Below are 140,378 nucleotides of genomic sequence, written 5' to 3' on the forward strand. Positions count from 1 at the left end.
GAAATAGTGACAGATTTCCTCTTCTTGGGCTCTAAAATCACTGTGGATGGTGATTGCAGCCATGAAATCAGAAGACAGTTGTTTCTCAGCAGGAAAGCTATGACAAACCTAGACAGTGTGTTGAAAAGCAGAGACATTACTCTGCCAACAAAAGTCCATACAGTCAAGGCTATGGACTTCCCGGTGGTCATGTAAAGTTATGAGAGCTGGACCATAAAGAAGGCAGAGAGCCAAAGAACTGACGCCTTTGAACTGTGGTGCTGGAGAAGACTCAACAGTCCCTTGGACAGCAAGGAGATCAAACCAATCAATCTCAAGGGAAATCGGCCCTGAATACTCATCGGAAGGACTGATGCTGAAGCTGAAGCGCACAGTATTTTGGTCACCTGATGTGAACAGCTGACTCATCAGAAAAGTCCCTGATACTGGGAAAGGTTGAGGACAGAAGGAGAAGAGGGCATCAGAGGATGAGATGGCTGGATGGCATCACAGATGCAATGGATATGAACCTGGGTAAACTTCAGGAGATGGTAAGGGACTGGGAAGCCTGGCATGCTGTGGTCCATGGATCAAAAAGAGTCAGACCTGACTGGGCGACTGAACAACAACCAGACAGATGAGAAGGGGCAGACTGGGAACAACAGGAAGTCTCATCATCCTGTGCGTCACCAGCCTGGATTGTAGAAGCTCACGTCAGCCTTGTGAGGAGCAGAGGAAGGGACCCCCCTGACTAGACTGCAAGGATCTGAGAGACACAGGGCGCCCACCTAGGATGGGATTCTCTCTGTCCAGGTCAGCATGAACACTCAGATGTTCCCTTTCCACAAGACCCCACTGTGGCAGGGAGAAAAATGAGAACTCGGAAAGACCGAGGTTTATGACTGCCTGAAAAAAGAAGTTAGGAAAAGATGGTTTGATTATCCAGTCAAGACAGTTTAGATGGGGCTTAGTAAAGCCTCAGGGCATAGTCTGGAGTTTTTCTGCAGAAAAACTTCATCTCATCCTCACAGTACCCACTGAGATTGGTGACATGATCATTTTGGTTTTTAGGATTAGGAAGCTAATGCTAAGAGAGTTACGTGAGATGGATATCATGATACAGCTGGCTAGTAGCAAGGGAGGACTTGACTCTAAGTTCTGGTGTCTGCTGTCATTGTTCAACTGCAGACTTGTATCCAACGCTTTGAGACCCCAGGGACTACAGCACCCCAGGCTCCTCTGTCCTCCACTATCTCCTGGTGTTGCTCAGATTCATGTCCATTGAGCCAGTGATGCTATCTAACAGTCTCATCCTTTGCGGCCCCCTTCTCTTTTTCTTATGATCAGTAGGTTCAGACTCTCAGTCCTGTTGTTATGCTCCCTCCATGTGAGGCCAAACCATGGAACTAGAGCCATGTGGACACAACGCTTGAACTGAATGACTCTAAACTCGAATGAATGGAGTGAGAATTGCCTAAGCCTAAAATAATTCCCGTATTGGTAGTTTGATATTCAATAGCTCTCTATCCCGCTAGGCATTGTGTTTGCTGTTAATCATAAATTAATCAAATATGACATGTGATACCTATAAAGTTAAAAATCGACATCCTTTTCCTATTTCTTTTTCTTTGTTCCAACAACATTAATATTTTACCCAAAGGAATGTATCCAATCGTGTTCAGAGGTATTGACTTTAGATGTCCTCCTCTTATAAAATAACAAACTTAATCTCTGCACACAAACTTATCATGGCAACTAAATCTAAATAAAATGTCACTTCCTTTAGACTTTACCTTGTGCCATATCGCTACTTTCATGCGTAAGAATAATTTTCAGCTACTTCTCTCCATTAAAGGAATCAGTGTTTGGATTTTTTCTTTCTTTTTTTTTTGTTTGATCTACCACGATGGGACAAAGAAGCCTCTTTCATTAGAACTTGGGATGTGGCGTCAACCACCAAGACTGCTGTAACTTTAGGGCCACATTGCTGGGGAGAGGGGAGAAGCCAGGATGGGTAGACTTGGTGTTTGGACACTCAGTTTATTATGGGGTTGGTCAGAGAATATGTAGTCCCAGTGGCAACGTATAAGCGAGGCATGAGGATTCCTTAGTGGATAAAGTTGATATGATGGACCTGGCCAGGCAGCAGAAGACCCTGGCAGCTGGGAGTCCATGCTCTGAACAAAGCAGAAAGGAGTTCCTGATGGAGAACATAGGCTTATGTTAGGAGGTGCGGAGAACAGAGGGGCAAGAGGCAAAGAAAACAAAGTCAGGTTAGAAACTATCAACTACCCGAAGAAATGTCCGCACTTTGGTGTGGACAAACCACAAGAGTCCAGGGGTAAAGCAGAAGCCAGAAGCTCCAGCCTGAAGTGCATGTGCGTGCATGCTAAGTCACCTCAGCCAGGTCTGACTCGTTGAGACACTAGACTGTCGCCCACCAGCCTCCTTTGTCCGTGGGATTCTCCAGACAAGAATACTGGAGTGGGTTGCCATCCCCTCCTTCAGGGGATCTTTCTGACCCAGGGTTCGAACCAGCATCTCTTACATCTGCTTTGGCAGGCTTGTTCTTTACCACTAGCGCCATCTGGAAAGAGTCCCCCAGTCTGAGGACAGTTATCTAATTTTGGGATCCATGTGCTGGAGGCGTGGTCATCACTGCCGTCTTGTGTATACTTTGATCAATACTGGCTCAGGGACCGACTGGGACAGCATCTGCAGGGGAAAGGCCTTGACCAGTATAAATGGGTAAGAATGAGAAAGAGAGGAACTGACAACACCTAAATGATTCATTTTCATGTGTTTTGCTTTCCTGAGGTCTGATGGCAACTTCACTTTGAAAATCAACCCAGGCGAATGAGTAATGGAGCCAGTTCCCTTCGTCATGTTATTGACCAAGTTCTGAGATAGTCCTGCTCATCTGACCAGTTTGGAAAGGAAGTCCGTGTAAAATGATGTAATTGTTACTCAAAGTGTGGGCCAGGGATCAGCTGCAGCAGCATGACTTGGGAGTTTGCTAGAAATGTCAAAGTTCGGCCCACTCTTGGTCTACCAAATCAGAATCTGCATTTGCTGACTGACCAGGCGATTGAGAAGCACTGATCTCATCAATTCCACCTTTACCTTTATTCTGATCTCACATTCTTCAACTATACAGGATAGAGGAAGGAGCACAGGAGAAAGGACTTGCTTGATGGTCCAGTGGTTAAGACTCTGAACTTCCAGTGCAAAAGGGTGTGGGTTCAACCTCTGGTCAGGGAAATAATTTCCTACATGCCTCATGGTGCAGCCAAGAAAATAATAATAAAAAAATAGACCTTTCCTAAAAAAAAAAAAAAGTTATCTTTAGGGTCTCTCCCCACTTTCTCAATGCTCCAGAGAAAACATGATTAGCAAATTCAGCTTCACTTCCCAAATCTTTCTGAGATATCTGGAAGGAGCATGGGAGGAAGACTGCATGTGCAATAAAGTTGTAAGTTACTTGGTAAATAACCTAGGGCAATTTGTCTCTCTCATCTTGATATTCTTTTCTATAAAATAGCACAACAGACTCCACTTCCTGCAATTGTAAGGGTTATTAAAGGATATACAAAGTGACTTCATATGGAGTCAGATTTGTTCTTCCCTATGACAGCAAAGAGATCTTAAAGGAGATTAACCCTGAATATTTACTGGAAGGACTGATGCTGAAGCCGAAGCTCCAGTATTTTGGTCATCTGATGCGAACTGACAACTCACTGGAAAAGTCCCTGATACTGGGAAAGATAGAGGGCAGAAGGAGAAGAGGGTGTTAGAGGATGACATGGCTGGATGGACGGCATCGCCTATGCAATGAACATGAACTTGGACACATTCTGGGAGATGGTGAGGACAGGCATGCTGCACTCCATGGGGTCGCAAAGAGTTGGACATGATTGGGCGACTGAGCAACAATATTACAGGATAAAGCCTTGGAGGCAGAGATGGGGAATGAAAGGGGTAGAGAGGAGTAGATCCCAGTCCTTATTTCTTCTTTCCCCAAAGTTGTGCTAGAACTTGGGAACAGAGAGGGGTCTCAGAGAAGGTGAAGATGGCAGGGATGGCATTGAGATGAGGTGGCTGGAGAAGGCAAGGCTGAAATAGCTGAGGACAGAAGCAGCATCCCCCGGATTTCCAACTGGTACATCAACATGACCGTAACACTTCAAGGCAGAGCTGCTGGATGTGAAATGACCCGGTATTAGGGTCTGGAGGGGACCGAGGAGTCCAGACAGCAGCAGCTTCTAAAATCTCCTCCTGGGACCTGGTGATCCAGTGGTTAAAAGTCCATCTGCCAAGGTAGGAGGCAAAGATTTGATCCTTGACTCAGGAAGATCCAACATGCCATGGAGCAATGAAGCCCATGAATCTCAACTACTGAGCCCGAACACCTAGAGCCTGTGCTCTGCAACGAGAGAAGACACCGCAATGAGAAGCTCATGCTCGCGATAGTCGCCTCTGCTCTCTGCAACTAGAGAAAGCCTGCACACAGCAAAGAAGACCCAGCACTGCCAAAAGTAAAATAAATAAATATTTAAAAATAAGTACAATCTCTTCCCAGTTGTCAGCATTTCCTGGTTACTGATCTGCAGTGTGTTCACGGAAGACTTGTAGAGTCTGATCAGCCCTTCACTCAGTATTATCTCCGAAGTCAACCCCCCTGCGCTTAAACTGATGTGAGAGCATCTGGCTCCAGCCCCATGTGCTCACCTTTCCAAGCTGGTGACCTCATCTCTGCTGTTGCTGGGACCTGGGGCTGTCCCCAGCCTTTCTGCTCGTCCCAGTGGCATCCATCAAGTGTTACCTCCATAGTAAGACACTCAGTGCCACCTGATCAATAGCCTGTCTGCCTATTAAGTAAGCCTCAATCCTAGAACTGCAAGCATGTCCTTGAGGCTTGCAGTTCCTTTTCTTTGCCCCTTAGGCTTTGTTTGAGTCCCTCTGTGGGTCTCTGTCTATGAAGACAAGGGCCTTATCCATTGCTGGGGCCCCGTTGTCCAGGACTCTGTAAACATACACCGGATGAATAAACCCATTCAAGCTTGATGTGCTTGAAAATGTGTTTCTTCCGTTTCAGAAGAAGCTTCTGTCGAAGATGCCAAATCCACAAATATTTGGGTGAAGCAAGGCTGGGCAACAGGGTCAATAGAATGAGCGGCAGTCAGGAAGCAAAATCCTTGAGCTCTGACGTCTGAGTACGCAGGTGGAAATTTTGTCTCCATACTTACCTGAATGATAAGCTCCTTGAGCACAGAGCCTGTTATCAGTGCCTACAAGGACCAGCATGAATGTTTGAAGAATTCATAAGGGGGTGTATTTGCACCTTGTCCCTTTGCAGCCTTACTCCTTCTATTACAGTCTCTCCTCCATGGACAGTAAGAAGTCTGAGCAGATTCTATGTAATCCAGTTGCCTTTGTTCCTTGCATCTTATTTATTTTTAGGAAAACGAATACCTCTACTGTGATTCCACCTGTATTCTTGTGTGGCTTTAGTGGTAAAGAATCTGCCTGCCAATACAGGAGATGTAAGAGACTCTGGTTCAATCCCTGGGTCGGGAAGATCCCCTGGAGGAGGGCATGCCAACTCACTCCAGTATTCTTGCCTGGAGAATCCCATGGACAGAGGAGCCTGGCAGCCTACAGTCCATGGGGTCACAAAGAGTTAGACCCAACTGAGTGACTGAGTATGCACTGTGATTCCAGTATTATTGTTATTTAGTGCCCTTCTTTCTCATCCTGAGACCCTTGTGATTGCTTAGAACTTTGATATATTCCTAGCTGTTTCAGCCAAATGGGTGGTAGGATGTCGCTATCTGGATTTTCCTTTCTAGTAGGCAAAAGAGTCCAGGGCTGCAGCAGCTATAAAATCTTTCCCCAGTATTCTGAATTTGCAGACAATGGCCCCTACTCACAAATTGGCCCATCAATCTTCTGTTTTCTATTCCTTTTAGTGAGCAGATATCTTTAACCTAGTCTCACTTCTAATTGAAAGTTTTACTTTGGTTGGGGGCAGAAAGTTAAGCTTGGCACAATTAAAGTAACTATTCATGCCCATTTGCCTATGATAGAAAAGACACTAATTTTTCAACAAAGAAGCTGGTGGTTTCTATCAGTCCCTCTCTGAAGCCAGTTTTCCTCCTTCTCCTATTTTCTCTGCCTCGCTGCCCTTCTGGGGTCTAATCTTCGTTCCTCCATTTGCTTGTTGGGTGAGTTTGGTTAAGTTATTTAATCTACTTGTGTCCATCTCTTTCTATCTAAAACAGCAGTCCCTACTTAGAATTCTGTTTTTAACATTAACTGAGGAAATGTTTGTGAGATCCTTGACAACTTGGTATGTATTAAATGCTTGACAACTGAGAACTACTGTTTTTCCTAATCACTTTCTCTCCTCCCTTTCTCTGTCCTCCTCTTTCTTTCTCTTTGTTGTGCTTTCTGTCTTTCTATCACACATATTCTTCCTCCCTTTTGTCCTTCTGTTTTATCTCTCCTTTGTAGTCCAGCTCCATTGATTGTGTAGTAATCAGCTGGATCAAAAGTTGCATTATCATTCATCTGAAATGTTTGATCAAATTCCAGGGCCTTTTGAGCTAGTGAACATCAGTGGAGCAGGTCCATAATGGTACCAATATTTATGGCACCAGAACAATCTTGCCTGCCTCCTCTCCAGTAGCCAGGAGATTGCAGAGATAATCACAAAAGGGTTTATGTTTCTCTAGTCACGATGGAAAAGCATCAGAGAAACAACCTCTTAATCTAGGGTAAGATTTTTCTCTGGACAAAGCAAGTAAGAAATACGATTATTATGCTAGGATGTGAATCTTCTCTCTTCTAAATCGAGCAGGGGCTCATAAATTGTTTGCCCAGTGTTTTCAGGCCAGCTGTTAGCTGTGTTTTCTGACTCTGAATTACGGGCACCGTGTTAATCATGGAAACATTTCCATTGCCTATTTTGGAGAGAAATCCTGCTTTCTGAAGGAATATACCATTTGGCAAGTCAGAGTTTTGAATCAAGCAATGGTGAACCATTAACTCCCTAACCGCCCCTCCTCTGACGTCCTGCTAACCTCACAACTTTGGAGTGAAAACCAGGTAAGATAACAAGGCATGAAACAAATTTATTCTATGCACAAAGCAGGGAGAAACTTCAGGATGTAGTTATGATGAGTTGAGATGATGCTCAAGGGCAAAGGACTGACATTTATTGAGTAATTACTTAACAGAGCTCCAAATACTTTCTTCTGTGTTGTATCATTTGAAACCACCCCCTCCACTTCAGAAAGGCAAGCTGATTTATTACTTATCTATCATACGAGGAACATGGGGGTGCAGAGTTAAAGTAACTTGCTCATTGATAAACAGTAGATGAACTATAAAGATGAAGTCTCAACTCCTCTTTCCAACAACAGACCCTGGTTCTTTTCATCACACCGTCCTGACAAAACCAAATGAATGCTTCTCCCCTTCTTAAAAAAAGAGAAAAAAAGAAGGAAACAAGAATAATCTCAGATAAGCAAAGCCCTGAATCTAGAAACATCTCCTCGATCCCCAGGGTGGAGTTTCCACCATCTGAGTTTCCATAGCTTTTAGTAGCCATGTAACTTTATCATAGAATTTGCCAAAATGCAAGGCCCTCAAAAGAGGAGACCCTGTCTCCATTTCACATTTATTAAACATTGATTGAGCTCTTGGCATTTGCCCAAGCCCTGCAGTAAACATTAGTGATTGAGCCAAAACAGACACAATTCCTGTTCTCATGGTGTGTATATGCTTTAGCAGAGGGAAGAGGAGTTGAATTAGCTCACAGGGTAGGAGCGTCTAACAGTGACAAGCACTGAACTGAAAGAAGAGATGGCAATTTTACTGAGAGCTCATGATAGGGAGTTTAATCTGGCCAGAGAGTAAGCACAGGGAAGGTTCCTTTCTGAGTGCGATGCTGAGCTGAATCAGAACTCTCTAATTCATCTTCAGGCCATGGTTAATACTTAGAAGCGTGCTTGACACACAGCAGATGCTCTGCAAATGATGGCTGAAGGAAGCGATAGTCGGCTATTGATAAACGTCTTAGATGATAATTATATTCACATCATACTGCACGGTTGAAACCCTCAGCACATTTTATGTCATTTTATCTCACAATAATAAAAGATATTTTGCAATGACTATTCCGTTTTTTTTTTTTTTTATAGAGGGAGGTAAGTAAGTTTTCTAAAGCCAGGAAGAAGTGAAGCTGTGATCTGAACTCAGGGATTCTGAATCCTGAGTCTCAGCAATGTGCTTCTACATTGTTGGATAATGGCATGTGTACCAGCTTTGTGCCAGGCATTTCACTGGTATTATTCCATAACCTCCTGGAGGAGGTGGGTACCATGTTTTTTTTTCTCTCTTTGTGTATGTTGGAACTAAAAGGATAGAAGTATTTCCACCTAAAACAATAAGGTTATAAACAGCAGAGACAAGAATAGACGCAAGCTTAGCCCCCCTCAGTGGGTATCTGGATTCCTTCCACTGCCCAACTGCCCACAGATGTTGAGATGATGACAGTGGTGGGCAAGAGATGTTGGAAGCTGACAATGACGGAGAGGAGAAGGAGGAGGAGGAGGAGTGAGAGCCTCTGTTTAGATCTTCCACTCTCGTCTTGGGATTGGGAAGTGGGCTGTTAGAATAACGCAGACGTTAAAGGCAATCAGCTTTTCGTGAACACCCTGGAGCCATTCCATTTCTTTATTACTCTCTACCTTTCCCAAGTCACTTTGCATTTATAAAAAAGCATCGCAATCACTTGTAATACTGCCTGATTAGAAACTCAGCCTATTTTCCTATGCAAATATGAAGCTGCCCATAGTATGAAAATGTTATACAAAATTACTTGTACTCCATGGAAATTTTTAAAGAAAAATTACCGGTTGCCGCTGCAGATTTTAAATCCAGGTTTTTCTTCCAAATGGATTGAAATAATATTGAGCTATTGTTAAATGTTCCGAAGGTATGTGAGTAGAGAAACAACAGAAGAGGGGGAAGGGATGCTGAAATCTGTGCTGACTCAGCTCCTGAGCCGCAAGATGCAAGTTTCAAGACCTAAGCTGTCTCTGTAGATTCCATACCAATCATGTTAATTGGAAACCGGAAAGAGGAAATGGTCACAATCAAAACATTTATCACCCAAGGGTTGAGCAGTTCATAAATTTAATCTAGCCAAGGAATTGGAAAATAGAATTGATGCTTAGAAGGTGGAGGAGGAGGGACCCTCCAAACAACCTTTTGCAGCCAGATGGCAGGGAGTGCTTGAACATATTTTATTTGAAGCTATTAGAAATATGAAAGGCAGCTTCCTCCTGGCCCCTGGCTGTAGTATCATAGCTTCTTTTTTATGGTCTTTATTAAAAAAAAAAAAAAAGCAATAAAGAGACACAAACAGGGTAGTTAAGTTTAATGGCAGTAAAAACCAGACACCTGAATATATGTAATTTATTTTCCGAAAAAACTTGCCCCATTGAGACTGCTATTAATTAGTATGGAAATGTATTGCAGAGTCAAGATTGCGTGAGGTTTGTTATCTTGGCTACTTTATAAAGAGGAAAAACAAAGCAATCAGAAGAACCATTGTCACTTCACTGTGAAAGGAGATAGTGGAAAGTCATCCGTTAGCTTGGAGGCTTCACCTGGAAAAATAATCATATGAGATCCCATCTTTCCAAAATTGCGCATAGAGACTTCCTTCACCACAGGGGCAGCATGGCCGGGAACAGGAACCCACACCAGTTCCTCCTGTGGCCAAGGACAGGTCTGTGGGCTATACATACAGCAGCTGCTTGTGATCATTTTTCATTTGAGGAAACCGAGGCTCAGATGAGTTATGGCCAATAATCATCAGTCTGTTGGCTGCAGAGAACCCAGAACTGTATTTGGGGTCTTAGGAACTGCAGTTTGAAAGACACGAATCAGAATAAAACCATAAGGGTATTCCGGGAAGAGAGTCAGGGACTTAACAAAGGCAAAAACTCAAGGTCGTTAAATCATCTGGCAAGCATCATATTGTCACGAGTTATTTACTGTAAGGTCCCATAAGTGTCTCAAGTTTCTGGAACATCGTGTGCATGTTCTGGATGCCTGCATTAAGACAAGTAATCCAAGTCTAGATTCCTTCCTGACTGAGATGTGTGTAAGTCACACATCCTCCATGTCTTCTCGGCTCTGTTTTAGACAGTTCTCTTAGCAATGCTGATCCCATTTTGATTTTCCTTTCGCAGGTAAGAGCCTTTGGGCTAAAAAGGGGAAGGGAGACATTTCGGGCTGATGGGAGAGTGTATACTAAGGCATAAAGACCTGAAAGTGTGTTGGGAGGGCTTCCCAGGTGGCTTCCCTTAGTGGTCAAGAACCCTGCGGCCAATGCAGGAGTTGTTAGAGATGCAGGTTCAATCCCTGGGTTGGGAAGGTCCCCTGGAGAAGGACATGGCAACCCACTCTAGTATTCTTGCCTGAAGAATCCCATGGACAGAGGAGCCTGGTGGACTGCAGTCCATGGGGTCACAAAAGAGTCAGACATGACTGAAGAGACAGCACACACGCAGGGCATGGCTAAAGCCCAGGTAGCATGGTAGCAGGAGAGTCAGGAGGCAAAGTAACGTCAGCACACTTATCTCTTGAACACACAGGTTCATGTCTTGTATGCGTTTGCTGTTCAGTGAACATTTTTTCATGGAATGTTGAATGAAAGAGCCAGTGCTCATACTTAAAAATACAAAGTGTGTCTCGATAAAGAGACACAGAGATTGGTATATTTTTTTCAGACACATGTTCTGGCTTCAGTAAGAGAAAGAATAGAACAAATGTGGTTTACATTAGAGAGACGTTTAGTTTTATCTTCTACAACAGTCTGAGCGTGAACAGTATAGAGTTGATAAAGCAGCTCGGTGGCCCTGGGGACCTGGGTTCCTTTTAATTTCTTGTTCTGCCTTCTCAACACAGTTTCCATTTCTGGACCCATGATGGCCACTCTAGTTTTCACCACACTGCCCCCCTGTAACCAGCAGATGGGGAAAGAGAAAGAGGAGGTTGCTGCTTTATTTCAACTCCTCCTCCCAGTGGTCCAGGAGCTAACTGCAGGAGACTGGGGATGGCGGGTCAAATAAAATCTCCAGCTGTGTGATGGTTAATTTTATGTGGCAAGTTGACTGGATCATGCAGATGCCTATATATCTAATTAAACATTTTTTTTTAACTGGGTGCATCTGACTGTTTCTGGAAGAGGTTAGGAAAGGAAGTAAAAGCAAGTATTGGGGTGACATTTAGACATCTCTGATCCAATTGGCTTCTATTCTTGATTAGCCTGCTGAAATAGGAGTTACTGAGAAATCTATAAAGATGAAACTGGCTCCTGGGAAGACTTTGATTCAATGTCCATCCTTTCCCAACTGTGCAGCTAAAGTTAATTCAGTAAAAAGTAGATCTCCCTAGAGGAATGGGTCAGTGCAGCTTACATCCATTCATGGGGGGGAAAAAAAAACAACAAAACCTCTGATGTTCATACACCAGCTATGGGAGGTGTTAGGAGTCATCTACTGCTATTAAAGCAAAAAGATTTAGAAGGAACAGTTCCCTTCTGCATTTGGATTCCTGCACTTGTATGATGAGTGTAGGAATCACTACGCTTTATAGTGCGGGAGAGAAACGGGCAGGCTGATGATCAGCTCAGTGTGACTTAGGGGGCATGTTGACATAGGGGTGACTGTCTGTCTTCTCTACAACAGAGTCTGACAGCAGGTTTTGCCTGGGAATTCCCTCCAGAATTCATGTCACATTGCACTTGACAGAGATTGGGGACTACAGAAAAATCAGAGAAACGCAGAGTCTGGGAAGGAGGAAAAGTCACGGAACTCTTTTCTTCAGGGTAGGAGGAGAATGAGGCCAGTAGTATTCCTGGGAGGAAACTGAGACCCTCACACCAAGGGCTGTGACGGTGATAATTCTACACAGTTACATCTTTCATCAGATTATTTTTCAGCACATTTTACTCCCCCTCCCTCTCTTTGGAGTGGATTATACTTTTCTTCTCAACTGACTTCTGCTTGGACAATAGGAAGGAAGTAAACATATTGAATAAGAGCAGATAATGCAGGTACTATTTAAAGTGCTGGCACAGTTTGGCTGGGCTCGTGGCCTTCAGGGATTTACCTTGAGAAGTGCAAGCCCAGGAGAGCCCCTACTCCTTCAACCTGGGCCCCGTGATAAAGATGGGTGAAGCAGACCTAAACCCAAGGCAGCCTGCCGCAGCCCGAAGCTGGTTATTGAACTGGGGAGATGTCAAAGGCCAGAAAACTTGGGAAAATAAAAATCTGAGCAGTGATCAAAAAATGCCAAGTCTTTGGGTGAGGTCCAAGATGCAGAAGTGTGCAAATCAGAAGGAAAAACATGGACAGCTTGATGTCAAACTTAAGAGTTTTCAAAGGGAAAAGTCATTTGACCCAGATAAAGTAGAGAGATCCATGGTGCCCACATGGAGAGCTTTTCATAACTATGAACAATTCTCCTTTTCTGGGAAGTCTCTTTCTTCTTTTCCCACTTCCAATGCCAAGAGTGACTCCATGATAGACCCTCAGAACAAGATAAGACTTTGCGTTCATCCAGACCAGTGGGTCTCAAACTTCAGAACCACTGGGGAGTTTGTTAAAGCACAACCCAGTGGGACCCAACCAAGACCTGCCTGTTCAATAGGTCTGGGGGTGGGGAGTGGGCTCAAGTGTGTGGATATGCATGTAGTCCAGATGCTGTCCAGCCACAGAGGACAGCTGGAGTCCACTGGTGGCTCAGATGGTAAAGAATCTGCCTGCACTTCAGGAGACCCGGGTTTGATCCCTGGGTCAGAAAGATCCCCTGGAGCAGGGCATGGCAACCCACTGCAGTATTCTTGGCTAAAGAATTCCATGGACAGAGGAGCCTTGTGGACTACAATCCATGGGATCACAATGAGTCAGACACCACTCACACACACACATACACACACACACACACACACACAGTACACAAAGCCACTTCACTAGATTGGAAAGCTCAGACACAGGGAGGGAGAAAGAGTAGTCAGAGGGTAACCTGGCAAGATTTGAATCACGCTTTCCCACCCAACCCAGAAATGTTTTCACCAACCCTGCCACCTTTCCATCGCCCTTGGTGAGTTCCTGGCCATTCTAGTATGTCTACTCCATACCTGTGACACTTCTATCTCCTAACTTGCCTCACTGCCTGAGCTTGACTCAGAGTCAGATATGTTTGGTGAGTCTGAGAGCAAACAAGCAAATGACAGGTAGTAACCGCTCAATAATATTGGCTGAGCTGAATTATATTTCCATAGGTGCTCTATATTTTTTTGTACTTTCCAAAAATTGAATCTGTCAACAGTAGTTGAAGATTTACCATCACTAAGGAAATAGTCTTCAGAAGAAAATTATCATTTGCATAACAGTGCATGACAGATGACTTTGTGTCAGGCATACTACGATTTACTCATGGACCGAAAGGGAACTGAGGGAAAGCCTAGATTCCAACTCCATCCGGATGGTGTCTGGCCATCCTCTTGAAGTGTTGAACTAAAAACATTTTAAAGTTATTTTTTTGTTGTGATCTAAACAATGCATTTTCAAGTAAAGTACAAATGTCTGTTGAGGTGTGGGTATTGTGCAGATTTCAAGTTAAAAGTCTGGAATTGACACCGTTACTTAGTAATTTATAACATGCCTTCCTGGGCATCCCTGGTGGCTTGGTGGTAAAGAATCTGCCTGCCAATACAGGAGACTTGTGTTCAATTTCTGGGTCTGTAAGATCCCCTGGAGAATGAAATGGCAACCCACTCCAGTATTCTTGCCTGGGACATCACAAGGGCAGAGGAGCCTGGTGGGCAACAGTCCATGGGGTTGCAAAAGAGTCTGATATGACTTAGTGACTAAACAACAACAACAACAAACATACCTTTAGTATCTTATGAATTTGTGTTATGAGTTTTCCTAGAAACAACAGCATGCTCTGCCATATAGTGGCTCAGGAGGAATTCACAACATGGCCTGCCAGTTGGTAGTTGGGCAGGGAAGCCTGGCGTGCTGCAGTCCATGGGGTCTCAAAGAGTTGGACACGACTGAATGACTGAACCGAACTGAATCACATGGAATATTTGTTCAGCATCTCATCAGATCAGATCAGATCAGTCACTCAGTCATGTCCGACTCTTTGCGACCCCATGAATTGCAGCACACCAGGCCTCCCTGTTCATCACCAACTCCTGGAGTTCACTCAGACTCACGTCCATCGAGTCAGTGATGCCATCCAGCCATCTCATCCTCTGTCGTCCCCTTCTCTTCCTGCCCTCAATCCCTCCCAGCATCAGTCTTTTCCAGTGAGTCAACTCTTCGTATGAGGTGGCCAAAGTACTGGAGCTTCAGCCTCAGCATCATTACCTCCAAAGAAATCCCAGGGCTGATCTCCTTCAGGATGGACTGGTTGGATCTCTTTGCAGTCCAAGGGACTCTCAAGAGTCTTCTCCAACACCACAGTTCAAAAGCATCAATTCTTCGGCGCTCAGCCTTCTTCACATTCCAACTCTCACATCCATACATGACCACAGGAAAAACCATAGCCTTGACTAGATGAACGCTTGTTGGCGATTGATGGAAGTTATTGGGTGTCCAAGAAGACTTTGGAATCCATAAGATGAGAGACATTAAACTGGTTGAAAAGAATAGGAGGAGAAATGTGTTTTAGCCCCTTTAAATGTCACAGGGCAGGGTTCCATGTTCTATCAACTTATCCTCTAGTAGCATTCCTAGAAGTTATATATGCGTATCCTTGTGATGCAGAGAACAAGACAGAGACTCAGGAAGATCAGGTGACTTATCCAAGGTCACTTAACTAAAGGTGACAAAAATAGGATTTGAACCTGGGTCTCACTGATTCTATAGGCTATGACACTGAATGAGATAATAACAGTAAATTTTTAAATAAGTAACATATGATTTAGATGTTACATTTTGCAACCTCCACGTAGAATGCCTGCCCCACTCCGCTTTTTCCTGCTCACCTGTTGGACCCTGGCTGAGATGTCACCTTTCTGTCATAGATGTACGGCATACTGAAAGGCCAAAATGCAGTGTGAAGAGACAAATCGAGCATCGGAACTCGACTAAGATATGGCAGGGAGTTGGGAATGATCAAACCTAAAATTTTAAATAATTTAATTTAATATGACAAGGACTGCAATGTGAAAAAAGAAAAAGACCTGTCAACAACCAAGAATGGTATATCCAGCAAAACTGTCCTTCAAAGGTGAAAGAGAAATTAAACCATTCCCAGATAAGCAAAAGCTGAAGGTGTTTTAACATTATTCTACCTAAAAAGAAAGAAAATTCTGATTATGTGCGACAGAATAGGTAAACCTGGGGAATATGATGCTAATTGAAATCAGCCAGCCCCCAAAGGACAAATACTGTATGATTCCACTTCTGTGAGGCATGTAGAATAGTCCAATTCATAGAGATGAGAAGCAGAGTAATGACTGCCAGAGTCTGGAAGCAGCCAAGGGAGAAGGGGGAGTTGTCGCTTAATATACAAAGTTTCAGTTTGGGAAGATGAAAAAAATGCTGGAGAGGGACAGGACACAACAATGTGAATGGACTTAATGCCACTGAGCTGTATTACTCAAAATATTTAAAATAATAAGTGTTTTGTATATTTCATCACAGTGAAAAATAAATATAATACAGTTCTTCTCATAAATTTGTGTGATGACCACTTTTCTCTTTTTTCAGAAAAAGGAACTATTGTATCTTACCTTAATACAGAGATATCAGAAATTTTCAATCAGTTGATCCTCTTTCAAAGCTTAAATGAGTTCATTAAGATTCTCAAAAAGAGTTTTATCACCTTTGTCCATTGCTTAAGTCGAAGTATCCCTTTATGATCCTTTAAATATGCATTAATATGAAAACGAGGCATCTCTCTTCACACGTTTTCATTGTTAGATCTGGAGTGTGAAGGTGAAGTGGATGTAATCAAACCTGCTAGGGTTCCTGCAGCTACTTAAGGCCCGAGTTGATTGCAGACTTTGAATACAGGGCTGCTAGAGGAAATAAGGAGAGGGAATGACTTGAGTTGCAGGGAAGATGAACTCAACTGGAATTTGTGACTTGGGCTCCTTTTCATCATGATTAATGGTCACTGGCCCCTGTTCACATCCATTTAGGCTTATTCCCAACACACAAGAGAGCCAGTCTTGCTATTGCAGAGTTAAGCGTGGTCATGACTCCTGCTGCAAAGGCTGCCTGGCCTGGGGAGGTCCTACCATCTGCTGGCACACCCCCTCTGTCATGATGTCTCTGGCAAACAGGACAATAGGCAACACAATTGGCTGCTGGGGCCTAGCCAAGGCCGAGGGCGGAGGTGATTTACCTGCTGAGTGGTGGAGGGTCAGATAGAGATTTTGGAGCCTGGAAAAAATTCATGCCTTATTCTTAGAACTGAGACAAGTTACTTAACTTCTTTTCATTTCAGTCTCTTCTAAAAAATGGGAATAAGAGGTGCCTGGCAGGTCTTTGTTTTCAGGATTGTACGTGGTAATACATTTCACTTGCCCGACTCACTGTAGCTAAGTTTTCCCTGGGTCTCATCTCTGTTATTTTTTTAAGCTTTATTTATGCTGTTTCTTTTTTGGCCGTGATTGGTCTCCATTGCTGCCCATGGGCATTCTCTAGTTACGGAGAGTGGGGGCTGTTCGTCGTCGTCCTGCACGGGTTCTCATTGCAGTGGTTCTCTCGTGGTGGAGCACAGGCTCTGGGGTGTGCAGGCTTCAGCAGTTGTGGCACGCAGGCTTAGGTGCTCCTCAGCATGTGGGATCTTCCCGGACTGGGGATGGCAACCTTGTGTGGGCAGAAGATTCTTCATCACTGGCCCCTGGGGTGGTCCACAGGGAAGCCACTCATCTCCATCATTCACTATGGTGTCCCGAGCAAAACAACTCGATTCTTGCCTTAACACTTTTGAATGAGCCTCTCTGAAGGCCTGGAATATCCTCCCACCGCTTTACAAAGTACTGCTAATCTTCCAGCATGTAGCCAGATCCATTCACTTTTCCTTTTAGGAAGGTGAAAGTGGAAGGCACTCGCTCTTTACAGTCCATGGAATTCTCCAGGCCAGAATACTGGAGTGGGTAGCCTTTCCCTTCTCCAGCGAATCTTCCCACCCCAGGGATCAAACCCAGGTCTTCAGCACTGCAGGCAGATTCTTTACCAGCTGAGCCACAAGGGAAGCCCTGTAGGAAGGTAACTGTCCCCTTTTCTCCAGTAGAGACAAGTAATGCTAAGTAGCTCTCTATCTTCCGCTCCGCCTCTGTGTCTGGGCCATATTTCCAGTGTCAGGCTGTGCTCATAGAATCACTGTTGGCTCTTCTCTGTCTCCTGCCCTGGTCGTTGCTCTGTCCCAGGTATTCTCAGACCTCCTTCGTACAACGCCTGACGGTAAATGTTTTGGATTCTGAGGGGCCGCACAGTCTCCGTGGTAACTGCTCAGCTGTGCTGTTGTACTGAAAACACAGCCACGGATGCTAGGTAAACAAACGTGCGTGGCTGTATTTCCAAAAAACTTTATTTACAAAACAGGCTGCAATCCAGAATTGGCTCATGGCCACAGTCACATCCCATGCACGTAGCACAGAGCTTGGCATAACAAGCATTGGGAAAATGTATTTGTCTCAAATTCTAGACTCAAGCCTGGCCCTGAAATGTCCTTTTCTAGCTGTATGCTCTGTCTCTGTCTAGGATGGACTTGCTACATGCAAACAGAAGTCCAGGGAAGCCCACATGTGATTTTTGCTCCAGAGGCTAGATATTGTGTTTCTTGCTTGGGGCAAAAAATAAGGACATAGGATCTTATGGAAGAGGTACTTCCTGTTCATGGAATTGGGAGACCTGAGCAGAATCTCTAGTTTGGGCACTTAATGTGCAATCCTAGGCTGGTGATGTCATCCTTTTGAGTCTCAGATGGTTCAAAGGGTAAAGAATCTGCCTGTAACGCAGTAGACAAAAGAGACTCAGGTTCGATTCCTGGGTTGGGAAGATCCCCTGGAGAAGGAAATGACAACTCATTCCAGTATTCTTGCTTGGGAAATCCCATGGACAGAGGAGCCTGGTGGGCTACAGTCCATGGGGTGGCAAAGATTTGGACACGACTGAGCAACTAAGCATCAAGGAACATCATCAAAAGTTCATGTATGCAAGGGTCTGTGCGCCTCCACCGGCAAATGTAGTGAGGACCACACGTGGTATTGCACTGTGAGCTGCCTCGCTAGTCAATATCATTATTATGATTATTATTCTAGATTATTTCTGCTGTCTGGGCTGGTAGGGAAGAGTGTGTATTCATTCATTCATTCAACTCAATTACTCATTCAATCATAATGCAAACAACTCAGGAAGTCATAAACATAAAATGATGCCCAAGTCTTGTCCTCAATCTGTATTTCCAAAACTTCTGAATTTCCTCCCCTGACCTAGGCACTCTTCTACCAGTCTGATCTTTTCCTTTCAAGGATGCATAATCCTAGATTCTTAAGGCAAAGATCATAAAAAAGAGAGAACAGAGGAAAAAACTGGATTCTGATCAGTTTCTGTTTCTTAAACATTTTAAAAAATTGTCAATTTGGTTACTTTATATAAAAATCAAACTTCTCTGGAGAAATCGAGGTGACACCACTGGGTTTGCATTTTTCCATGACACTCATTGGCAAGCCCCAAAATCTCAAGTAGATTCCTTTCTCATACATTCTCAAAACATTCTGGTTTCATTAAAGCATTCAACATAGTTCATACTTTTACATTTATTTCTACAAATATATAATGTTTATGCATTACTATGCATTACTGACAAGAGAGTAACATCCAGGTCTGACTTACTTATGTTGCATTCCCAGTCACTAATAAAGAATCTGCTCTAACGTGGGCCATTCACAAAACTTGTTAAAGAAAGACACATTTCTGAATTAATGAGAAAGTAACATGACAGTAGTCTGTTCATCTCTCCATTTCATACCCTGCTACTGTGGCAGCTTAATAAACCGTGCCCTTCAGTAGGCAGCCAGTTCTCAGTCTTTTTGAAAAGTTGATCCGTAAAACCTAAAACTCTTGTCATCCAAGTCCAAGTGTTGGAAGTATAATGACTTCATAGTGATGTCTTTCAGCCACTTAATGACCCTAAACATTAAAGAAATTAGAATTGGCAGAGTCTGCTGGGCTATTGTTTTTTAACTTATTGGAGTTTCCACATGGTGGTTTTATGCTGCCAACTAGTATCGTACTGAGGATTTATAGGCAATAAAACATAGACAGATCCCCAACCATAATGACGGTCATGGGCTGCACGTGGGAAAACAGTCTCTGATTTATGCTGCCTGATGAGACCATGATTGGCTATAATCGTACTTTTATTTTACACATTGGCTTTCTTCAGAGGAGATGAGGTCCTTGGGCATATGGTTTATGACCTCACCAACAAAAATTATCAGAACGCCTATAGACAAGGCAGGTCCATCACCAACAAACCTTCTGCAGAGCTCTGAGCATATCAGTCCCTCACTCTCTTAGGTTGTTTCTATCTGAACGAATCCATTAGCCTTAGAAATTGAGCAACTACAAGATTCCAACTCTGAGAACATGGATAATCTCCCTGATGTGGTATGAAGCCCTGTGCAGGCTGACTCCACTCATGGACTCTCCAGCAAGGATTTCCTGATCCTTCCAAGCAGAGTCCCCATCTCCAGGCCATCCTTCCTAGTGCTCTTAGCACTTTGCCAACTCTTCTGCCGCATGTGAAACAGATTGCACTGGCTCATTGGCAAAGGACAGGTTTTCACAGGGTATGGCCCTATATCTACCTTTACTCGCTACATGAATTAGGTCCATCAACTAATTATTTTATCCTTAGTCTTCCCATCCTGTGAAATCAGAAGTAACTCCACTGATTTTGCATAGTTGGGAAGAATATTTAGGATATTATAGATAAAGTAGTTAACTGTACAGATGGCATTAAATAAATATTAAATGCCTTTTCTTAGGATTTCCCTGGTGGTCCAGTGGTTAAGACTCTGAACTTCCACCATATGGAGCTCGTGTTCAATCCCTGGATGGGAAACTAAGATTACACATGCCAAGTGATGGGGCCAAAAAAATATGCAAATACATAAACTCTTTTTCTTCTCAACTATAGGAAATGGGTTACACTTTTTTATCCATACTTCTTGGCAGAGTTCCTGCTGAACTGAAGGAGATCCATAAAAAATCTTAATAAAGGAAAGGAGGAAAATTCATAGTCATTAAGTGGCATGGGTCATTTAATGATAACAGAAGCAAGACAAACAAGAATTAGGAATTTCACAAAACTTATCCAAGGAAAAGTAGATTTAAGACATATGAATAGATGTTTCTTGACAAAAAAACCGCACGGTCAACATAACCCCCCTTGGCAAGCTTCCTTCCGAGGGTTTAATATAAGGCCTTTCCAAAAAAATCTATTTTACTGTTTGACATTTGATTTCCTTCTATTAATAGGAAGTCCTTAATTTTCTCCTCTATGGGTTCACTGACCTCAATGACAAATATAAGACCCTGGGGTTTAATCGGTCCAATGAGTCCATTTGAGTCACAAAGCCATGCAGGGTGGAGACTGAACAATCTCAGTCCTCTATGGACCATTCTCTACTGCACTGATGAGATCAGTGTCACACTGTTAAACAGCAAAGCTCTCTCAGCCTCTGGAGAGGGTATCCTTGACCTCCAGCCTGGTGATCTAAGCACTCCATCACCCTGGTCCTGCAACAACTTAACACAGGAAGTGAAGGAAAAGAGGATGAGGTCTCACTGTCCACACGGTCATGGTCACCCCACACTGACGTGATGTGAACTCCACATTCATCAGTGTCCCAACAGTGTCCCAAAGGATTTAAGAAATTATTAACTGAATTAATTAAAGCGACAATTTCAGAGCAGGAGTAGCCAAGTAAAAACAGAATCTGTGCCTTTCAGAAGCTGTATTTGTAACAGCATCTTTGAATACCCCAGCTATACCATGGTGAATCATGTTTCAGAAAGCACTTTGCCACATGCAACCTTGGTCATTCTTGGCCAGCATCTCCCCAGATTTGCAAATGGGTGATCACTGGCTTTTTTTTTACACAGTGGAATCCACAAGATCAAGTTTAATATTATGCTAACAAAAAGCCTAATTTGACCCATAGGATATCTTGCCCCCACTCTGAGTACAGCCTGTAGTTACTGCCTCAGTCAAGCCAGAAGGTAGAGGGAGGCTGATGCAGTCTGTGTAAGGACACAGGCTTCCCAGGTGGCTCTGGGTAAAGAATCTGCCTGCAGTGCAGGAGACAAGGCGATATGGGTTTGATCCGTGGGTTGGGAAGATCCCCTGGAGGAGGGCATGGCAACACACTCCATTATTCTTGTCTGGAGAATTGCATGGACAAAGGAGCTTGGCGGGCTACAATCCATGGGGTTGCAGAGTCGGACACTGCTGAAGGGACTGAGCATGCACGCACTCAGGTTTTTTCAAGGCATAATGATGAAAAATGGAAGTGCAATTGTATAAGTAGTGCCAGGTGCACAAACTGGAGTGTGTAGCCCCTCTTTAGGGGCCTTCTTTCAAACACACAACCTTCAGTTTTCATTTACAGCCTCAGAAATTCATTTGTTATCCCCAGCTGGACCTGGGTCCAGGGCTCCAAAATAAAATCTATAATCATTAGGATTTTAGGAAAGAACAGGAGGCTCTCTCTCCAATATAGTTTCCATTCTTTTGGTGCAGCCTCCTATTATTCAAACCTGTCAAGTCACACGAGGGTTGATAATAAGATATTGGAGATTTAGACCAGCCAGATAGGCAGAGCTCCATTATGAATCAGACTCAGGCTGTTTCAGGGTGTGGGTTAGGAATAGACGTTCAGAAATGAAAATGAAGACCAGAGCAAAGAGATTTATCAAAATTATGCCATTTTTGAATCTCAATTTTATAAATATTTTAATGAAAAGTGAAAAATGAAAGCTAATTTCCAGTATGAAAGCTAATGAAAATGAAAGCTAATTTCCAATATGTTATTTCATATGTAAAATGGATAATAATAGTATTTTCTTCCCCAAAGGGTTTTAAAACTAAATAGTGATGTGAAGTGAAGTGAAAGTCACTCAGTTGTGTCTGACTCTTTGCAACCCCATGGACTATACAGTCCATAATTCTCCAGGCCAGAATACTGGAGTAGGTTGCCTTTCCTTTCTCCAGGGGATCTTTCCAACCCAGGGATTGAACCCAGATCGAACCCAGGTCTCCCGCATTGCAGGCAGATTCTTTACCAGCTGAGCCACAAGGGAAGCCTGAGGATACTGGAGTGGGTAGCCTGTCCCTTCTCCAGCAGATCTTCCCAACCCAGGAATCAAACTGGGGTCTCCTGCTTTGCAGGCAGATTCTTTACTGACTGAGCTATAAGGGAAGCCCTAAGACTAAATAAAGTAAACATTAATTCACTTCAATCAGTTGTTAAATGAGGCAAGGGATAAAAGTATAGTAAAAGTAGATAGATAGGCAGGCGAGAAAATAGTAAATAAATACAGATACATAAATAGAGACTGACAACTACTCAGTGATGGTGAATGTTAAAGCCTTGAGTTCAACGTCCATCATTCACTTTTCTTCAGTCGAAAAGTCATGTCTGACTCTTTGCCATCCCATGGACTGCAGCATGCCAGGCTTTCCTGTCCTTCGCTATCTATCTCCTGGAATTTTCTCAAGCTCATGTCCATGGAGTTGGTGATGCCATTCAACCATCTCATTCTCTGTTGCCCCCTTCTCCTCCTGCCCTCAGTCTTTCCCAGCATCAGGATCTTTTCCAGTGAGTTGGCTCTTCCCATCAGGTGACCAAAGTATTGGAGCTTCAGCTTCGGCATGGATCCTTCTAATGAATATTCAGAACTGATTTCCTTTAGGATTTACTGGCTTGATCTCCTTCCCTGTCAAGGGACTCTCACAAGTCTTCTCTAGCACCACAATTCAAAAGCATCAATTTTTTAGCACTCAGTCTTCTTTATGGTCTAACACTCACATTTGTACATGACGACTGGAAAAATCATGGCTTTAACTATCTTGGACCTTTGTTGAAAAAGTGATGTCTCTGCTTTTTAATATGCTAAGTTTGTCATACTGTTCCTTCCAAAGAGCAAGTATCTTTTAATTTCATGGCTGCAGTCACCATCCTAGTTTACTGATGATTACTGCTATGTACATCTTCCAATCATAATAAGAACCACAAGGGCTGGCCCAGCCCAAACATTAATTATCGATAGGCTGAGACTGACATGAAACGTAGTACTATTGCTGTTTTAACCACTTTTCTATTTGGACATTTGCATTGGCCAGTTGTGTATATACATGCATATATAAAAATACACACATAAATATCTTTACATATGTACATTTCATTAATTTTATAGTATTGAAATATTTTCCCCAGTATTCTGATTCTGAGTTGCCTTTTTTATGCCATTAAAAATAAAGAAATTTTATTCAGATATCTCCAATTTGAGGCAAAGGGAAATCTAATTTAGTCAAAAGTCTGAATTATAGGATTATTTTAAAGGGAAGTTATTGTATTATTTAGAGGAAACACAGAAGAAGTAGCAAAATGGAATAAAATTTTTCTGAAAGAGATAAGTCAGACATAATATAATGTATAAAATTGATGATGTGAGTGAACACATCACTCACAAACCCAGTTTGGTTATAAACTGGGTTTCTTTAAATGGTCCAAAGTTTTTGTTCTTGGACTTAGGCAGGTTAAACTTTTTCCTTGCAAACTGTATTTAATAATACTCATTACATGTTTAAGACTTTTCCTCAGACTTTCAATTTCAACTAATGTTTCCTTGAGTATTTATTATGAATCCACCCCTTTCACACACTTGACTCAGTTAGGAGAACTCTGTAAGGTTGGTATTCTCATCCCCATTTAAAGGGAGAAGATCAAATTTCATAGAGGTTAAAGAATGCAGGCACATAAATCAAGAATAAACTAACTTCCCAATCAGATCAGATCAGATCAGTCGCTCAGTCGTGTCCGACTCTGTGACCCCATGAATCGCAGCACGCCAGGCCTCCCTGTCCAATAGGAGAAAGATTTAAACCTAAACTTTTTGCTTTTAAATCCAATACTCTTTTATAGTATCAAAAATTTATCCAATAGAACACACTTCAACAGAAATCGTGAATATTTACCAAAAATCAGGTTTAGCCTGCATGGAATGATGCTTCTGAAATGTTCAAATTGGAGCATAAATGTTAAAAGAAAAAATGAGTGCACTGGGACGACCCAGAGGGATGGTATGGGGAGGGAGGAGGGAGGAGGGTTCAGGATGGGGAGCACATGTATACCTGTGATGGATTCATTTTGATATTTGGCAAAACTAATACAATTATATAAAGTTTAAAAACAAAATAAAATTAAAAAAAAAATGATACTGAAATAAGGGCCACCCTGAAGTTAATTAACAAAAATGTTACAAGAGTAATGAGTTATAAGCACTGCATTTAAGTGAAACAAACGTTGTTTAAGTCCTTCATGAACAAAAACATGCTAATAAACAGGTGGTGGAGTGTGCCCACACTGACATCAGTTAAAACAGAGACACCCGAATGAATATAAAAACTGTTGACGGAAACTGCTTGAAGTTGGTCATCTTGAAGGCAGTGTCTGTATAACAAGAGAAGCTACTGATTTTTGGTGTGCTGGTAAGAGTTAGTGGACTAGAAAATGTATCTTCATTTTCCTCATCCTGGAAATAATCATCTGTACAATAATAGATTTGTTACCACAAGTGTAAAGTCAAAAACTCCTGGGTAAGCCTCATCTGAGACAGCATTGGTAAAACATATGGCATTTATGGAAATTCTTTCCCTTCAGTGCTCATAATTAGAGTTCAGCTGCTTCCATGTGATGGAAGCAACTTGCCAATAAGTAAAAGAAGAGACAAACCAACCTGCCATGGCATTATGAGCAGCCGTGTTAGAAACAATAGCCATTGAGAGAGGGATGTCTCCTGTGACAACACGTGGAGTAAAAAGGAGGTTTGCATTTAGTTCAAGACCTCCAAATAATGTGACTTTGTAGAGAAAGACAGTGTCCCTCAAATCTGGTGGCGTTCACTGGTGTATAATATGCTTCAGAATCCAATTCTAGAAGGATGGCTACTTTATCATATTTCTGCATCCACTTCTCAACTCCTCCTGCCAACCACCTCTATGAATTTGAAGTCAGTGGACATGTGAGACCTGGTGAAAGAAAGCAAAGCCTTGGGACATGCAGAAAACCAGACATAAAATGCTGCTAAGGATTTCTGCTCCCTAGATCAGATGAAAGCCTCAGAACCAATGCAGAGAATCCTAGAGTAGGAAGTAAAACATAGCAGCAGTAGGAAGAGTAGGACATGAAAAGATCTTGGGCTCCCAAAGGGTTCAGAGACTGAAAAAGATATTCCTAGGAAAACCTGTTGACCTTGATTTCAGAGCAGCTTTCCAGGAACTAAAGAGTCATTTGGTGAGCTGAATCTTGTAGTTTGTTAGGCAATGGCACCCCACTCCAGTACTCTTGCCTGGAAAATCCCATGGACAGAGGGGCCTGGTGGGCTGCAGTCTGTGGGGTCACTAAGAGTCGGACACAACTGAGTGACTTCACTTTGACTTTTCACTTTCATGCATTGGAGAAGGAAATGGCAACCCACTCCAGTGTTCTTGCCTGGAGAATCCCAGGGACGGGGAGCCTGGTGGGCTGCCGTCTATGGGGTCGCACAGAGTCGGACACGACAGAAGCGACTTAGTAGCAGCAACAGCAGCAGGACAGAGACTAACATGTCTATCTCATCTTTGAGAACTGATGCTAAGATAGCCTGGTAGCTGAACTTGAGCCCCATTGAATGGGCAATGGAAATTTGCAGTCTGTACAAAAGGAATCTAACAGACACAGAGGGAAAATGCTGGAGAATCTGGCAGCCTCAACAAACAAAATAATAACACTTAAGATTACATTACAATATGCAAAAAAAAAAAGGACTTCAGAGAACTAGATAATGTCAGTTTTCATTATTCATGGCTGTCATTTTATACATAATGCTGCAAACACTCAATTAGCAAATATTGAACTATTGCTCTTTGGGGAAATAAAGGGTCAGGTTCCTACAAGCTTCTAACCACAGCATTTTCATTAGCCTATCAATATATAGCTTTGTTTTACATGTGTTTGTGTTTAAGGATACTTTAGCTATTACATATGGTAATATGTACCATTAACATTATACTTAACAGGTGAACAGATAACAATAGATAAAAGGATATAAAAAAACAGTTAATACATTAAAAATGCATTGAGTTAAAGAAAGGCTGGAGTCTGAATCCTGGAAGTCTCATACGATCTAGGCAAGACTGATATTAGACAAGACACACCAAGCCAAAGTCAGACAAGGTACTTTGTTTTTGAATCTCAGGGATAAAGAGAAAACATTTAAAGCTACCATACAGAAAGAACAATAATTTACAAAGATAAAAAAGGATCAAACTGGCATGGAAATTCGTATCCACAGTCCCAAAGAAGAAGATAATGGAATAGCATTGTGAGGATGCTGAGAATGAATTTTCACCCAAGATTTCTACCTCCAACTAAGATGATATTTATCTGCTGTTGTAAAAGAAGTTTGTAGGTATTTAAGGATTCAGGGAATGTATTACCTACACCTCACAGAAGAAAATACTGAAGTACAGACTCTAATCAAACAAGAAAGGAATCAAACGAGGGATCTCAAGACAGGAGAAGATGGGATGGAAGGGGGAGAAGTAAATAAAAGTAAGAGTCCAGGTTGTCATTGTTCAGTTTCTAGGTTGTGTTTGACTCTTTCTAAGACGCCACAAACTATAGCCCCCTGTCTGTGGGATTTCCCGGGCAAGCATACTGGAGTGGGTTGCCATTTTCTTCTCCAAGGGATCTTCCTGTCCTAGGAATTGAAACTGAGTCTCCTGCATTGGCAGGCAGATTCTTTTCCACTGAGTCACCAGAAAAGCCCCAAGAGCAGAGATAGAGATTACATAATTATTGAAAGTCTTGGAAGGCATTGCATACATACCAAAGAAGAATTCCTAAAATAAAATCACATTCCATAAGACAAAATGTCTAAAAGTAGAAGAACCAAACTCCTTCTGTGAATTAAACCCTAAAGACGTGTGATAGACCAGAAAGTAGAAGTAAAAATATTTTTAAAATTCTTATTATGCTGAAGTAAGAAACTAGCAATGGGCAGGTGGGTTAAAAATCTTGCCTACAAGTAATAACTGGTACCTTATGTTAATACAATAGAAGAATTCTGAGAAAGGGGAGGTAATTGGTGGTGGTATCAAAAAGGAAAACATAAATTCTAAACTAATAAAGGGATAAACAGAGATGTATAGTAACTAGAAGAGACCAGCCACAAGAAATAAAAGGAAAAACCTGGAAATAACAATATACAATAAATAGTCAATAGAATATGAAAGAAACAAATCCTCTATCAGTTCAGTCCCTCAGTCGTGTCCAACTCTTTGCTGCCCCATGGACTGCAGCAGGCCCGGCTTCCCTGTCCATCACCAACTCCCGTAGCTTGCTCAAACTCACGTCCATCGAGTCAGTGATGCCATCCAGTTAATTTATCCTCTGTCATCCCGTTCTCCTCCTACCTTCAATCTTTCCCAGAATCAGGGTCTTTTCCAGTGAGTCAGTTCGTATCAGGTGGCCAAAGTATTTGAGTTTCAGTGTTAGCATCAGTCCTTCTAACGAATATTCAGGACTGATTTCCTTTAGAATTGTCTGCTTTTATCTCCTTGCAGTCTAAGAGACTGAAAATCCTTATAGTTGTTCTTTATAATTTATGTGAATGACAAAGACTGCCAAACTTACTTAAAAATAAAACCTGTCTCCATATGGTTGACACAAATGAATTTAAGACAAAGTAATAGAGAAAACTGAAAAGAAAAAGATGCATAAAAATATACCAAGCATACAATTAAAAGGTCAAAACAGCAACATTAGTATTACATACACTGGAATTAATTCACATATTGTGCATATTTAAATTGTATGTGTGTATATATATATATATATATATTGCCCTGTTCTTTGAATATATATTATACATTTTTAAATATGTCTAGCAAAAATTTTCAAAAATTGATCATATTTATGACTAGGAAAAAGCTTAAGAAATTCAAAAATAGAAATTTGATAGATTATATGCTGTGATCAAAATCATCATGATTGATCTTAAACAATTAATAAAATATCATCCCAAATTATTAACTACTTGGAATTTTAAAAAACCTATAATTGCAAGTGAAATTACAAACCATCTAAAGAACACGAAAAAGAGAGAACTTTATATCAAAACCTTGCTGCTGCTGCTGCTGCTGCTGCTGCTAAGTCGCTTCAGTCGTGTCCGACTCTGTGCGACCCCATAGACAGCAGCCCACCAGGCTCCCCCATCCCTGGGATTCTCTAGGCAAGAATACTGGAGTGGGTTGCCATTTCCTTCTCCAATGCATGAAAGTGAGAAGTCAAAGTGAAGTCACTCAGTCGTGTCCGACTCTTAGCGACCCCATGGACTGCAGCCCACCAGGCTGCTCCATCCATGGGATTTTCCAGGCAAGACTCAAAACCCTGGGGGCACAACAAATCAATATAGAGAGAAAAATACAGAGTAATGGCATTGTTTTATAAGAAGGAAGACAAAATATAAAGGAAATTAAGCTTCTTTTTAGGAAATAAGAACCAAGAATAACCCAAAAGGTCTCAATGAAGAAAGATTTATTCAAACAAAAGCTCAAATTAATGAAATATATAAAAAGGAATATATTTTAGGATAAATATATAAAAAATCTGATTCTTCAAAAAGATTAATGATATAAATAAATGCCTTCTGAAGCTGACTAATGAAAAAAGACAAATAGTAAAATATTCATGGTTCAAAATGAAATGGGAGGTGTAAACACATATAAAAGAGATTTTTAAGAATTACAAGTTAATAATATGTATACATTCATGGCAAATAAATAAACATGTAAACAAACCCAGAAAAATGGAAATCTTCCAATCAAAGTACAAACTTTTGGAAGAAAGAAACAGATTAATTATTAAAAAAAAAAGAAGATTGGAAAAGTGATTAGAGATTTGGTCTGAGGACCAGATGGCTTATTCCCAGTGTTATTTCAAAACTTTTGACAATACAATAAGACCGGAAAGCTCAACTTTTAAAATAACAGTGTAGCCAACATAACCTTGATACTAAGGTTAGTGTTAACATTAAGTACTGAAATTTTTTTTTAATTTAAATTTATTTATTTTAATTGGAGTCTAATTACTTTACAATATTGTATTGGTTCTGCCACACATCAACATGCATCCACCACAGGCATACACGTGTTCCCCGTCCTGAACCCTCCTCCCACCTCCCTCCCTGTACCATCCCTCCAGGTCATCCCAGTGCACCAGCCCCAAGGATCCTATATCAAACCCAGACGGACGATTCATTTCTTATATGATATTATTCATGTTTCCATGCCATTCCCCCAAATCATCCCAGCCTCTCCCTCTCCCACAGAGTCCAAAAGACTGTTCTATGCATCTGTGTCTCTTTTGCTGTCTTGCATACAGGTTATTGTTACCATCTTTCTAAATTCCATATATATCCGTTAGTATACTGTATTGGGGACTTCCCTGATGGCTCAGATGGTAAAGTGTCTGTTTACAATGTGAGAGACCTGGGTTGGGAAGATTCCCTGGAGAAGGAAATGGCAACCCACTCCAGTACTCTTGCCTTGAAAATCCCATGGAAGGAGGAGCTTGGTGCAGGCTACTATCCATGCGGTCGCAAAGAGTTGGGCACGATTGAGCGACTTCACTTGCTTTCTTTCTTATACTGTATTGGTGTTTTTCTTTCTGGCTTACTTCACTCTGTATAATAGGCTCCAGTTTCCTCCACCTCACTAGAACTGATTCAAATGTATTCTTTTTAATGGCTGAGTAATACTCCATTGTATATATGTACCACAGCTTTTTTATCCATTCACCTGCTGATGGACACCCAGGTTGCTTCCATGTCCTGGCTATTATAAACTGTGCTGCGATGAACATTGGGGTACACGTGTCTCTTTCAGTTCTGGTTTCCTTGGTGTGTATGCCCAGCAGTGGGATTGCTGGGTCATAAGACAGTTCTATTTCCAGTTTTTTAAGGAATCTCCACACTGTTCTCCATAGTGGCTGTACTAGTTTGCATTCCCACCAACAGTGTAAGAGGGTTCCCTTTTCTTCACACCCTCTCCAGCACTTATTGCTTGTAGACTTTTGGATCCCAGCCATTCTGACTGGTGTGAGATGGTACCTCATTGTGGTTTGGATTTGCATTTCTCTAATAATGAGTGATGTTGAGCATCTTTTCATGTGTTTGTTAGCCATCTGTATGTCTTCTTTGGAGAAAGGTCTGTTTAGCTCTTTGGCCCATTTTTTGATTGGGTCATTTATTTTTCTGGAATTGAGCTGCAGGAGTTGCTTGTATATTTTTGAGATTAGTTCTTTGCCAGTTGCTTCATTTGCTATTATTTTCTCCCATTCTGAAGGCTGTCTTTTCACCTTGCTTAGAGTTTCCTTTGTTGTTCAGAAGCTTTTAATTTTAATTAGGTCCCAATTGTTTATTTTTCTTTTTATTTCCAATATTCTGGGAGATGGGTCATAGAGGATCCTGCTGTGATTTATGTCAGAGAGTGTTTTGCCTATGTTCTCCTCAATGAAGAAAAGACAATCTCTTTAACAAGTGGTGCTGGGAAAACTGGTCAACCACTTGTAAAAGAATGAAACCTGAACACTTTCTAACACCATACACAAAAATAAACTCAAAATGGATTAAAGATCTAAACATAAGACCGAAAACTATAAAACTCTTAGATGAAAAATTCTTTAAAAAAGAAAACAATGGCAATAATTACAAAATAATTATAAAAATATAAAAAAATAGAAAAATAATTACAAAAACCTTCTTTATCATATGGGAGGCCACAATTTTAACATTAACTAATGTACTATGATCTGGGAGGGTTTTTTCAAAGATACTCTATCAGGAAACCTCTTAAAATGGGAATAACAAAATGTCGAAGGCCAGTGTGGTTTCAGCAGGAACTCTGCACCAGATAATCTGCTAAATGATTTACATGCATTAGCTCAATTCCTCTCTCACTGTAATCCTGTTTGGTTAACAATTAGCAGTGAATTTTGAAGATAAGAAACATAAGGCATTAAGAAGATAAGTTAAACTTCCATGATCACACAGAGCAAAGTGGTAGGGCTGGGAGCCTCACCTGGGAAGTACTGCTTCTCAGTCCTGCTCTTAACTCCTTTACTGCAGAGCTGCATGTTAGGAGCAGGAAGGAGGTAGGGGAAGAACACAGGATCAGATGCTGGAAAGAAATTCAATAAAATTCAGTAGCTATTACAATTATAGCTAAGAAAAATAATATTAGAAAAATGAATCGTTACCTAGTTTCATTGGGCTTTCCAGGAGGCACTAGTGGCAAAGAACCCGCCTCCAATGCAGGAGACACAAGAGACGTGGGTTCAATCCCTGGGTGGGGAAGATCGCCCAGAGTAGGAAATGGCAACCCACTCCATTATTCTTGCCTGTGAAATCCCGTGGACAGAGGAGTCTGGCAGGCTACAGACTATGAAGTCACAAGATTTGGGCATGATCGAGGGACTGATCATATAATAGTTCATTATTTATAAAAATCTCCTCTCAAACATCATTCTCAAAAAGTGAAACTCTGAAGCTGTTTCTCTTAAAATGAAGCACAAGAGGAGATGACCATTAGCTCCATCAATTTTCAATATTTTTGTAGGTTCTTGCAAATGGAATGCAACATAAAATTTAAAAAAATAATCTAAAACACTTTGTAAAAGAATCCTCAGGGTTTTTGCTCCAGCAATTCTAAACCTGGCCCTTAAAATCACAATGATCTTCTACCCCTCTGATCAGGACCATTGACTTACAAATAGAACATCCCTTTTTCTGACCTCACTTTCTCCTCCAACACCACAGCTCTTTATCTTTGCTCTTCTTTGCCTCAAAATACATTAACGTGGTGGTTGTTATGTATTTGTATTGAATAGTTCATCAGGCTCTCCCCACCCATTTACTCTTACCACACTCCAAGCCAGCTACCATTCCACCCAAAATGCTCATATGAAGATCACAGATGACCTCCATGCTTTGGAAGCCTTTAGTCAATTTAATCTCTCCCAAAGATGGGTGCTGTAGCATGCCACCCAGGTTCCCTTTTCAAGGTTAAACCATTCATTCCTGAAGCTGCCAGGAGTGTTGGCTGCTCACAGCTGAGTCTCTCCAGGAATTTCCCCTAAGGGATTGTATGCAGTATTTTGTGGGGGCTTCATCCAGTGACTAGTCTGTGCCAGGCCACCAAGGCTTTATTTGAATTTAAGATAATATCTGAATGGCCACCTTCTGCTCCAGAGTTCCTATCGAGTGTGGATGAAGCCTTCCTTGCAAACACATTGCTTTCTTCTCTTCTTCCTCTACCCAGTCCTGCCTCCCTCACTACCTCTCGGGTGTCCCAATCCACACGCCACCTTCTTGGACATCTCTGTCTCTATGTCTTTTCCCTAGGACACTGACCTGTGACAGAGAGCAGCAGCATTCGAGGTTTCCCATAATCCTCAAGTCCTGACATGCTCTCACTGCTTCCTGAGTTCTCTCTTATAACATGGCATCCCCTTTTCAGTCTTCTTTGCTGATTTCTCTTCCTGTCCTCAAATTTTAATATCATAGTGGTCTGGAACTATATTCTCGATCTGCTCTGTCTACATTCCCTTCTTGGCGATATATCTGCAGTTGCCCCCCTACCCCAGATTGCCCACCGCACAACCCTCTCCAACTCAGTTGAAGGAAACTCTATCCTTCCAGATTCTCAAACCCAAACCCTCAAGTCATCTCTGACTCCTTCCCTTTTTCTCAGATCCAGCATCTGATCCAACAAGAACTCCTGTGGGCTCCACCATCAGATTACATCCAGCTCTTCACTGCTTCTCACCTTCTCATACCCCATACTGTCACCTCTGCTCAGAGACACCACACCCTCTCCCCCAGATTCCTTAAACAGCATCCTCACAACTCTTCCTGTAGTCTCGACCTACAATTGTTTTTTCTTCAACAGAACAACCAGGGTGATTCTTTCAAAACATGAGTCAGATCATGTCACTTATCTGCTCAAAACGCTGTAATGGCCATCATAGGCATTCGACAGAAACAATTGCCCACTTACTGAATCATCTTTACAGTCAATAAGTTGGAATGCTTCTCTCTCTGATTCAAATGATTGGCTTTCCACAGTTAGCCTATGTACAAATGTATATCTGTATTTATATAAATTATATATATACCATGTATATTTATATGGATTATCTATTATCTTTATGTATATGTATGTATACGCATTTGGAATACTGGGGACAGGCCACCCAAGATGGGAGGGTCATGGTGGAAAGGTCTGACAGAATGTGGTCCACTGGAGAAGGAAATGGCAAACCATTTCAGTTTTCTTGCCTTGAGAACCCCATGAACAGTATGAAAAGGCAAAATGATAGGACACTGAAAGAGGAACTCCCCAGGTCAGTAGGTGCCCAATATGCTACTGGAAATCAGTGGAGAAATAACTCCAGAAAGAATGAAGGGATGGAGCCAAAGCAAAAACAATACCCAGTTGTGGATGTGACTGCTGATAGAAGCAAGGTCTGATGCTGTAAAGAGCAATATTGCATAGGAACCTGGAATGTCAAGTCTATGAATCAAGGCAAATTGGAAGTGGTCAAACAAGAGATGGCAGGAGTGAACGTCGACATTCTAGGAATCAGTGAACTAAAATGGACTAGAATGAGTGAATTTAACTCAGATGACCATTATATCTACTACTGTGGGCAGGAATCCCTTAGAAGAAATGGAATAGCATTCATGGTCAACAAAAGAGTCTGAAATGCAATACTTGGATGCAATCTCAAAAATGACAGAATGATCTCTGTTTGTTTCCAAGGCAAACCATTCAATATCACAGTAATTCAAGCCTATGTCCCAACCAGTAACGCTGAAGAAGCTGAAGTTGAACTGTTCTATGAAGACCTACAAGACCTTTTAGAACTAACACCCAAAAAAGATGTCATTTTCATTATAGGGGACTGGAATGCAAAACTAGGAAGTCAAGAAACACCTGAGTAACAGGCAAATTTGGCCTTGGAGTACAGAATGAAGCAGGTCAATGGCTAATAGAGTTTTGCCAAGAGAACACACTGGTCATAGCAAACACCCTCTTCCAACAACAGAACAAAAGACTCTACACATGAACATCACCAGATGGTCAACACTGAAATCAGATTGATTATATTCTTTGCAGCCAAAGATGGAGAAGCTCTATACAGTCAGCGAAAACAACCGGGAGCTGACTGTGGCTCAGATCATGAACTCCTTATTGCCAAATTCAGACTGAACTTGAAGAAAGTGGGGAAAACCACTAGACCATTCAGGTATGACCTAAATCAAATCCCTTATGATTATAAGTGGAAGTGAGAAATAGATTTAAGGGTCTAGAAATGATAGATAGAGTGCCTGATGAACTATGGACAGAGGTTCGTGACATTGTACAGGAGACAGGGATCAAGACCATCCCCATGGAAAAGAAATGCAAAAAAGCAAAATGGCTACCTAAGGAGGCCTTACAAATAGCTGTGAAAAGGAGAGAAGCAAAAAGCAAAGGAGAAAAGGAAAGATATAAGCATCTGAATGCAGAGTTCCAAACAATAGCAAGGACAGATAAGAAAGCCTTCCTCGGTGATCAGTGCAAAGAAATAGAGGAAAACAACAGAATGGGAAAGACTAGAGATCTCTTCAAGAAAATCAGAGATACCAAAGGAACATTTCATGCAAACATGGGCTCGATAAAGGATAGAAAAGGTATGGACCTCACAGAAGGAGAAGATATTAAGAAGAGGTGGCAAGAATACACAGTAAACTGTACCAAAAAGATCTTCATGACTCAGATAATCATGATGGTGTGATCACTCACCTAGAGCCAGACATCCTTGAATGTGAAGTCAAGTGGGCCTTAGAAAGCATTACTACAAACAAGGCTAGTGGAGGTGATGGAAATGCAGTTGAGCTATTTCAAATCCTAAAAAATGATGCTGTGAAAGTGCTGGACTCAATATGCCAGCAAATTTGGAAAACTCAGCAGTGGCCACAGGACTGGAAAAGGTCAGTTTTCATTCCAATCTCAAAGAAAGGCAATGCCAAAGAATGCTCAAACTATCACCCAATTGCACTCATCTCACATGCTAGTTAAGTAATGCTCAAAATTCTCTAAGCCAGGCTTCAGCAATACGTGAACCGTGAACTTCCAGATGTTCAAGCTGGTTTTAGAAAAGGCAGAGGAACCAGAGATCAAATTGCCAACATCTGCTGGATCATGGAAAAAGCAAGAGAGTTCCAGAAAAACATCTATTTCTGCTTTATTGACTATGCCAAAGCCTTTGACTGTGTGGATCACAATAAACTGTGGAAAATTCTGAAAGAGATGGGAATACCTAGACCACCTGACCTGCCTCTTGAGAAACCTATGTGCAGATCAGGAAGCAACAGTTAGAACTGGACGTGGAACAACAGACTGGTCCAACTAGGAAAAGGAGTATGTCAAGGCTGTATATTGTCATCCTGCTTATTTAACTTCTATGCAGACTACATCATGAGAAACGCTGGGCTGGAAGAAGCACAAGCTGGAATCAAGATTTCCAGGAGAAATATCAATAACCTCAGATATGCAGATGACACCACCCTTATGGCAGAAAGTGAAGAGGAACTAAAGAGCCCCTTGATGAAAGTGAAAGAGGAGAGTAAAAAAGTTGGCTTAAAGCTCAACATTTGGAAAACAAAGATCATGGCATCTGGTCCCATCACTTCATGGCAGATAGATGAGGAAACAGTGAAAACAGTGTCAGACTTTATATCTGGGGGCTCCAAAATCACTGCAGATGGTGATTGCAGCCATGAAATTAAAAGATGCTTACTCCTTGGAAGGAAAGTTATGACCAACCTAGATAGCATATTGAAAAGCAGAGACATTACTTTGCTAACAAAGGTCCATCTAGTCAAGGCTATGGTTTTTCCAGTGGTCATGTATGGATGTAGAGTTGGACTGTGAAGAAAACTGAGCACCGAAGAATTGATACTTTTGAACTGTGAGATACTTTTGAACTCTTGAGAGTCCCTTGGACTGCAAGGAGATCCAACCAGTCCATTCTAAAGGAGATCAGCCCTGGGATTTCTTTGGAAGGAATGATGCTAAAGCTGAAACTCCAGTACTTTGGCCACCTCATGGGAAGAGTTGACTCATTGGAAAAGACTCTGATGCTGGGAGGGATTGGGGGCAGGAGGAGAAGGGGATGACAGAGGATGAGATGGCTGGATGGCATCACCGACTCGATGGATATGAGTTTGGGTGAACTCTGGGAATTGGTGATGGACAGGGGGGCCTGGCGTGCTGCGATTCATAGGGTCGCAAAGAGTCGGACATGACTGAGCTACTGAACTGAACTGAACTGAACTGGGGTCCTGACTCACATGGATTAGTTAGCTTAAGGAATTGGAATTTGATTAGACAGAAAAGGAAACCTCTGACACCAGATCCATAGTAGTGACCGCTCATGATTAAGGCCAATAAGAAGCAAACTCTTCCTTAGTTTGGGTAACACAAGGACATAAGATGTCCCAAGATCCAGCAAAACACCCTTCTAACATTGCCTTTGATGATTGTTTATAGGGCTTCCCTGGCGGCCCTAGATGGTAAAGGATCTGCCTGCAATGTAGGGGACCCATGTTTGATCCCTGGGTGGGGAAGATCCTCTGCAGAAGGGAATGGCTAACACACCAGTGTTCTTGCCTGAGAATTCCATGGAAAGAACAGCCTGGTGGACTACAGTTGATGGTGTCATAAAGAGTCAGATGCAACTGAGTAGCTAAATACAGCACAGCATGCAGCTACGTATGCATATGTATATACACTATTGGTTTCCCAGGTGGTTCAGTGGTAAAGAATCCACCTGCTGATGCAGGACGGAGGAGGCAATGGCACCCCACTCCAGTACTCTTGCCCAGAAAATCCCATGGAGGGAGGAGCCTGGTAGGCTGCAGTCCATGGGGTCATTAGGAGTCGGACACAACTGAGTGACTTCACTTTCACTTTTCACTTTCATGCATTGGAGAAGAAAATGGCAACCCACTCCAGTGTTCTTGCCTGGAGAATCCCAGGGACAGGAGAGCCTGGTGGGCTGCCGTCTATGGGGTCGCACAGAGTCAGACACGACTGAAGCAACTTAGCAGCAGCAGCAGCTGATGCAGGAAACACAGGAAATGCAGGTTCAGTCTCTGGATGGGGACGATTCCCTGGAGAAGGAAACGACAACCCACTCCAGTTTTCTTGCCTGGGAAATCGCATGGACAGAAGAGCCTGGTGGACTGCAGTCCAGGGGGTTGAAAAAGAGTTGGACATGACTAAGCATGCACACACACATCACATGAACTGTAACATTTCTTTCTTCTTATATAACTATTGAGTTAAAATACATCATAGTATATTTAGGGTAATAACTCTCTTGATCCACTTTAATTACTTCGCCCTATAATTTGTACTCTGATCAATCACTGCACAATGATCTTATTCTTTTCTTCTTAGGGGGCTGAAAAATCTATTTTCTTTCATCCATATTACATTTAAAAATTATCATGAGCCCAACCAAAGGCTTAGTGGGTCACTGTTCATTATTACAGATTTTATTATAAGGATCATCTGGGAGCCATCCAAATAGTAAACAATCAGGGAATGAATAAAGAAGTTCTAGTGCACCTCTGATAGAATAGCAGCTATGTAGACACAAAGATGTACAACTGATGCTTGCTTAGAGTTCATAATGAATCCCCCTACACCTCACCTGAGCATATATAGTATTTTGTCAGAAGTCATTAGCTTTTGCCTTCATCTGTTTAAGAAGTCTCACCCAGTTATTTCTGAATATCATCAAAGGAGAATGTCTCACGGAGTGCATGGGGTAGCAGTGGGGTCTGAGGGTGGTCTGTACCTGAAGCCCTGAAGTGGCATTCTCTTTCTGCTTCTGTTTTCCCTGCCTGAGTTTTTGCCGATGACCACTACCTTCAAAATTTCTGCTATTGGGTGCACGATTCACAAGCCTGTCCCAAGACAGTTGTCTCTGATGCTTCTGAAATCACAGTCCTCCTGGTACCAGAGAAAAGCAAGGACCATGCCGTTGCAAGTCGTCAAGATCTCATTGTATTTCTCTTAAGATTTCTTTTTTTTTTTTTTCAATATGGACCGTTTTTAGGTCTTTCTGAATTTGTTCCAATATCACTTCTGTTTATGTTTTGATTTTTTGGCCACGAGGTATGTGGGATCCTAGCTCCCTGACTAGGGATTAAACCTGTACCCCCTGCATTGGAGGAGAAGTCCTAAGCATTGGACCACTAGGAAAGCCCTCTCATATTTCTGAAAGAAGGTGGAGAAATCATCCTTTTCATGAAGTTCTAAGAATCCATTCCAAATTAACTGAAGGTCTTTTCTCCAAGTTCAAGTGTAAGTCCACGTGGCCTCCACAAACACGACCAAGCCATCTGCACACTCATTATTTCCCTTCTCAGCAACTGAGGTTTTTTACCTGCAAAGCAGCACGTGACAACATACGGTGGAGAATATATATATTCTCCCTCTCTCACTAGACATACCTGACCCATGAGTAGTTACATACCAAGTTCAGTCTATACCCTCTTCTACAAAAACATGTCAAAACATATCTGTGAATTACACTAAGTGAAATGAGTGGGTGAAGATATTTTAGATAATTGTGTAGAAAGTTACACAAGCATCAATATAGAATACGGGAGACCTGTTCCACTCATATTTTCACTTTCCATATTCTCAGTAATGAGCTTTACTTTATGCTTACATTAGTCATGGGAGAAATAATAAAAGTGTAGGAAAGATAAAAGCTGTTCAATTTGTGAATAATAAAAGCTCATTGTGTTTACAGTAGGTGCTATATTCTCATTTTGTTGAAGTTAATCTTTATAATAAACTTGTAAGATAACTATTACTCCAATTCTATTAATGGTCAAATTGAGGTTCAGTAGAATTCCTTCAAAAGATAGGGATATCTGTTTTGTTTTTTTCTCTGATCTCACTCCCTTTTACTGGAAATCCCATAATCCTTTGGGGGAAGTTATTCCCACATTCCATATGCTACCATTGATAATTTTGCTCATCTGGACAGTAAATTGGTCCAGGGGTAAGCACGTGACCTGTGTTGAACCTACCAGACTCTTTTTATGGGACATTTGAATTGATACTATGGAGAGCATGCTAATCTCTCTCTGGTGGTCAACCTGTGAGCTCCGAGGTTCTTCGAGGTTCATAATGCATTGTCCCTGGCAGGAGCTTATTTACAGGAGGGTTGTATGAAACCCAGATGCAGGGGCAGAAGCCGAAAGAGAGACCTGGCAGCTCCCATACTTGTGATTTTCTCCAAGGCTCGGTTCCCCAGGGTGATGTCCAGCAATCTCTTTCTGTGCCTCAGCTAAATCTAGCTGTCTTGCTGATGTTTGCAACACCTGCCCTCAAAAAGCCGTGTGCCATTTGACAGGTAAACGGAGAACCATCATTTGAACCTGTTTCCTTAACCCCCATTCTTTACACAACACTAGGCCACCTCCCACAAGCGACACAGGTGAGTACAGAACTCAGGGACAGAGGAAAGGGGTCAGGTCAGAGCCTTCCCTGCAGTTACAGGTCAGTGACCTTCAGATTAGTACCACTCCCTCCGGCCAGGCTTTTAAGATGTTATTTAGGCCACTTGTGTCTCATAAAAACTGACCTCAAAATGGGGTTCCCACTCTCAGGATTTCATTAGTTCGCAAGTTGAATTTCTGGTCCTTAGGTCTTCATGTCTTCACTGGCTCTGGAGATGAAGTGCTGTTTTTCATTGCAGAACAGGCAGTACAGTGATGAGGCCTCAGTGGAGGAGAGGGAGGTAAGCTGAGTCCTAAGAGATGCTCCATGATTTCTCAAGCCTCAGAAGCTTCTCTTTGGTCTGGCTTGGATCCCTGCCAAGCCTGGGGCACTGGTCTGTAAGTATAAGAGGTCTCTGCCTTGACCCCTCTCTCCGCCACCCTCCACTCATTCCCTTTCACTCCTGCTCTCACTTTCCCACCCTGCAGCTTCCCAATCAGGTGACAGAAATCTGAAACCTTCCCCAAGAAGAAGTGGAATGATTCAGCAGAATCAGCAAGCATTTAGAAAATTGAGCAAATGTAGACTGGACCTCAGTCTCTTCCAGGAACCAGTCACTTGATCTTAAGTTACTAGCTTGCTTTAGGTCTATTTTCTTCTCTAGAAAAAGAGTATAGAGTCAAGCTGCTAAAGCTATATCAAGGACTTTGCACTAGGCAATTCCCTTCTTCTCAGTTTGTTTCTGCCTAGAATGTTTTACTTTTTCAAGAAATATTTGTTGAATGAGCAAACATCTCTGTTTGACCTTATCCTATATGACCATTAAGAGGGTGGCTCTATTGCCCTGAACTCTATGCTCTTTTCTATGATATTTCCTGAGTATGTGTGTATGTGTGTATGTGTGTGTGTTAGTCATTCAGTTGTGTCTGACTTTTTGTGACCCCCTGGACCGTAGCCCACCAGCCTCCTCTGTCCATGGAATTCTCCAGGCCAGAATACTGGAGTGGGCAGCTGTTCCCTTCTCCAGGGGATCTTCTCAACCCAGGGATTGAACCCAGGTCTCCCACGTTGCAGGCAGACTCTTTACTGTCTGAGCTACCCGGAAAGCCCATTTATTGAGTATATACTATGTGTTAAGACCTGTACTATATGCACTCTTTCTCCTCATCTCTGAATTCCCCTATCGCCTTAAATAATAACAGCTAACGTGCTCCAGGAGGAAACCTAGTGCTGAGGAGAGAGAAGCTGCCCTAAAATAAAACAGTTCAGCGAAGAGAAGAGACACCTCCTCCTTGCTCTCCACTGCCTACACCTGGCAAGACGCAGAAGCAGACAGACAACCTCGGTGAGTCATGTCCCCGCCCTGAGCCTCTGTCTCCTCCTTGCACGGAGCCGCTATGAGGATCCAATAAGAAGATGACTAGTTGGTACTCATATACAGTAAGTGCTCAATTACTACTCCATCACAGTCCTAATGGCACTCTTATTGCATCAGGGTAACAAAGAAAATCGTGGAAACCAAGAAGCAATTTAATTTTGTGTAAAAGGAAATCTATTTCTCACTTCCTTTTGGTTCATCAGTTTTGCTTTTCTTCTTTTCAGGGCTAGTGGTCCCAAGCTAACTGGAGGCATGTTTAGAGAATACTGAATTAATTTCCTTCATGTTCGAAACAATTAAACTGTCTGAGTTGGCAATGTCTACTCTGAAAAGATGGCAGCTTTACTAAATTCTTCTATTACCTTCCCAGGTAACTTTGGCAGTCAATTCTCAGGTCACTGCATTCCTAGGTCACTTATAAAATGCTCCTTCCCAATAAGATGGAGAAGGCAATGGCACCCCACTCCAGTACTCTTGCCTGGAAAATCCCATGGATAGAGGGGCCTGTTGGGCTGCAGCCCATGGGGTCGCTAGGAGTTGGACGTGACTGAGCGACTTCACTTTCACTTTTCACTTTCATGCATTGGAGAAGGAAATGGCAACCCATTCCAGTGTTCTTGCCTGGAGAATCCCAGGGACGGGGAAGCCTGGTGGGCTGCCATCTCTGGGGTCACACAGAGTCGGACACGACTGAAGCGACTTAGTAGCAGCAGCAGCAGCTGCATATTAGTGTGTGGGTAAGTGCATATGCATGTGTGTACGTTGGAAAGATTTACCAAGATTCTTAATCAAGTGTGAAACTGTTTGCAAAAGATCAAGGAGGACATTATTAAGTGAACCTGAACTGGCAGCTACTGAGATCTGAGGAGATTTATTTCGTAGGTAAGCAATAATCTCTTAATAAAATCTTGAATGATGCGTGGGAGAATTGGGCAGGCGGCAGACAAATGAAAGCAGGGTAAAATTAAAATGTCAAAGGTGCATTGAATCAAATGAAACAAGAACGGTGGTGGGAGGACTGGGAGAAATCTGAACAAGTACAAACCCAGAGTTTCCAGGGAGGAAACAAACCTGAAAAATGCAACGTGCATCGGCTATACTGGCCATCCAACAGGTGAATGCTGCTTCTCGGGTCGGGGGGAATCTTAACAAACTGAAGAATCTAGAGGAGAAACCAAGACGGCAGAGAGTTTGGAAGCCTGATCCTGCCAGGGAGTTGAACACTGCGAGGATGTTGGGCTTGAGAAACTCGAGAGAGTGATGGTCCCTGAATCCAGAGCAGGGTCGGTTGTCAGATGGAGGATAATGGAGGACTGTTAACCTTCCCAGAAGCAGAGACAGGAAAGTGAGGTCTTCAATTCAACCTCTACGGAGGTCGGGAGCATGATGAGAATGAGCAAGGTGGACGAGGTGTTGGGCTCACTCAGAGTGCAACTAAAACCAGAAGACAACTGCTAAAGGGCAAAGTGTGTTAGTTGCTCAGTTGTGTCTGACTGTTTGCAACCCTATGGGCTGTAGCCTGCCCGCCAGGCTCCTCTCTCCATGGGATTCTCCAGGCAAGAATACTGGAGTGGGTTGCCATTTCCTTCTCCAGGGGATCATCCCAACCCAGGAATAGAATCCGGGTCTCCTGCATTGCAGGTGGATTCTTTACCATCTGAGCCACCAGGGAAGTAGAAACCAACCCTCTGTTGACAAGTCTTCTGATTTTTCAAACGAAGGCAGATAAGTGAAATCTATTTCTATTACTGATAATCCATGTTAAACATTGAACCTCCAGGCAATAAAGCAGAATATCTCTAAGGGCCACGGGCATCTACTGTACAGCTTTAATTGGAACTGCCTAATCATTAGGAGTTAGGTTTGTGTTCTGCAATAAAGGACTGATTTCTAATGAGTTGAACTGCTCAAAATGGGCAGGAGCTTACTGGCTGTGTGGGTGGAGGAATGAACTCTCCTGTCATGAGAAATGTTTAAGCATAAGGATACTAGATTAAAAATGTCGAAATGTTGGATGGAGAGACTTTTAATCAAACCCACTCTTTAAAATTAAAATGCCTTGATCTGTTCCCAGAGAGTCCTACAGTAGATATGTGGCAGGACCAGACACTGGGGTATTACTGGGACTCCAAGAAGACATGGGCAGAGGATATCCTGTTCGAGGACCACCACGATTCCATCCTCCTGAGATCTGAGAGATGTGGAGCAATGAGTGTCAGTCACTCAGTCGTGCCCGACTCTTTGCAACCCCATGGACTTCAGTCCACCAGGCTCCTCTGTCCATGGGATCCTCCAGGCAAGGACACTGGCGTGGGTTGCCATACCCTTCTCCGATGGAGCAATGGAGACCCAAGAAACTGGAGCTGGATGATTAGGAGAACTGATCCAACACAGATAGGCAATAATAGACATCACACCACGCTGCTCTCTCTTATTTGAGTGACTATTACAGGCAATCCAGAGCAGGGTCCAGGCAGTACAGGATTATTTCTGAAGTGTCTATCTCCTCCGCTTCAACGTAACCTGGGTAAGAGGAGGGAATTTCTTGACCTCGTGCACCAATGTTCCGCTGTGACTGCTCCACCTGGGAGTGACCCCCTTCTTCTTCTGATATTTTCATGGCTGATTCCTTCCTTTCATTCAAGTCTCTGCTTGGACATCTTTTATTAAGTTACCTTTCTTACCTGCTTTAAAATTATGGCCTCTATCACTTCCTATCCCTTTATCTGGCATTAACTCTCTCAGGAGTATTTATCACTGACATTATTTGTATGGGCTTCCCTCATAGCTCAGTTAGTAAAGAATCTGCCTGCAGTGCAGGAGAACCGGATTCGATTCCTGGGTCGGGAAGATCTCCTGGAGAAGGAAATGGCAACCTACTCCAGTATTCTTGCCTGGAGAATCCCATGGACAGAGGAGCCTGGCGGGCTACAGTCCACCGGGTCACAAGAGTCAGACACGACTTAGTGACTAAACCACCGCCACCACCATTGTTTGTATACTTATTTGTTTGTTAGTTTGATGTCTGTTTCTCTTTCTGAATTAGTAAATTTGAATGTCCTTTTCTCTCTTCCCTAGGTCTGGAGCACAGCGTGGTACACCTGAGATGCTTAATAAATATGTGTGGAATTAAAGAACACACAAAGGCAGAAAACCATGAAAAGATCCAGCAGGTTTGCTGAACAGACATGACTTCAGTGTACCTGGGCCTGTGGAAAGCGCTGTGTGCAGAAGAGGGCAAAAAGTGTAGGATACCTGGGGTCAGATTATGATTTTATGTCTTTTAAGCCAAGATAAGGACATTGAACATCACTTCGGAGGGAATAGGTAGCTGGAAATAACTTGACCTGACGTGACTCCATTGGAAAGGTCTGTCCAGGAAAAAAAAACAGAAGGAAGGTCTGCTTCCCTGGTGGCTCAGAGGTTAAAGCGTCTGCCTATAGTGCGGGAGACCCAGGTTCGATCCCTGGGTCAAGAAGATCCACTGGAGAAGGAAATGGCAACCCACTCCAGTACTCTTGCCTGGAGAATCCCATGGAGGGAGGAGCCTGGTAGGCTACAGTCCATGGGTCACAAAGAGTCGGACATGACTGAGCGACTTCACTGTACTATACTATACCATGGAGAGGTTATCGTTTGTGAGTTAGTGGAGGCCTCTGAATGGGTTTTGCTTGTGGCTTAGCTGGTAAAGAATCCGCCTGCAATGCGGGAGACCTGGGTTCGATCTCTGAGTTGGGAAGATCCCCTGGAGAAGGGAAAGGCTTCCCACTCCAGTGTTCTGGCCTGGAGAATGCCATGGACTGTATAGTCCATGGGATCACAGAGTCAGACAGGACTGAGCACCTTTCACTTTCACTGTATGTGGGAAGGTGGTGGGGCTGCCTTCATCTTCCTGGAGGAGACTGGTTCCTCCTTGGTGTTTTCTAGCACTGAAAGCCCATTCGGCTGCCTTAGTCAGGTTGGAAAAGTCAAATCATTTCCAGAGGAACTTGAGAGTGGTTCCTAAGTTACACCCCCTATGAAATTTGACCCAAAATGTAGACATGAGGAGACGGGTTTGAACATCACTCAGGGTCCACACTGATCCAGACAGATAGACCAGATCCTGTCCTGTGAACGTGGGCAGGAGAGAATCAAAGCCTTGCGATGGCCTCCATTGGCTCTGACCATTTGCAAACTTCAGGCAAACAAGACAGGGGAGGCTTCTGAGCAAATTGAAGGCTGCGCGGGCAGCCCTGTTGGTCAGCTGTGTCCGTGTGCACCTGCCTGCATTCTATCCCCAGATTCTCTGCCTTCTGAAGGCTCGCCTCCCTAGCTCAGAGCTCTGGGGACCAGGACAGGTGGGGTCTTGGAGCCACCTTTCTCCCCCGATCTAGTAACTGGATTCCGAAGGTAATCCTCTGAGCCTGGGGACCCTGCAGTCCTGGTCAGGAGTCTTCCTCACTGAGCTCTGCCAGGTGCCTTCCAGGCCCAGCCCACAGTCTGCTTGGCCAGTGTCCTGATCTTTAGCCTACCTGCTCTTTGCCTTAAGACCCCCATGCACCCATCTCCCCCAAAAAACCTTTAGCAGTCAGAAAAGGAGCCCTTGCCACAAGGCCTCTCAGGGACTCTTGCATCTTGCCTTCTCCGTGTCCCCATCCTGCCCTGTTTCAGACCTGTTAGAAGGTGGCACCAGCCTGGGTGGAGGGGGTGGGGACGGAGAGCAAGATAGAGGTCAAGGCAGATGAATAATGAAGGAGCAGCAGCCCAGGGATGGGAACGATGATAGAGGCTGATGACATCACCTCCTGTCTCTGCACAGAGTCAGCTGTGTCCTCATGGCACGAAGGAAGGCCAAGGGTCAATGTCAACATTTTAAACAAACAGATGGATAGAGAGAAGGCTGAGAGGGCTGAGTGACTTGCTGAAGTCAGCTGCTGAGTCAGGACACCACTTCCTGCCTGTTAACCCCTAGACCAGCATTTTTTCCTGTCCACCCTGCTGACTCCCTCTCTGAGGGTCTGGTAAGCGCTATTTTTTTTTTTTTTTCCTTCCATTCTATACATTTTAGAGTTGAAAACCTAGCTTTAAAACCTAGCTCTGGGCACTTCCCTTGAGGTCCAATGGACAAGACTCCACACTTCCAATTAAAGGGCGGGGTTTGATCCCTAGTCCAAGAACTAAGATTTTCCATGCTGCGTGGCCAAATGGAGGCCAACATTCTCCTCTCTACCAGACAAAGGTACCTGGCTCTAGAGAGGAAGATGAGGGCAGAAACATATTTTCTAGGGCTTTTCTAAGAAGGCAGAAGCCTTCACAGCAGGAATTCCCTCCTTTTTGCTCTCAGTCAAGACTAAGAAGAGAGAAGAAGGGCTTTCGTATCAATGCCTTTCTCATAATCACTTTGTCTTACTGTTTTCCCACCTATAAAGTAGAAATAATAAGAGTTAGTACTCTTGTGAGTATAGTATATAAAGCACACAGTAAACCCTGAGACAGCATTAACTGTCTTGATCACTGCTACAGGACTTCCCTGGTGGCTCAGTCAGTAAAGAATCTGCTTGCAATGCAGGAGACCAGGCTTGATCCTTGGGTGAGGAAGATCCCTTGGAGAAGGAAATGGCAACCCACTCCCGTGTTCTTGTCTGGGAAATTCCACGGACAGAGGTGCCTGGTAGGCCACAGTCCATGGGGTCGTGAAGAGTTGGACACGACTAAGTGGTCAACAAAAAAATCATGTTCACTACAGTAAACATAATTTATTTCAAGACTCATATTGACTAATTTGCAGCGGCCCCTAGAGTAGGGTTTTGAAGCCCCTCTGGGCTCAGCAGGAAACTGTCCAGCTGCATTCATGATGTAACATGGACTGGGGTGGTGGAGAGATATGGCCCCATGGTACTTGCCAATGCTCTGAAGCCCTATTTTCTCTTACAGATGCAAGTATTGGTATTAGAGATAGGTAATTATTTTCTAAATTCAAGTACAAAATGGAAGATGTGGAAATAAAACTCTCACTGCCTTTCCAGTTCCACTTTCTAAGTTTGCTTTTGTTCCCCAAGCTCCACAGTTAACAATGACAACCAGAGTAAAATGGGAGTGGGAGGAACAAGTCTAGTAGATTTTGGAGTTTTGTCCAAAAACAGAAGGAATTTCTTTCTTCGGATGCATGCTCCTTCTGGAAGCCGATTTTGACAGACTCTTCCAGAACCGCCAGAGACTGCTGTTCTACCTTGGAGGGCACCCTGGAAATTATTCATGCTTTCTTATCTCATGAACTTCCTAACAAATTGCTTATTTGCTCTGCAGTTTGGGAACATTTTATTTTGCTGCAGGGGTTCTTGTTTATCTCAGAAACACTGAGCAGCTCTGATGAGCCGGAACAGAACATGCCAATTCTACCGTGTTCATTGAGCACCCACTGATGCTGGCGAGGGTGCCAGGCTCTTTGAAAACTCTCATCCCATTTAAGCCTCTTAAAACACCCTGGAGTGGATATTCTTCTCTCTTTTAAAGAAATTAAAGCTTGGCAAAGTTACAAAACTTACCCAAAGCCCTATAGCTCTAAATGGTGGCATCAGAAATAAAACCCAGCTTCATCCATCTCCATTAGTTCAGTTCAGTTCAGTTACTCAGTTGTGTCCAACTGTTTGCAAGCCAATGAATCACAGCTCGCCAGGCCTCCCTGTCCATCACCAACTCCCAGAGTTCACTCAAACTCACATCCATTGAGTCGGTGATGTTATCTCATCCTCTGTCATCCCCTTCTCCTCCTGCCCTCAATCCCTCCCAGCATCAGAGTCTTTTCCAATGAGTCAACTCTTCGCATGAGGTGCCCAAAGTATTGGAGTTTCAGCTTTAGCATCAGTCTTTCCAAAGAAATCCCAGGGCTGATCTCCTTCAGAATGGACTGGTTGGATCTCCTTGCAGTCCAAGGGGCTCTCAAGAGTCTTCTCCAACACCATAGTTCAAAAGCATCAATTCTTTGGCGCTCAGCTTTCTTCACAGTCCAACTCTCACATCCACACATGACCACTGGAAAAACCATAGCCTTAACTACATGGACCTTTGTTGGCAAAGTAATGTCTCTGTTTTTCAATATGCTATCTAGGTTGGTCATAACTTTCCTTCCAAGGAGTAAGCGTCTTTTAATTTCATGGCTGCAATCACCATCTGCAGTGATGTTGGAGCCCCAAAAAACAAAGTCTGACACTGTTTCCACTGCTTCCCACTCTATTTCCCATGAAGTGATCTTGACCAGATGCCATGATCTTCGTTTTCTGAATGTTGAGCTTCAAGCCAACTTTTTCACTCTCCTCTTTCACTTTCATCAAAAGGCTTTTTAGTTCCTCTTCACTTTCTGCCATAAGGGTGGTGTCATCTGCATATCTGAGGTTATTGATATTTCTCCTGGAAATCTTGATTCCAGCTTATGCTTCTTCCAGCCCAGCATTTCTCATGATGTACTCCACATAGATGTTAAGTAAGCAGGGTGACAGTATACAGTCTTGACGTACTCCTTTTCCTATTTGGAACCAGTCTGTTGTTCTGTGTCCAGTTCTAATTGTTGCTTCTTGACCTGCATATAGGTTTCTCAAGAGGCAGGTCAGGTGACCGAACTATTCCATTCCAATTGCAGGAACATTGACTTTTTTATTTTTATTTGCTTTAATTTTTTTTTTAAATTGGAGGATAATTGTTTTACAATGTTGTGTTGGTTTCTGTCCTACAACAGCATGAATCAGCCATGTAAAAAGTGAAAGTGTTAGCCGTTCAGTCGTGTCCAACTCTTTGCAACTCCAGGGACCATAGCCCACCAGGCTCCTCTGTCCATGAGATTCTCCAGGCAGGAATACTGGGGATTCTTGCCAGGATCTTCTCCAAGGGATCTTTCCAGGATTGAACACTGGTCTCCTACATTGCAGACAGATTCTTTACCATCTGACCAACCAGCGAAGCCCAAATATGCATATATCCCCTCCCTCCAACACCCCCGCCTCTCCCCTACCCTTCTAGGTTGTTACAGAGCACCAGACTGAGCTCCCTGTGCTGTACAGCAACTTCTCACTAGCTTATTCTTTCTTTTTTATTTTAAAGAAAAGAATCAGGTAGGGGTGGTGGAGGGATGAGTCATTGAGAATCTAAGCGAGCCAGCCTTCAGTAGGCATTTGCATATATTATTTCCTTCCGTGTTCAGAACATTCTGTTTCCTCCACCTCCATGGATCTTGATCCCAGTGTTCGAGGTGAAGTGGCAGAGTCTAAAAAGAGCCCTTGCACCAAGTGACAACAGCTGAAAAGTGACGGAGTCAGGCTTCAATCCAGGTCCCCTGGCTCCAAATGACCATGTTCTTTTCAATGCCTGACACTGCACAGTGGAAATTTCAAGTATTGTCTACAGGAAAACATGTCATTTCGGGTCTCAATTATTCTTAATATGTCTCTTTAGGGGGAGTAGACATTTGCTGTTTTGCCTGCCTAGGATTTTTTTTTTCTTTTTTTAAATCTGATAAGAGATTTCTGACTTCCCTTTAGGATACTCCTCTGCTCTTGGGCTAAGGTCTGGTGAGACCGTTAGTCAAGTTTTCCCACACTCCCCTGTCCCAGGCATGGACGTGTGACTCAAGTTCTGCAATTTGTCTCTCTCTCTCCCCAGAGTTTGAAATTTAAGTGGAGAGGCAAAAAAAATGAGAGACAGCTGGAGCTAAAACATCCTAATGGTAAAGTCCAGAGAGACTATCCCCATGGGACCACATGCTGGGATGAATACCGGTTGTCCCAACATAATTGTTAATAACACTCCCTTTCACTCTCCAAAGTGTCATGGTTGAAATGATGAATTATATAGCCACACTAACTATCATCCCAGTTCCCACAGTCAGACATCTTCTGATGCCTGGACATCCCCTTCGATTAAGTAAACTACCTCATAGGTCTCCAATAAATTATTTTTGCATAAGCGAATCAAGTCTGTGTCTTGCTTGCAATAATAACAAAGACTTGAATTTTGTCTCTTGAAAAGACTCACCAATATGACCTTCTGTGTAAAAGGCCCTTGGTAATCACGCGGCTAGGGTTTTAACAAATAATAATCAGCCTCCTCTTCTAACAAGACATGTGCTTACTCAACGGGCTTGTGGACAGACGTCCACAGCAGCATGGACAGGAATCATTCTTAAAAGCATGGCTTCTCTTCACCTGGGTTGGCCCAACTTCTTCCATCACTCATTGCAGAAGCAACAACCAACCCTGAGGCTTCTTACGGCACCATTCCTTGAAAGGATCAGCCAGCCTTGGTGAATGAAAATAAATTGCATTCATTTTGATGAGGCAGGAATTTGTCCTTACTGGAATTGATGCCTATTTAGATCTGACTTTGCTTTACCCATCTCTGATGCTTACCTAGTCTGTGAACTTACCAGGTACTTTGTGCACTGGTCTGGTGCCTCAAACTAATGAACAATTGCTACTGCAATGAGACAGTTCAGTGCAGGGAGGCCTTTGAGATTTACTGCTTTATAATGACCCTAATTGCCCCAAAGCAAGTGCTACTGTGCTGTGCTTAGTCACCTCAGTTGTGCCCGACTCTTTGCACCCCCTTGGACTGTAGCCTGCCAGGCTCCTCTGTCCATGGGGTTCTCCAGGAAAGAATACTGGAATGGGTTGCCATGCTCTCCTCCAGGGGATCTTCCCAGCCCAGGGATCAAACCCAGGTCTCCCACAAAGTGGGCAGATTCTTTATCATCGGAGCCACCAGGGAGGCTCATATAAAGGGGCAGGGGTTCTATTGATAGCTCAACCTTGGCAGCATCATGGAGACAACATTTTGTAAGGATGGGAGGTTTCTTGTGTATGTGATATATGCTCTGAACCATATCTTTGGCACTACTTTTCTCATTGACAGTAAAATGAGGTAGGGACAACTAAAGGACCAATCTGGAAATAATACAGTTCTAATTTCCCTAAAGATTTGCTATACAAATTTTGGCTTTCCCATCCTTCAATGAAGGCTTCTGCTGTTTAAAATTCTCTCTACCTGTTTCAGTCAAGATCCCAACAGACACAGCACACACAGATAGAGATAGTTCTAGTGGAGCTTATTTACAAGGCAACTCTTACACCACTGTAGGCAAAGTCTAGTAGAGCCACAGGGGATGGTGATGGAACTCAGGGCCAACAGCACTAGAGCTTTTATCACTGGTAAGCTCAAGGAAGGAATCGGATGAAAACTGGGAGACTAACCCCTGCAGAATCAACCATTTTGAGAGGAGCCATGACTTTCTGCTGAGAGACCATCAGCCAGAGGCAATCTCAAAGGAATGGAACCAGACAAGAAAACAGACCTCTCCTATGGGACTCATTGCCCAAACCCAGAAGAAGTTCAGAGGCTTTAGAGCCTTTGGTATGAAACCCATTAGGGCATAGATCAGTCTGGAGAACAGTTGCTTGTAACTAGAGAGACAAACAGGAGATATTCAGCCTGGGGCCCAAATAAAGAATGCAGAAAACTGTTATAATTATTCATTAACTAGGAATCAGTATTTTTTAAGTCAGTTATATTTCTATATACCAGCAATAAGCAAGCAAAAACTAAATCAGTCCAGTTCAGTTCAGTTCAGTGGCTCAGTCGTGTCCGACTCTTTGCGACCCCATGAATCGCAGCACGCCAGGCCTCCCTGTCCATCACCAACTCCCAGAGTTCACTCAGACTCACGTCCATCGAGTCAGTGATGCCATCCAGCCATCTCATCCTCTGTCGTCCCCTTCTCCTCCTGTCCCCAATCCTTCCCAGCATCAGAGTCTTTTCCAATGAGTCAACTCTTCACATGAGGTGCCCAAAGTACTGGAGTTTCAGCTTTAGCATCAGTCCTTCCAAAGAAATCCCAGGGCTCATCTCCTTCAGAATGGACTGGTTGGATCTCTTTGCAGTCCAAGGGACTCTCAAGAGTCTTCTCCAACACCACAGTTCAAAAGCATCAATTCTTCGGCGCTCAGCTTTCTTCACAGTCCAACTCTCACATCCATACATGACCACTGAAAAAACCATAGCCTTGACTAGATGGACCTTTAGAAGCATGTAAACATATATAATAACCAAACAACTTCAAATACACAGAAATAAATCTAGTTAAAAATGGAAGATGCCTCTGCGCACAAAACCATAAAGCATTATTGAGATGATCTAAAGAAGACCCAATCTCAAAAACGACAGAATTATCTCTGTTTGTTTCCAAGGCAAACCATTCAATATCACAGTAATCCAAGTAACGCTGAAGAAGCTGAAGTTGAATGGTTCTATGAAGACCTACAAGACCTTTTAGAACTAACACTCAAAAAATATGTCCTTTTCATAGGGTACTGTAATGCAAAAGTAGAAAGTCAAGAAACACCTGGAGTAACAGGCAAATTTGGCCTTGGAGTACAGAATGAAGCAGGGCAAAGGGTAATAGAGTTTTGCCAAGAGAACGCACTGGTCATAGCAAACACCCTCTTTCAACAACACAAGAGAAGACTCTACACATGGACATCACCAGATGGTCAACACCAAGTTCAGATTGATTATATTCTTTGCAGCCAAAGATGCAGAAACTATACAGTCAGCAAAAACAAGATTGGGAGCTGACTGTGACTCAGATCATGAACTCCTTGTTGCAAAATTCAGACTTACATTGAAGAAAATAGGGAAAACCACTAGACCATTCAGGTATGACCTAAATCAAATACCTTATGATTATACAGTGGAAGTGAGAAATAGATTTAAGGGACTAGGTCTGATAGAGTGCCTGATGAACTATGGATGGAGGTTATTGATTATTGTACAGGAGACAGGGATCAAGACCATTGCCAAGAAAAAGAAATGCAAAAAAGCAAAATGGCTATCTGAGGAGGCCTTACAAATAGCTGTGAAAAGAAGAGAAGCGAAAAGCAAAGGAGAAAAGGAAAGATACACCCATGTGAATGCAGAGTTCCAAAGAATAGCAAGGAGAGATAAGAAAGCCTTCCTCAGTGATCAGTGCAAAGAAGTAGAGGAAAACAATAGAATGGGAAAGACTAGAGATCTCTTCAGGAAAATTAGAGATACCAAGGGAACATGTCATGCAAAGATGGACACAATAAAGGACACAAAAGGTTTGGACCTAACAGAAGCAGAAGATATTAAGAAAAGGTGGCAAGAATACACAGAAGAACTATAGAAAAAAGATCTTCATGACCCAGATAATCACGATAGTGTGATCACTCACCCAGAGCAAGACATCTTGGAATGTGACATCAAACGGGCTTTAGGAAGCATCACTACGAACAAAGCTAATGGAGGTGATGTAAGTCCAGTGGAGCTATTTCAAATCCTAAAAGACGATGCTGTGAAAGTGCTGCACTCAATATGCCAGCAAATTTGGAAAACTCAGCAGTGGCCACAGGACTGGAAAAGCTTTTCATTCCAATCCCAAAGAAAGGCAATGCCAAAGAATGGTCAAACTACTGCACAATTGCACTCATCTTACATGCTAGCAAAGTAATGCTCAAAATTCTCCAAGACAGGCTTCAGCAATATGTGAACTGTGAACTTCCTGATGTTCAAGCTGGTTTTAGAAAAGGCAGAGGAACCAGAGATCAAATTGCCAACATACACTGGATCATGGAAAAAGCAAAAGAGATCCAGAAAAACATCTATCTCTGCTTTATTGACTATTCCAAAGCCTTTGACTGTGTGGATCACAGCAAACTGTGGAAAATTCTGAAAGAGATGGGAATACCAGACCACCTGACCTGCCTCTTGAGAAATCTGTATGCAGGTCAGGAAGCAACAGTTAGAATTGGACATGGAACAACAGACTGGTTCCAAATAGGAAAAGGAGTATGTCAAGGCTGTATATTGTCACCCTGCTTATTTAACTTATATTCAGAGTACATCATGAAAAACACTGGGCTGGAGGAAGCACAAGCTGGAATCAAGATTGCCGGGAGAAATATCAATAACCTCAGATATGCATATGACACCACCCTTATGGCAGAAAATGAAGAATAACTAAAGAGCCTCTTGATGAAATTGAAAGAGAGTGAAAAAGTTGGCTTAAAGCTCAACATTCAGAAAACTAAGATCATGGCATCCAGTCACATCACTTTGTGGCAAATAGATGGGGAAACAGTGAGAGATTTATTTTGGGGGGCTCCAAAATCACTGCAGATGGTGACTGCAGCCATGAAATTAAAAGATGTTTACTCCTTGAAAGGAAAGTTATGACCAACCTAGACAGCATATGTCCATCTAGTCAAGCATAGGCCCATCTAGTCAAGGCTGTTTTTTCCAGTAGTCATGTATGAATGTAAGAGTTGGACTATAAAGAAAGCTGAGTGCTAAAGAATTGATGCTCTTGAACTGTAGTGTTGGAGAAGACTCTTGAGAGTCAAATCATCCTACGGGAGATCAGTCCTAAGTGTTCATCAGAAGTACTGATGTTGAAGCTGAAACTCCAATACTTTGGCCACCTAATGTGAAGAACTGACTCATTTGAAAAGACCATAATGTTGGGAAAGATTGAAGGCAGGAGAAGAAGGGGATGACAGAGGATGAAATGGTTGGATGGCATCATTGACTCAATGGACATGAGTTTGAGTAAACTCTGGGAGTTGGTGATGGACAGGGAGGCCTGGCGTGCTGCAGTCCATGGGGTCACAAAGAGTTGGATATGACTGAGCGACTAAACTGAAATGAAAGAACCGAAGAATGGAGGAATATATACTTGACCCTCAAACAACTCAGTGGTTAGGGCTGCCAACCTCTTGCACAGTGACAACCCCTGTGTAACTACAGTGGTCCCTCCACATCCATGCCTCTGCATCTGTGCCTATAGCCAATATATATACAGCATATAGCCAATATATACAATGGATATAGTACTACACCATAGAGTACTACAGTACTGCTACAGATCATGTAGTACTGTAACACATATTTACTAAGAAAAATCCACATGTAAGTAGCCTCCTGCAGTTCAAATCCATGTTGTTCAAGAGTCGGCTGTTTCATGTCCCAGGTTTGAAAGAATTAACACCATTAAGCTAATATTGCATTACTGATAGTTGATCTATGGATTTCATGCTACTCTAGTAAGAATTTCAAAAATTTTTAACGGACATTTCAAGCTGATTCTCTCATTTACATGGAAATACAAAGAGACAAAAAATAGGCAAGGTGGTTTTAAAAAAGAAGAACAAAGTTGAAGGATTTATGCTACCCAATATACATGCTTCTTATAAAGCTACATTAATTAAGGCAATGTGGCCTTGGAGCAAGGGCAGACAAATATATCCGTGGGCCTGAAGAGAGCCCAGAAATAGACCCAGTCAAATAAGGACACTTCATTTATGACACAGGTGCCACCGCCGAGGAGTGACTAATAGACAATCTTTTCAATAAATACTGTTGCATCCACTGAGGTTCACATGGGGGAAAAAAATCTGATCCTGACCCCTATTTTGTCTCCCAAAGAAAAAGCAATTCTATGAGGTTTTTAGATCCAAATGTAAGAGCTTAAGAGAAAAGCTTCTAATTAACTGGAAAGAGATGATGGACCTAAATGTAAAAATGCAAAAGTATAAAACTTCTAGAGGAAACCATTGGAAAATATCTGTATCACCTTGGGTTTAGTGATGAGCTTTCAGATTCAATACCAAGCATTATTGTCAAATTGAAAAGTTAACTTTATCAGGAAACAAAAATGGATTCAATGGACTTAATTAAAATTGAAATGCTTTGCTCTGTGAAAGACAATGTTGAGAGAATGAAAAGAGGAGCCACATAGTTGGAGAACATAATGAAAGTCATTTATCTGATAAAGTACTTCTATGCAGTACAGGGTTCAATTTGTGCTTCAGAGCTCCCCCCAGGATCAGACTCTGGATCCTGAGCCCACATTCTTGCTTAGCTTCTGTCTCTGACCCAGAGCTTTCCTCATACTTTTTCCCTTACCTCCTTATTGGTTTCTCCTAAGAGCACTCCTTAATGAATTATTAATACTTGTCCAAGAATTCTTGTCTCTTGCTCCTAGGAAACTTGCCTATCACAGGTTTCAAACTGAAAGCCACCTCTGATGATTAATTTCATGTGTCAATTTGACTGGACTGAGAGATGCCCAAGAAGCTACTGGCCTTACTTCTGGGTGGGTCTGTAGGGTGTCTCTGAACCATGTCAGCATTTGAACTGGTAGACTGAGTAATGTTGGTCCTCACCAGTGTGAATGGGTCTCATTAGTTAGTTGAAGGCCTCAGTAGAACAAGAAAGATATCATGAGCACTCTGAGTTCTTGGGCATTCAGACTTGCAGGGAAACTTACAGCACCAGCTCCCTGATCCAATTCTTGGACTTTTGGGCTCGAATGGGGGCTTACTCCCTCCACTCCCCTGATTCTCAGGTTGTCAGATTTGAACTGAATTACACCACTGGCCTGCTTTCTTGGTTCTTTCCAGCTTGCAGACAGCAGATTCTGGGACTTCTTGGTCCCCATAATCAGGTGAATTGATTCCTGTAAATAAATTTCCTCTTCCTATTTATCTATCAATTATCTTTCTCTCCCTTTCCTATCAGTTTTTTTTTTTTTATGGAGAACCCTAATACACTCCTTAAATGTCCATTATAGAAAAGTAGATCAATAAATCATGTTATGTATATGCATGCTCAGTCACTCAGTCGTGTCTGACTCTTTGCAACCCTATGGACTGTAGCCTGCCAGGCTCCTCTATCCATGGGATTTTCCAGGCAATAATACTACAGTGGGTTGCCATTTCCTCCTCCAGGGGATCTTCCTGACCCAGGGAATATTCCCAATCCAGGGATCAAATCCACGTCTCTTGGATTAGCAAGCAGATTCTTTACCACTGAGCCATCTGGGAAGATCCTTATGCCCCTACAATGGGAAGCAAGAGACACTCATGGGACTGAATGGACTGTTGCTACATGCAACCACATAGGTGAAACTCACACAGTTAGATGGTGCCTAATATTTTTATTGAATTGGGTAAAGTGTGTTTATATATATATATATATTTTTGTGTGTGTGTTTATATTTTTAACCTGAGAGTCACCCGGGATTTCCCTCCTGCAGAGTGAAAAGAGACCACCAGTCAGGAATTTCAATCTCTCCCGTGACCAGGATTTCCAGCCAGTTCTGAGAGAGTGGTGAGGGACAGAGTCACCCAGATGTTATAAAGCTGGGCCCTCAGTTGCTTTACTCGTTGTGGTTTTATCTTTCTGTTGCTTGGGATCCCATGGCTAAAACCTGCCATTGGCTGATGAAAGAAGTCATCCATCCCCGATGTAACTAGCAGCTTCCACAAAGCTGTTAGGTGTTCTCTGCATCCCAGGAAAACATGGTACCCCACTGCAGTGCTCTTAAAGCAGACTTGCTTCATGCTTCCAGGATCTCAAAATCTTGGGGCACTAACCCTCACAACCCTCAGATCAGTGCAGAAGACATAGGGATTACCCAAAGGTCTGCTGACTGTCACACCCCCTCTCTAACTCAGGAGCGTTTTCATAAAACCAAACATGTGTGTTTATCGTTGCTCTTCTTTCAGGCCAACCAGTTGCTCAATTATTTCTCAGACCCATTGGTAAATAGATCCCACGAGGACCCTCTGCTCAGCCAGCCTTTCACCCTCTCATCTAGTTTGATTATAAGATGAGTGAATTTGCTCCAAACTTTACTCCAAAGGAAACGATGGCCTGTGGTCATTTTTAAATCCCAGAATTCTTTGGTGGAGATACTTTCTTTTCTGTAGCCTCGAACGTGTTCCAAAGTCAACGGTGATGTCAATTCCCTGTGACCGGCCGAGATGAAGTCAGCCGCAGCCCGCCCTCAGATGTTTTTCCAGATTTCAAGTTGTGAAAAGAAATTGCTTCTTTCTTACAAATATGTTTTCCCTGGCTTTATTATTTTTTTTAAACCCACATGCTTCATGCTGGAAATATGAAAAATACACATTTTGTCAAGAAGAAATTTAAATCACCCCAAAGCTTACAGTTAACTGCTGTTATCACATCCCTGGGGTTCTGACTTAAAGTGAACTGAAAAATAAGCACATTTCTGGACAGGAAGTCAAGAGGAAATGTGAGCCTGGGCATGGGGTGATTAGTTTCTGCTCATTTCATGGTGATTTTCTGCTTTCCTTTCAATGCCTACTTGCTTAGGGGAAAATTTTTCCTTGACAGCTAAAGCCACGTGCTCCCTTGTTCATCTCCAGTGGCAGAGCGAGAAGAATCCGCTTCTTTCCCATGGTAGTCTTCTAGAGTTTGAATGGGTTCATTCAGTTCTGTGCAAAGGAAGAGGTGAATGTTTATGGCTCAGTTCACCACACTTAGTTTGCAGGAGTTCTGTGAGCTTGAAGGATGGTATAAGGTGATACATTCTGGGAAGTTACTAACTATTAGATATGATCATCAACACGTGCATTGCATCATCATTATCCCAGTGACTGGAGTCACTAATGTATGTGTTCCTTGTCCTCACACAAGATTCATTACAAGTAAATGTTAACATCAGGTAAGAAGAACGGATAAAATCTCAACAAGAGAGACCAGAGGAAAGGGGAGAGATCTCAGCCAAAGAGGCTGAGTCAGTTTGCATACCGATGAGTTTGGGGATAAAGAGAAGGAGAAGGGAAAAGCTAGATGGCTTGGGAGCTTAAAGGAGATTTGGGAATGGGGGGGGGGTGGCATGAGAGAGAGAGTCTGGATCAGGTGTAAAATCTGAATGCACAGGGGTTCAAGGAAGATTTAGGAATGGCTGGTGGGAATTACACATTGGGTCCTGGTCAAAGTCCCTCACTGGTGCTGAAGCTGAAGCTCCAATACTTTGACCCCCTGATGTGAAGAGCCAGCTCATCGGGAAAGACCCTGATGCTGGTTGGGAAAGGCTGAGGGCAGGAGGTAAAGGGGGCGACAGAGGATGAGACAGTTGGATGGCATCAATGACTCAATGGACGTGAGTTTGAGAAAACTCCAGGTGATAGTGAAGGACAGGGAAGCCTGGTGTTCTGCAGTCCATGGGGTTGCAAAGAGTCGGACACTGCTTAGTGATTGAATAAGAAAACTTTGTCACTGCTTTCTTTTTAAGATTTTTTTTTTTAATGTGGATTATTTTTAGGGAGGAGCCTGGTGGGCTACAGTCCATGGGGTCGCTAAGAGTTGGACATGACTGAGTGACTTCACTTTCACTTTTCACTTTCATGCATTGGAGAAGGAAATGGCAACCCACTCCAGTGTTCTTGCCTAGAGAAATCCAGGGACGGGGGAGCCTGGTAGGCTGCCGTCTTTGGGGTTGCACAGAGTCAGACATGACTAAAGTGACTTAGCAGCAGCAGCAGCAGAATTTGTTACAGTATTGCTTCTGTTTTATGTTTTTTGTTGTTGTTGTTTTGGCCACAGGCATGTGAAATCTTAGCTCCTTGACCAGGGATTGAACCTGCACTCCCTGCATTGGAAGGTGAAGTCTTCTCCACTGGAGCACCAGGGAAGTCACTGCCATTGCTTTTTGAAAATATTTCATGGCTGGACTGGGCTCCCTTCACTGTGAGCACATATAGGAGCTGGACCATCTAGGACACAGATCCTACTCGAATGATAGCATAATTTACACACAATCTGTCCTTTCCACCAGGGTGTAAGATCCTGGAAAGTAAAATGTAACTTTGTTTGATGGATAATGTTTAGCACAATGTCTGTCATAATGCAGGTGCTGAGATAGTCTTTGCAGAATTGAATTGGAGTGGAGATGAAGGGAAGGAATGGTGACTTAGATTTGTTGAGCACCCACAATATTCCAAGTACTTTATGCACAGACTTGAGAGAAGTTCAGAGAGATCAACGGCCTTGCCTAGGTTTATACTTTTTGAGCGAGGCAAGTGAAAGTGACAGTGGGTCAATGGTGTCCAATGCTTTGCGACCCCATGGAATTCTCCAGGCCAGAACACTGGAGTGGGTAGCCTTTCCCTTCTCCAGGGGATCTTCCCAACCCAGGGACTGAACCCGGGTCTCCTGCATTGCAGGCGGATTCTTTACCAGCTGAGCAATCAGGCCAGCACTCAAATTCAGGTCTTTGTGACTGAGGATCATTATTCCATGTGGACCAAGGGAAACTCATCTCCTGAGCTGGAAGGAGGGGAGATGGAGTGCTGATAAGTGAGTGCTGAAGGAGTGCTGATGAGAGAGCAGTAACTGTTTTTCCAGTTATGTGTTAAGTTCTGCTATGTTCCAGGGTGTGCTGGAGTATATGACCCATCATGGGCTCTACATGGAGATCTAGTCCATGAATCCCTTAATGAGTAAATAAATGAAATAAAGGCAACCAGAGACTAAGGGAGAATCCAGGAATAGGATAGAAGAGAAAAGATATCACAGGGAAAGAAGCATATGACAGTGAGGGAACTGGGAAAGATAAGAATAGGTACTGAGAACGGAGGACCCAGAGAGGGACAGGACAGAGGCATGCACAAGACGGAGACGAGAAAGACGAAAGGGATGGGAACATTTAGAAATCTTGTGGGAAAGCAGAGGGATCCAGGGTGAAGAGGTCGGGGAAGAAGAGGGGAGAGAGGGAAGCTGAGATGAACCCTGAGCCACTGACAGACAAGCAGTGCGGACAGAGGTGTCTTCTAGACCTGGGGAATCATCTCAAACCCCTTTGGGCAGGCGTGGTGGGCACATTTCAGGCAGGATCCAAATATCTGTCTTGAAGGATCTGGTGGGAGAAGATGCTGGGGAAACACACACACTAAATAAGGGTGAAAACACCACCAATGTAGATGTAATGATTTTCCAGGAACAATCAATGCAGAGACATCTATCTGCCCCCTAATATGTGCCAGAGTGTTCTCTCTACCTCCCTCTGCCCTCACACGGCTGGACTTTCAAATCTCAGGTCCAGGGTCTCCCCCTCCATGCCCCCAACCCACACTGTGATGTCTCTTGCTGCGTAAAATGATCCCATTTGCTCTCAACAGCTGGGAGAACAGAGCATGTGATGCATGTCGACTGGGAGTGGGGACGGAATCCCTCAGCTGGGAGGATGGAGGACAGGTGTGCAGGTATCCACGGAAAGTACCCTCTGAGAAGTAGGGACGAAGGTTCCAGAAAGGCTGAGCTCCTGCTGAAGACGTGGTGAGCAGCTGAGTGGTGAGGATTGGCAATGCCTGGGCTGCACACATCACTACACATATCTAAGCCAGCACCCTGATGTCTAACAGGAGGGCTGCCCTCCTACAGGCAGCAATGCTGGGTGGCTTGGCATCATGGGCAGCGGACCCATAACAACAAGCCCAGTGCAGGCTTTCCGAGCTGCCTGGGGAGGCTCCTCACGCAGGACCTCCAAAGAGGTTTGCAAGGCCCCAGCTGTGCCAGCGGACCATCCCATACTTGTTCGCCCAATTAGCACCTTGAAGCACAGCCTCCTTCTTCCAGTCTCTCATTCATTCTTTCATTCATTCATCAAGGGTTGGGTGAGGACTTGCTGTGTCCAGCAACAATACAAGACATGGATCCAGAGCTCAACACAAAAGCCTGTTTACTCTATGGTAGTAAAGACTGAAGAGACAAAAATTGCAATTATGATACATTATTTTATTTTATGTTGTATTATATTGTGTCAAATTGTGTTGTATTGCATTCCATTATTTATTCATCAAATGTGATGTCAGGTGCTCATCTAAACATTAGGGATGCCACAGTGAACAAAACACAGTTCTCAACTTCATGGACCTTTTATTCTAGTGGGGAAACAGCAACAAAAACACCATGTTAAGTATGACAACTATACGATATCTATACTACTAGCAGCTTTTTAACCTTTTTCACCTGTTATATAAATTTTGATATTAATAAACTCTGCCTGCATGTCTCAGCTTCGTCTTTTGTCTCAAATCCGTCCTGAGATTTCTAGATACGGCAGAATCAAGCAGCTTTGCTTTGGGGACGGCACAAAAGCCCTCTCTCAAGTCTGGAATACATCTTCTCTCTTTTGGTGAGAGGTATGCCAGGGGGAAGAAATAATCATTGCATTCTGAGTCAGATGGAGACTGTATATCTTATTAATAACCGAGACGAATCGTGTACACCCTCGAAGCTGGATTGATAACGATGCGTCAAACTTTGTTACCAAAACCTCAGAAAGCTGTTGTGAGTCACGGGGAGCTATTTTGCACAAGATCTGTCACCTTGATCTGAACGGTAAACGAATTACTAAATATAAGATGCTGTTTTGCCGTGATTCATGGCTTTTTCAAGCTGACAGACATTGTAAAAAGATATAATCTTTTCCCTCTTTCTAAAAAATGAGGTCAAGGGATCTGCTTCTCCATTTCTTATCAACCTGAAGAGGGATCAGAGAGAACACCTACAAGCCAACCACAAGGAATAGGTTTGTCTTTTCTACTTTCTGACAATGTTCATACGGAGGAGAAGGACTGTAATCTGTGTGCTCCACTTCTAGGAGATGATAGCTCCAAAATATAATTATCTTTACTGTAGGATGATGCAACTGGGTCTTTTCCTCCCCACAAGACGGATTCATGATTATACTTGAAAATAAGAACATATTGCAACCCCTCCTTGTCTTCAAATACCTCTCATATGTAATTGTAGCCTTTACAGATGACTTTCTGTTTATTTAAGCATTTGGGATTAAATTTATGCAAATGTCATGGCATTCCCTGAGGTCTCTTAGGATGAAAAATACAGAACCATGAGTGGTGAAGCTCAAAAGGTATTCAGTAGTCAGAAAACCAAAAGCGAAAGCTTAGATATTAGTTTGCATGTTCTCTGCAGTGAATGGAATGCATAAGCATCTTATTATGACTCAGAGACATGTACATCCTGAAGAGTTCCTAGTGACAGAAGGATTTGTAGCTAAATATTTACGCAAGGTGGATTTGATACTGCCCAGGGCAATAGCTGCCAGTCCAAGTTCATGGTAGACAAACCCTTGTTAGAACTCTGGCTCTGTAACTTACTTATTCATGGCCTTGGGCACTTAACTATTTCAAGCCTCTGGTGGCACGTGTATGTCAGTGTGTGCGTGTGTGTTTCATTTGAAAGCAAACATAAAATAATATTTGCCCCACAGAGTTACTTTAAGTATTGAATGAGATCATTAATATCATTTAATACATGACAGTACATAATATTTTTCATGGAACAGGAAAAAGTGATCAAATTTACATTATTGTTGCTAATACAAGATGCAAATTATTTTAAGTAAAATGCTGTTTCATTGGGTTTCCCCTGTGGCTCAGCTGGTAAAGAATCTGCCTGCAATGTGGAAGACCTAGGTTCGATCCCTGGGTTGGGAAGATCCCCTGGAGAAGGGAACGGCTACCCATTCCAGTATTCTGGCCTGGAGAATTCCATGAACTGTATAGTCCATGGGGTCACAAAGAGTCAGACACAACTGAACGACTTTCACCAAACCAAGTTGGTAGATGCTAAAATAAAACCTCTAGTGATGTCAAACTTTCACTCAGGACTTTGCCTCTTCAGCTCAATTGTACATGTCTTCTTAACCACAAGTTCTCCCACCAGGAGAATTTCAGGAACGCAACCTACGTGAGCATGGATGGTAGAAAAGACCCCTAAGATCTCATGGTTTCCCAGTTTATGTTTTTTAATCCCTATTCCCTCAGCTTTTGGGACCTCACTCTCCTGGCTAGATTTGTAGCTCTGGGACTGTTTCTCCTCCTTCTCACTGCACTTAAGCTTCTCTGCTTACCCGCTCAAGGTTGATGAGTCACAGGATGCTATTCTTGGACTTCTTATGCTTGCATGCATACTAAGTCACTTCAATTATGTCCGACTCTTTGCGACCCCTGGTGGACTGTAGCCCACCAGATTCCTCTGTCCATGGAATTCTCCAGGTAAGAATACTGGAGTGGGTTGCTGTGCTCTCCTCCAGGGGATCTCCCCAACCCAGGGATTGAACTCATGTCTCTTACATCTCCTGCATTGGCATGTGGGTTCTTTACCACTAGCACCACTTGGGAAGCCTCTTCTTATCTCTCTCCTCTCCAAATGATGGGACTCCTTTTTTTAAAAAAGGAGTTTTTTTTGTTTTTTTTTTTAAACTCCTTTAAAAAAAAAAAAAAGGAGTTTACCTTTATTTACCACTGGCATGCCAGTGAATGCTGAGTCTAAAGCTCCTGTCTGACTTCAGTCCCTTGCATATCAACTTTCCTGTTGGGTTTCTCAGACTAAAAGCATTCCCATTAGCATCTCACACTCTGCATACTGCGCACAGGACTCTTTGTTCCTTACCCTCAGCATCTCTTCCAGTGTCCATTGTCACCTAATGCAGGCAATAGAAGCCACACAAGGCTGGTACCCAGGTCAGAAGTCAGGGAGTTATCTTTATCTGTCCTTCTCCTTCACCTGTCAAATCCAGTCAAAAAGGCCCATTAATCTTGCCTTCTGAATAGTCAATTTATCCATTCTTATGATAGGATAGGATAGGAAAGAAAATGAGTGCATTGCATGCAGTCAGGCTAAGTGCCGTGTAATATATTTATACAGTTGTATGTATTTTTATTGTGTTTGCATATGTGCATGCATATTGGAGCATGATTTCAAATGTATCTTTTACTGTAAGTCATGGGACAGGATAGTTTAAAAAGCACTGTCGTGAACCCTTCTTTATCAAACTCATTGAAGCCCAACTGACTAGTACTATCTACAACTCTCTGTTTTTTCTCTTCCTATGAAGCCCCTTACAATAATGAAATAAAGTAAAATAAAATATATAGAAGTAAAATAAAACAAAATGACTCTGTGTCATGTTTCCCCATAAGACCACTTCAGCTGCATTGTCCTTGGGAACACAGAGATCAACCTGTGTTCACAGCCCCTCCTCAAGGTTTGGAGTAATCTGTCCCCAAAGAATCACTTCCCAGGTAGCTCAGTCGTAAAGAATCTGCCTGCCAGTGCAGGAGATACTGGTTTGATCCCTGGGTTGGGAAGATTCCCTGGGGGAAATGGCACCCTCTCCAATATTCTTGCCTGAAAAATTCCATGGACCTAGCAGCCTGACAGGCTGCTTACAAAGAGTCAGACATGACTGAGCAACTGAGCACACACATCCCCATGAATAGAACCATGTGCATTCTGGAGATGACTGTTTTAGAAAGACAGGGATCCTTGCCTTCAGAGAGATTTCTAGTAAAGGAGAGTAATATAGTAAAGCTCTCCTGGCAGACTCTGGGAGAATCAGAGAGCCCATTTCCCATGGGTGATCCCTGTACATTGAGTTACTAGAGAATTTGATGAAGGGATTTGCTTTTCCTTTACTCCCATCCTAATACACTCCACAGCTCCACTTATCCACCCAAACACATCCATGTTCAATTTTATTCTCGCTCTTTCAGCATTTTATTTTTCTTCTAGGTCAATGGGTTTTTTAAAAAGCATTTTCAGTAGCAGAATGCTTTTTTTTTCAAAGAAAATCTTTACTAATACTTCAACCTATAAAATGGATGAAAGCAATAAATGGGTTCCTAAAGCATTTAAATATTCATTGTTTGATGGGAGAAAATAACTATAATAGTTGTTTTTTATTGAGAACCCCTGAAACCTATCTTCAGAGCCCAGCTTGAAAAATTAGTCCTTGATGAACACTAGGGAGGCAGATATTGTCCATTCCTGAATGGTTCTAAAGCCTGGATAGGTTAATATACGAGCAACATTTCCGCTGTAAGGTGCACATCCTCGTACTATTATTATTAGTTGTACTTCTGCTTTCTCTAGCCGAACAACCTTGGGCAAACCATTCAGCCTTAGGAGGCCAAGGGGCTCTATTTTCCATCCATGAATCATTAGGATCAAACCGAAGGATCTCTAGCTTCCGTTATATTCCATGCAGCCATAAAATAAACATGAGCACTGTTCTTAACACCAAGGTGTTGAAACTCGCCATAGAGCCAGGGTTCATGGTGAAGTTTGTACTCACCACTGTGGGTCTTTTCTAGGTGGTTGATTTTATGATCCATTCAAAGAGGTTCCATGTGTCTCTTAAGTAATTTTTATAATATCAGTGTTTAACTATACAACCAAGAAACTCATTTTCACATGTATCATTGAGTTCTTGTAATAATAATAGTAACCACAGCAATTTGTTTTAGCACTTGGCAATCTACACATGCTTATATCTATTATAAGCCTTTGATTCTCACAGTAATTCTATGTCTCCATTCTTAAGAGAGCACAGATGCTGAGAGGAAAGCTGATTTGCTAATGCCTGTTAGCAAGAAGCTGAAGCTGTGATGGGGTGTCAGATGGGGGTGGTCACAGTTTGGGAAACCTTGGTACCAGGTCAAGGAGTCTTCATTTCGCTCGGTCCACGTGTTTCTGAGTCTAAGCTCACACTGCTCGCTGTATACGCCAGGCCAATAAATCGAGACACCAATTGTTGGGGCAGAGAAGAGTGACTTTATTCAGAAAGCCAGCAGGCTAAGAAGATGGTAGACTAAAGTCCCAGAGAACCATCTTGCTCGGGTTTGGATGCTAGCTTCTTTTATGGAGCAAAGAGAGAAGGAGGTGAGGAGATAAAGTAAAAAAGGTGATTAGTTGTTGCAAACATTTCCTAGCTCTGCCCAGACTCCAGAGTTGTTGTTCAGTCCCTGAGTCATGTCCTACTCTTTGCGACCACATGGACAGTAGCATGCCAGGCTTCCACGTCCTTCACTGTCTCCTGGAGTTTGCTCAAGCTCATGTTCATTGAGTTGGCGATGCTATCTAACCGTCTCCTCCTCTGCTGCCCCCCTTCTTCTCCTGCCCTCAATCTTTCCCAGCATCAAGCTCTTTTCTATGAGCCGGCTGTTTGCATTAGGTGGCCAGAGTATTGGAGCTTCAGCATCAGTCCTTCCACTGAATACTTAGGGTTGATTTCCTTTAGGATTGCCTGGTTTGATCTCCGTGCAGTCCAAAGGACTCTCAAGAGTCTTCTCCAGCACCACAAAGGGTATGCTAATTTCTTCTTTCCTGCAGCCATCCACAGGTGGGCCTGATCAGGATGTTTCCTGTGAACTAAACAAAGGTATTTTAGATTAATGATCAGACGTGGGAGGCAGGGTTCCCAGAGAAGAGCCACTAAGTACAGTTTAAGCTATGGGCAACATTCCTTTAGTGCTTAACTTCTAGAAAAAACAATAGAATACAAAGGTTAAAGTAAAAGAAACAGATTCAATACAGTCAGATTTGTTCTTCCTTAGAGAAAAAATCTCCACACAGCCTTGGAGGATGAAAGAGGGGATTTACTTGCTCCAGGTAGAGAGGTTAAGGCCAGGTGATGGCCACCTGAGGGACCCCAGAGAGATCCTGTGACCGCTGCCTTGGTTGTGGAAGTGGGGGTGTGTAGCAGCCAGGTAGACAGAGGGAGCAAATACAAGCGAGCATTTCACTCTTATCTTTCAGGGAATCCTGAACCCTGCAACTGAAACCTCTTTCTTTAGTATGTCTTACGAAGAAACACAGAATAGCTCCAAACTAAAAATCAGTCTTCATCTGAACGTTAAATTCCAGAGGGCAGCGAGAGTCCCCTCCTCACCTCCTCTTTCTTCATTGGCCCTTTCCCTCTGGGTTCCCTTTCCTACCCTCCAGCGGTTCTCATGAGTATTAGGTACATCAGAGTGTCTCGTTCCCCGCCTCAAGCTGAAAACCAGAATCCAAGAGTCAGGAGAAGGTCTAGGTCAGTTTTGTGAAGCTGCCAAATCTGATGGGCTAAGTTTCCATTCTATTTATGTTATGTATTTCAAAGGTTCATATTCATTGAGCTGTGAAAACTGCTCTATTCCCAAGTTATTTAAAAGGACAAAAGCTGCATTGTTGGCAGCAGTCTTTGGCCTAAGTCTGAAAAATAACGAAGCAGTAAACTGGTCTTGAATTTCTTAGGCATCCTATAGACATGAGGCAGTCAGTGGAGGGTGGGATTCTGACCGCATGCTGGAAGAGCTGAAGGCATGAGAGACAGACCTAATGATGCTCTAGAACGTGCACGAGGCTGGTGCATCGGCGTCATGTAACTTCTGCCTTGGAAAGGAAAGCAGGACGTTGACATCTGCACTTCTCTGGTGCTGCTATCACAGGAATGCATTTCGGTGCTCACCCCATCAGACGTCTTCAATATGCTGTATGAAAACAAATAAACACCACGCAAATGAGAATAAACATAAGCAGACTGAGGCGAGGAAAAGCTTCATAACAGAAGAAAAAAGGGAAGGCTTTCAGAGATGCCCTGATTGGAAGCTGTTGGCACGCTAAAACTGCAGGTGCTCCAATTAGCTGGTGGGCTGGTACACGGAAGACATTCCAAGCCTCAAGGCTTGCACTTGGGCGAAGAGCTTCCCACCGTCAGGCCTGCCTGAAAATGGGATGCTTCTGACATAACTCAAACATGAGTGGGAGATGGAGGATTTGCGGGTACGTGGCCTCCACAGTCACCCTGCTGCCCTGACACAGGCTACAGCTGAAGAAGGCTGACTCCCCTCCTCGGACCAGTTCAAGGACTGTGCACATGATTCTGCCTAGGGCAGTGGTTCTTAAATCTGGCTCCCTGTTTAAAACTCTGGGGAACCTTAAAAAATGATAACCAGCTCCAGGCAAGACAAATCAGAATTTCTCAGGATGGCCATGGGTCTTTTGCTAGTATCTCTTAAGAGCTCCTCAGATAAATCTGATACAAAACTCACTGGATTAAAAATGTCTTCCCTAGAACAGCATCACTGGTGTAAGAGGAAATGAGAAGGGTCATTCCAAGGGAAAATGAAACGGCTTTCTATTTCCTAGTAAGATCAATGGGAAATAATTAATCCTGAGGGAGCTAGCCACAGTAAACTAGGGCTAGCATATTGGCCAGTACATGCAGGGTCTGCGGCACTAATTTTGACTGTACTGGATCAGAACTGAAGTTTGGCTTTGGCAAGGAGATCCAGCGCTCTGTTTCAGTAAAATGTGTCACATCGCCAAATGGGAATATTTTCTGTAGACTTTCTCATGTAACAGGGACTGTGTTCATAGCCAGCCCTGCAGTTCTCCAGGGGCTTTAATATCATATTAGGTTGTTTTGGTAACAAAAGTGATTGATATATATTAAAAAAAAAACAAAGAAACATAGATAAGTATAAATATGGAATATTAAGGAAAGTATAAAGAAAAAGTATGAAACTTTCCTCTAATTCCATCATATAAAGCCAGCCATTTTTACAGGCTCACTGTAATACACTTGCTTCCCTGTTGGCTCAGGCAGTAAAGAGTCCACCTGCAATGCAGGAGACTCGGGTTCGATTTCTGGGTGAGGACGATCCCCTGGAGGAGGGCATGGCAACCGGCTCCAGTATTCTTGCTTGGAAAATCCAATGAGCAGAAGAGCCTGGCAAGCTACAGTCCTGGGGTCACAAAGAGTCAGACACGACTATGAAAGTGAAAGAGAAAGTTGCTCAGTCGTGTCCGACTCTTTGTGAGCCCATGGACTATACAGTCCATGGAATTCTCCAGTCCAGAATACTGGAGTGGGTAGCTTTTCACTTCTTCAGGGGATCTTCCCAACCCAGGGATCGAACCCAGGTCTCCTGCATTGCAGGCAGATTCTTTACCAGCTGAGCGACCAGGGAAGCCCGACACAATTGAGTGACTAACAACTCCACTGTAACATATACAGACGGCATACACAGTAATCATGTGTGTGTATATATATATGCATACACATCGTTGTCTGTCTAAACTTCTTTTCATTTATCTGCATGTTAGGCTCTGTAAGAAGCACTTTTGATGAACTTTTTTTTGAAACCTCAAAACAGAAGAGATTTTTTTCACCTACGGTGAAAGTATTAGTACTTACCTCATGGAATTGTTCTGTGTCAACATTAGTCAATAGACAGAAAATACTTGTAACAGTTTCTGACATGTACCAAAGCCTCAGTAAGTGTTAGAAAGAGAAAGAAAAGAAGAGAGAGAGAGAGGGAGGGAGGAAATTTGCTCAAGTTAGAAAGAGGCAGAATGAAGATGAGAACTTAGAGCTGGATTTTTTACCTGACTGCTGACATGTGGGCTGGATAATTATTAGTTTGGCACTGGGGGGGTGTTCTGTGATTGGCAGGACACTTGGCAGGACCCCTGGCCCCTCCCCAATCAATGCCAGCCACAACCCCCTCCCCAGAGCATGGCAATCAAAAATGTTTCTAGATACTGCAAAATATCCCTGGAGGGAGAGAAATCACCCCCAGTGAGAACCACTGACCTGAATCCATAGTATTCTAACTCCCGTTCTCTCAGCAAAAAAAAATTTTAAACAATTGCACATATCAAAAAACTTAAATGATATTTTACATGTTTCAGTGCCATGCTTGGGGCTGGTGCACTGGGACGACCCAGAGGGATGGTATGGGGAGGGAGGAGGGAGGAGGGTTCAGGATGGGGAACACATGTATACAAAAAAATAAAGAAAAAAAAAAAAACTTAAATGAGATCCAAATACATATACAATGCTGTATTTTGCCTTTTCACTTAATGTCACATTGCAATAATTTTTCCACATCATTAAACATTCATTACAATTGTCATTTTCAGTGACTGTGTTATATTCCTTTTTGAACATATTATCATTATTTTAATGGCACACTTTTGAAGTAGATTGTTGTCAAATTTTGCTGTTATCACTTATCCCCCGAACACATGCACATATATATGCTCAAGTATAAACGTATCCTGTCCACATTTTTTCTCTTTTCCCTTGGATAAATTTCTCAGAGTAAAGTTACTGGAACAAAATAATTGAGATCTTGAAGCTTCCTGATAAATATTGTCAAGTTGCTTTCCAAAACAGCTGTTCAAATTCACAGCCCACCAACATTCAGGTCAGCATCTGAACTGTGCTAGTTATGGGTGGCATCATGGTTTTGATTTGCACTGAATAAAAGGGTTCTTTTATCCTAAACTTCATAAAAGTTAAAAAAAAAAAAAAAAGAAGAGTTAATAAAATAGGACTCATGATACGGAAAGAGCAAGTTCAGGGTCATACAGCCAGGATGGATATCTAATTTCCAACCACTCAGGGGGATGACAGCCATGTCTTGTATAAATGGGGCAACTTCCTTTTATAACATTCTAGAATCCTTGCAGCAGGCAGATAATCTGCTGCTTCACTCTTCTGTGCTCTGTTTTGGACAGAAACACAGTCCTGTATCAACTACTGGAATTTCTGGGCTCTGGTGTCCTAGCTGCATCTGGGGTGTGGATTCAAACTTCTCTGCAGACTCATGAGCCCCAGTGTTCTGAAAATTTCTGACTCCAAGCCCTCAATTATTCTTAACATTTCTATGAAGATCACATGGATTTCTCCAACAGTACAACCAGGGGCAGAGTGGTTGAGCTAATAAAAAAGGCTGACTAATCCGAATGGGCTTTTAGCACAGCCTGATAGAACTGAGAAGGCAATGGCACCCCTCTCCAGTACTCTTGCCTGGAAAATCCCATGGACAGAGGACCCTGGTGGGCTGCAGTCCATGGGGTCACGAAGAATCGGACACGACTGAGCAACTTCACTTTCACTTTTCACTTTCATGTATTGGAGAAGGAAATGGCAATCCACTCCGGTGTTCTTGCCTGGAGAATCCCAGGGACGGGGGAGCCTGGTGGGCTGCCGTCTATCGGGTTGCACAGAGTCGGACACGACTGAAGCGACTTACCAGATAGAACTGAACATATACTTTTCAGATTGTCTTTTGATACGTGTTACGGAAATAACTGAGTTGCATCCCTCCAAAATCCCCTCAACCCCCAGTACTTCAGAATGTGACTGTTTGCAGATAGGGTCTTTAAAGAGGTAATTAAGATGAGGTCATACATTTAGGCCCTAATCCAATCTGACTGGCATGTCATAAGAAGAGATTAGTACACACACGGAGGAAAAATCACATGAAGACGCAAAGAGAAGGTGGCCACCTACAAGCCAAGAAGAAAGACTTCAGAAGAAATGAACTTAGCCAACACCTTGATCTCAGACTTATCACCTTCCAGAGCTGTAAGAAGATAAATCTCTGTTGTTTGAGCCACCTATTCTGTGAAACTTTGTTATGGCAACCCTAGAAAACTAATAAAGTAAGTAATGGAATTTCAATGACATTCACTGAATACTGTCTTGGTCTGAGCCTTTATTTGAGGTGCTGTAGAGGATAACCAAGATATTGTTCCAAGAATTTAGAGTCAAGAAGAGAAGATGTTGAAACATATACAATTATCTAGAATATCAGGCATAAAGTTAAAAGAAAAAAGTCTATTATAAATTGTGTCCAAAGACTTCAAAGCAAAAAGACAAGCATGTAGCAAGCATTGTACAGGTCTTAGTATGTGCCAGGCACTGTTCTAAGTGCTTTACTTAAAGCTAACTCACTCAGTTCTCAAAATGCTCTTTCCAAAGTGGCATCATTATTTAACAATGTGTCCAAATCCCAGAGCTAGTAAGTACAAGAGTTAAGAGACAGACCCCACTAGCTGGGCCCAGAGACTGTGGGCTTAGAGGCTATTTCTCCTTAGTTGGGTTTAGGGAGAGCCTCAGGAAAGACAGATCTCCCAGACAGCTTGTGAGTTATGCTGGACAATATGAACATTACCAAGGAGGTAAGAAGGCTTTACTGGTGTCTCAGAAGTAAAGAATTCCCCTATAATATAGTAGACAGATTGAAATGTAGAAGACACATGTTCCATCCCTGAATTAGAAAGAGCTCGTGTAGAGCGAAATGGCAATCCACTCCAGTACTCTTGCCTAGGAAATCCCATGGACAGAGGAGCCTGGTGGGCTACAGTCCATGGGATTGCAAAGAGTCAGACATGAGTTAATGACTCACCACCACCACCAAGGAGGCAAGACGGATCCAAAGCCTATTTTTCAGCAGGCGACCCACATTGTTAAAACTGAACCCTAAGAAGATGAATCTAGTAGCACCAAGTTGGAGGGAGGAGGCATGGGAAATAGGGGAACAAAGATTGATGGTTAACAATCATCCAGGTTTGCAGCAGTAGCTCCATGAGGGGACAGACATCGTGAGATAAATAACCACTTTATGGAGCTTGACAGTGTCTCACACTGGCCCAGAAGGGGAGCTATTGACATCCAAGTTAGCAGATAAAGAACCCAAAGCAGAGAGGAGTTAGATGTATGGCCCAAGAATTCACAGTTTGTGAGAGACAAAACTTGGATTTAAACTCCTATCCATCAGAATCCGAAGTCCTTATACTTTCTATCATCGCCATACATAATAGGCATCCATTCCCTGCTGCCTGGGATGGGATTGGAACAGCTGACTCGGGTTAGAGATGGATCGTGGACCAGACAGGCAGAGAGAAGCTTCCGGTTTTCTCTTTTCTTCCAGCCGCAGGTGCAGGGTTCACAGGCATGAAGGCATCATGTACTATTGTTTTTTGTTCAGCTACAATCTGACTTTCACTCCTGCATAAAATCGCATCCCCCAGGGACAGTTGCTGAGGCTACAGACTTTCTGTTGACTAGGAGCCCTAGAGTTTTGCCCCTGAAAGAGGCCCATACACTGCAGGCTTGGACTGTGAAATCCTTACTCATGTTTGGAGCGCCTGATGCTTCTTCCAGAATCACAGAGGGAAGCTGGTATCTGTTGGGAGAAAAATGGTGTAGATGGGACTCTAGGCTGGATTGTAGCTCTTAAATACACACACATACACACACACACACACACACACACACACACAAAGAAGAACAGGCATTGAATAACATACTATCATAGACTGATGAGATAAATTGGGGACCCAGAGTTTATTTATTCTCTCAAAAAATAATCTTTAGGAGTAGTTACTGTATCACTTGTCATAGGATCATTAGTGATAATAGGTTCTAGGTGAATAATTAAAGAGACTCATATGATCATATCATGTCTTGTTATCATGGAAGCAATATAGCAACACCTTTGCCATATTCTATCAGTTACAAGTTATCACAAGCCCTGGCTGGAGAAGGGATTATATAAGAACATGAAAACTGGGAGATGGGGTCAGAGGGGCACGTTAAAGTCAGTTCAAGACAGAAGCAGAAAAGATACCTGTGTTAGTCAGGATTCTTCAGGGAAAGGGGACCAACAGGTTGGAGAGAGTAAGATATAAAGGTTTACTATAAGGAACTGGCCCACATGATCTTGGAGGCTGGGGAATCTCAAGATCTGAAGTTGTCACCCAGAGAAGCCAATGGTGACAAGTCCCACTTTGAGCTGGGACTGTCTTTGGAATTGAATCAAAACCATCCTGAGTCTCAAGACTGCTGGCTTTCAGGCAGGAACTGACACCATTGGGTGACACAGCAAAGTTCAAACTAGGTAATATTAGAAGTCATCAGAGAAAAAGATAGCTTACCTACAAAGGAATGGCAATTAGACTTAACAATAGACTTTACTTCCCAACAATAGACACCAAGAAAGGGGAAGTATCATCTTGAAAGCGTTGAGGCGAATGACTGAAAATCTAATAAAAAGAAAAATAAATGATAGCTATCAACTCTTGAGCACTTAGTATGGCGTCCTGGAGGTCTGTATTCAGCAGTACGATCATTTCATGAGAGTGAAATACGGACGTTCAGACAGCCAAAGCATCTGCTAGCCATTGGCTTTCAGTGGAAAATGAAATCTGCAGGAGGATGGTAGGGATGGAGAAAATGAAAGCGAACACAGAAACTGGCAAAATAAATGGCTAAACATTTTTAACCATTTATACATTAATGGTAATGACTGTTTTGTGTTTTTAAGGTGGTAGAATTGAAAATGACAACAAGAAAGATACCAAGCATTTAATATGGAAAGTGTCTGAGATAATTTGTGCCTCTTGAAAATGACTGAGATGAAGAATACATTTAGAACTTGTTAGAAAAATGATTAGCTGCGTGTGAATATTGGACATAAGTATGAACAACAGAAAGGATAAAAATATTCATCATCACACGGAGAATATGTATTGCATACCTACACTGGGAAAGCCCTGTTTTATGCATTGATGATGTAAGAGAGAACAAGACAGAAAAGTCTCTAGCCATGTGGATTTATCCATTTAAATCAAAGTGTGTTCTTACAGTAACTCTGGTTATTTGCAACAATGCAGAGACACCTACTTCAGATTTTCTTTCTAGAAATAGGTACACATAAACCATATATAGGGCCTGCAGCTCATGGAGAAGGAAAATCTTTTTTTTTTTTAAGTCCTCATTTTTTTCAACACTGCATGGCATGCAGGATCTTAGTGCCCTGACCAGAGATTGAACACCATGCCCCTTGCATTGGAAGCACCAACTCTTAATCACTGGCCCGTCAGGGAAGTCCCAAGAAAGTCTTCTTGATGAGACTCTCAATTCCGCTGTCCTTAGCGTTTACATGACACTTGTCTTCTCCCCATGGGTTTAACATGAATGATTATCAGTGGCTGAGCTTTAACACGCAGACACAACTGAACACTAGAAGGTGAGAGGTGAGCCAGGCCAGGCGGGCGTGGGGCCGGGGGAGGGGGCAGACCATGGGGAAAACCAAAGCACAGCGTGGGCTCAGGTGAGCAGTATGGAGTCAAGCTCCACTCTGTCCTCCGTCCTGAGCAACCGTGAACAAGTCTGCTATCTTCTCTGAGCGTCAATGTACTCATATGAAGAAATCACCAGCTTACTGTGAAAACCATATGCCGTAGAGGACATGATCACCTCCTAGTAGGAGCTCTCAGCCATTCAATAATAAGTGTCCAAGTACTGATGGGAGCGCCCTCAGATACATTTTGTATTTCTCTCAGCTTGGTTTAAACCCTTGGAGGATAAGTGCTGGTTCTTTTGCGTGTTTGGATTCCTTAGTATTGCACAAGAAACATGGTCATTTCTCAACACATATTCCTTAATTGAAGAAAATGAAATGAAATTGGATTGTATTGGCAATCTAAACACGATAAAATTAGGACACAATAGAAGACGCCATTTCATTAAGGGCTGGTTTTCCTGGCTTTTAGAGAAATATCATAGCAATTCAGAGAAGAGGGAGATTAAGGTAGGTTCACCAAGCATTTGCTGGAAACATGTGTTTATTGAACTCTTGTTCTGTGCCTGGCATCATGCCAGTTTCTCTCCTAAATTTTACCTCCTAGCAACACATGGGAAAATACTACTAACTCTATTTTACAGAGAATCTAGAGGTTCAGATAAGCAAAGTATCGCAAAGTGACCAGGGGGAAAGCATCCGGAACAGGGCAAAGTAAGCAGCCAGCTCTCTCTGTCCCCCTGCATCCCTCCCACCCTTGCCACTCAGCCCCCAGCTGGGGCTAGGGAGGATGCCTCTGCTTGCTTCCATTTATTTCTCTTTGGTTTCTTCTGCTGCATTGGCTGAGATGCCCTCAAAATGCCCATTTTCAATTATAGCCTGCAAGTCTCTGCTTTGAAAAAACATAATTTATTTTCCCAGTCAGACCAAATAGAAAACATAATTGTGTGTTTAAATGCTAATTAACCTTTCACAGCTGTATGCTTTTCTCTCTCTCTCACTTATTCTCAGCAAATACGAAGGACAATTCTCGACTCGATTTCTTTCCTTGAGTCCGCCTCGTGGGAGGTCTGTCTATGATGGCTAGGAGGACCTCTGCACTTGAATTAAACTCCTTTAGAAAGAGGAGATGACCATGGGTGTGATCACTAATGTGCTTTTGTCTCTGCATGGAGAATTCTAAGCTCCCCTCGCCATAGGGTTTGCATGGTCCATTCCAAGGATGGTCCTGTGGAGGTCCCCATAGATACCATTCCCATTGACCATATTATTTCCCCCTGTCTGAAATCTCTAGTTGTCGCCAAAGGGCATGGACTCTGAATGCAGACAGCCTGCACGTGTAAATGAACTTCCTGCATCATACAAACCAGCTTTAAGTTTATCTCATTAATCATTGCACATCAACCTCAGAGTCTCCTCAGGCTGCCTCCCATCACCCATTCAATGGCTCCCAGTGTTTTGCCTTGAGAAAATGGCCTGAGGATTTGTTCTCCAGGGGGGGTCCATAATCCCTCCCTCACACCTTTCCCCTTTAGTAACCAAAAGTTTGCTTTTGATGTCTGTGAGTCTGTTTTGTAAATAAGTTTTGTTTTAGATTTCACACATAATAGATTTCATATGATATTTGGCTTTTTCTGTCTGACTAATTTCACTTGGTATGATCATCTGTAGGTCCTTGGGTGGCACTAGAAGTAAAGAACCCACCTGCCAATATAGGAGACATTAACATTTTTTAGTTTGATTCCTGGGTGGGGAAGATCTCCTGGAGGAGAGCATAGCAACCCACTCCAGTATTCTTGCCTGGAGAATTCCCATGAACAAAGAACTGTGTAGGCTACAGTCCATGGGGTCATAAACAGTCAGACATGACTGAGTGAATAGGCACAGCACACATATAAAATAGATAATCAGTAAGAACCTACCATAAAGCACAGGGAACTCTACTCGATATTCTGTAATAACCTATATGGGAAAAGAACCTGAAAAATAATAAATATATGTGTAGCTGAATCACTTTTCTCTACCCTTGAAACTAACACAACATTGTAAATCAACTATACTCCAATATAAAATAAAAATTAAATTTTATTTTATTTATTTTTTTTAATTTTTTAAACTTTATTTGATAAAATTTGTGAATCAAAGTCAGTTATTTTCATTTGTTTAAGCAAAGGGAAAGCATTTGTGAATAGGTAAAGATTCAGAGAAATCTTTAAAAAGGATGGATAAAACTCATATAAAAGAATTGGTAATGATCATATCGACTTAATATCAATCTTAAGCATGGGACAACAACAGATACATGTACAAAATGATTGTTAACAGGGAATATATAGAATATTAAAATAATGAGTCAATCTATCATAATCTCTCTTAAGCAAGCCATTATTGAAAACCAGGAGGAAAAGGACAAATTATTTAACCTATATGCATAAGGAAACTCTAAAATTAATTTCTTGTTTTAGATTTTGCAAAAAGAAATATTTTTGAAGTATTTTTTAAGAAGTAAAACCATCCACTAATAACATTTAAAATAGGATATATAAGAAAGAACCCTTAACTTAGTATAAATAAGTCAAAAACAAGTTATAAAAATAAATGTTAATGATTTATATTATATTAATAGGAAGCAAACTCTCCTTAATGACTTAAAAACAAACCTCAACTACATTTCCTCTCTCATTGAGTTAATTTTGCTTCTTTGTCCTAAATTAATTGGTCATATTTGTGTGGGTCTGCTTTTGGTTTCTCTATTTTGTTTCTTTCTTTTTTTTTTTTTTTTTTTATGCACCTTTTACCCATGCATGATTTTGTAATGCTCTTTGTTCATTTTGAAAACACTGGCTCACAAAGTTATGCAAATCTTCCAAAATGTTGACACATTAAAAATTAAATTTTAAAAAGAGGCCACACTAGTCTAGCTTGAAATGTATAATTATACAGGCAACAATTGCGATATGACTTTTTAAAGGTATACAATTAAGAACTGAATTGTGTGTAATACACTGAGGGATAAGAAAAAGGGGCTGTGTGTACTTCCTTTGCAAACACAAAGGTGAAATCTTCTTTGGCTCAGACGGTAAAGCGACTGTCTACAATGCGGGAGACCCAGGTTCAAGCCCTGGGTTGGGAAGATCCCCTGGAGAAGGAAATGGCAATCCACTCCAGGACTATTGCCTGGAGAATCCCATGGACAGAGAAGCCTGGTAGACTACAGTGCATGGGGTCACAAAGAGTCGGACACGACTGAGCAACTTCACTAACTTTACTAATCTTCAACTCAGAATCCTGTTTGACTAGTATTTCAAGAATTAGCAAGTTTTCATTCCAATCCCAAAGAAAGGCAATGCCAAAGAATGCTCAAACTACCGCATACTTTCACTCATTTCACATGCTAGTAAAGTAATGCTCAAAATTCTCCAAGCCAGGCTTCAGCAATATGTGAACCGTGAACTTCCTGATGTTCAAGCTGGTTTTAGAAAAGGCAGAGGAACCAGAGATCAAATTGCCAACATCTGCTGGATCATGGAAAAAGCAAGAGAGTTCCAGAAAAACATCTATTTCTGCTTTATTGACTATGCCAAACCCTTTGACTGTGTGGATCACAATAAACTGTGGAAAATTCTGAAAGAGATGGGAATACCAGACCACCTGACCTGCCTCTTGAGAAATTTGTATGCAGGTCAGGAAGCAACATTTAGAACTGGACATGGAACAACAGACTGGTTCCAAATAGGAAAAGGAGTACGTCAAGGCTGTATATTGTCACCCTGCTTATTTAACTTATATGCAGAGTACATCATGAGAAACGCCGGACTGGAAGAAACACAAGCTGGAATCAAGATTGCTGGGAGAAATATCAATAACCTCAGATATGCAGATGACCTACCCTTATGGCAGAAAGTGAAGAGGAACTCAAAAGCCTCTTGATGAAAGTGAAAGTGGAGAGTGAAAAAGTTGACTTAAAGCTCAACATTCAGAAAACAAAGATCATGTCATCCGGTCCCAACACTTCATGGGAAATAGATGGGGAAACAGTGGAAACAGTGTCAGACTTTATTTTTCTGGGCTCCAAAATCACTGCAGATGGTGACTGCAGCCATGAAATTAAAAGACGCTTACTCCTTGGAAGGAAAGTTATGACCAACCTAGATAGCATATTGAAAAGCAGAGACATTACTTGGCCAAGAAAGGTTCCTCTAGTCAAGGCTATGGTTTTTCCTGTGGTCATGTATGGATGTGAGAGTTGGACTGTGAAGAAGGCTGAGCGCTGAACAATTGATGCTTTTGAAGTGTGGTGTTGGAGAAGACTCTTGAGAGTCCCTTGGACTGCAAGGAGATCCAACCAGTCCATTCTGAAGGAGATCAGCCCTGGGATTTCTTTGGAGGGAATGATGCTGAAGCTGAAACTCCAGTACTTTGGCCACCTCATGCGAAGAGTTGACTCATTGGAAAAGACTCTGATGCTGGGAGGGATTGGGGGCAAGAGGAGAAGGGGATGACAGAGGATGAGATGGCTGGATGATATCACTGATTTGATGGACGTGAGTTTGAGTGAACTCCAGGAGTTGGTGATGGACAGGGAGGCCTGGCACGCTGCGATTCATGCGGTGGAAAAGAATCAGACACAACTGAGTGACTGATCTGATCTGATCTGACCAAATCCCCTGGAGACTGATACTCATTCACTTATTTAACAGATATTGACTGGGTTCCTCAGTTCAGATCAGTTCAGTCGCTCAGTCATGTCTGACTCTTTGTGACCCCATGGACTGCAGCCTGCCAGGCTCCTCCATCCATGAAATTATCAGAGGGTGACAGAGAAACCCTGTGGAGATTCAGGCTCTGTCACATACAGAGACTGTTCAGTGGTGGTTAAGGGCATGCCTAGACGTCATCTTCAAAGTAAAAGGGAAATTATTTCAAGTTCCATCTCCCTCCTCAAACAGGGATGCACAGTGTCTGATTGGCCTCTCCCGGTTCTTATTGGAGCACTTGGCACATGCAAGATAATATTTAGACACGTGGATGGAATGACATGACAAGCTGCCAGCTTTGAGTGGGCATCAGAGCTCAGAGGGCTCTGTGGTAGGTTCAGGCTGCAGTGCAAGAAGCTGACTGATGAACCAGGTGACTCAACAAATCTGATGCTGCTGGGAGGTATCAGTGACAGGAAGAGACGCCCTATGGAGTATGTGACGTGCTCCATGGGTGGGTCCCAGAAGGACATTGATGTTTAGTCCAAGGTCATGTCATTTACAGGAGAGCCCTGCGTCTATTGAAAATAAATCCTGTGTATTGCTGGTGTTTGGCTGGAACCACCCATCCCGAGCTGGGTCACAACCAGTAAGTCATCAGGCTGGAAAAGATGAGCAGGCGTCTCTCATGAGACAGAAGAGGTGGACCACCTGAGACCAGGCGGGTGCAACATCAGCAGACACGAGCCACGTGGCTCACACACCTGTTGCACCAGGATGCCTCATGCCTGCACCAGTATGAGGGATGCTGCAGGACCAGCCGAGTGCCAGGCACCATGGGGGCAAATAGCTTCTATTTCCCTTGCTTCTATTGACAGCAAGCCCATGAGGGCAGCATGCAATCTCCCCTGTTCCACAGAAGCTCATGCCCCCCAGAAGCCAATCACCTCTCTCTCCCAGGTGAGTTTCCCTGCTTTTCCTATCTGAAGTCAAGGGTGACCTGAAAAGGGAGAAGAAGTAAACCTTGAACCTGGAAGAGAAAAAGTCCAGCCCTAGGATGGCTGCGCTGGGCCCCTCTAGGGTGATGCCCTAGAAGCAGCCTGGGGTTGCTTTCTCACTCACCCCGCAGAATTAATGCTTAGTTCTGCGGTGGTGACCAAAGCTCTGTGGCCCCGAAGATGAAAATATTGACTCTCTGGCCCTTTTCAGTAAAAGAAAGTTTGCCATTTATTCCTGTAATCCATTTTTCTGGAAAGCTATTGAATCTGCCAGAGTCTGAAGGGAAAATGAAGTAGAGTTGTTGAGTTGGGAGAGAGATTCCCCTGAAAATGATTGAAATCGTTTTGTTTTTTTTTTTCCCATAAGAGAACCTGAGGCAGGTGATCATTCTTGCTCCCTTTAATTCAATTCCTTTCCCTATTTCTTCTTATTTAACCCTGAGTGAGTAGCTCCATCTCACAGGGCAGATATTTGCACAGACATCCCACTGAGCTAAACTTTCTGTTTCCTAGGGATTAGACAAAGATATTGTGGTGATTGAAAATATAAAATAAAATAAAATGCCCTGGGAAATTTAGCTCTAGAGAAAAGAGAAAGTTCAAGTTCCAGGCAGCTATGGCTGAGAATTATAACCAAGAAAATCAAAGAATTTGTTTGATGACCCCTGGGGGCTTGAAAGTTCCTTGAAGGTGAGGACTCATCAAGCCAACACTAAAAATTGGGCAGTGGTGCTTAGCACAGAGTTGGGTGATTTGTGTTCCTGTAAAGATATCTGGACTTCCTGATCACTCTGCCTGCGTACATGAAGGTGCCCTTACTCAAAAATAGGATCTTGCCGGATAAAATCATGCTGAGATGGAGTCATACTGGATTAGAGGGGACCCCAGTTTAATGGCTTGTGTCCTCATAAAATGAAAAGCATTGAACATAGACGCACAGAGAGAAAAACTTGGTGTTAAGAGATGGGCACACAGGGGAGACAGCCGTCCGAGGGTGGAGGCGTACACCCGTGGATGCGTTGACAGGTCAAAGATTCTAGGGGTTACCGGCAACCAAGGAAGACTTCTTGCCCGGAGCCTTCAGAGGGGTCACAGCCCTGCTCACACCTTGATTTTGGACTTCCAGGCTCCAGAACTGTGAGAGAATACATTTTTGTTATTATAAGCCACTTATTTTTTTGGTGCTTGCTTTCAACAGCCCCAGGAAACTAATATAGTAGGTGATTAATAAATGTTTGCTCGTTCACAAAATCTGTGAGTCTCTTTCTGTTTTGTAAGTTCCTTTGTATCATTTCTTTTTATATTCTGAGTTTATGTTTGCCAGGATTGGGGGAGGGGAGAATAGAGGAGGAGTCTGGGATGGACATGTACACACTGCTATATTTAAAACAGATAACCAACAGGGACCTACTGTAGAGCACAGGGAACTCTGCTCAATGCCACGTGGAAGCCTAGATGGGAGGGAACTTTAGGAGAGAATGGACACATGTATATGTGTGGCTGTGTCCCTTTGCTGTTCACCAGAAACCATCACAACATTGTTAATCAGCTATATCCAAACAAAATAAAAAGTTTGAAAAAATGAATACTCCTTTAAAAGTCAGAAAACAAATGTTTGCTGAGTGACTAAATGAGTGAGTGGATGAATGAATGAATGAATAAAAACAAATCCCAAGGGGCCGAGAAGCAGGGCTGGGGGTGAACGGAGACCAAGCCGGCATCTGAAAAGGGGGCAACTCTCGAGTGTTTGCCAAGCATGATGCCAGGGCATCCTTTCTCAGCCACCCATTCATAACCGCAGAGGGAGGTCAGCCCCAGGGCAGAGGAGGGGGACAGCAGTGTCATTCCACGTGGGTTAGGAGCCAGACGTCAGCTCTGCAGCATCAGGCTCTGAGGTTGCCCAGGGAGGAAGGTCCCTGAGCACCCAGGACAACTGCTCCTGTGAGCTGGGGCATGGCACTGACTGCTGATGGCTTTGACGCTAGGGCTGAGGATGAGCAGACAGGCCTCAGGGACAGACAAGACAGGCTGGTCCACCCTCCAAAGGCATCCAAAGCAAGTTGCACACTTGGTGAATACCGGGAGGGTGGGTCTTAATTACTGAAGGACAATCTGATCCAGGGAAAGCACCAGGCACCTGAGCAGGAGGAAGGGGTCAGGGGATGGGTGAGGGCATGAAGTGAAAATCAGGATTGGAGAAAAAGACTCCAAGACCCAAGTCTTGAATGAAATAGGGTTGGTATGAGCCCCATTCATAAAGCAGCGAAGACGGGCCAGTTACTATGGCCTGTAGGCTTTACTGCTCTGAATTCCTGTGCATCTTCTGAGAGAAATCACCTCCCTCAAGGCAGAGTGGAAGAAACTGAGGTCCAGAGAAATAAAGCAGCGTCTCAAGGTCACGTGCTTAGGAGATAATAGAGCTCGGATGCTAAGCTGCTTCGATCTAATTTCAAAGCCCAAGCCAGGCCCAACCGACCTGGTGCGTCCTTCAGCTGTTTAGTCACTAAGTTGTGTCCAACTCTTTGGGACCCCATGGACTGCAGCCCGCCAGGCTCCAGAAGCTAACTAAGCTCCCGTCCCCCCAGCCTTTCCCCCAGCCCCTTGGGGATGTCTCTGCTGAGCAACAGAAGGCTTTCCAGAGAGACCAGGGGACTTTCACTATCGCCTTCTAACGAGCCTTTTAGATATAGATATATTGTTCTTGATGTTGAAGCTGAAGCTCCAATACTTTGGCCACCTGATGCGGAGAGCTGACACATTTGAAAAGACCCTGATGCTGGGAAAGACTGAAGGCAGGAGGAGAAGGGGATGACAGAGGATGAGATGGTTGGATAGCACCACCGACTCGATGGACATGGGTTTGTGTGAACTGCGGGAGTTGGTGATGGATAGGGAGGCCTGGTGTGCTGCGGTTCATGGGGTCGCAGAGTTGGACACGACTGAGTGACTGAACTGAGCTGATATTGTTCCTAGTCTCTACCTCCTCATCATGAGATTTTAATACCAAAGTTGTACTCTTGCTGTTTATATACTGTATGAATATCTATGCTTTATCCACAAAAAAGGTAAGACTTTTTCCCCCAAGAAACAATTTTCCCCTGGCCCCCATTCCATGCTGATATTTCACAGATTGAATATTGATCTCATTTTCCCACATAGTGCAGGTTGCTCTGGGTGATCTTTTACATCAGAACAATCTTATTCAATGAGATGGGGAAGTTCTCACTGACCAAGCTGAAACCTCCCATGAACTAATTCGGTCATAGAATTAACCAGAAGCCAATGTTTCTCCTTTCTTGAAGAAAGTGAAAGAGGAGAGTGAAAAATTCCAGAAGCCACTGTTCACTTTTTTCTTGAGAAAAGTGGAAGAGGAGAGTAAAAAATCTGGCTTAAAACTCAACATTCAGGAAACTAAGATCATGGCATCCTGTCCCATCACTTCATGGCATAGATGGGGAAACAATGGAAGCAGTGAGAGACTTTATTTTTTGGGGCTCCAAAATCACTGCAGATGGTGACTGCAGCCATGAAATTAAAATATGCTTGCTCCTTGGAAGAAAAGGTATGGCCAACCTAGGCAGCATATTAAAAAGCAGAGACATTACTTTGCCAACAAAGGTCCGTCTAGTCAAGGCTATGGTTTTTCCAGTAGTCATGTATGGATGTGAGAGTTGGACTATAAAGAAAGCTGAGCACCAAAGACTTGATGCTTTTGAACTGTGGTGTTGAAGAAGACTCTTGAGATCCCTTGGACTGCAAGGAGATCCAACCAGTCCATCCTAAAGGAAATCAGTCCCGAATATTCATTGGAAGGACTGATGTTGAAGCTGAAGCTCCAATATATTGGTCACATGATGCGAAGAGCTGACTCATTTGAAAAGACCCTAATGCTGGGAAAGATTGAAGGTGGGAGGAGAAGGGGACGACAGAAGATGGGATGGTTGGATGGCATCACCAACTTAATGGACATGAGTTTGAGTAAGGTCTGGGAGTTGGTGATGGACAGGGAAGCCTGGCGTGCTGCAGTCCATGGGGTCACAAATAGTTGGACACGACTGAGGGACTGAATTGAACTGAACTGTTCCTCCACACCAACTGATTCTCCAGTTCCCTGGGGACACCAACTAAGCGTTCTATAAGTTAACTCAACTCTGACGCTCACTGCTTAGAGTGAGTGCAGACTCTGCAGGTGAAGGGTTTATTCCCACAAGACTGTCACCCACTCCAGATGCCAATCACAGGCTTTCCAGCATTTCTGTCCAACTTAAGCTACAAATCAGGGGTTCCACAACTCCCCCAGATTTGATCATTTGCTATAACAGCTTACAAAATGTAGGGAAACACTTATGGAAAGATTTATTATAAAGGAGATATTAAAGGATATGAGCTTCCCCGGTGGCTCAGCAGTAGAGAATGCCTGCAACGCAGGAGATGTGGGTTCGATCCCTGGGTCTGGAAGATCTTCTGGAGGAGGACATGGCAACCCACTCAAATACTCATGCCTAGAGAATCCCAAAGGCCCAAGAACCTGACAGGCTGCAGTCCAGTGGGTCACAGAGAGTCTGACATGACTGAAGCGGCTGAACACAGCACGCTCGTTAAAGGATACAGATGACCAGCCAGATGCAGAGGCACCCACTGTAAAGCCTGGAAGAGCCCTGAGGACAGGAGCTTTCTGTGCTCACGGGGCTGAGAAACACCAGTCTCCCAGCACATAGATGTGTTCACCAGCCCAGATGCTCTCTGCATCCCATAGTTTAGGGATGTTTACAGAGGCTTCATCACATAGGCATATCAATTATTAACTCAGTCTCCAGTCCCTTCCTTCTTCCCAGAGGATGGGGGAAGGGGTTGAAAGTTCCAAGCTACTACTCATGGCTTGGTCTTTCTGTGATCAGCCTCCATCCTGAAGTTGTCCGAGAACCTACCCAGAGACACCTCGTTAGAACAAAACCCCAGGAAATCCCTGGGATTCAGAGCTTTGTGTCAGGCACCAGAGACAGAGACCGAGACCAAATATACGTTTCTTAAATGTCACAAATACCCTCCCTTTGAGAGATTTAGAAATGGTTTCTTCTTACCCAGCTTATCGACCCTGACTAATTCAAAGAACCCCAGGCTCTACCCACCCTGTACCAAGCCCTCCCTCTGTCTCTCTCTGTCTCTCTCTCTCCCCCTCATGTTTGTGCATGTACACATACTTTTTCTGAAAACTGAGTTAAGCAACCTGGTCTTACATTTTTGCCAGCCACAGAACCATGACTAATTCAGTCCATGAACTGTGCTCTGTAAACCATGAAGCAATTTGCAAATACGCATTGAGCATGGGAGGTACTCAGTGAAAGTTTGAAGTGTGCTGAACTGTGCTCGTTAGCCCCTGGCTGACATGTCCATATGCAGGTGGATGGCAGGACTGAAGAATTCATGTGTATTTCATCCTCCCCGTTACAAGTAGTGTGGTCTTCCCATTACAGTCTGATTTCCATGCCTCAAGCTTTCATCTGTGGTAGGGGCAAAGCCTGAAGAAACTCTGGACACAAAAGTCACTAGGTCTCCTGGCTTTGAGGGGAATCACACAGCCTCTTTGCAGAAGGAAGGTGTCTGGAGACAAATGTTCAGGATTTCACAGTAGAAAATCTTTGGAAAGAAAGGGAAAGTGTTAGTCGCTCAGTTGTATCTGACTCTTTGTAACCCTGTGGACTGTAGCCCTCCAGGCTCCTTGTTCATGGGATTTTCCAGGCAAGAATACTGGAGTGGGTTGCCATTTACTTCTCCAGGGGAATCTTCCCAACCCAGGGATGGAACCTGCATCTCCTGTGTTTCCTGAAGAATCTCTGGAACTGGTCCATAAAAGGATGATCCCTAGGAGACTAAAGAAAGAGGCAGAATTCTTAGGAATTTCTAATAAGGGAAGACTCTTGGGCTCTGCTCGCCCAGAACTCCCCAGACTGAGTTGTTACAAAATGTGTAACAACTGATCATGCTGTGTCTGTAACTGCCTCCAAGACCAAATGCAGAAGCATCCTATGCCAAGTGAAGGGAAGAGGATGGACCTAGATAATCTCCTCCTATAAGTTTCAAATGCACCCTTTCATTGCAAAGGGGCTCAGAAGCTTAGAGCTGGGAAGATTATCTGGAGACACAGGGTTGAATGACCCCATTTCATACACAAGAAGACTGAGACTCAGGTTTAAGACACCAACTCAAGGTCACGGCCAAGAGGTGGCAAAGCAATGCCTCCTGATATGCTCGTAGACATAGGATCTGTGTTTTTAAGTGTCTTATCTGAAATTCACAGATGAGAAACTCATGAAATGGATCTGATTAGTAGAATAAACCAACCTTTTCTTTCAAAACCTGGTAAATATTAGTCATTAAGCCTTTAGAGAGAATTATTTTGATCCAATTACATCTCTTTCAGTTACACTGTGAAGATGAAAGTTATTTGAGGAGGAAGAGGTGCTGTGAATAAAGGCCAGCTTGGGTTGGACTGGGGAGGGGTGGGAGAGATGGAAAAGAATAGAGAACTCTAAAACAGTGTAAAGGAAGCTAAAATGTGAGGGGAAAAAAAAAAGCAAAGCAAAACCAGGATTCCAACGCCATGGGCCCTCATCCCAGCTTGACCTCTGAGCAACTATGCCTTTCTGAAATGTTTTCCTCCTTTCTGTGGTCAGTGTCCTACCCTGGTCTGTGGAGCTAGGAGATGCCCTGGGGCCTGCTTGCCCGCTTGCCCAGGATGTTAGGACATCAAGTGGATCATGAAAATCCCATGAGGGCTGGTCCTCTAGGGGTGGAAGGAAGAATAGCCATGCTGTGGGCTGTCCTGCTGTTATACCTCCCCGCTCCTTCATGCTAAGCCAAAGCCCTTTAAAGTAAGGCAAGAATCAAGCAGCCAGTCCCACTCACATTTTCTGTTCCTTCCCACAGACCTGCCTGCAGTACACAGGTATTCTTAGCCACCCAGGGACCCTCTGCTACAGCACTGAGCTCTCTGCTGCATCCTCCAAGGGGTACAAAGGATGCTTGGACAAAACACAGCTCTTGGTGGAAGGGAAACTCACTTGCAGTAGTATATGGCCCAGCTAGGTCTTGACCTTAACAGGGAAACTGAACTAGCTCGGGAAGCAGAAAGGTTCTGCACCCAAGGATGCCTCTTAGATGAAGGGAAGCAATAGCATTGATGGAGCCCCAAAGATGGGTCAGGCCATGTCACTGCTACTCCCTGTTTTCGTTTCATTTACGCCTCCTAACAAACTTACATAGAAACAGCAGCGTTCAACACAAAACACGTTAATAGATGTAGCGAAGCAAGGAGTTGATGAATAGCAAAGCTGGGACTGGTGCCTAGGACTGCCTGACCCACAAATGCACGTATGCACATTACAACAAACGATTTATTATGTGTGCCTTATGAGGTGGGAGGTACATTCAGCGCTTGGCGTGTATTGTCTCATTTTCCTCTAAAAACAGCTCCATCCGATAAACATACTCTTTTCCCTATTTTATGAGAAAACTGAAGCTCAGAGATGTGAGATAACTCCATCGATGTCACACAGCAAGGTCTTATTGGTGCCAGGTTCTGAGGTTTAAATACACAGTGTACTGTCCTCCTTGGGGTTTTCCAGATGGCTCTAGTGGTAAAGAACCCATCTGCTAATGCAGAAAATATAACGAGATGCAGTTTCAATCCCTGGGTCAGGAAGATCCCTTGGAGAAGGAAATGGCAGCCCACTCCAGTATTCTTGCCTGTAGAATCTCATGGACAGAGGAGACTGGCAGGCTATATTCTACGGAGTTGCAAAGAGTCAAACATAACTGTTCTCCTTGGAAGACCCCAGCTTATCTTTCATGGGGGAAGTGGAGAGAAAGTGTGAGTACAGGAAATCATTGTTCTCAAGTTCAATATGGCTGTTATTCTTAGGGAAGAGCAGTACAGATAGGAATCCAAAACCGTGTGCTCCCCACTCTGCTCGCACTCCAGGAGGGGCTGTGAGCAGAACAACCGTCTTCACGTGGGAGGTGATGCAGATTCAGGGTCTCAGCTTCCCACTTCCTGCACAACGCAAGTTATCTTGGTGGAGAAAACTTCTCAAATCTATCCAGAGAGGCTGTGAGCAGAACAACCATCTTCACGTGGGAGGTGATGGAGATTCAGGGTCTCACCTTCCCACTTCCTGCACAAGGCAAGTCATCTTGGGGGATAAAACTTCCAAAATTTGTCCAAAGTTGCTTTTCCTTTAATTATCTGCTCAACAAATTGTTGGTGCTTTCCTATCAATAATTTACAGCTTCTTCTTAAATATCCAAGATAATTTTTAAAAGTTAAAAAAACTTGGAAGGAGGCTCAGTGACACACCTTTTTGATTCTGCCCTTTTTTGGGTCATTAGTACTCATCGGGCACAGACTTGATCTGGTAGATTTCCAGACACTAGCTGTCATCTGCTTGAAGCATATACTCTTAGAAAAAGTACTTCAGGACTATTTGCTAGAAGCTTCTGCAATGGTGGAAATGATCTCTGTTTGTGTTGCTCAATACCACAGCCCTGGTCTTGAAAGGCTAACATGCACTTGAAATCTGGCTAGCACAACCGAGGAGTGGAATTTTTAATTAAATTTATATAGCCCTATGTGACTAATGGGAACAGGACTGGACAACACAAGCCTAGGTAATTACTAAGAAAATATCCGCCCAGTGGCTTAGGCATACACTTATTTTATTGTAAATGTGGACGGACTTCAGTTTGTTTACACAATGGGTTTAACTCTTGGCCCCAGTATTTTGCACTGCAGGGAGTCACAGTTATGAAAACACTCGGCGCACGAAATTAAGTTCAAGAAAGAGGCCATGTATTGGCTTATTAGCACTGCGCTGTAAAAACTCCAAGAGTCATAATTGAAAGACTAAACACTCAGAAACGCAGTCTCACCAGCATTCCCTGCCTACCTGCTACACAATGTTGCCAAGGTTGAAAAGCAGAAATGCAAGTATCACATCACCTTCGTGGGCTTCACCTGCAGAAATGCCCGCACCAGGCATGAATGGGGCTGCAGGAGGTGCCAGCTCCTTGCTAGCAAGTTCTCTTTGTTCAGTAGTTCACTCCCCTTCCCTCATTTTTCTATGGAGTCCTTACCCTATTCAAGAAGCTTTTACGATCATGAAATGACCCTTTCGTGGAGTGCTGGCATCACAGCATCTCTCTCCAAAGCCACATCCTTTCTAAGTCCTGAACGGAAATGCAGTGGCCACTCCAACATTTCAAATGCACAGATTCCTCAACCCAGTCCAGAGATCTGGATTAGAACAACCACAGCACCGCCTGGACAGCTGTGTTTTTTCAAAGCTCCCCGGGTGATTCTGATCCGTAGCCAGATTTGGGAAACATTGACTCAAATCATTCTCTGTTGGCAAAGGGCTTTAGCAGCAGGGTCAGCTCTGAAGTCCTGCCCCAGCCATGGGGATCCAAATGGGATGGATCATTATGATCACAGCTGTTGACTGACATTCTCCCACACGCTGTGTCCCAGGCTAGGCACTTAATATAAGCTGTCTGCATGTAGCCCTAGGAGGGTGTGGTTTCTCTTCCTGGGAAGAGGCAGAAAGCTTAGAGAAATTAATACAAGTTCATTCAACCTTTATGCAGCAAACAGTGTTATGCACCCAGTCTGTGCCATCTGCTGACCCAGGATGTGGAAGCACAGCAGTAAATTAAAGATAATTATCTGTTCCCGGAGAGCTTCCCTTCCAACTGGAGGAACTGTTAGTCACTCAGCTGTGTCCAACCCTTTGCAGCCCTATGGACTGTAGCCCGCCAGGCTCCTCTGTCCATGGGATTCTCCAGGCATGAATACTGGAGTGGGTAGCCATTTCCTTCTCCAGGGAGTCTTCCCAACCCAGGACTGAAGCTGGGTCTCCCACACTGCAGGCAGATTCTTTACCATCTGAACCACCAGGGAAGCGGGTCCTGACAGGAGAAGACAGACAATAAGCTACATCAGATGGCACAGGTCATGATGAGCAAAGGCTTGAAGAACTGTCTTGAAAAAAATGAGACTCTACAGGGAAGAACTCTCGGGTGGGAAAGCACGTGAAAGAACCCTGTGACCCGAGAGTCACACAGGACAAGGGGCCAAGTCAAGATTCGATCCAGCTCTTTCTGACTCCCAAAAGAGCTCTTCCTGGGGTCCTGTGGCCACATCCTGCTGGTTCACCAAGGGACCAGTTTTGTTGCTAAGTGACATGGAACAACTAATTTATATTTTTCTCCTCATCTGGAAAAAAAAATGATGTTTGGCAAAAATGGGAAAAATCTCTTATATAGCAAACGGATTTTTATGCACACAGGATAGTTTATTCCTGCAACACTGTGAGCTGGGCATTGTGATCATCCCTATTTTGCAGATGAGAAAACTGAGGCATGCCAAAAAGAACCGACTCTCTTAATGTGACCCAGCTGCTATGAGGCAGAAGCAGGATTTGAATCCAGAGCCATCTCTAACACAATAGTTTATTCCCATTGGAACATTCTCTGCTCCTGTCATTTAAGGCCCACATTTGGTGGAGTCCAGGAAGAAAGCTCTGGGTATCATGGGCTGTGAGCTGCACCTCGTTGGCTGAGTTGGGATTAAATACAGTACGAGGTCTCAACCCCTGTGAAGTGAGAAATTGGTAGAATTTACCTCCTAATGTTGACTTTCAAAGGAAAAAAGAAAGAGAGGTTCTCACTGAGGCGTACGACAGCTGACACATTAGAACATCATAGCTCCAAATTGCAGACTTATTAAAGTCATTAGGATAATTATAATTGAGAATTTACTTAAAAGCCGATAATGACTTTTTAGACAGCCCTTGGCTTGAGCACCTTCTCCCATCTCTGTCATCCTCCTTCCTCCTTCTCCCCCCAGACAAGCTCCTTGGAGACCCCAGTGGGAGAATTTGTTCTCTGCATCAGCACCTGCACAGCCCTAGTCTGATAAGCATCATGGAAAATTCATGCGGAAGGAAAGAAACAGGACTCTCCAGGCTGCTTTTGGTGTCCTGCATTTCCTTAGCTTGTTTGGAGAAGGGAAGCCTGAGCTAAAAACCCTGTTCATCTGGTGAACTCCTCCCAATCTTGCATGACCCAAAGGCAATGCCCCACCTAAGAAGACCCTTCTCTAGGCAAGCAAACATTTCCCCCTTTAGGCCCCGACAGCTTCTATGAATCACTAGAGCTGTTTCATATCAGTTTAATTTCTGTTTGCACATCAGTCTTCCTTGGGAGGCCATGACTAACTCCAAGTTTAATTCTCCAAATGTTTAATGCTTTATCTTTATGAGGCCTATTCACACAACTCAGTGAGAAAAGTGAAAGTGTCTTCTGTCCATTGAATTCTCCAAGCAAGAATACTGGAGTGGGTAGCCATTCCCGTCTCCGGAGATCTTCCCGACTTAGCATGCCCCGCATTGCAGACAGATTCTTTACTGTCTGAGCCACCAGGAAAACCCCAAAAGAAGCCCCTCTCCTTTGAGCCAGAATCGAACCATCAACCGCAGGATGGCCGAGGACCTTCACCTACAGTCCTTTACTCTACCAGGTAAGCTATTGAATGTAAGTGCTTCTTTGGTGGCTAAAGGTACTCTTTAGGTAAAGAGTCTGCCTACAATCCGAAAGACCCAGGTTCAATCCCTGAGTTGCGAAGATCCCCTGGGGGAGGACATGGCAACCCCGTCCATGGATGGTGGAGCCTAGCAGGCTATAGTCCGCGGAGTCTTAAAGAATTGGACACAACTGAGCATCTAACACACGAATGCTTAATGCAGAACCTGACACAAAGATTAAGCTTAAAAAATAATAGGTGGCTAAATGAAAGAATGAATGGACTCTTGTGTATATTGCTACCAATGACCCTTTTTAGATATGAGAACAAACATACTGTAATATGGTCTTCCCAGATGGTGCTAGTGGCAAAGAACACCTGCCAAAGCAGGAGATGTAAGAGATGTGGGATCGATCCCTAGATCGGGGAGACCCTCTGGAGGAGGGCAGGGCAACCCACTCCAGTGTTCTTGCCTGGAGAATCCCATGGACAGAGGAGCTTGGTGGGCTGCAGTCCACAGGGTTGCAAAGACTCAGACACGACTGAAGCGATCTGGCACACACAGCACACGTGCTACTGTGTCTCAGGAGGAAATGCAGGTGCATCAGGTAGATCCGAGATAAATCAGAGCCTTTATGTGGAACCCAAAAAAATTATCTAAATGAACTTATTTATAATACAGGTTTGCAGACATAAAAAACAAAACTATGGTTCTCAAAGGACAAATGTGATGGGCGTCCAAGCTGGAGAAGTGACGCTTTGGTACCTTCAGCTCAAGGGCAAGCCTGCCTTTCAAATCACTTGATGAGTAAATTAAGAAAAATAAACGTTCCTCCCCTTTCTTTACATTGTTTGTGTGTGTGTTTTCTCCTAAGATTACACAGGCAAAAACAAGCACCCGCTTCCTGAAAGAGTATCCCTCTTTGTGCACCTTAGAAAAGGGCCTAAGTGTTTGGTCCATTGGAAGCCTTGTTTAATGAAACTTCTACCTTTGGAACGTCTTATTCTCAAATACAAGACAGTGTCTTGTTCTCAAACACAAGCTGTCACGTAGGCCAGCCTGGGGAGTTACTCATGAAACCCACACATACAGAAGCCTGGGGAAGAGACTTCCACAAGCCACGTGGCCCTGAGAAGATGGTTACAGATCCTGTTTTTTGGAAAATAGTGTCCATTCTTTGAATATTTTCAAAGCACTTAGGGTTCTTGACTTTTCATAAGAGTCCAGAATGGCTGTGTCCCTTTCTCCTTGGCACCATACCTGGCACATAGTAAGCGCTCAAACAATGACAGGGACTCCTCTCCTATCGTCTGTGGAGTGAAAGATCCTTTCGAAAGATGAACAATTGAACTGTGCTATAAATTTGGGGCTTTATATAAAAGTGAACCTCAACCAAATGAAGGATGTCAATCCTTGACTCATTCAAGAAATCTGCTATGTATCAAGCACTGTGAAAAGCTTTAGTGGTAAGATGTGGATTCTGTGAATAAATAAGTGTGCATAGATTTCTGGAGAACAATGATGAGAATTATAGGATTAAAATCATGATAGTTTTATTTATTTGTTTTTTTGATGGAACTTGACAAGCTGGTCACAAAATGTAAATGAAAAAGCAAAGAAACAGAAATAGCCAAAACTTTCCAAAAGATGAATTGGTGACATAACTTACTAGATATCTAGACTTGATCGCAAGCTCTAGGGATGAAATTAGTGGGGTGTGGATACAGGGATGGACAAAGGGCTAAAGGGAGAGCTTAGGGAGGGCACTGCCATCTATGAAAAGCAGACAACTCCTCAGCAGGGAAAAGGCAGATGGATGTTCAGTGAGCAATATGAGATCATGGCCATCCATATAGAAAAATAATTTAACTAGCACCCCTTTGTCACATTATACACAAAAATTAATTCCAGGAGACCTAGAGACTTCAGGGTTAAAGATAAAACTATAGAGGTTGGGTGACTTGTATGTTGATGGCTCATTCACTTTTCCTCTTCTGTTGAATGGAATCTGCTTTGCCCATTATTCTACTGAGTTGTTGGTTCTGACCAACAACTAACCTTAAACTTAGAGATACTAAGGTTAAAGGTAAAACTATAGCAATTTTAGAAGATGACATAGAAGAATGGTTTTATGGACTCAAGCTAGAAAACAATTTATTAAACAAGGCACAACATCCACATACAATAAAGGGGGGAAAAAGCCAGCAAAATTGTCTACATTAAATTTAAGAGCTTCAATTTATCAAGAGAGACCATAAAGAGTATGAAGATAAGCCAGAATTAGGAAGACATATTTGCACATAGAAAATTGACAACGAATTACTTCTCAGAATGTGCAATAAACTACAAATCAATAAGAACCAACAACACAGTAGAATAATGGGCAAAACAGATTCTATTCAATAGAAGAGGAAAAATGAATGAGCCATCAACATACAAAAAGACACCCAACCTCTCTAGTCATCAGGGAACCATAAAATAAAACCACAATGAGATGTCATTTCACATCTGCCAAATTAGCAAAAATTAAAGTCTGGCAATCAAATGATGCCAGGAATTGGGACAATCAGTCCCCATCCCCAACCAATGCCGGACGGGAGTGTCATTTGATAAAATCACTGTAGATAGCAATTTGGCATCATGGAAAAGCATTGAGGAATTGCGTGAGTCTGCCCCAGCAATTCCTCTCTGGGTAGACACCCTGTGATATCTTGCAATTGCTCCAAGAAACCTATACAGAGTTGGCCACATCAACAGAATTTCTTTTTTTTTTTAAGGCAACAAAGTAGTGTTTATTGAGCTTACTAGGATGATAAATCCAGTTGGCAGTCACTTTATTGTATCCAAGTTCAATTCATTTGTTTCTTTTTTTAAAAAATTATTCTGTATTGAGGTGTAGCCTATTAATGTTGTGATCATTTCAGGTGGACAGCAAAGGCACTTAGCCATATATATAACATGTATTCAGATCAGATCAGTCGCTCAGTCGTGTCTGACTCTTTGCGACCCCATGAATCCCAGCACGCCAGGCCTCCCTGTCCATCACCAACTCCCGGAGTTCACTGAGACTCACGTCCATCGAGTCAGTGATGCCATCCAGCCATCTCATCCTCTGTCATCCCCTTCTCCTCTTGCCCCCAATCCCTCCCAGCATCAGAGTCTTTTCCAATGACTCAACATGTATTCACTCTTGCCCAAACTACCCTCCCATCCAGACTGCCACATAACAGTGAGCAGAGTTCCCTGTACTATTCAGTAGGTCCTTGTTGCTTATCCATTTTAAATATGGCAATAATGGCACCCCACTCCAGTACTCTTGCCTAGAAAATCCCATGGGCGGAGGAGGCTGGTAGGCTACAGTCCATGGGGCCGCTAAGAGTTGGACACGACTGAGCGACTTCACTTTCACTTTTCACTTTCATGCATTGGAGAAGGAGATGGCAACCCACTCCAGTGTTCTTGCCTAGAGAATCCCAGGGATGGGGGAGCCTGGTGGGCTGCCGTCTATGGGGTCGCACAGAGTTGGACACGACTGAAGCGACTTAGCAGCAGCAGTGTGCACTCACAATTTATAATAGCAAAAATTGGAAATAACTGAAATGCCCATCCCCAGCAGTAATGGATTTTTTTTTTAATGTGCTCTTTTCAGCTAAAGGAAAAGTATATAGCAGTGAAAATGAACAGATCACAGAAAAGGGCAAAAGGGTGGATTAACTTCTCAAATGTAATTTTGAGGGGGAAAAAGGCAGCTCACGGAGAATAGGCAGTATGATTCTGTCTACATAAAGTTCAACATCAGCTGTGACTAGGTATTACATCATTCAAGGAAATAAACGAGCATGATGAAAGTACAAAGAAAAGAAATGGGATGACAAATACAGGATGCCTGGCAGGAGTCTTTTCTGAAAGTGGAGGAACACACAGAAGATTGCAAAGGTGATGACAGCATTGACAAGCCTGAATTGTGGGCACACAGGTGTTCAGTTTACGGCGGTTCTTTCTACCTGACTCTTGGCTTATGGAGAGTCTGCTTTCCCCTCTCTTCCACTATTTGATATTATCATTAAACAATGAATCATTTAGTTCTACCTGCATGAAAGGAATAAAGTCAATGGGAAAGACTGATGAAACAGATGATTCTGTTTCCTTTTGATCTAGATCTTAAAGGTTGAGTTTGCTCAGGAAGAAGGAAGAAACACAATATGCTTCAGGCAGATGAAACAGAGACAAAAAGGAGCCTGTGGGGATGGTAAATGGGTGAAGGTTAAGATCAGTGGGTAGAGAATGAAACGTGCAAGATAGGGGTCATGAAGTTCTGTGAGGTTCCTGCAAACCTGGGCAGGGTACTCTGAGATTCATGGGGATTCATGAAAGAATTCTGTGTTACAGAAACAAAGACATAATCTAAAATCTACCATTTTAGCCATTTTTAAGCATCTAGTTTGGTGACACTAAACACATTCATGTTGTTGAGTGATCATCACCGCTACGTCCAGAACTTTTTCATCATCCTAAGCCATTAAAATTTTTTTGTCAAGGTGAATGGATAAAGAAGATGTGGTACATATGCACAGTGGAATATTACTTAGCCATAAAAGGGAATGGCATTGGGTCATTTATATTGATGAGAATGAATCTAGAGTCTGTCATAAGAGTGAAGTAAGTCAGGAGAAAAAAAAGAAAACAAGCATTGTACATTAAGGCATATATACGGAATCTAGAAAATGGTACAGATGAACCTATTTGAGGGCAGGAATAGAGATGCAGACTCAGAGAAGGGGCTTGTGGACACAGGTTGAGAAGGAGGGGGTGGGAATAATTGGGAGAGCAGCACTGACATATATACACCGTGTGCCTGTGGGCTTGACTGTGCTCAGCGCAGCTCTTGAGACCTCATGGACTGCAGCCCACCAGGCTCCTCTGTCCATGGGATTCTCCAGGCAAGAACCCTACAGTCCGTTGGCATTTCCTCCTGCAGGGGATCTTCCTGACCCAGAGTCGAACCCTGCATTGAATCCTGTGTTTCCTGCATTGCAGATTCTTTACCACTGAGCCACCTACGGAATCCCCATAAATACATTACCATGCTTCTCAGGTGGCGCTGGCAGTAAAGAACCCACCTGACAATGCAGGAGACCTTGATCCCTGGGTCAGGAAGATCCCCCAGAGAAGGGCTTGGCAACCCACTCCAGTAATCTTGCCTGGAAAATTCCATGGACAGAGGAGCCTGGCAGGCTACAGCCCATAGGGTCGCAAAAAGTCAGACACAACCGAAGTGACTTAGAATAGATGATGTATAAAAGAGATAGCTAGTGGGAAGCTGCTATACAGCACAGGGAGCTCAACTCAGTGTTCTGTGATGACCTAGAGGGGTGGGATGGGCTGGTGGGAGGTAGACTCGAGAAGGAGGGGACATACGTGTGTACATAGCTGATTGACTTTGTTATACAGCAGAAATTAACACAATCTTGTAAAGGAATTATATTCCAATAATAAGATTTTTGAAGAGTGAGCAAAAAAGTCTGTCAGGTAAGTGATATGATTGAATTTGTCTTTTATGGAAAAAAAAATGAAACCAGAGAATATCTAAAGGCAGGCAGATTATTCTAAAAGATCAAATTGCTGTCCAAAGGTAACAGATATCCAGGATGTTTGGTCCTGGGAAAAGTGCACAGACATCCATGATTAATTTCGTGGGAGGAAGGATGGATTCCAAGGTTGCTCAGGTTTCTGAGTTGAAAATATTCCAGGGTCATTTATGAGAACAGGTTATAAGAGAAAAGAACAGGTTGGTTAGGTTTTTTTTTTTTTTCTGTTTTTTTAAATTAGAGCTGTGATCTGTGATGTTTATCCACACACCACATAAGGCAACCCTACCCCTTATCTTGTCCAGAGTTTTATCTCCAAAGCCTTCAGGGCTGTCAAAGCCTATTTTGTGATAATCAAGTGTGTGAAGGGAAGGATGGATCCCCCATGATCTTGCTTAGTTTTTATACAGGGGAAAAATGAATGAGTGTGTGGCTCAGACTCAATCGTCAGCATGACTATGAGGCTCTCCGGATGAACGAGAGGACAGCCAGACCCCAGGTGGTACCCAGAGCCCTAGGAGCTGGTATCTGCTTCTACAGCACTGATAGTTCCCTATGCCTCTGGTTCTACTCTAACCCCCAGTTCAGTTCAGTTCAGTCCCTCAGCTGTGTCCGACTCTTTGAGACCCCATGGACTGCAGCATGCCAAGCCTCCCTGTCCATCACCAACTCCCAGAGTTTACTCAAACTCATGTTAATTGAGTTGGTGATGCCATTCAACCATCTCATCCCCTTCTCTTCCCGCCTTCAATCTTTCCCAGCATCAGGGTCTTTCCAAATGGGTCAGCTCTTCGCATCAGGTAGCCAAAGTATTGGAGTTTCAGCTTCAACATCAGTCCTTCCAATGAACACCCAGGACTGATCTCCTTTAGGATGGACTGGTTGGATCTCCTTGCAGTCCAAGGGACTCTCAAGAGTCTTCTCCAACACCACAGTTCAAAAGCATCAATTCTTTGGTGCTCAGCTTTCTTTATATTCCAACTCATATCCATATATGACTACTGAAAAAACCATAGCCTTGACTAGACAGACCTTTGTTGGCAAAGTAATGTCTCTGCTTTTTAATAGGCTGTCTAGGTTGGTCATAACTTTCCTTCCAAGGAGCAAACATCTTTTAATTTCATGGCTGCAGTCACCATCTGCAGTAATTTTGGAGCCCAGAAAAATAAAGTCTCTCACTGTTTCCCCATCTATTTCCCATGAAGTGATGGGACTGGATGCCATGATCTTAGTTTTCTGAATGTTGAGCTTTAAGGCAACTTTTTCACTCTCCTCTTCACTTTCATCAAGAGGCTCTTTAGTTCTTCTTTGCTTTCTGCCATAAGGGTGGTGTCATCTGTATAGCTGAGGTTATTGATATTTCTCCTGGCAATCTTGATTCCAGCTTGTGCTTCCTCCAGCCCAGTGTTTCTCATGATGTGCTCTGCATATAATGATGTACTCTGACACTCAGAGTCTTCTTCAAACCCAAATGAAGCTTCCTGGGGAGCCCCCAACTGCCTGCAGGGCCATGGGCAGGGACCCCCTAGTTTTATTGCCCAACCAGTGAGGATCCTGGGCCCCGAGAGATGACTGGCACCCCGTATGCCACACAAGGTTTAAAAGACAGAGTGGAGACTTGAGCCCAGCCAGCAGGAAACACCTTCTAGGAAAACAGCAGAGAAAACACTGTGGGATCTGAAACAAGAGTATAGCCTAGGGGTTGGCGAACCACAGCCTAGGAACCAAATCCAACCAGCCGCCTGTTTTTGCACAGATCTATGAGCTCCAATACTTTGGCCGCCTGATGCAAAGAACTGACTCATTTGAAAAGACCCTGATGCTGGGAAAGATTGAGGGCAGGAGGAGAAAGGGACGACAGAGGATGAGATGGTTGGATGGCATCACCAACTGGATGGATACGAGTTTGAGCAAGCTCCAGGAGTTGGTGATGGCGAGGAAGGCCTGGCATGCTGCAGTCCGTGGGGTCACAAAGCATTAGACACGACTGAGCAACTGAACTGAGGAAAATTTATTCCAGTGACTTCTTCATCTTAGGTTGAAGTCTAAAGGGTGAATAGTACTTAGCTTTGTGAAGAGAACGAGTAGAGTTTACCAGACCTGTAATAAAGACAAGAGATATGCTTAGGGAGCTTAGATTGCTTGGAGGAACTTAAAGAGTACCTATGGATGAATCAGGCAGTGCCAGAGAGATGACACTGGAGAGATAAGTAAGGACCAGATTTGAAGAGCCCTTTAAGCTATGTTAAGGAATTTGTGGGGCTTTCCTAGTAGCTCAGATGGTAAAGCATCTGCCTACAATGTGGGAGACCTGGGTTCAATCCCTGGGTTGGAAAGATCCCCTGGAGAAAGAAATGGCAATCCACTCCAATATTCTTGCCTGGAAAATCCCATGGACCGAGGAGCCTGGTAGTCTACAGTCCATGGGGTCGCAAAGAGTTGGACACAACTAAGCGAATTTGTATATTGTATTGTATGAGCTAAGAATGGTTTTCATGTTCTTTAATGGCCAGAGAAAAGAAAAAAAATCAAAAGAAGGAAAGTAGGTGTGACACATGAAAGAGTGTGAAATTCCCTTTTCAGTGATCCTAAGTAAAATGTTGTTGGAACACGTCATCCCCATTCATTCCCGCACTGTTTGTGGTGGCTTCCGTGAGATGATGGCCAAGATGAGCAGCTGCAGCAGAGACCCTGAGGCCCACAAGGGTAATGGCATTTACAGAGGATGTTTGCCAGTCCCTAGTACAGACCTGGAGGGCTCCGTGATTCTGCATCAGGTAGGAGAGAACCTGGGGTCAGTGGGGGACCATTAGCCTGATGGCCGAGGAAGCCTGACACCCCACATTCTGGAAGCTCCTCTCCCCTTCCACCACTGCACTCTAGCCCACACCCTAAGTAAGAACTAGGGTCCAACTCAGAATGAAGTTACCACCCACATCCACGGAGCTGAACCCGTATCCACCTATGATCTGAACAAAACACCCTGTCTATTCATTCCTGTTTTTGAACAAGACTTTGTCGAATCCATACTGTGTGTTAGGTGGGAAGGATGCACTAATAAACAACAATGAAGAAGACAGCAGTGTCTCTGTCCTAATGGTGTGAAGAGTCGAATACATCAGCATGCCTGTAGCCTCAGTCGCTTCAGTCGTGTCCGACTCTATGTGACCCTATGGACTGCTATGTGACCCTATGGACTGTCACCTGCCAGGCTCCTCTGTCCATGGGTTTTCCCAGGAAGAATACTGGAGTGAGTTTCCATGCCCTCCTCCAGGGATCTATGCAACCCAGGGATCAAAACTGAGTCTCTTACGTCTCCTGCAGTGGCAAGCGGGTTCTTTACCACTAAAGCCACCTGGGAAGGCCCTAATGCATGAGAAGCATCACCAGATAAGACCCCAAGTAAATGTCCATCTGTAGCTTCAGCAAGGAGGCCAAAGGAAGACTAGACAGAGCAGCCAGGACCCCGGGTCCATGAGAGGCAAGCTGAGGGTCTGAAGGATGAGTGGGTGTTCCCTCCATAAAGGGGCTAGAACAGCACTTCCCTGGTGGTCAGATGGTTAAGAATCCACCTGCCAGTGCAGGGGACATGGGTTTGATCCCTGGTCCAGGAATATTCCACATGCCACGGGGCAACTAAACCCAACTACCACAATGAATAAGCTCAAGGTCCCTAGATCCCATGCTCTGCAACAAGAGAAGTCACTGCAAGTCAGAAAAATGAGAAATCTGAACATCACAACTAGAGACTAGCCCCTGCTCACTGAAATGAAAGTTCACCACAACTAGAGAAAGCCCACCTGCTGCAACCAAGACCCAGTGCAGTCAAAACTACATTTTAAAAATTAAATACAAAAAAAAAAAAAAAGGAAGAGAACAGTATTTGGGCAAAGACAACAGTATTTGCAAGGACCCTGAAGAACATAGGGAATTTAAGGAGCCAAGAGAGACAAAAGAAGACAGTGTGGATGGAGCAGGGCGGATGGGTGGTCCCTATCAGTTGGTCAACATCCCGGCCACGCCTCCTCTTCCTCCCTCCCTTCCACATCCTTGCACACATTCCCCTTGGAACAGACAAGCTCCAACTTGAGCACAGGAGCTGGATGAATTACTCCTCATCTACGCCATGGTTATATTATCCAACCATAAAGGTTCAATTAAGGAGATTAATTGCATGTAAATTTCCTGAGCTGTAATTTAGTGTGACTGGAAAAAAAAAGATCGTAAGTGGTTTGGACAGCAGAATCACACCTTTGTCAAGTAGGTATGTGTGGGTGAGATAATTCAAGTAAAGCATTTAGCACAGTGCCTGGGACATTTTAAGGGCTCAATATATGTTAGTTATTGGCCTCCCTGGTGGCTCAGTAGTAAAGAATCCATCTGCCAATGATGGATCCTGCAATCCATCTGCAGGAGATGTGGGTTAGATCTCTGGGTTGGGTAGATCCCCTGGAAAAGAAAATGGTAACCCACTCTAGTATTCCTGCCTGGGAAATCCCATGGACAGAGGAGCCTGGCTGGTTACAGTCTACGGGATTGCAAAGAGTCAGACACAACCTAGCAACTAAACAGCAATAACAACAATATGTTAGTTATTACTATTATTGTCATCATTTTTACTTCATGGACCAAAAATAAAACCATGACTCAGAGAATCATTCACAGTGGGATATATCTTTGCTCCATTTTTCTCATTTTCACAGATATTACTGACATGTCATCCTTTGTGTTACAGTGTAAAATCCTGAATTCTTGAGATGACTTGGACAAGCGGGACCACTCAGGTGCTGCCCCCTGGCAGGAGGAGAAGCCACAGAAAAGCACCATTGTGACTCAGAGGCAGACCAGGGAATTTGCTGCAGCCTCAAGTTGCCTAAGCCGCCCCAGCCCCATGCCCTGAAAACTCTAAGTGGCATTGGATGGGGAGGATCTGTTATCAGGGTGGGTTCGGAAAGTGCTGAGTCAGCCCGCAGCTGTAATGTGAGTAATGACCCTGAGGCCGATCAGCCCTGATCCACAGTTTGGATCAAAGAATAAAGCCCAGTGCTTTCAGCCTCGTGGAGGCCTCGGCTCTGAGTGTCCTCATGTGAACTCCGGTCCCTTCCCCTCTGGGTCCCAGACCTCAGCGCAGCTGGCAGTGTGTCTGGGAGGACCTGTCCTGCCACCTGTGTCCAACTGTGGGAGAAGATTCTGGTCCTGGCCACTGTGCATGGGCCCGGGGAGTTCTGGATACTCCATCCCAGTTGGACAGAGCTCCCAGTTCAAGTCCAGAAGAAGGAGGATGAAAATAGGACAGCTTCAGGACCAGACAGCCAACTCCAGCTCTGCCTCTCTCGAGCTGCGTGATGGTGGACAAGTGGCTTAGCCCCTCTGTGCCTCATTTTCCTCACCTGTTAAATGAGAATGTAGCTAATCCACTTTGAGGACTCCACATAAACATGACAAGCACTTAGAATGGTACCCAGTACATTCTCAAGTGTTAGGTCTGATGACGGCATGGGTCTAGGAGCCTCGTACAGCCTCGTAGGGCCGAGTGCTTAGCAGAGCCCTGGCTTGGTTTCATATCCTTGTTATTTAGTCACTAAGTCAAGTCCAACTCTTTGCAACCCCATGGACTGTAGCCCATCAGGCTCCTCTGCACGTGGGATTCCCAGGCAAGAACACTGGAGCGGGTTGCCATTTCCTTCTCTAGTGACCTCCCCGACCCAGGGATCAAATCTGCTTCTCCTGTGTCTTCTGCGTTGGCAGGCGGATTCTTTCCCACGGAGCCACCAGCGAAGCCCTTCCTATTCTACTGTCACTATACTGAAACTCTGAATAAGTTTTCCAAAATCTGATCTCACATCTTTTTTTGCATGGGGTCGCACAAACTACGCTGGTCCTATGACTACCATCTATCGAGTTCCCTCTGTCCCAGGAGCCACCTAGGGACCTCACAAACACCAATCCAGCAGAGGATGTCTTTTTGGTCTCACAAGCCTGGCGCTCTCCAGGTTACGGAGGAGGAAGCTGAACTCCTAACCCACTCCACCTAGGAGCTCAGTCTGCACAGATGAGGTTCGGCCGATGGAGTGTCCCCCAGCCCCCAATTCCTTACCCCGATCTTTCTCAGTAATAACCCAGGAGGCTTGGCCTTGGTATGCCTGACTGAAAGCTTGAGGCCGGTCAGAAAAGGTCTGCAGAAGCTGGAATAGGTATGTTAGGGTCATCTGCATCAGAAAAAAACTTAAAAAATGCCTTCATTAAATTGTAAAATGATTGCTAGCATAGGCCGAGGGGTAGCTTGCCGGCAAGGTTCTGTGAACATATATGCTATTTTGAGCCATTTATGTGAATTAGCTGCTGACCCTTGGGAGATTTTCCTAAAATCCCCTATATTTAAAGGCTTCGGCAGATTTGGCAACTCTGTGCTGCTGGAAGAGAGGATGATTCAACTCTACCCAAACTCCAGGAGAGGGTAGCGCCGTGTCACAGGCGGGGATAGTCTGGATGAAGGGGTGACGGCCGCGGACCGCGCCTACAGCAGCCTTGGAGAAGGCGTGTGCAGCCTTAGACCACAACCCCAGCTCTCCCACTCCCAACCTCTCCTTTTTTTAAAGCCTGGCACCTCGCATATTACATTTATTTTCTCAATATCATGCCAATTAAAAAAAGTGATAGCAATGAGAAAATTTTAAAAGTACTCCAAGATGAGCCAACATCTTGGCTCATTTCTTTAACAGGTCCAACATGCAATAACATAAATGACATATGTTTGGCCAGGGCAGATACTGCAATCCATTTTATTTCCACAGATGGGACGTTTTGAGGAATTAGACAGTCCAATGCCTCCGTCTTACTCTCTGGACACACATCCAGAGAATGTGGCCATTCTGGCCATTCAGAAATAGAATGTCCATTTGCTATTTAACCGAGGAGTCAGAACTCTTCTGACATGTACAAAACAACTGGTATTTTAATTAGATTGTTTTCATAGAAGTTAAGTTCTCAAATTAGCTTTTCTATTACACCGCAATCTAGCTCAGAAGTAGCTTATTCCCTTCTTGAATATTCCCTAAACCTCATTTTTCTTTTTGCCCTTGAATTGAGTTGTTTCAGCTTACACGTGGATTCAAGAAAACCAGTGTAGTTCCATTTCTTCTACAGGTACATATATTTCTTTGCATATGTATATATTTTACTAGATTGTTTTTCCTGAGGTTTCAAAGAGGCTGGCTTAGTTTCTTATTTTAAAACTTTACCCTCTCTGGAAGCCTTCTGTGAAATAACTTTGAAACAGGCAGCCAATGAAATCGCCTGTTGGACTTTGCGGTCACTTTCATCAGGCTCATGAAAGAACAAAATTGCTGAAACAAGGGCAGGAACCAAACTGAGCCCTGGGCTTGGGGACTGGTGTTTGCAGCCCTCACCTCTGATTCACCCCCCTGGACCACTTTATTCCCCTCCTGAAAACTGTCTTCAGGTGAAAGCAGAAGAGAGGAGGAGAAATGGGAGTAATTCATTCTCTCGGCATCACAAGTCGTTGAAGACCAGGTGGATCTTGATGCTGAAAAACACTTGGTCTCCCCACTATGGTTCCCTGATGCTGATGGGGAGGTGCAAAGACGCTTTCAGAACCAAGTTCCTTAGGAACCCCCAGGGAGCCATCCTCCCAGAGTTCCAGCTACCAACTGCTGGCATTTGGGCGGCTGCCCCAGAGGGAGTTTTCTGATGCCAAGAAGGCCTTCCCGCCGGCAGCCTTTAATTAAGTGCTGTGATTACAGTCACTTGGAGCCAAGGTGGCATTCCTCTTTTGCTAAACATTGCCAATTTAAGCACAATAGCTGTTTTATGGGCAACAAGAGACAGAGCTTTGTAAACCTTCCCCATCTAGAGAAAGATGGCTGTGAAGGGTCCCTCCCTCTCTGTCCTCAATCTTTGAAAACACCCCCTTTTTTTTGGCTTAAAGCAACAGAAATGCATTCTTTCTTTTTAAAATTTAGTTATTTTTAATTGGTGGACAATTGCTTTACAGTACTGTGTTGGCTTCTGCCATACAGCAGCATGAATGAGCCGTAGGTAGACACACGTCCTCTTGAACTTCCCTCCCACCCCATCACACCTCCCTGGGTTGTCACAGAGCACCAGGTTTGAGTTCCGCGCATCACACAGCAGGTTTCCACTGACAATCCATGGTTACACATGGTCATGTGTACGTTTCAGCGCCAGTCTCTCGATTCGTCCCGTCCTCTCACACTCCCCTGCGCCCACGAGTCTGTTCTCTGTGTGCGTCTCCACTGCTGCCCTGCAAATAGGTCATCAGTGCCATCTTTCTCGACTCCACGTGTATGTGTTAATATACCGTATTTATTTTTCTCTTTCTGACTGACTTCACTCTGTGTAATAGGCTCTAGGTTCATCCACTTCATTAGAACTGACTCAAATGCGTTTCTTTTTTATGGCTAATAATCCACTGTGTATATGTACCACAACTTCCTCATCCATTCCTCTGTCCTCTGGCCTCTAGGTTACTTCCATGTCCTGCTGCTACTGCTGCTAAGTCGCTTCAGTCGTATCCAACTCTGTGCAACCCCACAGACGGCAGCCCACTAGGCTCCTCTGTCCCTGGGATTCTCCAGGCAAGAACGCTGGAGTGGGTTGCCATTTCCTTCTCCAATGCATGAAAGTGAAAAGTGAAAGTGAAGTCGTTCAGTCGTGCCCAACTCTTAGTGACCCCATGGACTGCAGCCTACCAGGCTCCTCCATCCATGGGATTTGCCAGGCAAGAGTACTGGAGTGGGGTGCCATTGCCTTCTCCCTTCCATGTCCTAGCTATTGTAAATAGTGATGCAATGAATGTTGGGGTACAGGTATCTTTTTCAATTGCGGTTTCCTCAGGGTATGTGCCCAATAGTGGGATAGTTGGGTCATGTGGCAGTTTTATTCCTAGTTTTTTAAGGACTCTCCATACTGTTCTCCTTAATGGCTGTATCAGTTGGCATTCCCACCAATAGTACCAGAGGGTTCCCTTTTCTCCACACCCTCTCCAGCACTTATCACTTGGACATTCTTTGATAATGGTCATTCGGATGGGTGTGAGGTGGTAATTCAATCCCCCTTTTCCTTTTTCCTCTGCCCCACAGACCCACAGCCTGTCAGGTGAGCTTCAGTGAAACCCTGGGTCTTTATGGAATATGAGGTTTTCTCAAGGGGACATTCCTATATCCCCCAAGGCTCCTCTTTAGAAGCAGACTCCTAGGCTCTGCAACCTTGCAACATTAGCATCATTACATACAGGCCTGAGAACCTGTGTCTGTAACAAGCCCCAGCTCACACTGATGGACAGAGGTTTGAGAACTGCTGCCCTATTATGTGCTAGGATCCTGAGAGAAACACAAGGAAAAATGGCCACCCCGGAATGTTTTATACATTTCTGGGACACATCCATAGATGAGAAGAGGAGGGAGAAGACTCACGGATCATCTCATATCTACGAGACTGGACCTTTTGCAAGCATCACCCTTTACCATTCTTGCAACAACTATGAATGAGTAAGGTCCATTCTTTCCCATTTTGCATATGGGAATGTTTGAGGCTCAGAAAGGTTAGGTCATTTGCTCAAGGTCACACAGCTGACAAGGGGCAGAGCTAGGATCTGAATCCAGGTCAGCCTGAAACCAACTGCTCTGGAATGACTTCTAAATTCCAGGGGCCAGCAGCTTTATCAGTTGACAAGCTGGGTGGTGTAGGAGGAGGGTCAAGACAGAGACCTGGGGCATAGAGGGCCGTGGTCTACAGAGAAAGTGTTCAACTCCAGAGTGCTGTGCAAAGGCAAAAGCTGCCATTGTGTTAGTGTGCACACATGCTGAGTCATGCCCAACTCTTTGCAACCCCAGGGAGTGGTAACCCTCAGGGGTCCTCTGTCCATCGGATTTTCCAGGCAATGGGGTGCCATTTCCTTCTCCAAGGAATCTTCCTGACCCAGGGATAGAACTTGTGTCTTCTGCATTAGCAGAATTCTTTACCATTAATGCCACTTGGAAATACTTCTTACCCTTTGTTAGATCACCATATGTTAGAAGATCATCGAATTCTTGCATCTATTAACAGAATCTGGCAAGTGTTGAACTTACCAGTGACCACAATCCCCTGGTACTTCAGCAACAGCTGCAGGATCAACATTTCAGCAGAGCAGGCCACATGGAACCATCCCGAGCCAACATCTGGGGGCATGCCATGGTATTCACGGTAAATTAGAAGTGTGACGGTGCTTTCAAACAGCGAGTGCTCTGACACCTACCCAAGAACCACACTCTCCTGCCACCCACGCCTGGTGGGAGATGTGCCTGGATGTGTATGGACACGTACACCAACCTCTCTCCCCTTCCTCCCTCGCTTTCTCCCTTCGCTTCTTCTCTTTCTTGCTCCCGAGCTCAGACCAGCACATGGCACCTACTCTGGGCTACACGTGGTGGAGCTGAGGGTACCAGGTCCAAGGCAGAGGCAGAAAGCAGGCACTTGTTCACTGTCTGTTGAGAGGCAGCACAGCTGGATACACATGCAGCTTCACAAACTCAGCATCTCTTGGTGTTTAAGTCACAGTTGAAAATATCTGGGAACTGTCCACTGCAAGAAAACCTATCTCTCCTGGATGTGACTGGCTTTAGAAAGCGATGGGAAATGTGGGGAAAGCATTAGGTGTCAGGGATGTGTTTGTGTGTGTGTGTGTGTGTGTGTGTGTGTGTGGCGGGGGGTGAGGGGTACTTCTTGATGCTGTCTTCCTTTCTTCTTTCTTTTCCTCTGTAAATTCTTGGAGACTCACATTACAAAGTTAGTTCAGTTATTGAGGCATACATGCTAAGTCGCTCCAGTCGTGTCCGACTCTTTGCAACCCATGGACAGTAGCCCGCCAGGCTCCTGCATGGGATTCTCCAGGCAAGAATACTGGAGTGGGTTGCTGTGCCCTCCTCCAGGGGATCTTCAGGACCCAGGGATCAAACCGGCATCTCCTACATTGCAGGTGGATTCTTTACTGGTGAGGCTCTGGGGAAGCCTCTCAGTTATTTATAATAAGCATTTATTGTCTACTATGTGCCTGGCACTGATGTAAGTGATCTCATCAAATTATCTTTGTAAATAGATAGATGTCCTTATTCTTACTTTGGTAAATGAAAAAATTGAGAAATATTGCATTTCTTGCCTAAAGATGTTCAGGTAAGATGATAAGAACATAAATAGAGTCACAGATGGGGAAACAAACTTATGGTTACTAGAGGATAAGCCAGGGGGAAGAGATAAATTGGAAGATCGAGATTGACCTACATACATTGTGTGTGTGTGTAGGTGTGTGTGTGTGTGTGTGGTGTGTCCTTGGTCACTCAGTCAGGTCCAAGTCTTTGCAAATCCATGGACTATAGCCCACTAGGCTCCTCTGTCCATGAGATTTCCCAGGCAAGAATACTGGAGTGGGTTGCCACTTCCTATGGCAGGAGATCTTCCCAACTCAGGGATCAAACCCATGTCTCTTGCGTCTTCTGCATTGGCAGTTGGATTCTTTACCACTAGAGACACGTACGTAGCCCACCAGCACTAACAGCTTTGAAGAAAACATTTATCCTTATCTGTTTTGGGCTAATCTCAGACCCCAGGTCACCTTTTCAGGAATTTACACCAGCTCTCAATAGATTCTCCCGTTCAAGTTTAGGACCAAATACTGAAGAGCTTTGTGAGTACCCCTGTAATTACTCTATGACTTCAATTTTCAAGGCAGGAATTTTATTCTTTAGCTGAGAAATATTTTTAAAAATAATTTCAAATTAATTTTCTATTTACTGGTTTTGGATCTTTTAAAGATATACACATACCTGTAATAATTTTAACTCAGCATCTGCTAAAGAACAGAAGGTGCAGAGTGTACTAATGCATGGAGAAAATACAAATTAGAATTCAACAAATCTGGATTTGTGTCCTGGATATATCATTTCTTAGCTGTGGGGCCTTAGGGAAGTTGGCCAACCTCTCTGAGCCTTGGTTTATTCACATAGTAAGTGAGAACTGGGGTTTCCCAAGTGGCTCAGTGGTGAAGAATCGTCCTGCCAATGCAGGAGACGCAGAAGATGCCAATTTGATCCCTGGGTTTGGAAGATGCCCTGGAGAAGGAGATGGCAACCCATTCTAGTATTCTTGTCTGGGAAAACCACAGAGGGGCCTGGTGGGCTACAGTCCATGGAGGTCCCAAAGAGTCAGACACAACTGAGCATACACACACACACACACACACACACACAAGCAACAACCAGCACATCTATCCATGAAGTATGGTTTGTGGATAAAAGGACCCAGAGCGCCAAAGTTATAAGTCCAAGTCCAAAGGCCCAAGAACCAGGAGTGGTATTGTTCAAAGGCAAGAAAAAATGCTGTCCCATTTCAAGCAGAGAGCAAATTCATGTTTCCTCCACCCTATTGTTCTATGCAGGCCCCCAACAGGTCAGTGTCCATCCACACTGAGAGGGCAATCTTCTTTACCACCTACCAATTCAAGTGTTAGTCTCTTCCAGAAGCATCCTTATCAGCTCAGTTCAGTTCAGTTCAGTCACTCAGTCTTGTCCGACTCTTTGCGACCCCATGAACTGCAGCACGCCAGGCCTCCCTGTCCATCACCAACTCCCGGAGTCCACCCCAAACCCATGTCCATTGTGTCGGTGATGCCATCCAACCATCTCATCCTCTATCATCCCCTTCTCCTCCTGCCTTCAATCTTTCCTAGCATCAGGGTCTTTTCAAATGAGTCAGCTCTTCACATCAGGTGGCCAAAGTATTGGAGTTTCAGCTTCAACATCAGTCCTTCCAATGAACACCCATCAGCTCACCTGGAATAATATTTACCTGTTAATCTGGGCATCTCTCAGCCCAGTCAAGTAACATAAAATTAACCATTGCATTCAGACAGAACTCAGATCTTTTTGCTTCCAAGACCACTTTGCCTGGTGTACGTTTCTCTGCTCAGTAGGAATTTCTATGGAATCACTGAACACAAGAACTGCCCGCTGCTATAAAGGGAAAGCCCACCCTTGACATTATCCTGCAGAGATTGGACCCTTCACTGATCTGTCCTGCTATTTCCTGGATGCCTACGCTTTGTTGAGAAGCTTCTAAGGCCCCCTGAGAGCCAGAAATTCTGTAAAATTTGATCTGTCCATGTAGATTGCTGCCCAAAGAGGGTTAAGAGATGAACTGTGGAGAAAGTTAATTTAATCTGGTGCGGAGCCAGAAAGTAAATCAGGCCTGTTGCCAGAAGACCTACTGCAGTTAGAAGACAAGACCCTCTCATTCAAAATCGCCCGTGGCAATTCGATCCTTATTAAAGCGGGATGTAAAATCGTAATGTGGACATTGTTGCGATTCATAAAGGATTTTATAAAAAATGTCTGCTGGGTGAGTTCGCTGTCCCTCTTAAATACAGGAGCCATTAAACTGTCTCAGTAACTCTGGGAATATTAAGGAGGACTTACTGGGGACAATAGGCTACATGGGAATCCCTCATGGATTTTCTTCTTTCTCATTACTTAACCCCTGCCATTTAACCCCAAAGCCCAGAGCTCCAGAAAACGGGAAAAAGCCTACAGTGACAAAAAAGAAATTACCCGCTCAGCAGTACCCAGAGGCTCTTCTTGAGAGGGTCAGCCATGCCCAGAAACTTAACAGTCCTGGCCAAGGGCAGGCAGGATGCTGGCATCCCCATGCCTTCAGCAGAAGAGAGTCCGAGGCACAGATGGCAGCTTTCCCCTCCCAGCCCAAGCTGAGTTTCCCAGCTGACACAACCAGAATTCTATCTAAACTCCAAATGGGGATCCACATCACCTATCGGGACTGGTGTTCCGGCCGGACCGCAAGCCCCTGGCCCACGGGACTCCTCCCGGTCACCCTCCCATGGCCCACACACTGTGACTCACACACACAGCATTTTCCTAGCCTTCTGGACACTCAGAGAGGAGCTCCCAGCTCATTCCTCCCATATGATGGCCCTTCTTGAACACAAGTACGAACATGCTGCATGAGTATGGTAGGTACTCTGCCTACTAGGCTGGCCTCTTTGGAATAAGGGCTTCCCTGGTGGCTCAGCAGTAAAGAATCTGCCTGCCCGTGCAGGAGACATAGGAGACATGGGTTTGATCCCTGGATCAGGAAGATCCCCAGAGAAGGAAATGATAACCCACTCCAGTATTCTTACCTGGGAAATCCCATGGACAGAGGTGCCTGGTGGGCTACAGTCCATGGGGTCGCAGAAAGTTGGACAGGATTTAGCAACTAAACAACAACAGCACTGGGATAAGCTCCAGCTCATCAGCATCCCTCTGGGCAGTGCCTGGGTCCTCTCGCTGAGGTCGGCATGGAGCCTGGGCTAGGTACCACTTAACACATCCCATGAGGCCAACCATGGGGCAGGAGGATTCTGGCAGGTGCTTCTCAAGGTGGCATTTTGCCGAGCTCCCTATCAACGCAAGCCCCAGATCTTTCCTCACTGGACAAAGCCTAATGAGGTCATTATGACCTTGACCTTGGTCTTGAAGAGAATGAGGAGATCAACTTTTGAAATAAGACAAGTCAAGCATGAAAAGAATTCAGTTATGAGGGAGAATGTCCTACGCCTTGAGCAATCGGGAATCCCATTGATTTCAGAGGAACTGTGCCAAAGGCTTGGGAAGGAGGGAAAAACAGGTTGTTCTGGCCAGCCCTTGCCTTCACGATAGAAGCAGCCACCAGTTAAATTCCCTGTCCGGCCCCAGCTTAGAGCCCCATAAAAGGGTCACGTAAGTCTTAGGAATGGACAGACACTAAAATAACTTTTATAGAGCAAGCCACCCCCACCCACCCCACATGTCCGCAACTCCTATTAGCCCTACACACACACACACACACACGATATAACTTAAAGCGGTAAGCTCTGATTACTGTATGCAATTAATTATATACAGTTTAGCAATTAAAAAGGACAAAGTACTGATGCATGCTCCAACATGGATAAACCTCAGAGCCATGATGCTCCGTGAAAGAAGCCAAATGCAAAAGACCACAGGCTGCCTGATTCCATTGATAAGAAATGTCCAGGGAAGGAAAATCTACAGAGACAGAAAGTCAATTCGTGTTTATCTTGAGTGGAAGGAGGGATGGAAGAGGGATGGAAGGGGACCATGAATGACCATGATGATTCTTCTTGGAGGGATGAAGATGTTCAAAAATTATAATGAGGTGATGGCTGCATAAATTTGTAAATATACTTGTGAAAAATCACTGACCTGTACACTTAAAACGGATGGGTGTTGTGGCATGCAATTTAATGCTGCAAGAAATCTATTTGTAAAATATAACTGGCCCTGAACCTGGATACACATTAAAGATCTGTGAGGTGGTGTCGATGAATCTAGCTGCTCTTTCTCTCCTGGATGAGGGTGAACACGGGGCTGGAAACCAGGCTTCTTCCTGGGAGAACCATGATGCTGGGGGGCGGGGGGCTGGTTGGATGGATCACAGGAGGGCACTGCGTTGGGTAAGGTGCCCTCTGTCCCTGTCGCCACGGCTTTTCTTCAAGCTTTGCTCTGGCTGCATCTTGGCCTTGTTGCCACTCCCCTGAGTGGCAGTGGGGGTGCTCACTTGGGTTACAGCTACACTACTTGGCCCATGAGTCTGGGAAAAGGGTTTCAGGATCAGGAAGGCAGACCCAGCATGTGTGTGTTTATGTATTATGACCCAGATTGTTTTTAATCGCATCTTAATCCTGCCTTGGAAGCAGCATTTATACGAAAAAATCACTAAAAAATCTGAGCAAGATCAAAGCCCCTAAAAATATCTAAGAAATGTAAGCCAGCTCTTCTGGTTCTGGTATACACTCTTCCCGCATCTAAGATTATAACCTCAGATAACCAGTGTATTAGTCTCCCAGGGCAGCGGTAGGAATATATCACAGACTGGATGGCCTAAATAACAGATTTGTCTTCTCATGACTCTGGACACTGGAAATCCGGGATTAGATGCAGGCAGGGTTGGTTTCTTCCGAGGCGGCTGGCCTGGGCTTGCAGTGACGGCTGTCTTCTCTGCGTCCGTGCCTGGTGGCACTCTGTGCTCCCATTTCCTCTTCTTCTGAGGACAACAGTCACATTGGGTTAGGGCCCAGCTTGTGACCTCCTTCTACCTTAAATACATCTCTTTCAAGGCCTTGTCCACAAATACAGTCACATTCTGAGATGCTGGGGCTTGGGCGTCAGCATACACATCTGGGGAGGGGGTGCGGTTCAGGCCATAACACGTGGTCATAATATGTCAGGACACCCCCTTGTGCCTGGAGCTTTATGAGACCCTGTTGTCCTCTCGGAAACTCTTAAAGGTCAGGGGGATTATAGGCGTGTTTGTAAAGGAAGTAACTAAGCCTTGTGGTTGGTGAATCCTTGAGTTAAAAAACAAATATTTACTAGACTTTCCTATCTGCCAAGTACTGGGAGTCTAAAGGGACAAAGACAGAGCTGCCTCCCCGCCAGGAACGCAGGGTCTGGGGAAGGGGGGAGGGCAGAGCAGGAAACAGGCCATTGTGATGCATGGAGCTACGTGCTGTGATGGGCAGTGCTCTGAGAAAGGCCTGCCTGCTGAGTCTCTTCAGTCTTGTCCAACTCTTTGTGACCCGTGGACTGTAGCCCTCCAGGCTCCTCTGTCCATGGGATTCTCCAGGCAAGAACATTGGAATGGGTTGCCATGCCCTCCTCCAGGGGATCTTCTTGACCCAGGGTTCAAACTCACATCCCTTATGCCTCCTGCGTTGACAGGTGAGTTCTTCACCCCTAGCATCGCCTGGGAAGCACCTGGAGGAGAGGACCCTCACCAGTTGTCAGGTGCCACCACCAGCTAAGGCTGTGAGGAATTTGAAGATCTTACCTGGCATCTCAGGACTTCCCCCAACCCAGCTGACCCTGAGGAAGTGAGATCCAGGGGAAGGTGATTCCAGAGGAACAAAAGCCACTCAAGAGGCATTCGTGGGCAGGTGACCCTGTACCCACAGGTGACAACTGTGTAAAATGCATCCCAGAATTGTCCTCTCAAGGGCCCAGGAAGCTGGGCATATGTTCACACGCTCTTTCCCCTTGCTGACTGGGGTTTGTTCCGGGAGGTGTGAAGTCTTCACACCTGCCCTGTGCTCTGTGAAGCTGGCTTCTGCCAAAAGCAGCCGTGGGGCAGAGAAGCAGCAGGAGGGAAGGGCCGGTGGCTGGAAGCAGGTGTGGCTGCTTATTGCTGCTGCAGACGAGCTGAGATGGGATGGGGCCGGGGGGCACCCACAGCCTCTGGAGCACAGGGGAGGGGGCCCTCGTCAAATTGAGGCGAGGCTATATGGCAGCTTTCCAGGAAGGGAGACGGCATGAGCCAAGGAAAGACAGAGGAGTCGGGTATGGGAGAAACACAGGTCCGTGGGCAGAGCCACTGCGGTGGGTGAGGCCAGACGGCAGGAGGCTGAGGCTAGAGGAAGCAGGGCTCAGCTTTCCCAGTGATGGACCCTTACTCCCTTCTTTGCATGGAACTTCTTCTAGCTTGTTCTTAGAGGATATTTCTAGACCTTTTTCCAAATTTGTACTTCTCTTGATAGCCCAGGACTCACAGAAATGCCAGTGCCAGCCTCCTTCTCTGCAGGAGTAATTCCCTTCTGCTGGAAACCTCAGATACATGTGTGTGTGTGCACATGTGTGAAAACACACACAGAGAATAAGTGAAAGTGAAAGTCACTCAGTCGTGTCCGACTCTTTGTGACCCCATGGACTGTATGGTCCATGGAATTCTCCAGGCCAGAATACTGGAGTGGGTAGCCTTTCCCTTCTCCAGGGGATCTTCCCAACCCAGGGATCGAACCCAGGTCTCCACATTGCAGGCGGATTCTTTACCAGCTGAGCCACAAGGCAAGCCCAAGCATACCGGAGTGGGAGCTTATCCCTTCTCCTTCGGATCTTCCCAACCCAGGAATCGAACTGGGGTCTCCTGCATTGGAGGCAGATTCTTTACCAACTGAGCTACGAGGGAAGCCCCCAGAGAATGATAGGGGATCCATCTGAGTCACATATGTGATCATCCTTTTTGGGACAGTCTACTGAGTATCCATTCTTAAACCACATTAAGCATCAACACTTTTTTTTATTTGGGAGTGAATTTGTGCCAAGCATGGCAGTAAGACCCATGCAGTCTTGGCTATAACAAGGACAAGTCCATCCAGGCTAGAGGTTCGTGAGTGTGCCCAGGCCGGCACAGAGCCCAGTGCCTGTTGGTGGATGTGAGCGTTTGGCATGCCTGTCTTGGCATGTGGAGCAGTTTTGATGAAGCATGCCTGTTTCTCCCCTCAACTCATGTGCTCTTGCCTTGGCTGCAAGAATGAAATTGTTTCTGTAGCACTAAGAGCACTCAGGCATTAGTACCCGATTTCTACCCCGCCAGTGACCCCTCTTTCTCCCTTGGATTCTAAAAAATTTGTAGACACAACACATAATAAATGCAAATCAAAGCCACAATGAGGTACCATCTCACACTGGTCAGAATGGCTGCTCTCCAAAAGTCTACAAGCAATAAATTCTGGAGAGGGTGTGGTGAAAAGGGAACCCTCTTACACTGTTGGTGGGAATGCAAACTAGTACAGCCACTATGGAGAACAGTGTGGAGATTCCTTAAAAAACTGGAAATAGAACTGCCATATGACCCATAAATCCCACTGCTGGGCATAAACACCGAGGAAACCAGAATTCAGAGACACGTGTACCCCAATGTTCATCACAGCACTGTTTATAATAGCCAAGACATGGAAGCAACCTAGATGTCCATCAGCAGATGAATGGATAAGAAAGCTGTGGTACATATACACAACAGAATGTTACTCAGCCATTAAAAAGAATACATTTGAATCAGTTCTAATGAGGTGGATGAAACTGGAGCCTATTATACAGAGTGAAGTAAGCCAGAAAGAAAAACACCAATACAGTATACTAACGCATATATATGGAATTTAGAAAGATGGTAACAATAACCCCGTATGAGAGATAGCAAAAGAGACACAGATGTAAAGAACAGATTGTTGGACTCTGTGGGAGAGGGCAAGGGTGGGATGATTTGAGAGAATGGCATTGAAACATGTATAATATTATATGTGAAATAGATTGCCAGTCCAGGTTCGATGCATGAGGCAGGGTGCTCGGGGCTGGTGCACTGGGATGACCCTGAGGGATGGGATGGGGAGGGAGATGGGAGAGGGGTTCAGGATGGGGACACATGTATACCCATGGCGGATTCATGTCAGTGTTTGGCAAAAACCCCTACAATATTGTAAAGTAATTAGCCTCCAATTAAAATTAAAAAAAAACACATAATAGCAGATGCATTTTAAATGGATAACCAACGAGGACTTACTGTATAGCACATGGAACTCTGCTTAATGTTACATGCAGCCTGGATGGGATCGGGGTATGGGAGAGAATGGATGTGCATATATGCATGTCTGAGTCCCCTTGCTGCTCACCTGAAACTATCACAAGATTGTTAATCGGCTATACCCAATACAAAATTAAAAGTTCAAAATACAAGACATGATAGCAGAATGAAAGGCAAAGTATCACCTGACTTAGAAGTTGAGGCCCTGTCACGAATGCAGAATGCTATAGTAACAGCATAGATGGGCCATCTGAGGCCAAGAGGAATCCTGCACCAACTGAAATCTAAAGCTTGCGCCTATCAACCTCTGGCTGCATGGAGGATGCACACTGGAGGGGGATGGAGCCCAGGGAGCTGGCGTGCTGGAGCTGTGCACAGTGGAGCCTGAACTCATCATCCAGCCACCTGTATGGGTGGGGGAGGTGGAACGGAAGGGAGGGCATATGGATGCTTTGACTCTTCTCCATGAGGACCCTGCCACGCAACCAACAGCTCTTCTTTCCTGAACTTTTACTATTGGAAGCTCTGATAGGTGCCCAGTAAGTAGGAGAGCGGCTGTAGACTATAGAAACATTCACATATGTTTGTGGGGCATATAGAAACATATAGAAACACAGGACATACAGAAATCAGTGCTAGAAAAAAAAAGTGGATCGTGTGTTCTTGTTTTATTAGCACCTAACACAACAGTGCTCTTTCCAACGTTGAGTGGAAGGATACCAGATAATGCCAGCATTTAACTGATCCTGGTGGGCACAGTAGTCCTGCAGGCTTCTGACTTCAAAAAAATGATGCTTGGCACTGGAAATCATCATCGAATGGAGAAATTAAAGTGGCGATGTTGCCAACACATTCTGTGTCGCTCAAAAGTTGTCAGTGGGCCACACCTGCTCGAGCTACCCCACACAAAGCCCTGGCTGTGATTTTCTGTAACATGGGACACAGGATGCCTCCTGGTATTCGGGCTCACACCGGGATCAGTTGCACAAGGGAAAGAGGGTTATCAGTTTAATCGCCTGTTCTGTACCAGATAATTCCAGCATTTACCTGATCCTGGTGGGCACAGTAGTCCTGCAGGCTTCCAACTTCAAAACACGGTGCTCGGTTATTCTCATAGGTTATAAATGGAAGCTTTCACCTTCCTTTATCTGCCTTTAAATGATTTATTGCACTTAACTTGTTTACAAGCCATTCTGTTCTGCTGGATCATAAACTTTTGGACTCAGAATCTAAGCTTTAATCCTTGCTGTATCTGCAGTACCTAGCCTAGGGTCTGGCATGGTGTAAGGGCTTAATAAAGGCTTGTTAGATAATAAATCAAAGAATGAATGAACAAATCACAAACACTCAGCTCATTGTCTTACACACAGTGTTCCAACTGTTTCCAGCTACACGCTGCAGTTGTTGTCTATCAGCTTGGTTTTTCTCTGCCTGTAAATCTAGACACTTTGCCAACAGACTGATTATTTAAAAAATATGCATTAAATAGGAAAACAGCGGGATATAAAAGGAAGAACAATGGCTTTGAAGATAGACGAAGTTGCATCTGAAACTTGGTGGCACTGTTAATATGGTTCAGGAAAATCATTTGCTCTTCCAGGCTGTATATATAGAGAGAGTCTAGGGAGTAGATGTCCAGTAACTATATTCTGGGGTCTTCTGCCCATGAGGAGGATGGGGTCTGTAGCATGATGGTTACCCTAGCAACAGACCTTGAAATAAAAATTAAGGTACCCAGTGTACCCTAACGCAGCAACTGTTGAGAACAGTATGGAGGTTCCTTTAAAAAAAAGAAAACTTAAAAATAGAGCTACCATATGACCTGCAATCCCACTTCTGGGCATGTTATCAGGAGAAAAACATGATCCCAAAGGATCCATGCACCACAATGTTCATTGCCGCAGTGTTTACAATAGCCAGAACATGAGAGCAGCCTAAATGCCCATCGACAGAGGAATGGATAAAGAAGATGTGGTACATATATTCAATGCAATATTACTCAGCCACTAAAAAGAATGAAATCATGCCATTTACAGCAACGTGGATAAACCCAGAAGCTAACATACCAAGTGAAGTAAGTGAAACAGAGAAGGAGAAATATCATTATGACTTCCTTTTTCTGTGGAATCTAAAAATAAATGATGCAAATGAACTAACTTACAAAACAGAAAGAGACTCACAGAGTTAGAGAGTGGATTTATGGTTGCCAAGGGGAAGGAGGGGGCACAAAATACTTAGGGAGTTTGGGATGGACATGAACACACTGCTATATTTAAAATGGATCACGAGGACCTACTGGATAGCACATGGAACTCTGCTCAATGTTCTGTGGCAGCCTGGATGGGAGGGGGGTTTAGGGGAGAATAGATACTGTCCACCTGAAACTATCACAACATTGTTTATTAATTGGCTATACCCCAATACAAAATAAAAAGCTAAAAAAAGATCACCTATACCATTTTTCTAGGTTCCACATGTGTGCATTAATATACAATATCTGTTACTTTTTCTTTCAAGAATTCTGACATGTCTTCAGCTTTCTCTGCTTTATTGTTGTGTACTTGAAAGCCTCTTTGCAATGCTGATCAGGAGATCCCTGCTTTCTTAGCTCTTATTTGCCAATTTAGTCACTCTTTCCTTTTCACCATGGTTTTCCAGAGTATCTCTTGAGCTTAGCAATGGTCACTCTATTTCATTGCCCTTCTATTTACTCTTTGCCCCATATTTACAAGACGTCTGATACATGACACCAATGAATGCGTCCCCTCCCAGCAATAGCCATCCGAGCTTACCAGCAGTGAATCTTCTCTTGCCTGGTGCTGCAGGCCTCTGTGCTCCTCTGAACCCCATGGATGGAGACCTCATCACCGATAAGCAGTTCCAAATCTCACCTTAGCATCTTCTTTCCTAGGCACCTCAGGGAGCCAGCTGCCATGTGTTCTGTTCTCCAGGAAGCAGATGCAAATGGAAATTTGGACACAGAAAATTTAATGAAGGGTAACTTTGCAGGGTAGAAGGGAAGGATGTAGAATAGAGAAGAGGAAGAAGTTAAGCTGTGATTCAAGCCCCAAACAGGCCAACACCAGCCCAAAAGGACCTCAGGAGCCAAGAGGATCTTCAGACATGTCCTAGATGGGGGAAGGTGGACATGCCCTGTCTGAAGACCGTATCGGCTCGAGAGGTCCTATATTCCTCCTATAAAATGGAAAATATTGCAGGCAAGGCAGTGTCAGAAGAGGGCTGATAGATTTTCAACTCCTGGTCAGACACCTGGGCAGGACACCACAGGGCCCTCCCAGGCTCCTAACCTCTACAGCCTGTCACTGCTTGCTCTCTGCTTCAAAACAGTGGAGACCCAGGATTGACTGGACCAAGTGGACAGCTTCCTTAATACACCAGGCCAATCACTGTCTTTGGAGGAACTTGGACGTGGCAGTAAGTGGGAGTTAAGAGAGAAAGTCAGCCTCTGTGGGTGGCTGGGTCTCTGTGAAGCATGCCAACCAGGAACTCATGGGACAGCCAGGTCCTACCCTAAAGACTGTAGATCAGGGGAAGCCTGTCTGTCATGGAGGAAGAAAAGGCTAAAATAAACCAGCAGAGAGAAGTAGAGACAAGAGTTAGAAGCCTGAGACCCTTCGGATCCCCACTTCCAAACCTCTTAAGTGAGTGAGTGATGTTGCTCAGTCGTGTCCGACTCTTTGCGACCCCATGGACTGTACCCTACCACGCTCCTCTGTCCATGGGATTTTCCAGGCAAGAGTACTGGAGTGGGTTGCCAAATTCAGTGGGTTGCTAAATCAAATTCAGTGGGTTGCTAAATCCATGACCTTGAGCTCTGTACGACTATATCCTTGTAACACATTAGTTCCAGTGTGCTACTATTACATGCACCAGAAAGACCCAATCATATGTTAAACACAAAATAAACCTTAGCTAACTCTTGCGTGTGTGTGTACTCAGTCACTCAGTCTGACTCTTTGCGAACCCATGGATTGTAGCCGGCCAGGCTCCTCTGTCCATGGAATGTTTCAGGCAAGAACACTGGAGTGGGTTGCATTTTGTCCTCCAGGGGATCTTCCTGAGTGAGGGATCAAACACAGATCTCTTGCATCTCCTGCACTGGCAGGCAGATTCTTTACCACTGGACTACCTGGGAAACCCAGCCAACTCTCAGTTTTTCCATCCAGCAAAAGTGCTGTTTGCAAGTTGCGCTTGTTTTGTTGTTGTTATGTTGTTTTTATTTGCTTGTTGTCTCCCCATCTTTTTCTTTCCTCTAACAATAACCCCTTTCCCGGATATCCTATCTTTAATGGTATTTCCTTTCAACAATGTGGATATCTAAATAAACTCTATTGTCTGAGACTACTCTTTGTCTGCATGTTTAATCAGCTCCTCCCTACAGGAGAGTCAGAGTGACAAGCCCATGGTATTTGGTGTAAGCAGAAGTGAATTTGAATCTCTGCTCCACCACTTACAAACAATTCAGTCTGGGTCTAGTTACTGAGCCTAGCAGAATTGTAATGATTACAGCTATGTAATGGTAATAATTATACCTCTCTTGTAAGTTCTGAGAATATTTGTGAAACACCTACCAGAATCTCAGAGAGGAAATCTGAGATCTCAATGAAGATGGATACCGGGACTCTTAGCCATTCACCTCCATTTCTTCCCTTTTGGATTTTCCAAAAGAGAAACATAAAAGATGAGAGTCCAGAGTGGTTTTAGAAATTATCAAATCCAACTTAGAAATACGAAAATAGAAGTTTAAAATGGTTAAAGGGCTTTCCAAAAGTCAAACAGCTCAAAGCATAAAAGAATGAATTTGAATAAAGAGCTGTTGGACTTTAAGATAAGCATGTGAATGAGAAGATAAACTGTAGAAATAATTAATTTAGGCTAACAGAGCTCAATTGATAAAGAATAAAGCTCAGTTTCAAATCTCCCTCTCCCACTGACTGATAAGAGAACTTTCAGATCAGATCAGTCGCTCAGCCCTGTCCGACTCTTTGTGACCCCATGAATCCCAGCACGCCAGGCCTCCCTGTCCATCACCAACTCCCGGAGTTCACTCAGACTCACGTCCATCAAATCAGTGATGTCATCCAGCCATCTCATCCTCTGTCTTCCCCTTCTCCTCCTGCCCCAAATCCCTCCCAGCATCAGAGTCTTTTCCAATGAGTCAACTCTTCCCATGAGGTGGCCAAAGTACTGGAGTTTCATCTTCAGCATCATTCCCTCCAAAGAAATCCCAGGGCTGATCTCCTTCAGAATGGACTGGTTGGATCTCCTTGCAGACCAAGGGACTCTCAAGAGTCTTCTCCAACACCACAGTTCCAAAGCATCAATTCTTCAGCGCTCAGCCTTCTTCACACTCCAACTCTCACACGCATACATGACCACAGGAAAAACCATAGCCTTGACGAACCTTTGTTGGCAAAGTAATATCTCTGCTTTTGAATATGCTGTCTAGGTTGGTCATAACTTTCCTTCCAAGGAGTAAGCGTCTTTTAATTTCATGGCTGCAGTCACCATCTGCAGTGGTTTTGGAGCCCAGAAAAATAAACTCTGACACTGTTTCCACTGTTTCCCCATCTATTTCCCATGAAGTGATGGGACCGGATGACATGATCTTTGTTTTCTGAATGTTGAGATTTAAGCCAACTTTTTCACTCTCCACTTCACTTTCATCAAGAGGCTTTTGAGTTCCTCTTCACTTTCTGCCATGAGGGTGGTGTCATCTGCATATCTGAGGTTATTGATATTTCTCCCAGCAATCTTGATTCCAGCTTGTGCTTCCTCCAGCCCAGCGTTTCTCATGATGTAGTCTGCATAGAAGTTAAATAAGCAGGGTGACAATATACAGCCTTGATATACTCCTTTTCCTTATTTGGAACCAGTCTGTTGTTCCATGCCCAGTTCTAACTGTTGCTTCCTGACCTGCATACAGATTTCTCAAGAGGCAGATCAGGTGGTCTGGTATTCCCATCTCTTTCAGAATTTTCCACAGTTTATTGTGATCCACACAGTCAAAGGCTTTGGCATAGTCAATAAAGCAGAAATAGATGTTTTTCTGGAACTCTCTTGCTTTTTCCATGATCCAGCGGATGTTGGCAATTTGACCTCTGGTTCCTCTGCCTTTTCTAAAACCAGCTTGAACATCAGGAAGTTCACGGTTCACATATTGCTGAAGCCTGGCTTGGAGAATTTTGAGCATTACTTTACTAGCATGTGAGATGAGTGCAATTGTGAGGTAGTTTGAGCATTCTTTAGCATTGCCTTTCTTTGGGATTGGAATGAAAACTGACCTTTTCCAGTCCTGTGGCCACTGCTAAGTTTTCCAAATTTGCTGGCATATTGAGTGCAGCACTTTCACAGCATCATCTTTCAGGATTTGGAATAGCTCAGGTGCATGAATCAAGGCAAATTGGAAGTGGTCAAACAAGAGATGACAAGAGTGAATGTCGACATTCTAGGAATCAGCAAACTCAAATGGACTGGAATGGGTGAATTTAACTCAGATGACCATTATATCTACTACTGTGGGCAGGAATCCCTCACAAGAAATGGAGTAGCCATCATGGTCAACAAAGGAGTCCGAAATGCAGTACTTGGATGCAATCTCGAAAACGACAGAATGATCTCTGTTCGTTTCCAAGGCAAACCATTCAGTATCACAGTAATCCAAGTCTATGCCCCAACCAGTAATGCTGAAGAAGCTGAAGTTGAACAGTCCTATGAAGACCTACAAGACCTTTTAGAACTAACACCCAGAAAAGATGTCCTTTTCATTATAGGTGACTGGAATGCAAAAGTAGGAAGTAAAGAAACACCTGGAGTAACAGGCAAATTTGGCCTTGGAATACGGAATGAAGCAGAGCAAAGACTAACAGTTTTGCCAAGAAAATGCACTGGTCATAACAAACACCCTCTTCCAACAACACAAGAGAATAGACCTTTACCCTCCATCAGTTCAGTTCAGTTCAGTCGCTCAGTCGTGTCCAACTCTTTGCGACCCCATGAATTGCAGCACTCCAGGCCTCCCTGTCCATTACCAACTCCCAGAGTTCACTCAGACTCACGTCCATTGAGTCAGTGATGCCATCCAGCCATCTCATTCTCTGCCGTCCCCTTCTCCTCCTGCCCCCAATCCCTCCCAGCATCAGAATCTTTTCCAATGAGTCAACTCTTCCCATGAGGTGGCCAAAGTACTGAAGTTTCAGCTTTAGCATCATTCCTTCCAAAGAAATCCCAGGGCTGATCTCCTTTAGAATGGACTGGCTGGATCTCCTTGCAGTCCAAGGGACTCTCAAGAGTCTTCTCCAACACCACAGTTCCAAAGCATCAATTCTTCAGCTCTCAGCTTTCTTCACAGTCCAACTCTCACATCCATACATGACCACAGGAAAAACCATAGCCTTGACTAGACGGACCTTTGTTGGCAAAGTAATGTCTCTGTTTTTCAATATGCTATCTAGGTTGGTCATAACTTTCCTTCCAAGGAGTAAGCGTCCTTTAATTTCATGGCTGCAATCACCATCTGCAGTGATTTTGGAGCCCAGAAAAATAAAGTCTGACACTGTTTCCACTGTTTCCCCATCTATTTCCCATGAAGTGATGGGACCAGATGCCATGATCTTTGTTTTCTGAATGTTGAGCTTTAAGCCAACTTTTTCACTCTCCACTTTCACTTTCATCAAGAGGCTTTTGAGTTCCTCTTCACTTTCTGCCATGAGGGTGGTGTCATCTGCATATCTGAGGTTATTGATATTTCTCCCAGCAATCTTGATTCCAGCTTGTGCTTCTTCCAGCCCAGCGTTTCTCATGATGTACTCTGCATAGAAGTTAAATAAGCAGGGTGACAATATACAGCCTTGACATACTCCTTTTCCTATTTCACATACCCCTAATTATCTCTCTTGCCCTCCTAAACTTTGCCTTGTACAGCACGTTTTTTTCCCCCAGGAAAGTTTGAAGATCTTAAAGATGCACTCACACTACCAGGAATAACAGACCAATTGTGCCTGGACCAACCCAGCAAGTGGCTAGACAAGGAAACCAAAGTCTTAGTGTCTGATATGTACATGGGTTCTTTCGTGGATTATTCTGAAACTGGATTCCCAGGTGGGGCTAGTGGTAAAGAATCTGCCTGCCAGAACAGAACTAAGAGACAAGGGTTTGCTCCCGAGGTTGGGAAGATCCCCTGCAGGAGGGCAAGGCAACCCATTCCAGTATTCTTGCCTGGAGAATCCCATGGACAGAGAAGCCTGGTGGGCTACAGTCCATAGGGTGGCAAAGAGTTGGACATGACTCAAGTGACTTAGCACATATGCTGAAACAAGAGCCTGTGTCCTCTGTTAGCTGTGAACATCAGCACCCCATTGTCATTCTTCCCTTTGCCCACTGGGTCTGGCACAAAACCAAATAGAGGATGAAGCCAGCCTTAAACACACCTGAAGCTTTCTATTCTATTCACTTTCCTTAAGAGCTGGAGTTATTTAAGAAGAAGGAAGAAACCAAAGCACTCTGGATTGAAGAAAGGACACGCAGGTGACGTGAATGCACCCTCCCAGTTCATCCAACTGCTGCTCTTGCCTCTGATATTAAGGCAGCATCTGGCCAAGTGGTCACCAGACCCACCTTCCTCTTTCTGAGCACACAGTCAAGCTGTATTTCCCAGACTCTGTGATCCTAATCTTATGGCTGCTTCCGAACTATGAACTATTCTACTCTTTCTTATTGATCATGTGCTACCTGAATGTAAAATTTCTAATATTGAATTCTGAGCCTGCAAAGGGACTCTGATGTTCTGCAGACGTCTGGGGCCTTGACCGAATGGCACCTGGATTACTGAGTCATCTGGACTTAGGAAATTAAGCAATCCAACCCCACTGAACTTTATGTTGGAAGAAACAAATTTTGATTGTGTTAAGCCACTGAAATTATGGGGTTGTTTGCTATAACAACTGACATTAGTCACCCTAATCAACACAGCTACACAACCTAATGGTTGTGTTTATAAAATAGGATTTTCCCAATAACAAGGGAATTCATTCACATCAGGAAAAGAGGTCATGGACTTGCTTGGTGGTCCAGTGGCTAAGACTGTGAGCTCTCAAGACAGGGGGCCTGGGTTTGATCCCTGGTCAGGGAAACAAATCCCATATGCTGCAACTAAGAATGTGCATGTTCAACTAAGAGGTCAAATGCTATAACTGGGACCCAGCACTGTCAAATAAATAAATATTACAAAAAAAAAAGACAGCGTCTGATGAAGTTCACCCTTGTTCCTTTATGTACTTGTTCTGTGTTGGTACCACCCAGAAGCTGCCTTGCTCAGCCTGTATGTATGTTGTCTGATTTGCTAATTCAGCCTGGCCTTTCTAGGCCTGGCTGTCACCAGGTGGATGAGCTTCTGGTGGAAGCCTCCTGGAACACACGGAGCTTGTCCTGCTCCCTTCACTTCCAGTGCCCTGTCTGTCTTACGCCACCCCCATGCAGCCCCTCGCTTCTCGACACTCTTCTTCGTGTGAGCTGGATGGAGGCTCCTAGGTGTTCACTTTCCTACCTTCTCCACGGTGCCTGGTGTAACAGGATAGCAGGCCCATCCCAGGAACCAAATCAATCCCTCTGGCTAACAGGCTGTTTTCTAAACTCCCTAAAAGCTCTGATGGTTTACTGGCTTAATTTGTAATCAATTTTCTTAAACTCAGAAAATTGACTGAAGAATTTACTTACAGGGCAGCAATGGAGAAACAGACAAAGAGAACAGACTTATGGACACGGGCAGAGGGGACGAGAGGGTGAGATGTATGGAGAGAGTCACATGGAGACTTACATTACCATATGTAAAATAGACAGCCAACAGGAATTCACTGTATGGCTCAGGAAACTCAAACAGGGGCTCTGTATCAACCTAGAGGGGTGGGATGGGGTGGGAGATGGGAGGGAGGTTCAAAAGGAGGGGACATATGTACACCTGTGGCTGATTCATGTTGAGGTTTGATAGAAATCAAAATTCTGTAAAGCAATTATCCTTCAATTAAAAAAATTTTTTAAAAAGAAAATAAAGTGCTACCTTTTAACTTGTTCTTTTTCAATATTAAAAAAAAAAAGAAAGAAAATCAACTCTCTTTCAAAACTTGAAAAATAACTATTTGATTTAGAAATTGGAAGAAAGCCTTTCTCCCTTCTGAGAATCTGTTTTGTCATTTTATACCCTGGAAGATTTCCACTCCAATAACCACTTATTTAAACTTACAATGAGTGTGGCATTTGAAAAAAAAAAAATTGATCTGGGAACCGGGAGGCCTGGCCCTGCCCTTCCATGTCAGCACAAACTCAGCAAGTCACAGAGCTTCTCAGAGCCTTGGTTTTCTCATACACCGTGGGAAGGCCAGGAAAACATCCTTCTGGACATGGAGCAGGCATTCTGCTCAGAGGTGACCACTTCCTCTCATTTCACTGCTACAAAATCCCCGTGAACTGGGTACCATCATTTCACTATTTTTGGAGATGAAGAAGCTGGGGCTTAGTGCAGTTGAAGCATTTACATGAAGTCACACCTGTCATAAATTGTAAAACTAGGCTTTTATTTTTCTGGGCTCCAAAATCACTGCAGATGTTGATTGCAGCCATGAAATTAAAAGACGCTTACTCCTTGGAAGGAAAGTTATGACCAACCTAGATAGCATATTCAAAAGCAGAGACATTACTTTGCCAACAAAGGTCCGTCTAGTCAAGGCTATGGTTTTCCTGTGGTCATGTATGGATGTGAGAGTTGGACTGTGAAGAAGGCTGAGTGCCGAAGAACTGATGCTTTTGAACTGTGGTATTGGAGAAGACTCTTAAGAGTCCCTTGGACTGCAAGGAGATCCAACCAGTCCATTCTGAAGGAGATCAGCCCTGGGATTTCTTTGGAAGGAATGATGCTAAAGCTGAAACTCCAGTACTTTGGCCACCTCATGGGAAGAGTTGACTCATTGGAAAAGACTCTGATGCTGGGAGGGATTGGGGGCAGGAGGAGAAGGGGACGGCAGAGAATGAGATGGCTGGACGGCATCACTGACTCAATGGACGTGAGTCTGAGTGAATTCTGGGAGTTGGTAATGGACAGGGAGGCCTGGTGTGCTGCGATTCATGGGGTCGCAAAGAGTCGGACATGACTGAGTGACTGATCTGATCTGATCTGATCTGAGGCTTTGAAACCAGGCATGCCGATCAAGCCTAAGTCCTCGTTCCTGAGCACCACCCAACAGGCAGATCTGAGATTTTTCCTCCATGGCCATTCCACACTACAGAGGAGAGTAAATATCCTCCTACGTGCTCCCTTATCCTCTGGGCTCGGTCACTCAGTCATGTCCAACTCTTTGCCTCCCCGTGGATTGTAGCCTGCCAGGCTTCTCTGTCCATGGAATTTTCCAGGCAAGAATCCTGGAGTGTGTTGCCATTTCCTTTTCCAGGGGATCTACCTGACCCAGGGATTGAAATCACATCTCCTGTGCCTCCTGCATCGGCAGGCAGATTCTTTACCACTGAGCAACCTGAAAAGCCCAGGCTGTTTCTTTACCATGTTTTTTAAAAAATAATCACCCTAATTAAAACATAGCCTCTTTGACACCCTCTTTGTCACTGTATCCCTAGCTATCATCACGGGACCTGTCACTTGGCAGGGACTTCATGAGGATGACAAGCTTTAGGAAGGAAAAGAACTATTTGTGTGTCAAGCCCCTTCCACATGTCAAACTCTGTGCTAACACCTTCAGGCATTTGGTTCTATTTCATCATTTCTGAAGTCCTCTGAGGTCAATCCCGACGACCTCTAAAGCTGCCCTTGAGGAAACCTTGGAGCAGATCTGCTCAAGGGGACTCAGCCTGCGTCTTCTGATGTCTGACGCCAAAGGCTTGTTTAGCAAAGCATTGAAAACAAAGGTGTAAAAGAGTAAACTTCTAAAAACCACAGACAGGAACCATACAGCAACCAGGGGAAAGGATAGGCTTCCTCATTAAAACACGCACGACTTCAGCAAACAAGGAAAGTCAACATGCCACAAAGTCACAGCGCTTCTCAGAGGCTTGGTTTTCTCATACACCGTGGGAAGGCCAGAAAAACATCCTTCTGGACATGGAGCTGACATGATCAAGAGCAGCATCTTTGAAACTGCTTGTGTTGGGCAGAGACTTCTGCCCAACACTTGTCGATCTAAACCCTGGGAATGGAAGCTATGGAAAGAGAGCTGTTTAATATGCAGAGGGGCTCAGCTTTGCAGGGAGCAAAGGGTCTTTATCTCCCCAAATATATTCAGGGAGTGAGCAGAAAGTAGCATTTAACAAGATTTGAATATACAGAAGACCTGGGCTACAAAGGTGGCTCAGACGGTAAAGCGTCTGTCTACAATGCGGAAGACCCAGGTTCGATCCCTGGGTCGGGAAGATCCCCTGGAGAAGGAAATGGCAATCCACTCCAGTACTATTGCCGGGAAAATCCCATGGACAGAGGAGCCTGGTAGGCTACAGTCCATGGGATCGCGAAGTCGGACACGACTGAGCGACTTCACTTTCATGTGGAATTGTTTTTCAGCAGAACAAACCACCCCAAGGTTTACTGGCATAAGGTCACAGTCGTTTATCTAGCTCACTTGTCTGTGGGTCCACTGGGCAGTCCTACGGATCCCAGCTTGATTCAGAGTCTGCATGGATGGCAGGTCAGCTGGGATCTGGCTAGTCTAGGATGAGCCTTGGCTGGGAACAGTGTGTCCATGTGGTCTCAAGCTCCAGCAGGCTTTGCTGTTTTTGTTGTTTAGTCACTAGGTCATGTCCGACTCTTTTGCAACCCCATGGACTGCAGCCCGCCAGACTCCTCTTTCCAGGGGATTTCTCAGGCAAGAATACTGGAGTGGGTTGCCATTTCCTTCTCCAGGGGATCTTCCTGACCCAGGAATCAAACCAGCACTTGCTGCATTGGCAGACGGATGCTTTACCACTGAACCACCAGGGAAACCCTCTAGCAGGCTAGTGCAGGCTCAGGATCCACGGCACAGGAAAGGTGAGGCCCAGCTCGGAATGACGTACTGTTCCTTCTGCCACTTTCCGCTGTCAAAACATGTCACCACCTCAATTCAAGATGTGTGAGAGTAGACAGTACTTCTGATGGAAGGAGCTGCCAGTCACATGGCAAGGAGTGTGATACAGAAAGAACAACTGTGGCCATTTTTGTTGAGATGGACCACGAGGAACCTCAGACAAAGAAACATCCTCAGATCTCATGGAGCCCGAGAGGTCAGAGATTTTTATCTGCCGTCATACAAGGCATAGTCAGAGCCCAAAATACAACACGAGCATTACAGAGAATATAAATGTAGTGAACCCCTACTTAGCACCATGGCAGGTCTTTATACACTGGATCTCATTTAATCTTCCCAATAACCTGGTGAGCAGCTTCTGGTGCACTCCCCAGGTGTTTAGATCCTTGGGGTTTTCACCTGCCCAGCCAGACTCCTCTGCTTTCTTCAGTAACAGCATCCCAACTTTCCTTTGAGAAAATGTGGTTCTTCCATGGTCTATTTATGAGATTTAATAGGCTTGACCCCTTCCCTGGCTCCAAAATCAGCTCATGACACAGCCCATTAAAGAAGCCCCTCTCTCTAGTCTGGAGTGACACGTGGACCCAAGGCAGATGAATCACGTCCACCATGGGAATTCCATGGAAGAAGGTATTCCTCTCACTGTGGTCAAGGATGCCACAGCTTAGAGCTGCTGGTGGCCTTTGCATCCACTCAGGAGGAGCTATCTGGCAATGCTCCAGCATGGACAAAGTGGACGGAGAGAGCAGCACAGACAGAATCCCAGGGAAAGTCGTAAAGAACCCAAGGATACAGGTGTGCCAGGAACCAGGTTCACCCTGTGAAATTTCTGGTCTTCTGGGGAAGTTAATTCCATTTTTCATTTAAGGCAGATGGAGTTAGCTTTCTGTCAATTGCAACCAAAATCATGGTTAATAAACCAATTTAAAATATGCCTTTATACCTGGACCTGTGGGGCTTGGCTCTGTTAGTTCAGTTCAGTCGCTCAGTCATGCCTGACTATTTGTGACCCCATGGACTGCAGCACGCCTGGCTTCCCTGTCCAACACCAACTCCCGGAGCTTGCTCAAATTCACGTCCATTGAGTAGGTGATGCCATCCAACCATCTCGTCCTCTGTCATCCCCTTCTCTTCCTGCCTACAATCTTTCCCAGCATCAGGGTCTTTCCCAATGAGTCAGTTCTCCACATCAGGTGGCCAAAGTATTGGAGTTTCAACTTCAGCATCAGTCCTTCCAATGAATATTCAGGACTGATTTCCTTTAGTGTTGCTTGGTTTGATTTCCTTGCAGTTCAAGGGACTCTCAAGAGTCTTCTCCAACACCAAAGTTCACAGTTCACCATGGTTCACAGTACACTTGGCTCTGTAGGGAAACCAAAATCATGTCCATACATTCCCCACCCTTAAAGAGCTTTCTATTTTATTGGAGAAGGAAGAAAAATATGCATGAATCAATGAGATAAGATAAGAGAGTTTGCAATAAAAGGCTAAGAAGTATCCATTTAACAAATGAAGTGAAAAGTGAAAGTGTTAGTTTCTCAGTCATGTCTGACTCTTTTCAACCCCATGGACTGTAGCTCGCCAGGTTCTTCTGTCCATAGAATTCTCTAAGCAAGAATACTGCAGTGGGTAGCCATTCCCTTCTCCAGGGGATCTTCCCCACCCAGAGGTCTAACCTGGGTCTCCTGAGTTGCAGGCGGATTCTTTACCACCTGAGCCACCAGGGAAGCCCATCCATTTAACAAATACTAAAGGTCAAAACTGAGTCAAGCACAGGTGCCCTTGTTACAACCCTTTATGGCACCCTGTGCTTTGGAACAGTCAACAGTCTAGTAATTTCCAGTTCTGTGTAAATCATACTAGACTGTAAGCCCCAAGAGGCCAGGCAATATTTTTGCCATGCTCTTTAGTATTTTACATAGTTCTGAGAGGTGGGGCAGGTGTCCTCTTTGCTCCCTAACTATTTCTTCAGTGTCTTTTAAATTCATGTTCAAAACTCTCAGTTCCTTGGAAATCTGCATCATGATTAATTGTCCTCTGAGCAACTTCACTTTCATTTTTCACTTTCACGCACTGGAGAAGGAAATGGCAACCCACTCAAGTGTTCTTGCTTGGAGAATCCTAGGGACGGAGGAGCCTGGTGGGCTGCCGTCTATAGGGTCGCACAGAGTTGGACACGACTGAAGCGACTTAGCAGCAGTGTTACCTTGTATTGTCTTACACCTTCCTCTTCCCCACCTTAAGGACTCTGGTTCATCATTGAAATCCCTTCCTTGTCCATGTGTAAAAGAATGAAACTAGAACACTTTCTAACACCATGCTGCTGTTGCTGCTGCTGCTGCTAAGTTGCTTCAGTCGTGTCCAACTCTGTGCGACCCCACAGATGGCAGCCCACCAGGCTCCCCCGTCCCTGGGATTCTCCAGGCAAGAGTACTGGAGTGGGTTGCCATTTTCTTCTCCAGTGCATGAAAGTGAAAAGTGAAAGTGAAGTTGCTCAGTCATGTCCAACTCTTAGCGACCCCATGGACTGCAGCCTACCAGGCTCCTCCATCCATGGAGTTTTCCAGGTGTCAAAATGGATTAAAGATCTAAACTTAAGACCAGAAACTATAAAACTTCTAGAGGAAAATATAGGCAAAACACTTTCTGACATAAATCATAACGGGATCCTCTATGACCCTCCTCCCAGAGTAATGGAAATAAAAGCAAAAATAAACAAACGGGACCTAATTAAAATTAAAAGCTTTTGCACAATGAAGGAAACTATAAGCAAGGTGAAAAGACAGCCTTCAGAATGGGAGAAAATAATAGCAAATGAAGCAACTGACAAAGAATTAATCTCAAAAATATACAGCAACTCCTGCAGCTCAATTCCAGAAAAATAAACCACCCAATCAAAAAATGGGCCAAAGAGCTAAACAGACCTTTCTCCAAAGAAGATATACAGACGGCTAACAAACACATGAAAAGATGCTCAACATCACTCATTATCAGAGAAATGCAAATCAAAACCATAATGAGGTACCATCTCACGCCAGTCAGAATGGCTGCTATCCAAAAGTCTGCTGCTGCTGCTGCTAAGTCGTTTCAGTCGTGTCCAACTCTGTGCGACCCCATAGATGGCAGCCCACCAGGCTCCCCTGTCCCTGGGATTCTCCAGGCAAGAGTACTGGAGTGGGTTGCCATTGCCTTCTCCAATGCATGAAAGTGAAAAGTGAAAGTGAAGTCGCTTAGTCATGTCCGACTCTTAGTGACCCCATGGACTGCAGCCTACCAGGCTCTTCCATCCATGGGATTTTCCAGGCAAGAGTACTGGAGTGGGTTGCCATTATCTTCTCCGATCCAAAAGTCTACAAACAATAAATGCTGGAGAGGGTGTGGAGAAAAGGGAACCCTCTTACACTGTTGGTGGGAATGCAAACTAGTACAGTCACTATGGAGAACAGTGTGGAGATTCCTTAAAAAACTGGAAATAGAACTGCCATATGACCCATAAATCCCACTGCTGGGCATACACACCAAGGAAACCAGAATTGAAAGAGACACATGTACCCCAATGTTCATCGCAGCACTGTTTATAATAGCCAGGGCATGGAAGCAACCTAGATGTCCATCAGCAGATGAATGGATAAGAAAGCTGTGGTACATATACACAATGGAATATTACTCGGCCATTAAAAAGAATACATTTGAATCAGTTCTAATGAGGTGGGTGAAACTGGAGCCTATTATACAGAGTGAAGTAAGCCAGAAAGAAAAACACCAATACGGTATACTAACACATATACGGAATTTAGAAAGATGATAACAATGACCCTGTATGTGAGACAGCAAAAGAGACCCAGATGTATAGAACAGTCTTTTGGACTCTGTGGGAGAGGGCAAGGGTGGGATGATTTGGGAAAATGGCATTGAAACATGTATATTATTATATGTGAAATGAATCGCCAGTCCAGGCTCAATGCATGATACAGGATGCTTGGGGCTGGTGCATTGGGATGACCCAGAGGGATGGGATGGGGAGGGAGGTGGGAGCGGGGTTCAGGATGGGGAACACATGTACACCCATGGCTGATTCATATCAGTGTATGTCAAAACCACTACAATATTTTAAAGTAACTAGCCTCCAATTAAAATAAATAAATTTATAAAAGAAAGAAAGAAAGAAATCCCTTCCTGAGAGCAGTATTAATGTCTTCCTCCTCACCCATCATTCTTACCTGGCCATCAATTCCCCTTTTCACCTATTCCTTGACCTACATCCAAACAATTCAGTATTGCTGTAGGTAACCACATCATCTCTGCTTAAATAGAGACTCTACCTGGAGATTTTAACTGACTAACCACTCTTCACTCTCATATAGCTCCTTTTTAAATTTAAAATATTTTCCCGGGGCTTTCCTGGAAGTCCACTGGTTGAGACTTTGCCTTCCAGTGCAAGGGGTGCAAGTTCAATACCTGGTCAGGAAACTAAGATTTTGCATGCTTCGAGGCCAGTAAGGTAAAACCTGAAACAAGCAATATTGTAACAAATTCAATAAAAACTTTAAAAATGGGCCACATCAAAAACAAACAAACATCTTTAAAAATAATTAAAAAATAAAATAGTTTCCAGAATATGTGAATATGCACATTCAAATGATACAAAAGTCTCTACAGAGGAAAAAAGAGAAAAGTTTTCTTCCTTTTCTGCAGCCAACTCAGTTTCCCCGGAGGTAACTGTTGTTCCTACTTTCCCTATGCAGTTAAGAACACATATTCTTTTGTTTGATTTTTTCCCATAATTCCATGGGAGCACACTAAATGTACTCCCCTACAAGCTGCTTTTTTCACTTGACAAAATATCTTCGATGCCATTTCACCTACTAGCTATCTAGGCATCTGTCAATCATTCATCTGTAAACCGTCTCCCTCTTTTTAATGGCTACAAAATGCTCCACTGTCGGGACACACACCATTCTATTTAATCATCACTCTATTGGTGGACATATAAGTTGTTTCCACTCATCTGCTAGCTCGATGATGCCATGAATATCCTTGTTTTCCATAAGCACTAACATGCCTGTGGGATAAATTGTGCGTGCGTGCTCAGTTGTGTCTGACTCTCTGCAACCCCATGGACTGTAGCCTGCCAATTTCCTCTGTCCATGGGATTTCCCAGGCAGGAATATTGGAGTGAGTTTCCATTTCTTCCACCAGGGGATCTTCCCAACCCAGGGATCAAACCAGCAGTCAAAGGGAATGTGCATTTTACATTTTCATAGCTACTCTTCCTTGCCCTCCATAGAAGTCATCCCAGGTCACACTTCCACCAGCCTCATTTCAGTTTAATCCTCTGCAGAGCAATCACCACTTTTCAGGAGTGTTTGTTGGTGGTGGCTGTCTCCCCCCAGGGCAAGAAGCGATTCATTGCTGCTGGATTCCCAAATGCCTAGATTACTGTCTGGCAAGCTCCCAATAAATAGGTTTGGAATAAATGAATAAACAACTGAAAGTGGGCAAAAGGAAAAGAGGCTTGTCACCCAACTGACATGAGATTCGTATCCTGGGCCTGTGCCAGCTGTGTGGCCTGGGGCAAAGTATTTAACCACTCTGAGCCTCGTTTCTTCATCCGGTAGACAGAGAAAATGATAATCTTCAGTTTTTAGATTTGCTTTCGGGACCAAAAAGAATAATGGATGTGCCCTGCCCCCGCCTACCCTCCCCGCTACCCCATGGATGCTAAAATGCTGGCTGATGACAAACCATAACCAGCTAAATGTAGACCCTAAACCAACACATTTAAACGTGGTGACGGCACATGTTGAACCCCATAAACTTCCGATTAAATTTGTATTTAGAAACCACAAGGATAATTTGTCAGGACTTCCACTGGCTAGTCCTTATTGAAGAGAAGGTTGATTTACCAGTCCCTCCAGTACTCTTGCCTGGAAAATCCCATGGACGGAGGAGCCTAGTGGGCTGCAGTCCATGGGGTCGCTCAGAGTTGGACACGACTGAACGACTTCCCTTTTAATTTTCACTTTCATGCATAGGAGAAAGAAATGGAAACCCACTCTAGTGTTCTTGCCTGGAGAATCCCAGGGATGGAGGAGCCTGGTGGGCTGCTGTCTGTGGCGTCACACAGAGTCGGACATGACTGAAGTGGCTTAGCAGCAGTAGCAGCCAGTACTCTTGCCTGGAAAATCCCATGGATGGAGGAGCCTGGTAGGCTACAGTCCATGGGGTCACAAAGAGTCGGACATGACTTAGCGACTTCACTTTCTCTTTTACTTTTCTTTCATTCCAACTACAGAGAACCGTTGGACATGACTGAGTAACTTTTTTTTTTTTTTAAGTCTATCAAGGAAATCAGGAGACAAACCATCCAACTACTGCAGCAATAACCAGCACTAATATTCTAGAAAATTAAAAAAAAAAAAAAGTCCACTTAAAGAGACTGCTGATGGCCGGAGTGAAGTGGAGCAAAAGTGAGATTTAGCAAAGATTGGGGGAGAACACCTTTTTTCAGGGACACACGGGGCTCTCTCCCCAACGTCAAAAACAGCCTCAGAGGGTGGGCAAATAAAGAATTTAATAGCTCCGACAAAAATTCGCCAGAACCAATTATAATTAGGACTAGCCTGGCTTAGCATGAAATGTCTGATGGAAACTCCATGCTGAGAAATTGAGTGCCTTATTGGGGAGAGGGGCTGGCTGCTTTCCAGAAATCCCTGGATGGAAGGCCACCCTGCTGTTTCTGTTTTAGATGGTGATTGACTACTGAATAGCTGCCCAAATTGAGACGCCCTGCCCAGAGCCCGGCCTGACAGAACAATCAGGTTGCACTGCCCTGGAGACAGCCGGGGCAGGAGCTGGTAATTGACAGAGAGCTCATTATGGAAGCGAGAGCGGGAGCAAAGCGGGGAATCTGAACTGACAGAGCCCGAGGGCACAGGAGCTGGACTCGGGGAACAGACAGCCTGAGTGGTCTGTGTCACAATGCACAGAGGGCTCTGGCTTTGAAATTCAGCCCTGCCAGGCCCTCCGTGCGACTCTGGACGTGTGCCCGGCCTCTATGAGCCTGTATTACCTGCCGCAAAACAGAGAGGAGAAGAAACATCTTTAGAGGAGTGAAAAATGAGGATGCTGTGAAGTTGACGATTGTTCTAATAACAACCAGCACCTCTGTCACTTTTTCCAGGTGCCAAAGACCATCTAGGAATGCGAAAAATGTACCTTCACGAGGCCTCTGCTGCTATTCTCCCCGTGTTCCAGACCAAGCGACGGAGGAATAGAGATTTTAAGGTATTGCCCACGGTTACATAGCTAGAAGCTGACAAATCCTGAATCTGAACCTGAGCTTTCTGGCTCTGGACTTCACACTTGGAAACACTGGAAAGGCCTCGTGGCTCTGAGGAATAAAAAGGAAAAGGGTTCCTGCAGTGTCTGCAGGAAGATTGTACTCAATGAAAGCGAGTTCCTTCTTTTTCGCACTCCCTCCTAGCTGCCTGCCACCCTGGCTGCGAAGACCCTAGACTAACTTTGAATCTAAAATGCAGGCGTAACAGACTTGTAGACATGCGGTGGAAGGAGACAATGGGATGAACTGAGAGAGCAGTGTTGACAATATATCCACTACCATGTGTAAAACAGATAGCTAGTGAGAAGTTGCCGTATAGCACAGGGAGTCCAGCTCAGTGTTCTGTGATGACCTGAAAGGTGGGACAGGGATGTCGGAGAAAGGCTCAAAAGGGAGGCAATATTTACAGCTGATTCGCTTTATATATAGCAGAAACGAGCACAACATTATAAAGCAATTATACTCTAATTAAAATACAAATTTTAAAAAATGCAGGTGTGTGCCAACACAGTAGCTGGACAGGAACACATTTTTCTACATCCCCATATACTGATGGAAGCTCAAAGGTTCTCCAAGGACTGAGCCCCACTGTACAATATGTGCAATAACCCCCTGCATCCCCCACTGACCTTGAACAGCAAGAACGAGCAGGGTAGGTGGAGACCGGGGAATAGATGAATCTGAGTAGAAGCTGTCCCCCAGGAGAGGGACCAGCAGGACAGAGCTTTCGGTTTGCTCATTCCAGGCCTGGGAGAGTGAGGGCCGATCAGGCGGAGCCAAAGCACAGGGACTGCAGGAGACTGAGACAAGGAAGATAGGAAGTGTAGGTTCAGCCAAATGGTTAAGGACCTTGAACATGGCGCCCAGGGGTTGAGAGTTCACTTTCTACAAGGCTTCCTGCAGTTCCCTGCTCTGTTCACCTTCCCGTCTCACTCAAGGCTCTCTTCACTGCAGTGGAACTGTCCTTGGAGCATCTGCCCCTCCATCTGTCATGTGGGGAACCCAGACTTGTACTAGGCAGATGGGACGCGTCACCTACTGTCCTGGTGTCTTATGGTGGCTGTAACACATTACCACAAACATAGTAGCTTAAGCCAACATAAATGGAGCATCTTACAGTTCTGGAGATTAGACATCTAAAAGGGCATCCAGCCCTTTGTGGTCCCCTGTATAACCTTCCTCACCCTTCCACACCACCTCTCAGAGGCCCTGAGCAGACAGAGCCCCTGGCCCTCCCAGTGGTCACTGGCTTGATACCTGTTAAAGAGAGAAACCACAGGCCTCAAGTGACGTCACCTGTGCTAAAGCCCATGTTACATGTTACCGAACCTAGATTTAATATCTAAACTCATTGCAGTTTTGACGTGAACCTGAAATGCAATCTTAATCTGCCAGTCTGGAATTTTCTGCTCAGCACCAATGATGTTGGAGAAGGAAATGGCAATCCACTCCAGTATTCTTGCCTTGGAAATCCCATGGACAGAGGAGCCTGGTGGGCTATAGTCCATGGGGTTACAAGAGTCGGACACAACTGACTTAGCAACTAAATCACCACCAATGAAGTAATCTGCCACATGGACATTTCCATCCCCTAGAGGAAGAAAAGGTAGTCTGCAAGACTAAATATTAATAATAATAATAATAATACGGAGTTCGTTCCTCCTCCCCCAAAGGTTCTGACCTTAGACACACTTCATTTCTCTTGTCATGCTAATAGTTCCCTTGCCTCACCATTCTTCCTATAAAAACCTTCCATTTTGCACAACCTCTTGGAGAGCTCTTCTAGTTGTTAGATCAGATGCTGCCTCATTTATAAACCATCTAATAACACTA

General features: G+C 44.0%; 1 long non-coding RNA gene across 1 annotated transcript; it reads right to left on the reverse strand.

The window, feature by feature from the left end:
* Positions 1 to 66,638: 66,638 nt before the first annotated feature.
* Positions 66,639 to 121,575, reverse strand: LOC133260315 (uncharacterized). Its single transcript, XR_009740747.1, has 3 exons — positions 120,917 to 121,575; positions 68,291 to 68,445; positions 66,639 to 67,345 (listed from the first exon to the last, which is right to left on the reverse strand). It is a non-coding gene; the product is annotated as an uncharacterized LOC133260315 (long non-coding RNA).
* Between the last annotated feature and the right edge of the window lie 18,803 nt (positions 121,576 to 140,378).

The sequence above is a fragment of the Bos javanicus genome, chromosome 14 (genome assembly GCF_032452875.1).
Source record: "Bos javanicus breed banteng chromosome 14, ARS-OSU_banteng_1.0, whole genome shotgun sequence".
NCBI lineage: Eukaryota > Metazoa > Chordata > Mammalia > Artiodactyla > Bovidae > Bos > Bos javanicus.